We start from the raw sequence: 130,497 nt of genomic DNA, 5'->3' as shown, positions 1-130,497 counted from the left end.
AGCTTGCCAGCATGTCAAATAAGCACAAATAGCAAAACAACACCAAAAAGTACCAAAATTAGGAAAAAAACATATTTTTCCGGAAAAATTGCTAAAATAAAAAGCCGAAAAAAACAGTTTTTTTCCGTTTTTTTCATGTTTTTTTTTTCGGCTCTTAGAACCCTACCTGTCTCTCCCGCACTCATGGGGCGTCCCATATAGCTGCGAGAGAGACAGAGCGACCAAAACGACTCTCGGAAACAGTCTGCTGATTGCATTCGAGAGGGCGCGGTTTGTGGTTTCGGCGCTTCATTGAGAACTTAAAGTGAGTACAAACATAGGAGGTTTAAGTGTGTACTGACGTGAGTACACACGTAGGTTTTCAGTGTTGCGCCGTTCTAGGGGAAATAACTCCAGCCTAATTTGTACACCAAAATTCATCAAACATGTAAAATTCACTGAAATTCATTGAATTTCGTCGAAATTTGACTGAAGTTCATCGAAACTCGACTGAAATTCACCGAAGTTTGACTGAAATTCATCGAAATTCGACTTAAATTTGACTGAAATTCATTGGATTTGTACACCGAAATTCACTGTGATTTCCCCTTGGCGCCGTTTCCCGGGACGGACGTCGAGGAGTAATCCGTTGTGCTCTAGCGGCAGAAATTCCCACGATGCACCGGTGTCGGAAGGGTTGCCAACCTCAGCCTGCTCACTGGGCAACGCCTTGGCCTCGCTGTCAAAGAGTTGCCCAGTGAGCAGGCTGAGGTTGGCAACCCTTTCGACACTGGTGCATCGAGGGAATTTCTGCCTAATTTTGTGGCAACACTGTTCCCTGCCCCTTGGTGGTCCCCGCCGCCAATCCATCCATCCATCCATCCATCCATCCATCCATCCATCCATCCATCCATCCATCCATCCGAGCGTCCTGGGCTGGGAGTGCCCAGCCTATCTTCCTAATATGATTTCCCCGACCCTTTTTTCCTCCCCAACAAACGCCCGATGGGTGGCCAATTCACAGTCCTCTCGATCTGTAGGTACTGTGCAGCCCCAACAATGAACACAGTACGCTCTCTCGTTTGTACTCATGAGTACACTCTCGTAGGAGTGAACTTGCGAGTACACACTGAACTGTACCTAGTACACTGTTGAGATTGCATAGTACGTGAAGCAAAAAGTGTGTCAAAACACCCTCTTCAGCCTTCAGGCCACTTTCTGCGTCAGCGGAGGTCTGGAGGTGCGAGGGTCGTACTAAGCGTGCCCTGAGGGTGCTAAGGGTGGTGCTAAGGGTTCCCTGATGGTGTTAAGGGTTGTGCAAGGGGTGCCCTGGGGGTGCTAAGGGTGTACAAATGGTGTTCCTAGGGTGCTAAGCGTTGTGCTAAGGGTGCCGTGAGGGTGCTAAGGGCGGTACTAACGCTGCTTGTCGCACACGTGCGCGCGGGGGATGGCGCTGGTCCGACAGTTCAAGGTCACACGGCAAAACGATTAAATTGAGCCAAAAAAAAAAGAACCAAAACGTCATCGCTTTGCTCGCGCGCGGATCCAGAGGAAGGGTAAAAGGACAATAGGTTCCCCCCACTCTCAGACAGCCTCCTGAAAGGTAGGCAAAAAGCAACACTCTACTCCAGTTAGTAGGCAAAAAGTGCTGCCCCCGCCCCGTTTAGCGGCTGACTCTGGATCCGCCACCGTCTCTTCGTCAGCGCGATTTACGCAGCTTTTTCGACGATGAGGTGTCGAAGGACGCCGATCTGACGTTACTTTGTGTGACGTGTTTCGCCCGTGGTCGAGGCTAGTCACTCGTTATTGGCGTTGTTCCCTCGTTATCAACCTTCAAACAGCGGCAAGCCGAGGCAAGCCGGCAGGCCGCTGCGACAGGGGTGCTCTCGATAGGGGCGCCATGAGTGCGCCATATGGCACAAACAATCACGAAACACCAAAACACCATTGAATGCAAGGGAAAATAACTCCAGCCAAATTTGCACTCCAGAATTCATCAAACATGTAAAATTCACTGGAATGAATTGAAATTCATCTTAATTCGACAAAAGTTTATAGAAATTCGACTGGAATTCATCAAAATGTGACTGGAATTCATCAAAATTTGACTGAAGTTCATCGAAATGCGACTGAAAATCATTGGATTTTTACACCGAAATTCACCGAATTCACAGTGATTTCCTCTTGATTGAATGTCTTTTTATTTGGGGGGGGGGGAGGTTCTTATTCATCAACCACCTCGTTCTCGCTCGTTCCACTGCGCGGTGCAGCGCTGCCACATAATCAGGCAAAACTTCCTACGACGCAGCAGTGTTGAAAGGGTTGCCTACTTGGCAACATACTGGCGTCGATAAGCTGCCTAGTAGGCAGGTCGAGGTTGGCCACCCTTTCGATGCATCGTGGGATTTTTTGCCCACGTGGCAGCTCAGCATCCCTTTGAGGAAAGGTAATCAACTTGAGCAAGAAGAAAATTACTCAGTTCCTAGTAGACAAAATGCGCGTTTGTCGAGTGTTGCATGACGAAGGAACTTTCTTCTCTGCCGGCCTTTATCAATTAGTCGTTATGTAAACCGGTAGTGTCCTGATAAATCCTGTGAGTCACGTTGCAAAGGGCTCACGCGGGCGCGAACCGGGCTGCTAGATACACCAAGGAAAATCCAAGTTACGTAAAACCGTTATGTAAAAGGTACAGGAAGGTTGCAACAGTAGGGGCAACAGAAACACCCCGCCGCAGCAACGGCTCAAGGGGCGAAAAGTTATACCCTACACTGTAAATGTCTTACGGTGAAAGGCTGCAAATCCCCAGTGGGGATCTTCTGCATAAATATAAACGAAATTCGTCAAAATATCTATTAGGTACAGTGAATTCTCAATGGTATATTATGAAGGCAGCTGCTCCACCATTATATAGAAAATTTTTACCATAATAAAAAGAATCTTTATTCCACAAAATCTAGAATGTATACAGTCAGGATCATACTTTTGGGTGAGATAGGCTTTATCATTCAAATTTGAGTAAAGATGATTTATTTGTTAGTTGGGTCGGCAGGGTTTTCGCACCCAAGTTAGGGCGATGAACAGTCCATGCTAAACGTCTAAAGGCGTCCCGCTGACTCGAAAGAAGTGACTCGTTGCACTGACGCTCAGTGTTACCCTCGAACGAATCAGCGCGCAGGGCGGGGCAGGGCAGGGCGTCGACAAGGCTATTTCTCTTGTGACTGATAGTACTCGTGGACTTGTGCCCTCGGGACGTCAGAACGTAAAATAATAATCGCTCTGAAATAATCCTCAAGGATCACCCTGCAACGTCTTTTTCCCCCTCGTGAGTGCTTTCGTGATCCTCGTGATCACGCCACGCCCTCATTCGGTGTTCCCGTTTTCCTCGATCAGTGAGAAACATGAGTAGGTGAAATTTCCCAAGCAGCAGTGTGGAAAGAGTGTAACCTACAAAGGAGGCAAAAATTTCCGCGAAGCAGCAGAGTTGCCAGCCTCAGCCTGCACGCTGGGCCAGAAGACCGGTGGAGGCGGTCAAAACGGAGTCAAAATCCCGGGCACGTTTTGAGCCTTGTAGTGGCTACATGGGACTCGAACGGAGGTTCAAACATCACGCCTATTTTTGTCAAAAGCATTCAGTGCGCAGTGGGCCAGAAAGCCGGTGGAGGCGGCCAATATTCTAGACGTGTTGAGAGCTCCAGATTCGCTAAATAGGACTCGAACCGAACGTGTGACCCCACCAATTGGTGGGGATTCCTCTCCGAACGAAGAATCCATTGGTGGGGGACTTTCGTCTACTTTTTCGACCACTCCGTCCGATGAGCAACGAGCACCGATTGTTGTCCTTATCGTCACCCGCCGCCCCGTTATCGCTATCACTGCAGTTCGGTAAAAGTGATAAAAACTGCTAAAATGCGTGCAGAGGTTTGCAACAGCCTCGACGATCACGGCCCGACACTGTGGCAAAAAGGTACGGAAAATCCTGTTAATTTTTTTGCCAGGATTCTCCGTAGCCCTCTTATCAATATTCTCCGTAGGCTCTTACAGTATTCTCCGTAGGGCCGCACAGTATTCTCTGTAAATCCGCACAGTCTTCTCCGTAGGACCTCGAAGACTGTATAGTCCTACGGAGATCACTGTGCGGTCCTACGGAGAATACTGTGCGGTCCTACAGAAAATACTGTAAGAGCCTACGGAGAATATTGATAAGGGGCCTACGGAGAATTACCACAAGCTGTTTACAGAATTTTCCGTAGCTTTTTGCCACAGTGGATAGAGAGAGAAGTGACGGCGTTATTTTGGCCCCACTCGAAAGTCAATTAACTGGGACCGGCAATGGCAATTACTCTCCTTGGGTGCGTTTGCACGGATGGCCTCAGGGCTGCCACCCAAATAGGCGAAAATCGACGAAGCACCTGTGTCGGAAGGGCGGTGGCGTGTGCAGGGGGTGGTCAGGGGGACATGACCACACACAGTGGGCCAGAAGACCGGTGGAGGCGACCAAAACTCTAGACGCGTTTTGAGCTCCAGAGTCACTTAATGGGACTCGAACCGAGCGTGTGACCCCACCAATGGATTCCTCGTTCGGAGAGCAATCCATTGGTGGGGTCACACGATCGGTTCGAGTCCCATGAAGCGACGCTGGAGCTCAAAACGCGTCTAGAGTTTTGGCCGCCTCCACCGGTCTTCTGGCCCACTGTGTCCCCCTTTTTTTGGCAACTAGACAGCCGCCTGGAGGGTAGGCAAATTGAGTCACTTTCCCCGTAAGTGAGCAAAAGGCATGGCCTGACCCCTCCCTTTCAAAATTTCTGCGCACGCCACTGCGGAAGGGTTGCCAACCTCAGCCTGCCCACCAGACAGAATCTTGGCTTCACCTTTCCGCCGGATCCAGCAGGGCATACTGCCCGAAATGTGTATTCAAAAACCATACTTTGCCCCTGTATGTAAGCAAAAATCCGTACTTTGCCCCTGTAAGTAGGCAAAAATCCGTACTTTGCCCCTGTCAGTAGACAAAAATCCCTACCTAGCCCCTACAAGGAGGCAAAAAGTGCTACTTTGCCCGTCACCTCTGGATCCGCCTCGGCCTTGTAGGCCTCCAGTGACACACTCTAAAAATAATGGCATTTCTACTTCACCGTCGTATGGTAAAAGTACCAACTTCGGTATGGGAAAGACAATCCTATATGTGATTTGGAAAATTCCTATGCTTTTCGTTCTTTTGACAATGCGGTGTCGTAAAAATCCGAACCGAGTATAGGAATTCGATTTCCTATACTCGTGTTCGGTTTTTTCCCACACTTTTGGGTCGAAATCCTATTACTTCAGGCCATTGTATACTGCTTTTCCTACAACCCATTAGTAAGAATCCCAAACATTTCTGAAATATTTTTTCAGGAGAGAGGGGACCAAAACAGACGTTCAATATTGATAACAGGCTAACGGCACAATGACTAAGGCAGCAAAGCTGCTCAGAGAAAAGTAAACAAAGGCTCATGTGACGTCAAACCGTTGAATAGAAAAATTTGGCACTAGACGATTCGTTAAAACCGGTTAAAACTTATTTTGCATCTTGATCTGCCCCATTATCACACATGGTTTTAGCTAATTTGACTTCTTCAGTAAAACTTGAAATGGGTTAGTCTCTGGAAATCGCGGCAACTCAGAACTACTTATGTAGATGAGCAATGGTTTTAAATCCTTGCGAAATTTAAAGTGATATTATGAAGCTGAAAATAAACGTAGCGCTCCAAAGCATTTTGACATCGTCTATTGTTAAGTTACCGTGTAAAAGGTGAGCTGTGGGTAAGGGTATGGTCCACTGTCAGCCGCCTGCCGTCAGGTTGCACAAACCTGCCGCTAGGTGGCGCTTGGAGCGCCGTGCCCGTTCACCAATAAGTTTTTCCGATTAATGTTACGAAAGTAAATATTTTTTGATAAATATATCATCTGTTGCCTAAGTAAGTGTCAGCCCTAGCCGCTGGCTTCCAGTTTTCAACAAAATATTACACTACAGTCGAGAAAAACGCTTGTCCATGTTACCACTCGCTGGCGACTGAGGTCGGCCATTAGGTTGGGTGCACGCAAGATCCGCCTTGTAAACTAGGATCGGAGAGAGGACTCAGCTGTCTCGGGTACAAAGATATCTCTACCTAAGATGGCATGTCATCTCAATTTTTATGAAAGTCACTTGCGCCATGTTCTCTCGGGAAGTGAACTCTACTTCTCAAATCAAGTATTCCTGTGAGTGTAAAGGAGTTTCACCACATCACGTGACGAAAATATCCCACATTTGGTATGGGATTTTTACCATACGCGGTGTAGTAGTTTTCCCACACCCTTATATAGCAGAAACCTAACAACACGTATAGGATTTTTGCCATATCGGCATATGGTAAAACTACCATGTCCTGTGTGGCAAAATTCCCATACCGAATAGGTTAAATGCGTCCGATACTTTTATAGGAATTCTACCACAATTTTTTTTAGAGTGCAGCACCTTTGAGGAAAGAGGATGACCTTGGGGCTGCCCCGTAAATAGGCAAAAATTACTTCAATTAACCTGCATTGAAAGGGTTTGCCAACCTCAGTCTGCCCACTAGACAATATCTTGGCTTGGCCGATTCTGTGGGTGTTCCCGGTATGCCGAGATAAACTTTACTCGACGACCAGTCACGTTTTGGTGTGTCACTGGCGTGGCCGGCTCGGGCCTGAAAGGCATACGATCATTTGTGGTCCAGCGGTCCAGTAATAGCTATAGCGTTCCGCCTTGAAGGCCTGTAGCGCCTGTGAGGTAGGCCACGGGCCCGTACCGCAGCACGCCGGTCTGGAGAGGGTGGCCCACCCCGCCCCCGTCGTCCTCAGGGGCAACGTAGGCCGCCGTCTCCACACCGGCGTGCTGCGGTCCGGGCCCGTGGCCTACCTCACAGGCGCTACAGGCCCCGGAGGCACGCAGGTCACAACTCTGTAGTCGCTCCGAAGTGTTGTGGCGTGAATGTAAGATCCCGGCACGCTTATTTATTGTAATTTATTGAATGCATTCGGGAAATCTTTTTCAGCGTGCAAATAGCAATGGCTCCGCGGACGCGGCGTGTAAGAGTCGTGTTGTCGTGGGAACGCTGCGTGTCGATTCGTTTTACATTTCGTTGTGTTTAGGGCTCTACAGTGGCGTGCGCAGAAATTTAGAAAGGGGGGGTCAGGCCATGCTTTTTGCCTACTTACAGGGGGAAAGTGACGCAATTTGCCTACCTTCCAGGCGGCTGTCTAGTGGCCAAAAGGACACACACACCCCCCGGTCATGACCCCCCCCCCTCTTTGCGCACGCCACTGGGGCTGAGTTGGATATTCGAATGTGTCATGATAATGGCCCGAGGGGCCTTCCAACGCAGAGGGGAATGCCCCGAATCTCTCGCACAAGTACGTGAGAGACAATTTCTCATAGCCCCCGGCATAGCCTCGCAACGCGAGTCTCCCCTCTGCGGTCGCCGCTCATTTGTCTTGGAATCAAATTTCGCGCCGTCGAGCGCGGTCGAGTGGGCCGGGTCCTAACGTGTTGGTGGCTGTCAGATTTAACCGTTTGTGTAGTGTCATGGGTTTCACCTTCGATTTGTTCAATCAGGTATGTATTTTCGACGCATCCATGACGAGAAGTGTCCTCGTGTTTGTTCCCATTCCACGAAATGTGAAGAAAGTCTCAAAAGACGCGTTCTTGAAACAGGTCAAACGTCAACGATAGCCGATTGCACTAGGCGTTGAGCAGTGTCGTGGAAGGAGGCGACATTCTTACAATGGGCGAGTTCGAAGATTGTTCCCAACAGGCGACCCAGCCCTCTAATCTAGACGCCAGCCTGTTGGAGGACGCGGATGAGACGATTGTCTTCAGTGAACAATACTGGGGACGTCTATACCCCGCCCTCCCAAACGTCCAAGCCCATGGTAAGTTTTTTGTTATCGTTGTTTGGTGCTTTGTTACCAAGTCTGAGCTATGTGCTTCCATGTTTCAATCCTGAAACGTCTACTCGGAGCCTCGTTGACGGTTATTCAGTGTGTGGGATATGTGTCTTTTGTGCGCTGTTGACAACGATTGCCAGTTTGTAACTCATACTTCTATGTTCTCGGTTTTTCATGTTACAGACCTAACGAAAGACGAGACCCTTGTGGGAAAGCAAAAATCATGTGATATCACCCTCAAACCCAATGAGGTTCCTAGTCATGTTTGGGTTGTTGCCAGTAGACGGCAATTCTCTATTTTGAAAGTTCAAGTAGAGAAGTTTGGGAAGTGCAGCACTGAAGTAAGATTGAAGGACATGAGCATGAACGGGACATTCATTAATGGTAGCCTTGTGGGCAAAGGAAAGACCAAAGTTTTGAGTGATAATAATATTATTGCTTTGGGCAAACCTCACAACAATGGTGAGCTTTGTTGCATGTGTTGCAAGTCTATGATGTTGTTTAAATTAATTTATCTTTCTGATTAGCAGTTCTTAATTTGCCTATATACTTTTTACTTGTTTGCAGTGTATTATTTTAAGGATGCTTCTGTGATCAATTCTAAACACCCTCCCTCAATACGGAGGCATTACGATGCTGCTATTCAACTGGGCACAGGAGCTTACGGTGAAGTAACACTTATGTTTTGCAAGGTACACCTCATCCCTTTGCACCTTTACAACTTTCTTCTCTGCCCTATCTTCCATGAACACTTATTTACTCATCTGATTTTGTTCCAGAAATCTCGCAAGGGGTATGCAATGAAATCAATTTTGAAAGGAAACCACACCAGCAAAAAAAAGGTAGACTCTGAAATGGAACGGCTGGAAAATGAAGTTAAAATTCTTCAAAGAATTAAACATGTGAGTGAGTTGTTGACCATGAGTAAAGAGAAGAGAAAGATCTGAAATGAAGTTGTGTGTTCTCTACTTGTTGTTTGTTCTCTTGCAGCCCAATGTCATTCAGCTTGTTCATCATGTAACTCACCTATCCGAAAAGTATTTATTTCTAGAGCTGATGTATGGAAAGGACTTATTTTCTCGAATCACAAATAGTAAACGACTGACTGAGAGCCAAGCCAAGCTTTACTTTTACCAAATTGCATCTGGAGTACAGTATCTACATCAAAATGAAATAATTCACAGAGATCTAAAGGTATGTATATTTTACAGAGCTTTGATCATGGAGCATGCAGCTGCCATTTGAAAACTGAAAAAGAAAGGGACTGTACCTGTACACTTTTTCTTTTACCAGCCTGAGAATGTCTTGATGGCAACTGATGACGTTGAAACAGTAGTAAAAATTACAGACTTTGGACTGTCTAAGGTATTACACTCCAACACAAATTTGCGGAGTCTGTGTGGTACCAAGCTTTACGTAGCGCCCGAGGTCCTTGAGGGTGGTGGGACCAGAGTCTACACCGGAAAAGTAGATGTGTGGTCAATGGGTGTCATCCTTTACGTTTGGTAAGTTTGCTCTTTATGTCTTTATCATATTAAAAAGTCTTTTCTGTCACTCTGTAGGCAATACTTCCTTACTTTGAACTCTTTTCTGTTTCAGCCTGTCTGGACAGACACCGTTCAGTGCTGAGAAAAATGGGCCACCTATGGATGACCTGATAAAAAGAGGCCACTACTCTATGCCACACAAGTATTGGGAATGTGTGTCTACCCCTGCCATGGAAATTGTCAAAAGAATGATGACTCTGGATGTTAGTGATCGAATCACTCTTTCTGACATTTTTGCCCACCCGTGGTTGCAGGTAAAGCTCTTGCATACACATGAATTTACTTTTGACAATGAGGTTGATGACAGCTAACAGTAAACTTACTTGTAACAGGATCCTGAACTGCATAAAACTATTGAGAGACTCCTTCCAAGATCTGACCCACCCTCAGGTAAACGTGGTGCAGCCAAAATGTCATCTCAAGATAAAGAAAATCTGCCCACTGTGGTCGATGTGGATGAGATAACCAGTAGCCCTGTTTCTGCTGCTGTACTGATGTCACCTCCACCACTTTCTCCCCGTAGAAAGAGGAGAAAGTGCACTACCTAAAACATTTTGACCAGCAGGTTTGAACTTGTTGAGACAAGCAAGATTCCAGTGCCTTGTGCTAGTGCTGCCAAATGCCGGCCGACTCTCGTTCTGCTTCGCGTTTCGCGCCCGTCGACTGATGCATACAAATGCACGCAAAAGACAACAGAAGCTTAAAGTTGTTTTCTTTCTTTCAAAGCGTGTCAAAGTATTTCTGAGGAGCATTTCCGCCAAACTGTAATTTGCCTCGTTTTAGCCCGGCGGCCATGGTCGGACGTGGATTGTTTCCACCCCTTTGCTTTGCATCTTAACCCATGATTAAAGGGTTTGTTTGGTTTTGAAAATTACTGAGTTTGTTTGAAAACTATTGAGTTTGTGTAATGTTGATTTGACCAAGGTGTTTTCTAAAATTTTCTTAAATGCTTTTCTAATTTGTTCTTTTCTTGAAAATGAAGAATTTTCATTGATAAAGGGCCAGCAAGGACTACAAAGCAATTTTTTGTTTTTCATTTAAAAAGTTGTTTGTGAGATTTTTTCAGTTATTTTCTCCACATGGTGTTGTCTATTTTCACACTCATTATTTTTGTATTTTGCTCTAGAAATGATTGGTCTTTTTTTCAATTGGTTTTGAATTCTGAAAGCAGGTATCCATCATGTGTGTTTTCATGTGTCTTGACTAATCACTCACAAGCATGCTAGCGAGTATGGGTTGATTTGTGTTATAATTGTTTGTGAATGTACTAGCATCCATCTGACATGTGATTAGAAAATGTGCTTTGACTAATGATTCACGCATGGGTTGTTGATAAAACTCACTATTTATCTTCAAATTTGCTTGGGTTTTTTATTTCAATATTCAGTTCTTACTAAATTTCCATGATGGTAAAATTACACATGCAGCATTCATACACAGTAATTCAGAGATCTGTGAACAGTGACTTTGTTTCTAACTACAAATGGCAATTTCAGATACATAATTGAGTCTGCTTAAAACTTGTTAACACAATTTTAAAATCCAATAGGAAAGTAGAAAAAAATATGCAGACAGGGTATTTCTTAAAACTAATTAAAATATGGACGGAATGTCTTCCAGACAGACAGCAATCTTACTAATAAATACTAAAAAATTCAGATCAATAACAGGAAAATACCAAAACAGTTCATAAAATGATTCACAATATATGGAATGCAACTCTACTGCAGTGTTCAATCACACAAATAGATACAGGATCTGATCATAAATAGGGTTTCAGTAAAACAATAATACATCCAGTTAAAAAATAGCATCAAAAATAATTCCTTATGTTTAGGTACATGACAGTACAACTGTGTCAAGATTAGATAAAATCACAGAAACACCAATCATCTACACAACATTGATCCGTAACCACAATACTAAGAAGGATACAAAGGCAACTTGTTTCTGTTCAAATAAAAATACTTTTGATCACTGCGTTTGCTGCACAATAATTAAGTCAAGTTATTTGTGCTCAAGTATAAATCGTACTTAATGGTAAATCTACAAGGCACCTAAAGGGTACTGTAGTTTGACTACATAATTGCCATATAAAGTTGGCAAAAGTCAGTACATTCATACTTTCTTGTAAAATCATCTAAAAAAAGGGACTTATTACAAATACGTGGACGGCACATAGTTCATTTAAAAGGAAATCAAAATAAAGATGTAAAACATAATCATGACATAATTTCAACCTTGATTATTGTCTTTAAAGATTTTTGAGTTCATAGAGAACAAAGCCAAGTCATGAACAATGGAATGGTCACTGCCAAAAGTGAGGGCATGATTGAGGATGCACTGTTACAGCGATTATCAAAGTAGCAGAAACACCAATTTGTGCTGTCATAATGATCGCTGAAAAATAAAGAATATGCATAGTGAGACAAAGAAAACTAAGTAAGATACTTGCAGAGGTAAACACATAATGTTGAAAAAAATTCAGCACTTACTGATGAATGTCCAACTCTTTGATTGAGTTATTGACATAATGTCCAAGTCTGATATCTTTAGCAGCTGGGCGGCAGCCTTCATAGTGGTCAGCTGGTATGTCGGTACGTATGCTTCGCAAAACACTCAAGCAATCACGTGTGATGATTTCTTCAGCTAAGATTCGAAATAAGAATGAATTCAGGCATGAACATTTTTCTGTAGGAGTCTTAGGAGGACCTCGTCAATTCTTACCTCCTTTTCGCTCAACAATTTTGACACATTTGTCATCATATTCGGGACACTGCTCTCCCCAATACCACAGCCAATTAAACGGAGTGCTGCATCCTGGATGAGTGGAGACACATCGATAGCAGTACAAACCAAGAATTCCAAGGCCCATACCTGCAACACATCAAACATATCAAGATCCTTCACAATGAGTAACCAGAAGTTACGGACTGTTGACCCAAACCCATGTACGGATCTGTTTATGTATTTTGACCATGGAACAAACTTATGATTTCAGCAACATGAAGAATTTTGTGAGATTTGGAACACTGAGGCCAAAATTAAAGATACTGCCTACAGAAGTGCTCAGGCTCGTGAGAAAAATACGTAACACAGCTTGGAAAGATCCGAGTTTGTACCAATGAATCATTGCAAGAGGGTGTGGAACACACAGGATCCTAACCTAGATATATAACAAACAAGTGTCCGTTTCCATAATTCCAATGCAAACAATCGTCAAAATAATAAAAGGTCTTTATCAAATGTATCAATCAACTCAAAGAAACGTTAATGTTGATTCAACAAATTGATTGGAATCACAAACAAAGTTCTTTGCCACACCCATCAGCAACACGTACAATAATACAAATCGCTTCAAGATATGTTGGTACAGAATTAGTTAATACGTACATTGAGATGCTAGAAAAATGGTGGACGCAAAGTAAAGAATGATCCTCATCTTTACTACTAAGCAAGCGTTTAGGCTTCAAACAGTACGAAATGTCAACAAACAAGCAAGTCCACTCGCAAAGCCGTGGGAGAGTCCCCCTTCTCCCTCCCTACTCCTTCCTCTCCCCTCTCCCCCCTCTCCTTCCTCCCCTCCCCTCCGCACTCTTTCTCTCCTACAAGGCGCTGGTGTGGACGCGCCAAAATCAAACGGCAGGCCTCTTGAACCGCGAGCAATGTTTATGCCGAGGTGGCTGAGTGAACAGAGGTGTCTACCGCGCTTAGAAGGACTTGGGTTGGAATTCCAACGAAAGAAACATTTTCCTCATCCACAGACTGTCGACATCTCAAACCCGGTACCATCACTCTAAAATTGATCAGATTGTTATACAGTGGCTGGGAGTCAGGGATGGTTGGTTGGGGTGTCAGCCGGTGGGAGGACGTCCTGGATTCGACTCCCAGGTAGGAGAATTTTTTCCTTAGTTTACTTCTTAAACCTAGTACCGTCACTCTAAGAATGATCGAAATTCCTCGCAGTGGCTGGGTGGCAGGGATGGTTGAGGTGTTGGCCGGTGCGAGAAAGTCCTGGGTTCAACTCTCAGGTCAGCGAATCTTTTCGTCAGTTTACTTCTCAAACCCAGTACCATCAGTCTCAGATTGATCGAATTTTCTCGCAGTGGCACGGTGGCCGAGATGGTAGAGGAGTTGGCCGGCGGGAGGAAGTCCTGGGTTCGACTCCCAGGTGAGCGAAACTTTTCCTCTGTTTACTTCTCAAACCCGGTACAATCACTCTAAGATTAATCGAGACCACCTGCAGTGGCTCGGTGGCCGAGATGGTAGAGGAGTTGACCGGTGGGAGGAAGTCCTGGGTTCGACTCCCAGGTGAGCGAATCTTTTCCTCTGTTTACTTCTCGAACCCGGTACCATCACTCTAAGATAGGACGAGAGAGACAGCTGTGTTGTCGTAGCTCAGGTGGCAGAGCGATGGGCCGTGGAGGCTGGATGGAGGCCATGCGGCAGCACATGTTTCCCGTTGGACCTGGTTCGCTACCAGCCAGGTCAGGTTGCTAACCCTTTATGATTGCCCTACTCCACTCTCCTTCGGGGAGGGGGGGGGAGGGGGGGAGGGGCCGACGGCGGGAACTCTTTTGCATCCGTGTGTCAGCTAGGACAGAGAGATGCGCCCCCGAGGTAGGCCACCCATTAGACACGCGTGGGTTGGGGCACGGACAGGAGGGAGGGAAGACGCGTCTTCTACTCGGCGCTTATTTAGTATAGCCAGGGTTACCTCAGCAGCACCGTCAAGGTAGACCGCCCATTTGACACGCTGCAAAAGCAGCGCTGCGGCGGAAAATAAGAGGCCTACCCCGCCGGGCTTTGAACCCAGCTCCTATCTCGCCACGGCCGACACCTCAGCCCACTGAGCCACCGAAACTCCTGATGTTAGCGGTGGGTCTAATCTTAGAGTGATGGTACCGCATTCAAGCAGTCAACTGAGAAAAATGTTCCCGCACCCGGGTTCCGAACCCAAGTGCTGACTCGGAGCGGCCACTTCCTCTGCGCTCTCTGCCACCGAGACGTTGACGATGTGTCCGCCAATATTGATACTGGTGGTACGGGAGTCAAGGTTCAACTGAGGAAAACATTTCCGCATCTGGGATTTGAACCAGGTATTTCTCACGGGACGGCCGCTCACTTTGCGCTCTGAGCCACCGAATCACACTATCTATATCCTCGCTCAAACTCAGACTGATGGTTAACCGACTCTTCGGGTTAGAGAAGCGAACCGAGAGTTTGGAAACCAAACTCAGAAAAATAGTCACATCACCGGGACTCGAACCCAAGCCCTTCCCGTGGCAGACAACTCCTTGGTCCACTCAGCCACTATCTTCCTTGGGAGGCGCTGCCCAAAATTTGCACTGATGATACCAGATTCAAGTGGTGAACTGATGAAAAGATTCGCGTGTCTGGGATTCGAACCCAGATCCTACTCGCAGCGGGCGACAGCCTAGCCCTCCGAGCCACCGCTACACTTTCATGTAGACTTCAGCCTGATACCGAAGCAGCGATTCGTCGCTCTGTCTCTCTCGCACTCCCACGGGACGCCCCATGAGTGCGAGAGAGACAGAGCGACGAATTGACTGAGGCGACAGGTGGCAGGTCTTGCAGCGTCTCCGAGGCTGCGCTGCTCTGCGGGCGTTAGCATGCAGGCCTGGTGATGCTGAGAGTCGCTTTCGTCGCTCTGTCTCTCTCGCACCCAAGTGGGGAGCCCCATGAGTGCGAGAGAGACAGAGCGACGAAAACGTCTTGCAGTCTGCAGCGTGCTACAGTGTCGCAGTGGTTCCGCCTCCAGTGACCCGGCCCGGCTCTTTCTCGTCATGCACGTCACGCCCGTGCCGACACGCCCCCGTGCAGTGCTGCAGACTGAGAGTCGTTTTCGTCGCTCTGTCTCTCTCGCACTCACGGGGCGTCCCGCTTAGGTGCGAGAGAGACAGAGCGACGAAAACGACTCTCGGAATCAGTCTACAGCTCCGCTCGGCTCCTAACTCGTCGGCCCATCGGGACTCGCAAGCGACCGATTGAACTTGAAACGCGGCGATGATCCCGATGCGCGTCGCGCCCCCTTTTGAACCTCTCACCTGTCGGCCAGAAGACCGGTGGAGGCGGTCAAAATACCGGACGCGTTTTGAGCTCCAGCGTCGCTAAATGGGACTCGAACCAAACGTGTGACGTGACCCCACCAATGGATTGCTCTCCGAACGAGGAATCCATTGGTGGGGTCACACGTTCGATTCGAGTCCTGTTTAGCGACTCTGGAGCTCAAAACGCGTCTAGAATTTTGGCCGCCGCCACCGGTCTTCTGGCCCACTGTGCGATGCAGGGCGAGGCGGCCTCGCCCTCTGTGTCCTTGGCGCCCCATTCCCCATTCTCTTTCGTCGTGGATGTGCTGATACACCCGAATAAATGAAGCGCATCCCACTGCAGACCGATTCCAAACGGAGCTCTGTCTCTCTCGCACCCCTACGGTGCTCCCCATGAGTGCGAGAGGGACAGAGCGACACAGTTCAGAAACACTCTGCTCTGGAGTCTGGCGCCGCCGCGGAATAGAGGGGCTTCGCGAACGCCGCGCACTTTGATGCTTATCTCGGGATTCGCCTCATCGCTTGAAGATCAGCCCAAAACCGCTCTCCGTGAAGCCGGCGTGAAACGGAAAGTACAGACACTTCTTTTTAGCTTAGACAGTAAAGGTCCATTGAAATGGACTATTCGATTCAGTCTTTTGACCGGTTTCCTCGACTGCACAGTAAAAAAAGAGTCGCTGTTTTGGTGGTCGTTCTATATCCAATCTCACCGAAACGGGCACCCCCACAAACCCGGCGACGGTCCGTCACCAAAACGGTGACCTGCGTCACCAGGTGGTGTTCCGCCAGAGAGGTTAGGATGAACACAACAACTGTTTTTGAGCTGTCTGTGCATATTTGTGCGTACCCGCCGGCGATGTTACGCTTTGATGAGTCACGCGAATGATTACTGACAGCCCCTGACTTGTTTAGTGTCCTATTTCACATTAATACGACGATTAAAAGTCGCTGGCGGGAGGGTGACTGCAGTGCTGTTCTGGTGAGGTGGCTGCTCCGGAACGGACCGAGCGCCACCGAAACTAGACCGAGCGTCGCCGAAACGAACAGAGGGCCGCCAGAACAGTTTGAGGGTGTCGCTGTTCTTGTAATATTCTCGTTTTGGCGCCCAGACGTCACCGAATCGGCGAATCTTTTTTTACTGTGTGGGTCTGAGAAGTTAACTGAGAAAAGTGCTGTCATGGTTGGGACTCAACCACAAGACCTTTGACGCGGCCAGCACCTTTGCACTCACCGGTAAGACAAAGGCATTAAAACTCTGCTCTCAAAGGGCGTAAACGATTTACGCACCCAGAACGCCGTGAATTGTTCTTCTTGGGGAGTTGAACCCAGATCCCTCCCCAGCACAGTGGGCCAGGAGACCGGTGGAGGCGGCCAAAACTCAAGACGCGTTGTGAGTCCCAGAGTCACTAAACAGGACTCGAACCGAACGTGTGACCCCACCGATGGATTGCTCCTCCGAACGAAGAATCCATTGGTGGGGTCACACGTTCGGTTTGAGTCCCATTTAGCGACTCTGGAGCTCAAAACGCGTCTAGAGTTTTGGCCGCCTCCACCGCTCTTCCGGCCCACTGTGCCCAGTAGCGGCAACCGAGCCACCGTGGCAGACAAGATTGGCTCGCCCGAACTTGGTACCGGATTCTTCTTTGAGAAGTCAGCCGAGGAAAATGTTGAGGTGAATGGGAGCCGAACCCGAGCCTTACCTCAGAACAGCTGGTATCTCTGTGTCCTGAGCCACGAAGACACGCAATTCTAAGCTGCGCAAGCATTGATCAATCCTTTAGTACTTACTGTGGCATTGCCCGCATAGCGCCTGCGGAACGGAAGGTAGGCACGCCCGCCAGACGCCAGTGTGTGGTGGATGCCTACCGCCTCATCTCGCAGGGGCTTCTGCAGGACTCTACGGCCGGCCGCGGTGGAATCTCTTATGTCCTGGACCTCGCGGCAGCCATACCCACACATATACGAACCCCCCCCCCCCCCAAAAAAAAAAAAAAAAAAAAGGAAGAGAGGGGGGAGAGAGAGAGAGAGAGAGAGAAGAGAGAGTGAGAGAGTGAGAGGAGAGAGTGAGAGAGAGAGAGAGTGAGAGAGAGAGAGAGAGAGAGAGAGAGAGAGAGAGAGAGAGAGAGAGAGAGAGAGAGAGAGGCACGCGCCTGCACAGTAAATGTCTTACAGTGAAAGGCTGCACCAACATATTATGGTGGAGATTTTCTCCATAATACCAACGAAATTCGTCAAAATATCTATAAGCTACAGTGAATTCTGAATGGTATGTTACGAAGTCAGCTGCACCACCATCACTGAGAATGAATTGGTCACCACCATCACCCTTTAAATGGGTGATGCAACTTCGTTGCCCAAATTTTGGTGACGAAAAATTCATCATCCGAAATTTGGTAACAGGCGTTTGGTCACCCAAATTTGGGTAACGCCGTCGGCGACGCCGTGAGGTTCCCGATGGCGTCCTCCCGGGGCCACCACGATGACCGGAGGCCTCAACGCCACATTGGGTCATTGGAAGAGCGTCATCGGGGACTACGGCGTCGCCGACGGCGTTACCCAAATTTGGGTGACCAAACGCCTGTTACCAAATTTCGGGTGATGAATTTTTCGTCACCACAATTTGGGCAACGAAGTTGCATCACCCATTTAAAGGGTGATGGTGGTGACCAATTCATACTCAGTGATAATATGGAACATTTTCACCATAATATGGAGGATCTTCTCTGTACAACATTTAGAGTGTGTCCCGCCCACGCTCTCATCACCACGGCGGTGTCGCTCGTCCCCGCCACTCGCAGCGACCAGTACGCTGCCGCCAAACGGCGCTCTCGTCGCTCCGTCTCTCTCGCACTCGTGGGGCGTCCCGTAGGGGTGCGAGAGAGACAGAGCGACGGGGCCTCCAGGGCCAGGCGGCCGGGCCCCAGGCCCTGACCAGGCATGTTGACCGCACCAGACCGCACGCGAAACGGCGCACGGTGTGTGTTCCTTTCGTCACCAGCGCGCCGTGCCATGCCGTGCCGTTCCGCGCCGTGCCTTGCCGCGCCGTGCCGTGCCGTGCCTTGCCGTGCCGTGCCTTGCCGCCTTTCGATACCAGAGGCACCGAGTCGCCAGGAGATTGTGACCAGGCCGACCAGACCGACCGGGACGACACGGGGTCACCGCCACTTTTAATGACCGCGTGCTCGGGCACTGGCGAGAGGCTCTTCGAACGAGCAGCCGCAGCCAAATACCGTGTTTAGCTGAGAGCAAAAAAAAAACTAACAAAGAACGCACGCGCGCGCGCACGACGTAAAACCACGCATGCTTTGGACCAATTACAGATGAACTCAAAACTCATCACTCGTTAGGCATCAGAGAGACGCAACTCACGAAGTGCTTTCAGGAGAGGGCCTAAGGGCAGGCAACCGAGCAGGCTACTGAGCAGGCAAGCAAGCAGGCAACCGAGCAAGCAACAGACCAGGCAGCCTGAGCAGGCAACCTGAGGAGGCAACCTGAGCAGGCAACCTGAGGAGGCAACCTGAGCAGGCAACCCAGCAGGAAACCTGAGCAGACAACCAAGCAGGCAACCAAGCAGGAAACCTGAGCAGACAACCAAGCAGGCAACCGAGTAGGCAGCCGAGCCCGAGCAGGCAACTGAGCACCCAACAGAGCACGCATCCGAGCATGCAACACAGCAGGCAACCGAGCAGGCAACCGAGCAGGCAACGAAGCAGGCAACCGAGCATGCAACCGAGCAGGCAACCGAGCAGGCAACCTGAGCAGCAGGCAACCGAGCAGGCAACCGAGCAGGCAACCGAGCAGGCAACCTGAGCAGGCAACTGAGCAGGCAACCGAGCATGCAACCGAGCAGGCAACCGAGCAGGCAACCTGAGCAGCAGGCAACCGAGCACGCGACCCAGCAGGCAACCGAGCAGGCAACCGAGTAGGCAACCTGAGCAGGCAACTGAGCAGGCAACCGAGCATGCAATCGAGCAAGCAACGGACGGAGCAGGCAACCCAGCAGGCAAGCGAGAAGGCAACCGTGCAGGCAACCGACTAGGGAACCCGCCGAGGTAAAGCTGGTTGCCTATCTTGACATCGCAGGCGCCCTGCGGCGCTGATCCCCCGCACCGCTCTGTCCCTCTCGCACTCACGGGGCCGCTCCGTGGGGGCGCGAGGGAGACAGAGCGACGAAACGCCGACTCGAACATAAGAGGCATTTTTTTTAAGAAGTCCGATCGTGGAACACGACCGATGCCGATTTCCTCCATTTTTTGGTCAAAGGTAGTCCTTGTGGGTCTAAGAAAGGCCACAAATTTTTTGGGCCGAAATATGCACCGTTCAGATTCTATGGGCAATTTTCGTTTTCTCTGACAACTTTTCACATAATATGGCCAAAATTGAAAAATCACCTTTCTGAGGCCTCTAAGCACTCGATTGAGCTCAAAATGTGGTATCTTATGTAAAATCACGCGAGGAACACGAATCCAGTGCCCGTTTGTTGATAGGACAACCCAAACAGATGTTATGACTGTTTTTCAGGTTTTGTAGTGATTTTTACTTTTCTTGGGGTTTTGGTGTTCGGCATCGATTTTCGCCAATCCGATGAGTGGATTTTATAGATAAATGACCAATCTATCATACAACGAGATAAAAAGTTTGTGTACGCCGCGTGAAAAGCAGTGGCGCTGCAAAAATTGAAAAACCGTCATTTCTGGGTAGTTTTAGATCAGATAAGCCACCTTTCGCGTGACCGTCTCCGCCCCATATTCAGTCTAAATATTGTCCCAAGCGATGTCAAAGTTGGTGTGAAATTTCACCGCTGTAGCTCAAGTAGTTTGGAAATGGCAGCTTTCTAAAGTTTTGCAATCACGTAAGGCATTTACTTTAAGTAGAATTGCGGTAAATGTGAAGACTTGTCACAGATCGGGTAATAAATGAGATAGATGAGTGCATCAAAGTTCTCTAAGCGTAATTTTGAACAAGGAATCCGATTTTGCCGGTTCGAAGACCCTAGGTGTACTTTAAAACTACGTTTTCGTGCAAACCACATAAAAATGGCCATTTTTCCGACTTAAGTGTTCGCCTAGGGTCCTCGTACCAGCAAAATCGGATTCCTTGTCCAAAATTACGCTTAGAGAACTATGACACACTCATCTATCTCATTTATTACCCGATCTGTGACAAGTCTTCACATTTACCGCAATTCTATCACTGTGGAAAAAAAGGGACATTTTCTCCGTTAATTTATGGCCAGAACTTTCCGTGATTTGAGACCCAGGATTTTCCGTGATTTCAGACACAGGATTTTCCGTGATTTCAGATCCAGGTTTTTTCCGTTGTTTGACACCCAGAGATTTCCGTAGTTTGCACAGTGCGTTGAAAGGCCATGGCAGTAAAGGGCAGACTGTGTGAGGGAAGTTTCTAAACTTGGCCAAAGAAACACTAACTTACAGAAATAGATGCATTCGTCTTGTCAAAGTTACCAAAAAAAATGTCATCCCACATCCTAAACACACGTTCGAAATGATGGGTTTGAGCTTCAAACATACCAAAGTTCCGTATCGATATGAGATACAATGATTTTTGGCACTATTGACATAAAAAGGTGAAAAATTAAATATGTGGAAATGGAAAACTGACGACGGGAATGGATTCGTCTCAACGAAATGAAAAGAAACATACCCATATGTCATAGGTTTAGACTCGAAATGGCCGATCTACAGAATCCAATAGGTCGATTTTGACACCCCTTTTTTAAAGGCGTTGCAAATATGTGCTAAAATCGACCTATTGGATTCTGTAGATCGGCCATTTCGAGTCTAAACCTATGACATATGGGTATGTTTCTTTTCATTTCGTTGAGACGAATCCATTCCCGTCGTCAGTTTTCCATTTCCACATATTTAATTTTTCACCTTTTTATGTCAATAGTGCCAAAAATCATTGTATCTCATATCGATACGGAACTTTGGTATGTTTGAAGCTCAAACCCATCATTTCGAACGTGTGTTTAGGATGTGGGATGACATTTTTTTTTGGTAACTTTGACAAGACGAATGCATCTATTTCTGTAAGTTAGTGTTTCTTTGGCCAAGTTTAGAAACTTCCCTCACAAAGTCTGCCCTTTACTGCCATGGCCTTTCAACGCACTGTGCAAACTACGGAAATCTCTGGGTGTCAAACAACGGAAAAACCTGGATCTGAAATCACGGAAAATCCTGTGTCTGAAATCACGGAAAATCCTGGGTCTCAAATCACGGAAAGTTCTGGCCATAAATTAACGGAGAAAATGTCCCTTTTTTTCCACAGTGTACTTAAAGTAAATGCCTTACGTGATTGCAAAACTTTAGAAAGCTGCCATTTCCAAACTACTTGAGCTACAGCGGTGAAATTTCACACCAACTCTGACATCACTTGGGACAATATTTAGACTGAATATGGGGCGGAGACGGTCACGCGAAAGGTGGCTTATCTGATCTAAAACTACCCAGAAATGACGGTTTTTGGCCCGTCCCGTTTATTTTTTGTAAAAAAATGACGGAGGGACGGGCATATAGTATGATGCATGCTGTGCGTCCGTTCGTTCGTCCGTTCGTTCGTCCGTTCGTTCGTTCGTCCGAGGACTTCCCGTGGTCCGATCTTGACCAAATTTGGTATGCAGCCTCCTTGGGTGACCCTAAGAACCGCCCGGTGGCAGCAAATCCGATCCGAGCCCCGGGGGCGCTGCTGCAGGTGCATCATGGTCTACATGGGGTCGAGGAGGATTTCGGCAACGGATACAGCTAGCAGGGCATGTAGGGGTATTTTTGGAATCGGGGCGACGAGACAAAACCAATGGTGCCAGTTTCAAGCGAATCGAAGAAGTTTGGACCCGGGTTCAAATCCCAGTGGGGTATATTTTGAACATTCTTTTTATTCGAGTTTTTGCATTGTTTCTTATGTTTTTGAGGGCGCTGATGACGGAAATAACATCCATTTTGACCCCAGACTCAGGTTCAAACCCGTCAGGGCTAAACAAAGGCGAAATTCACACATTTGTTAATGTACGGGACGGGCCAAAGTTGCCGATGTATATCGCTACTTTTCCTGTTATTCAATTTTTGCAGCGCCACTGCTTTTCACGCGGCGTACACAAACTTTTTTTCTCGTAGTATGATAGATTGGTCCTTTATCTATAAAATCCACTCATCGGATTGGCGAAAATCGATGCCGAACACCAAAACCCCAAGAAAAGTAAAAATCACTACAAAACCTGAAAAACAGTCATAACATCTGTTTGGGTTGTCCTATCAACAAACGGGCACCGGATTCGTGTCCCTCGCGTGATTTTACATAAGATACCACATTTTGAGCTCAATCGAGTGCTTAGAGGCCTCAGAAACGTGATTTTTCAATTTTGGCCATATTATGTGAAAAGTTGTCAGAGAAAACGAAAATTGCCCATAGAATCTGAACGGTGCATATTTCGGCCCAAAAAATTTGTGGCCTTTCTTAGACCCACAAGGACTACCTTTGACCAAAAAATGGAGGAAATCGGCATCGGTCGTGTTCCACGATCGGACTTCTTAAAAAAAATGCCTCTAAGCGAGTGAAATAAGAGCATGCTGCATCCCTGTCAGGGGCTGGGGGAGAGGAGAGGGGGGCACCTTGGCGTCGAGTTGCGTCAGTTGTATTAGTAGAATGATGCCCCTTCGCAGCGCGTTTGAATCGTCTGAATGGGCTGACAGGTGTCTGCTACGAGCGCTACACTACAAGGTGCCAGTCCCGCCAGTCCCGCCAGGCCGGACGACGAGACGTCGCGAATTCACGGACGCCGCGGCACACAGTGGGCCAGAAGAACGGTGGAGGCGGCCAAAACTCTAGACGCGTTTTGAGCTCCAGAGTCGCTAAACAGGACTCGAACCGAACGTGTGACCCCACCAATGGATTCCTCGTTCGGAGAGCAATCCATTGGTGGGGTCACGCGTTCGGTCCGAGTCCCATTCAGCGACTCTGGAGCTCAAAACGCGTCCAGGATTTTGACGGCCTCCACCCGTCTTCTGGCCCACTGTGCGGCACGGCTCGGCACTGCACGGCGCGGCACGGGAGCGCATGGCGGTCACCGACAAGCAGTGCCACTTATTCGACGATCAATCGGCAGCACCACCTGCAGCACGCACTACAGGATCATCCGAGCCACGAGCTGAAAAATCTTCATTTTCAGCAGGATCTTTATGAAGCAGACGAGGAGGAAGGAGAGAAAGCGTTTAAAGATGTGACAAAATGAGAAATGTGTGACGCACAGTGGGCCAGAAGACCGGCGGAGGCGGTCAAAATCCCGGACGCGTTTTGAGCTCTAGAGTCACTAAATGGGACTCGAACAGAACGTGTGACCCCACCAATGGATTGCTCTCCGAACGAGGAATCCATTGGTAGGGTCATACGTTCGGTTCGAGTCCTGTTAAGCGACTCTGGAGCTCAAAACGCGTCTAGAGTTGTGGCCGCCTGCGCCGGTCTTCTGGCCCACTGTGAGATGGCTCGAGTCCCGCCAAGGCCGCGGACGAAAGCACACTGGGGCGCGCCGCGCACATCGAAATTACTACTGCGCGCAGTCTAAAACTGCACAACCGAAAGGCCCCCTCGCCCCCTCCCCCTTTCCCTCTCACTGGCTCGTCTTTGAATGGGAACCGGCAGCCTTTCTACGTTTCATACCGCGCTCTGCAGACTGATTCCGAGAGCTGTCTGTCTCTCTCGCACCTATGGGGGACGTCCCGTGAGTGCGAGAGAGACAGAGCGATGGCTCTCGGAATCGGTCTGCGGCGGGCGGCGCGGGCGGTGCTGTAGACATTGACCTCCATGTCTCATCGCCTTCTTCGCCTTGCCTCGTGCTTCTTGCTTCGGCTGCATCGAGCGCGATGCACACACTGGCAGAAAAAAGGACAAGACAAGTTCAGATGCCTGGTCCGTCCGTCCTTACCTTGCAAACTGCAGTGGTTCCGTGGGGCCAAGTTCAAATTTTCGGGTTTTCCGTACCACCCGCCTACTTGAGATCCTACAGGAAATACCGAGTATCTGTACTTTTTCCGTACACCATTTTCCGTATTTTCCTCATCTGCACACTAAATGTTTTTGTACAAATTTTGTACGAGACATCCCAGTGTTTTGTGCACACGAACAGGGTAAAAATGGTTCCTGGTTTTCCCAGGAACTCCATAGAAATTGCCTTGTCTCTACCATAGGGCTCCTGGAAAAACCAGGAACCCTTTTCACCGTGAACTTTTCGTACAAATGGTACAAATTGTCGAAAAAAGTGCAGTTTTTCGTACGAAAATTGTATGAAAATTTCGTGTGCACAAAAAACTGTGATGTCTCGTACAAAATTGTGCATGACATTTAGTGTGTGAAACAGTTAGTCGTCTTGTCAATAAGCCACAGCTCACAGCTCGTGTTTCGTCTCAGTAATCCCTTTGCCCCAGCCGTGCCATAGTAACCAGCCGACCGATTCAGAGGAGCGGTTTGTCGCTCCGTCTCTCTCGCACCCTTACGGAGAGCCCCATGAGTGCCAGAGAGACAGAGCAGAGAAACGGCTCACAGTGGGCCAGAAGACCGTTGGAGGCGGTCAAAATCCTGGCGCGTTTTGAGCTCCAGAGTCGCGAAATGGGACTCGAACCGAACGCGCGACCCCACCAATGGATTGCTCTCCGAACGAAGAATCCATTGGTGGGATCACTCGTTCAGTTCACTGCAAGAAAAAGTGTAGATAGTACAACAAAAGTACAACAGAAACTGTACAATAAAAGTACAACAGGGATTGTAGAATGTACAACGAGAATTGTACAAACCACAACGAGCCCTGGACTGCTCTCTGGACAGCACTCCTCGCATGCCGGTTCCATTGTACTTTGTACAACAATTGTTGTACTTGAAAAGTATACTAAATTCCTGATTAAAAATTGGCCAGAAATTTGTGTACTTTTGTTGTGGTTATTTCCTGCAGTGTTCGAGTCCAGTTAGCGACTCTGGAGCTCAAGACGCGTCTAGAGTTTTGGCCGCCTCCACCGGTCCTCTGGCCCACTGTGCGGCTCTTCTGAATCGCTCAGCCAGCAAATGAAACAATTCGTCACTCACACTCCTTGCGTCATTAATTTAACACGGAGGAGCAGACGAGGCCGCGTGTCGTCAGCAAAGATTCGCTTACCGCGGCCGAGTCTCGAAATGAGTCTCGAAATCTCAAAACCTCGGCCAGTGTCGCATGCGGTGGATGGCCAGTGCAGGCGTCGCCAGGGCAGCGGCGCCAGCAGACGGATTCCGAGAGTCGTTGTCTCGTCGCTCTGTCTCTCTCGCACTCATGGGGCGCCCCGTGAAGGTGCGAGAGAGACAGAGCGACGAAGACGACTCTCGCAGTGCCTTGACGGCCGGCGCCGACGTCACCGAACCACAATTACAGTGCCGGCTCCTGGACACCGCGGCAAAGAGGGGAACTTGAGGAGGGGGGGGGGTGAAGGGATGGCTGGTCCAAACCCCAGCACTCGTTAGCAAGCCACGATTATTGAGGCATACGCCCCAAAGAGTGGCGCTACAGTACACTGGAAAAAGAAACGACCGAGTCATAGCCGCAAAGTGGGCCAGAAGACCGGTGGAGGCCGTCAAAACCCCGGACGCGTTTTGAGCTCCAGAGTCGCTAAATGGGACTTGAACCGAACGTGTGACCCCACCAATGGGTTGCTCGTTCGGAGAGCAATCCGTTGGTGGGGTCACCCGTTCGGTTCGAGTCCCATTCAGCGACTCTGGAGCTCAAAACGCGTCTAGAGTTTTGGCCGCCTGCGCCGGTCTTCTGGCCCACTGTGAGACGGACACGACGGGGACACTTACCTCCACGGGGGACACCGCGAGCGAGCGCGTGCGTAGACCGTAGACCCCACCTTGGCGACAGGCGTGGACGCCAGCGGATAAACGTGTGGACCGCCGTCAGCGCAGCCATCTAGCGGCGGGGGTTGGAAGCTGGAACAACCTGCAGATGAAATGCCGAATGATGTCACCTTCGTTTAAATGTTGATCCACGTTCAAACGCACGTCACATCCTAATTAAACGGACTTGTCGCGTTCCAACGAGTCGCATGAAAACGATCGTGACAAAATAAACATTTTTAACGTAGTATGACGTCACATTCGTCGAATTGAATAACGGGGAGATGCCACGGGGCGCTCGAACTCGTCCGAAGCCGAGTGAAAGGACTTCCTTTAGACGTTCGGTTTCTATGCTTCTGGTTTCCATAAAAAATTCAAATCGGAACAGTGGGGTAGGGCGGTCGACCACAGCGGGGCGGGGCGGGGCGGGGCGTTCCGATAAAGGCCGCACCTACGGACCGTTACCAAGGGTACGAAGGCGAAGGCGCCACCGCGCCGCAAGGTACAAGGTGCTGTGACGCTGAGCGTGACGCGATGCTACCTACAGTGTCACGGTCCGTGACGGGGCGGCGGTCTTACGGTGTAGGGCAAGCTGCCGGCTACACACTGACACGCTGACATTGACGCGGTGGCAACGCGGTGGCGACCTCTTGCTCTTGACCAAAAGACGACATCTGCGGTGCGGCGCGAGCAGCGCGAGCCACGCGTCAGTGAAGACCGACGACCGCGCGGCTGCGGACCGTGGCGGGGCGGCGCGGCAGCGCACAGTGGGCCAGAAGACCGGCGCAGGCGGCCCAAATTCTGAACGCATTTTGAGCTCAGAGTCGCTAAAAAGACACGAACCGACCGTGTGACCCCACCAATGGATTCCTCGTTCGGAGAGCAATCCATTGGTGGGGTCACACGTTCTGTTCGAGTCCCATTGAGCGACTCTGGAGCTCAAAACGCGTCTGGAGTTTTGACCGCCTCCACCGGTCTTCTGGCCCACTGTGCTGGAAGGGATAGCGCGTCAAAGTGATATCCCGCCATGTCCACTAGGAGACCTCCATGATGGCGTCGCGCCGAACTTGGACCACAACCACCTAAAACAGAGAGCACCCCACATTTTACAAAAAGTTATTCGGGTCGGAGTAAGCAGACTCGAGAAAGACTGGTTTTCCACCAACACGCGTCGAATAAGACATCCCGCGGAGAGACTTTTGTCACGTCACTTCGTCTCTCTCGCACACCTACGGGTCCTTTGTGTCACCCTGTCTCTCTCGCGCGCACTCCGGGACGACCCATGAGTGCGAGAGAGACAGAGAGCGACTCTCGGTCCGCTGACAGTGGCGCGACGCGGCCGTGGTGAAGCAGTACTTGGCCGTGATCCCGCCACTCCAGCCACACTCCAGGCACACTCTAGCTGCTTTTCAGCAACCGGACGGGGCCTCCAGCCAAGCCTCCAGTCCGCTCCAGCCCCAGCAGACAGACTCCGAGAGTCGTTTTCGTCGCTCTGTCTCTCTCGCACTCACTGGGCGACCCGTGTGGGTGCGAGAGAGACAGAGCGGCGGAGACGACTCTCGGAGTCAGTGTGCTGGAGGCCTAGGGCAGCCTTCCCACCCTCCGCCTCCGCGACGTCTAGCCGACGCGCCGACTTGAAGGACGCGGAGGGCGTCACACAGTGGGCCAGAAGACCGGTGGAGGCGGACAAAACCCTAGACGCCTTTTGAGCTCCAGAGTCGCTACATGGGACTCGAACCGAACGTGTGACCCCACCAATGGATTCCTCGTTCGAAGAGCTATTCATTGGTGGGGTCACACGTTCGGTTCGAGCCCCATTTAGCGACTCTGGAGCTCAAAAGGCGTCTAGGGTTTTGTCCGCCTCCACCGGACTTCTGGCCCACTGTGCGTCCGGCACAACGCAAGGGCACGCCGCCGCACGCTGCTAACGTTACAGGGCGTGCTGAGCGGTGCTGAGGCACAGAGCTGCACAGTGCACGCAGTCTCTCTCGCACCCGTTCGGGACCGCCCATGAGTGCGAGAGAGACAGAACGCTGTCCGGCATCGCTGCTGGTGTTGCGCACGCGTAGGCGTGGTCGATGCGACTGACGCCTGCGAAAAAAAAGTGGCCGCCGACGGGGATCGAACCACCAACTCGCGCGCTTGAACACCGAGCGGAATATTTATTCCTGGGTTACTGCTGCTCTTCCGCACGGTTATTCGGCTCGGCCCACATGACACGGTGCTGCGCACCGGAACCAGTTCCGCCGGACACAGCGCTGCGAAGCAGAGGCCCGTAACTCGGACGTAAGTGGCCAGTACCTCGGAAATGGCCTCACGCAGTTACAACCTTTTTGCACGAGCAACTTCGATAGGAAATTCGATTTGGATCGATTTGGTCCCGGAGACCGAGGTCGAGAGTGAGGTTCACAGCGCAGAAGTCCGCGGGGTGCGTCTTACAGTGAGCCAGAAGACCGGCGCGGGCGGCCAAAACTCTAAACGCGTTTTGAGCTCCAGATTCGCTTAACAGTACTCAATCCGAGCGTGTGACCCCACCAATGGATTCGTCATTCGGTGAGCAAGCCATTGGTGGGGTCACAAGTTTGGTTCGAGTCCCATTTAGCGACACTGGAGCTCAAAACGCGCCCGGGGCTTGGACCGCCTCCACCGGTCTTCTGGCCCACTGTGCGTCTGCGCGTCACGGGTCCCTGCAGACCAAGACGAGCGCAGGCCAGCACGCGACCGCCAGCGCCTCTGTGTGCACAAATTACGTCACGCCGATAAACTGCGCGTATCATCTGGCATAACGTTGCGCCCGCGTTACGCGTATCACGCCTAGCGCGGCCTAGCGCCTCACGGGCACGGGGTAGGCCGCCCGCCGCGCTGCGCTGCGCGCATGGCCGCCGGCTGCCTAACTCACAGGCGCTACACAGGCAAGACCGGTGGAGGTGGCCAAAACTCTAGACGCGTTTTGAGCTCCAGAGTCGCTAAACGGGACTCGAACCGAACGTGTGATCCCACCAATGGATTCCTCGTTCGGAGAGCAATCCATTGGTGGGGTCACTCGTTCGGTTCGAGTCCCATTTAGCGACTCTGGAGCTCAAAACGCGTCCGGAATTTTGTCCGCCCTCACCGGTCTCCTGGCCCACTGTGCCCCGCACGTACTTTTAACGAGATGTCGACCCCGCCGGTCAATGCGGCGCGCTTTTGAAAGGACGTTCCCGAGCGCCCGTTCTGCATTAAACAGACTGCCGGCGGGCCGAGTCGCACTGTCTCTCTCGCACTCACGGGGCGTCCCGGGGGCGTGCGAGAGAGACAGTGCGAATCCTTCTGCAGCCAGCCCATCTCCACCTGCAGCTGCGTACCGCGGTCCATCGCGGGGGGGGGGGGGGGGGGGTGCGCGCGCGGTGGGCCCCCCAGGGGGTGGGGAGCGGCGAGAAGGTGCTGTGGTATAAAGGCCCCGGAGAGGGCTGCGGACAGCACATCCCGAGCAAGCCTCACTCCAGCTCCACCAGAGCAGCAACAGTGCAGTGACAGTGGTGTGTGAGTGAGTGTGTGTGTGCGTGTGTGAGTGTGTGCGTGCGCGGTCTGTGATAGTGCCAAGGAGGGAAGCCCCTGCAGCCATGGCCATGAAGGTGAGTAGCATGTCAAAAATTAGGAACAAAACAAGAAAACCAAAAAGAAAATCTCATTTTGAAAATCAAAACGAGAAAAAAAATCTTTTGAGTTCAAAATTTGATCATGGATACAGCCGCAATTTTTTTGAAACATCAGCAAAGTATAAGTGATAAATGTTGCAGCTGTGTTCCAAATTTCTCAGATGTAATGTTTGATTTAAAAATTAGTCAAACTCGGTCAAATTGGAGCTGTGTTCCAAATATAGCAAATGTCATGTTTGATTTAAAATTTCGTCAAATTGGACTAAGTCGCAATTTTAAAATGTCTGCAAGGTGCATAGGTGACCAAAGTTTTAACCGTATTCCAAAAATCACAGATATGATTAAATTGATAAAATAGTCAGGATAGTGCGCGGATAAAAAAGTGATGGCGCCAGTCATCAAAAAGTTTCGGCTTACCTGAAGGGTCCAAGATTCGCGATGCTCGAGCTCGAAGACAACTTTGGCGGTGCTGCCAGCCCGCAGTCACAGTGGGCCAGAAGACCGCGGCTAGCGGCCAACACTCTGGACGCGTGTTGAGCTCCAGAGCATCTAGGCAGGACTCGAGCCGAACGTGTGACCCCACCAATGGATTGCTCTCCGAACGAGGAATCAATTGGTGGGGTCACACGATCGATTGGACTCCTGTTTTGCTTAGCGACTCTGGAGCTCAAAACACGTCTAGACTTTCGGCTGCCGGCGCCGGTCTTCTAGCCCACTGAGCAGCCTTCCCGGGGACGTCACTGCTCTTGATCGCCATCGTCGCGTCGTGGCCGCCGTTTGCCAGTGTCTCGGAACGCACTGTTTCGTCCATCCGTCTCTCTCGCACTCATGAGGCGCCGTGCAGGTGCGAGAGAGAGAGAGAGAGAGAGAGAGAGAGAGAGAGAGAGAGAGAGAGAGAGAGAGAGAGAGAGAGAGGCGCCACGACGAAAGCGGTGAAGTTGGAGGTGAAGTGCAGCGGGACCACAATGGACCGCGTCCCGCACAACAACTGCCCTGGATGCCCCCGTCGCTCTGTCTCCGTTGCACTCGCGTGGCTGGCGGACCAAGGGTGCGAGAGAGACAGAGCGACGAAGGCTGGCCTCGCCCCGGCCTCGTCTCGTCCAGGGAAGGACACAGGACACGGGACACAGGGCACAGCACAGGGTGTCGAGTGGCGCGTCTTCCCGCGCCATTCAGGACTCCCCGTCTCTGGACAGCGCCCAGCGCACAATGGGCCAGAAGACCGGTGGAGGCGGACAAAACTCTAGACGCGTTTTGAGCTCCAGAGTCGCTAAATGGGACTCGAACCGAACGTGTGACCCCACCAATGGATTGCTCTCCGAACGAGGAATCCATTGGTGCGGTCACACGTTCGATTCGAGGCCTGTTTAGCGACTCTGGAGCTCAAAACGCGTCTGGAGTTCTGTCCGCCTCCACCAGTCTTCTGGCCCACTGTGCAGCGGCCCAGCGGCGCCCAGCCAATCAGGGGCCTTGCCGCGTGCGAGCGGCCTTGCCAGGTCCTTCTTCACCTCCTCCGCGAGCGACAATCGGCAATGGCTGCATTCGCCAGCACTGAAAGCCGTGAATGTGTCCTGGGAGAAATTTTGGGGGCTCCGCGGCGACGCACAGTGGGCCAGAAGACCGGCGGAGGTGGCCTCAACTCCGGACGCGTTTTGAGCTCCAGAGTGACTAAAGAGGACTCGAGGACTCCACCGGTCTTCTGGTCCACCACTGTGCAGCGGTCTGCAAGGATGTGCTCAAATTCCATTATTTACATTTTTGGTGCCTTTAATTCTCAAACAGTTACTTTAAAAAGTTAGGCACACAATCACTTCAATTTGAAATTCAATTTTGAAATTGATTTACATTATGCATAGCTGTTTTCAATTTTTTCCAAAATCTCCAAATGTGCATGTTAAGTTAGCGCACCCTTCCTCTTAAACTTGTTACTTTTTGGTGCGTCCAAACGAGGCCTGCAATTGCAGGATCGTTAATCTTCAAAATTTCTAAACGCCACTTTCTTTTGTAAATTTTTTTTTCTCATAGCCGCAACCCACCTGGCCTCCGATTCAATTCGAATGCCTTTTTCTGCCGCGTCCGAGGCCACGGGGTTTTCGGAACGGGAAAAAAGGTGGCTGCTAGGCCGCGGCGTTCGCCTGGTTCACACCTTGCTTGCAGTGGCGGAGGCGCACAGTGGGCCAGAAGACCGGCGGAAGCGGCCAAAACTCTAGACGCGTTTTGAGCTCCAGAGTCGCTAAACAGGCCTTGAACCGAACGTGTGACCCCACTAATGGACTGCTCTCCGATCGAGGAATCCATTGATGGGGTCACACGTTCGATTCGAGTCCCATTCAGCGACTCTGGAGCTCAAAACGCGTCTAGAGTTTTGGCCGGCTCCACCAGTCTTCTGGCCCACTGTGAGGCGCCACGAGGCAGCAGACTGATTCCGAGAGTCGTTTTCGTCGCTCTGTCTCTCCCGCACCTGCAGGGGACGCAGCGTGAGTGCGAGAGAGACAGAGCGACGAAAACGACTCTCGAAATCCGTCTGCAGCTTACAAAGACGAGAGACGCGTGGCGCTGCAACGCGCCTCTCTAACCAAAGTCGCCCATTTCGAGACGTGCCTGTGGACTGATTCCGAGCGTCGTTCTCGTCGCTCTGTCTCTCTCGCACTCATGAGGCGTCCCGTATCGGTGCGAGAGAGACAGAGCGACGAAAACGACCCTCGGAATCGCCCCCGCTGGTGCACTGTGCGGTGCGGGGCGGGGCGGCGGCATGCATGCCATGACAAGCAGCGTCGCCGATTCGGAGCGACGGTTCATCTCTCTCGCACACCCATGCGGGCGCCCTGTGAGTGCGAGAGAGAAAGAGAGAGCGAGTCGGTCTGATGCCTGGCAATGCGATGTTTGGCAATAGGGGAAAGGATCCCCGCCGCCGGCCGAACAGCGCGCGGTACGCGGTGACGGTGGATGACAGCAGCGCGGCCGCCCCGGCCCCCGCAGCACAGTGGGCCAGAAGACCGGTGGACGCGTCCAAAACTCTAGACGCGTTTTGAGCTCCAGAGTCTCCAAATGGGACTCGAACTGAACGTGTGACCCCACCAATGGATTGCTCTCCGAACGAGGAATCCATTGGTGGGGTCACCCGATCGGTTCGAGTCCCACTTAGCGACCCTGGAGCTCTAAACGCGTCTAGAGTTTTGACCGCCTCCACCGGTCTTCTGGCCCACTGTGCGGAGGTGGAGGTCAGCGCTGACCCGAGCCACTTGGCCGTTACTGTCTCATCAAACTCACGTCCTTTCCTTTCGCCGCTGTGCAGGTGACGGTGCTGCTGGCCGTGGCCTTGGCGGCCGTCTTCGCCGAGGTCTTCGCCGAGCCCCCCGTGGGCCCCGGCCGCGACTACCTGCCCCCGGACAACGGCCTCACCGGCGCCGTGCCCTCCGGGTTCAAGGCGTCGCAGCCGTCCTCCAGCTACGGGCCGCCGTCCGGGCCCTCCGCGCCGTCCGCGCCGTCGGCTAGGTACGGCGCGCCGTCGGCGTCCTCGCGCAGGCCCAGCTCGCGCTACGGACCCCCAGGACGATCCGGGCCGCGCCAGAACGGCCCCGCGGGCTTCGGAGCGCCCTCGTCCAGCTACGGCGCCCCTGGTGGCTCCTCCGGTTTCGGCGCTCCTTCGTCTAACTACGGTCCCCCTGGTGGCTCCTCCGGTTTCGGCGCTCCTTCGTCTAACTACGGTCCCCCTGGTGGCTCCTCCGGTTTCGGCGCTCCTTCGTCTAACTACGGTCCCCCCGGTGGCTCCTCCGGTTTCGGCGCTCCTTCGTCTAACTACGGTGCCCCCGGTGGCTCCTCCGGTTTCGGCGCTCCTTCGTCCACCTACGGTGCCCCCGGTGGCTCGGCCCGCGGCTTCGGCTCCTCGTCGTCCTCTCGCGCGCCCTCGTCTTCGTACGGACCTCCCAGCTCGTCCGGTCGCGGTTTCGGAGCGCCCTCGTCCAACTACGGCGCGCCCGACAACATCCCTCGCGGGTTCTCGGCCCCCTCCTCCTCCTACGGCGCCCCTAGCGGCCGTGGTTCGGCGCGCGGTTTCGGCTCACCCTCTTCAACCTACGGCGCCCCTGGTGGCTCTTCCGGTTCCGGTTTCGGCTCCCCCTCGTCCTCTTACGGCGCTCCGAGCGACGCTGGTTTCGACGCACCCTCCTCGAGCTACGGCGCTCCTGAGGGCTCCTCCGGTTTCGGCGCCCCCGGCAGCTCCGGCTTCAAGGCTCCCTCATCGTCCTACGGCGCGCCTGGCAGCTCTTCCGGTTCCGGTTTTAAGACTCCCTCATCGTCCTACGGCGCGCCTGGCAGCTCTTCCAGTTCCGGTTTCAAGACTCCCTCATCGTCCTACGGCGCGCCAGGCGGCTCTTCCAGTTCCGGTTTCGGATCCCCCTCTTCGACCTACGGCGCGCCAGGTGGCTCTTCCGGTTCCGGTTTCAAGGCCCCCTCGTCTAGTTACGGTGCCCCTGGCAGCTCTTCCGGCTCCGGTTTCGGTGCTCCCTCGGACACCTACGGCGCGCCTGGCTTCGGCAAGTCCAACGGCGGCGGCGACGACGAGGACGACCAGTCGGTAAGTGTACCATCTTCACTCTCCCACAACGTGCAAACTGACTCCTTTTCAAACGCACAGTGCGCCAGAAGACCGGTGGCGGCGGCCAAAGTCCCGGACGCGTTTTGAGCTCCCGTGTCGCTAAATGGGACTCGAACCGATCGTGTGACCCCACCATTGAATTGCTCTCCGAACGAGAAATCCATTGGTGGGGTCACAAGTTCGGTTCGAGACTCTGGAGCTCAAAACGCTTCTAGAGTTTTGACCGCCCCCACCGGTCTTCTGGCCCACTGTGAACCGAACCCCGTAATTGCCGCAGGAGCCCGCCAAGTACGAGTTCTCCTACGAGGTGGACGCGCCGGAGACGGGCGCGCAGTTCGGCCACGAGGAGTCCCGCGACGGTGACTTCACCAAGGGCAAGTACCACGTGCTGCTGCCCGACGGGCGCGTGCAGACCGTCGAGTACACCGCGGACCAGGACGGCTACAAGCCCACCATCAGCTACGAGCAGACCGACAACGTCATCGGCGACGGCCGCAAGGGCGACGACGGCTACCCCAGCGGACCCAACAACGGCCAGGGCGGCTACCCGAGCGGCAGGCCCGGCGGCAAGAACGGACAGGGCTCCGGCAGTTACTCGTCCGGAGGCCAGGGTGGTTACTCATCTGGCAGCCAAGGTGGTTACTCGTCCGGCGGCCAGGGTGGTTACTCTTCCGGCGGCCAGGGTGGTTACTCTTCCGGAGGCCAGGGTGGTTACTCGTCCGGCGGCCAGGGTGGTTACTCGTCCGGCGGCCAGGGTGGTTACTCGTCCGGAGGTGGTTACTCGTCCGGAGGCCAGGGTGGTTACTCATCTGGAAGCCAGGGCGGCTACAGCCAGGACGCCGACGACGACGCGGTGTCCGTGGACGGGGCCCAGGGCCCCTACTAGACGAACCACAACCGTCCCCGGTCCCGGCAGGCGCCGCTGTGCACAGTGGAGCGGTGTCTCGCCGGGGTTGATCTCGACTGGACTGTCGCCTGTCTCCGCCGGCCTGTGTCTACTTTCTAATTTATTGCGGGGGAACGGAACTCTCAACGGGTGGCTGTCCCGCCGCCTCGCTTGCCATATTACTTCTTTTTGGGAGTCGGTGCTTAACCCGTTGTCAGGGTTCGAGTGTAGGAGTCGTTTGCTGGCCCCGCGGTAACCAGTGAGGGAAACAAAAAAAGAGCTACAAATTTGCTGTATTTTTATACCACTGTTTGAAGGAAATCCTAAGGACCCGTCTCATTTTATGACAATCCAGTGAGGCCATTTGTATGAAATTTTCTGTGGTGCCAATGGGACGAACCGTCTCTGCGTTGTTTGACAACTTCCCGGGCGTGCCATACAAACTAGGTCCAACTTGAGGCAGTCAGACTTTTATGTCCCAGCCTTTTCTCTCGGTTTTCGTCCCCTTCATAATGGCATTTTTGTGATAATATCGGAGTGTATAGTGAATGTTTGTGTGTGTGTAAATTCTGTCTTCATTGTAAGTGAGCTTGTATTGTATATATAGAGAATAAAATGATTCAACTCCTTTTTAATCAATTTTGTTTATTTTGTTGTTGTTTTTGAGCACAACAAAAATATTACGAACAGTCATCACAAATTTAATGACCTTATTCACAAGAATTAAGCGTACACACTCCTACATTAAAGTTTAAACATAACAAAAGATAAACAACTTGTGTTCCATTCACACACTGTACAAAAAAAAAAAGTCAGTCATCTATGTATCACAGCTTTTTTTTTCATTTCTTTTTTTAACAAAAGCAATAAAGAACAATAAGGAGCCATGACTACTAACTCCGTAGTTTCACAGAAACAAAACAATAGTTTTACAAAACCTTCAGGCAAGTTGAGCGTAAATTTGTTTCACGTTCTTGGTCAGTCTGGTTGAAAAGTACTTAAGTCTAATTGAGTCCCTTGCCGTGTCACAGCGTGCGGTAGGACACCTTCCCGCTGAGGACGTCCTTGTTGCCGGCCACCTTCTCCAGCGTGGAGTGCGCGTCGATCCAGGCGCGCCGCTCGTCCGTGGTGGCCGCCTCCCGGATGAACTGGCAGCACTCGTCGAACTCGCACACCTCGCGCCGCGCCTTCAGGGCCTTGACGAACTTCTTGCACGTCATGTTGGGCTTCCTCTGGGCCAGCTCCACGTACGAGTGGTAGGTGAGCGCGATGTCCTGCGCCAGGCGCGCGCACGGCGCCGTCGGCAGCACCCGCGCGTTGGCCGGGTCCCTGCAGGCGAAGAAAAACGACAGGGTGAGATCAGAAGGACACGGCAGTTGAAATGGGAAGCAATAAAGGTTTCGCTTGGACTTACTTGAGCAGCCAGGCGGCCCGCACGCGGTGGTTCACGTAGTCCTCGAACTTCTTCTCCGGCGGCGGGAACTGGGAGTACACCAACCTGCCTCCCTTGTTGCGCTTGCGAGCCAGCTGCCACATGGCCTTGTGGAAGGACTCCAAGGCCAGGGTCTCCGTGTCCTCGGGCAGCCCGACGTACCTGGAGCAACCAAAGAGCCGTCAGAAAAGTTACGTCTTTCAGTGGGTCAGCGCGGCTGTGCGCAAACTGCGGACTGCGGCGAGACTCACCACATGTCCATGGTGGCCTTGTTGAGCAGGGTGGGCCTGCAGGTCCGCGCGCACAGCGTGTCGTGCTGCTGGCCCTCCAGGGGCCGGCACTTGTCGACCTCCACGCCGTGCACGCACAGCAGAGGCTCGGCCTCGGCCACGCCCGTCAGGTCCTTGCGCACGGCCTTCTCCTCGTGGGCCAGCCTGTCGGGGTGGCAGCCGGCGGCGGCCAGCTGGTCCAGGCGCTTGGTGTACATGCGCACGGAGTAGGAGCGGCCCTTCTTGGCGCGCAGGCGCGCGTCGCGGCCCGACTTGGAGTACTGCACGCCCGACATGAGCGCGCTCAGCGTGCGGAAGTGCGCCCTGGGGAACGGCTGGTCCTGGAAGGCGGGCCCCGCGTACACCCGCAGCGCGTCCCAGACCTTGGCGGCGTCCTCCTCGCTCTGCGTCCACCAGAACTGCGTGAGCACGTCCAGCGGCAGGCGCGGGTCGAGCGCGGCCTGCAGCACGGCGCACGCCAGGCGCGCCGCCGTGGCGAAGGTGCCCTTGATGATGACGGGCAGCCCCACGGTGAAGGTGAGCGGCGTGGCCATGCCGCCGACGTACCGCCGCCACACGGCGCGCAGCTTCTCGGCCGCGGCGCGGTCCTCCGGCCGGGCCATCTCGTGCGCCTTCCAGGCGGCGAAGGCCTTCTCCAGCACCAGGGCCAGCGACAGCGCCACGGACGGCATGGAGCGGCCGCCGCGCACGAACCGCGACAGCATGTGCGCGTTCCACGCGTCGACCTGGGCCAGGCGGTCCGCGGGCAGCGACTCCGCCGAGGCCGGCACCAGCAGCACGCAGTCCATGTGCTGCCGCGTGAACGGGTTCACGCCGAAGCTATACGCGCCCGAGCTGAGCGCCTCGGGTCCTGCGTCCGCCGCGGCCACCTGGTCGTCGTTGCGGAGGTGCGTGCCGGCCTGCAGGCCCTGCACGAACTCGTCCTCGTTGAAGTCGTTCTGCTCGTCCTGCGCCTGCCACGGGTTGGCCACGTCCGAGACGCCGTCCGTGTGCTGCTGGTCGCGCAGCGCGAACAGCGTGTCCAGCCCGAACGTGTTGTCGAAGTTGGCCTTGACGTTGACCGCCAGCGCGCACTTGATCGGCGTGTTGAACAGGCGCCTCCTGGCGGCCAGACGCGCCATGCGCGCCGCGCGAGACTTGCCGCGAACCTTGTCCGTGACCGGTGGGTCCGGCATGTCCAGCTGGGCGGGCATCACGATCACGGCGTTCTTGCCCATCCCCAGGAACATGATGTGGTCCAGCAGCACCTCCTCCTGCTCGTCGAACTGCTCGCCGGCCCCGCCCGAACTCTTCAGCACCATCGGTGCGTAGGCGGAGACGCGGATCAGAGACCCATTCCTGCAGCAGACCAAGTGCACCATTAGCAAGAGAAAACCACGAATCCTGATCGGCCGAAGGGCTAGAGGGCTCGAAGACTAAACGGAACACTGCACGCATTTGAAAATCAACTCACTTGGTCTCGTTGAGGAAGCGCTGGCAGTAGCCCTGCACCATCTTGACGTCGTCGCTGACGGCGTGCCCGACGAACGGCTTCTTGGCGGCCGCCCAGTCGCCGTTGGCCACCGCGTCGAGGAGGGCCTTCTCCTCCTCGGCCGCCATCCGCCGCACGCGGTGCTCCTCGTTGACGGCGTCCACGCGCTCCCTCACCAGCCGCCGGATGTCGCGGCGGGCCTCGGGGGACGCGTTGGCGAAGCGCTGCGCCAGGTAGTGCACGCCCGTCGTCATGTCCGCCTCCGACTTGCCCAGCCCGATGTACTGGTCCAGGATGTCGACGGCGGTCACCGTGTCGGAGATGGGAGCGGCGCTGAACTCGATCAACTGGAATGGAAACGAGGAAACAGTTAGGTTTGGTTTGGTTGGCTTAGGTTAGGTGAGGTTATGTTGGATTTGGTTGGATTAGATTAAGTTAGGTTGGATTAGCTTAAGTTGGGTTGGATTAGTTTAGGTGAGGTTAGGTAAGGTTGGATTAGGTTAGAACTGCGAAGGCTAACCTTCCCCAACCTAATCCAACCTTACCTAACCTAAACTAATCAAACCTAACTCAAGCTAATCCAACCTAGAATAATCTTAGTTAGGGAAGGTTGGATTAGGTTAGGGAAGATTGGCCTTCCAGGTTCTGAAGTAACCTAATCCAACCTTACCTAACCTAACCTAATCCAACCTAACCTAGCCTACCAAACGAGAAGAAGGCTCACCTTCTTGTCGCCGCCCTGCGCGACGCGCGTGCGGTGCATCTCCAGCACGTGCCCGTCGAAGATGGCGGACAGCCCCACGTTCATCTGCTCGAGGTTGCTGTTGACGTAGCTGATGACCACCTCGCGGATCTTGAGGTCCTTGTGGTGCTGTGCGAGGCGCTGGCGGGCCTCCGTCACGCTGTGCTCGCCGATCTCGCCGTCCGTGTACACGTGCAGGTCGATGACCCCCGACGACGGCAGCAGCTCCACGAAGTAGATCGGGTCGGTGCCGCCGAGCGTCTCCGACTGGTCGCCGAGGTACTCCACCACGTCGTTGAGCGAGTCCTTGAACACGGCGGCGCTGCCCCAGAGGATCCACTTGGTCGGGCCGGAGGGCAGCTGGAGGTTCAGCAGGTCGTTCGTCACCCAGGAGGGGTAGATGACGTCCCCGCGGATGGAGCCGCTCACGTCCAGCGCCACGTACAGCGTGCCGCTGGCCGCGCCGGTGGCCGTGTCCGTGTCCATGGCCTCGGCCTCGACGGCCTGCACCTCGGCCACCTGCTTCGTGCCCTTGTTGGTCATGGCTGCCTCCAACCTGAAACAGAGGGCGAGAGTCAGAACACTGCAGCAGAGGCCGGGTCGGCGGGTGGGGACTAGAGGCCCTCGAACGAGCCGAAGGGATATGATGACTTCTAGCGGAGACCAACAAAAATTGTCCGCGATGCGCACCAGTGTCGAAAGGGTTGCCAACTTCAGCCTGCCCATCAAACAAAAAGTGGGGCGTTGCTTTCGAAAAGTCGCCGAGGAGGCAGGCTGAGTTTGGCAACCCATTCCACACTGGTGTATCGTGGACCATTTTTGCCCCCTTTGGAGGCAACACTCTAGAAACTGAAGAGTGTGCATGGCATGCTCCCCCATGGAGTATGCCACAAAGCACGCTCCATCCTGGAGTGTGCTTGCAAGCACACTCTACGGAGGAGCATGCTTGGCAAGCACGCTCTACGGAGGAGCATGCTTCCAAGCACACTCCAGGATAAAGCGTGCTGCGTCGCTATTGCAAGGCTCTTATGAACGAAGAGGCACGCCTTCATCCTAGAGTGTGCTTTGAAGCATGCTCCTCCGTAGAGTGTGCTTGCCAAGCATGCTCTTCCGTAGAGTGTGCTTGCAAGCACACTCTACGGAGGAGCATGCTTTGTGGCATACTCCCTGGAGGAGCATGCCATGCACACTCTTCAGTTTCTAGAGCAGTGGTGCCAAGGGGTTACCCACTCTTGTAATCGTGTGTACACTTCGTCCGGTAATCATTGGTAATCACGTACCATAACTGGCAAGTTTCGCCGTTTTTATAGGATTTTGGGGTTTTTTCTTATAAAATTAGGCCAAAATGCTCTTAGCTGGCCAAAATTATGGAGTTTTTTGAGAATGTTTGTAGGCAATCACTGGTAATCAGTAATCCTGTGTACACTCCTGAGGTGAGTGGTCAATACCCCTTGACTGGTGCGCACACAGAAACGCTGCAGGTTGCCTACCGGCAGGCAATGGGACTATCGATGCTACACTGCGCTCTTATCGCTGTCACCATCCCAGCCGTCATTGCGTGCCGCGCCGAGTTGCTACAGTTGGCGGTCGAGGTCGCGGGCCGTGGGCGGCAAGGGAGGGAAGGGGGGGGGGGAGTGAAATGACTCACCGCGAGGACCGCGAGGCGATCCCGTCGCCGAGTGGGTTGCCTACTCACGCGGCGTTGTACAGACCGTAAACACAGTGGGCCAGAGCCAGAGGACCGGCGCAGGCGGCCAAAACTCTAGACGCGTTTTGAGCTCCAGTATCGCTAAACAGGACTCGAACCGAGCGTGTGACCCCACCCACGGATTCCTCGTTCGGAGAGTAATCCATTGGTGCATCGTGGAATTTCCGTCTTTTTTCCTGGCAAAGCAACGCTGACGCATCGGTCGACAAGGGCTGTCCGGGACGCTGATAAAGGGAACGGCTAATCGGACTGCGTTTGCGCGTTTGGCGCGTCTACGTCACGAAAAGCTACGAGCCCGATCCGCCCACTCGAGTTGCAGTGTCGCCGACGGGAAGTGCGTCATAGCGCCCTTCGTGCAAAACCTGGCCTAGCAGACTGATTCAGAGAGTCGCTTCCGTCGCTCTGTCTCTCTCGCACTCATGGGGCGTCCCGCACTGTCTAGTACAGTACTGTCAAAACACAGGACCAACTTCCCATCTCATCGCCACACCTGCAACGAGTATACAGCCCAAATACTAGATTCCACTTCCAATCTCATCGCCACACCTGCAAAGGTATCTATAGCGTTGAGTGAGATCACTCACACCGAGTCAAAGTCCGGCCGACTACCGAAAGACGGAAAAAGTACACGCAGTCGAGCTCGCGTCCTGCATTCTTTCCAGAGGACTGTTTTTTCTGTCGTCCGCACAGTGGGCCGGAAGACCGGTGGAGGCGGACAAAACTCTAGACGCGTTTTGAGCTCCAGAGTCGCTAAACAGGACTCGAACCGAACGTGTGACCCCACCAAAGGATTCCTCGTTCGGTGAGCAATCCATTGGTGGGGTCACACGTTCGGTTCGTGTCCCATTTAGCGACTCCGGAGCTCAAAGCGCGTCTAGAGTTTCAGCCGCCTCCACCGGTCTTCTGGCCCACTGTGGTTCGCTTCCGCAGCGAGACGGCAGATTTGCCCAACGTTGCGCAACATCGACACACCCACACGCGAGCGCGTCCGGAACCGGAACCCTTGCTTTACTTTCGGGCTGGGGGCGGACACGGCCGCTGCACGCATAAAGAGGGAAGTACCCGCCGGGCCGCTGTTTACTTACGAGTGCAGCAGACTCGAGACTTGTTGTGTTTGGGTGCCGGCGCGGCTAGCACGGGCGCCGTGTGGATCTGTGGCTCACGGCGGCGGCGCGGCGCTGCAAGCTTGAGCCCGCCGAACGGAACCAGCGGCCGGATAGTCAGCCGGCTTCCGCTACACTGGCCGTGGCCGTGGCAGTGCCGCCGGCCGGGCCGCCGACGCGCGTCGCCGGCACGTCGGGCGCCGCGGCGGGGCGGGGGCGGGCGGGCGAGGCGGGGCGGGGCGCGGCCAGCCTGTCGAGCGATCGGCGGCGCGCACTCTCGCTGTCTCTCTCGCACCCCTACGGCAAGCTCCATGAGTGCGAGAGAGACAGAGCGAGGAGTGCGCGCGCCATTTTCTCATACCAACAACGCCTCGCAGGGGAATCCCGCCCGATGACGTCACCGCTGAGTCAACACTGAGGGTCCAAACGCTATTTGGTGCAATACATTTGAACCCGTTCCACAGGAGGCGGTCAAAACTCTAGACGCGTTTTGAGCTCCAGAGTCGCTGAACAGGACTCGAACCGAGCGTGTGACCCCACCAATGGATTCCTCGTTCGGAGAGCAATCCATTGGTGGGGTCACACGTTCGGTTCGAGCCCCATTTAGCGACTCTGGAGCTCAAAAGGCATCTAGAGTTTTGGCCGCCTCCGCCGGTCTTCTGGCCCACTGTGCAATGCCTCCCCAGGACTTTTCGGGACGCATCACACGTAGGGTGCGGTGTGAATGTGGCATTGCAAGATGTCTCAACGCATTGCACCATTACGTGATACAGTATGTTCATGTCGTTTGGAATCACAGTGAATACACGGAGTTTTGTCCGCCTCCACCGGTCGGTCTTCTGGCCCACAGTGCAGTACCTTGTGGCATTCAGCGCCAAGGACGACCTTGTCTTGTTTTGCAGTGCAGGCGAGCATGTGTCGGGCCCGAAATGGCATACGATCATGTGGTCTAGCCCTTAATGGTAATGGTAATGTGAGGTAGGCCACCACCCCGCGCGCAAGACACCGGTGTGGAGACGGTGGCCTACCTTGCCCCTTCCTCTCCACAGGGGCGAGGTAGGCCACCGTCTCCACACCGGAGCCTCGCAGACCGGGTCCGTGGCCCACCTCACAGGCGCTGAAGAGCAGTTTGCTGAACTGTTGTTCACGTGAACGCGTGGTGAAACCGCAAGTTATACAGATTCGTTTGAAGGACCACTCTGAGAACCAAGTGCTGGACACGGAAAAATATAGTGCAGGATTGCTAAGATGTAAGTAGTGTCACGTTCTTTGTGGCCACAAACATGCACGCCTCCGCCCCTGCAGCCCAGCCCGCGCAAGCCGCAAGCATGTTGACCTTGAACTTGGCCGACTGGTCGTTTGATCAGAAGAGCCGTGTCGCCTCTCTCTCTTTGTCGCACTCATGGGGCTCTCCATGAGGGTGCGAGAGAGACAAACCGATCATCCGAATCGCTCCGCTGGGCTGCGAGTGCCCCAGTGCTCCTGCGAACTGTGGCGGCGCACAGTGGGCCAGACTGGTAGAGGTGGCCAAAACTCTAAACGCGTTTTGAGCTCCAGAGTCGCTAAACAGGACTCGAACCGAACGTGAGACCCCACCAATGGATTGCTCTCCGAACGGGGAATCCATTGGTGGGGTCATACGTTCGGTTCGAGTCCTGTTCAGCGACTCTGGAGCTCAAAACGCGTCTAGAGTTTTGTTCGCCTCCGGTCTTCTGGCCCACTGTGCGGTGGTTCTGCCTCGCTGGCCGACTCCGAGCACAGCTCTCGTGGCCCTGTCTCTCTCACACCTATACGGGGCGCCCCATTAGTGCGAGAGATACAGAGCGACGAGAATCAGCGAGTTGGGTGCCAGCGGTCCAGCGGCCACGGTGACTAGACCGCCAAAAATGGAACCGGTTCCAGACGGCACGACTGCGTGGTGGCGTCGCGCGACGCGCCGAGGTGGCGATACTCCGCGCCCCGGGGCCTCTAGGGAAGCGACGCCGACGCCCCGCGCTACCCCGCGCCTGCGTCCCGGCCGTCCCGTCCGACCGGCCGCCGATCTATCCTTGGTTGGCGCCCGTGTGTCCGCCCGCTTGCCCGCTCGTTAGGCCACCAACCGCACTCCCCGCCCCGCCCCGCCCCGCCCGCCCCGCCCCGGGCCGACCCTACCCGGGCCGCCTCGCCCCGCCCCGGGCCCCCGGGGCCCCCCGAGCCCGCAGCGCCCTGGGCCCATGCCGCGGGGCCGTCCCTAAAGGCCGTCACGACGGCGAGGATGTCAGGACGTCAGGGATCACTCCACTCGGCGGCGCCACCGCAAGGCGCTCCCAGCAGACTGATTCCGAGAGTCGTTTTCGTCGCTCTGTCTCTCTCGCACCTGCACGGGGCGCCCCATGAGTGCGAGAGAGGCCGCGCGACGAAAACGACTCTCGGAATGAGTCTGCCGAGTGCGCCTTGCAGTGGCGCTGCACGTGTTGCGTGGCGTCCGCGCCGACTCCAGGTGCGGACTGACTGGTGCACTGCGGAGCGCGGAGCGGATGGGGTAGCGCAGCGCGCAGCTAAGCGCCGCGCCAGCGCCTCGCGCTTCCCCACCACGCGACTCGGCGGCCCCGCGAGTGGCCGCGCCGCACTGCCGCACTGCCAGTGGAGCAGCGGAGTACGTACGTAGTACGACCGGAAAGGAAGGGAAGCCCATTCATCCCGCTCTCATTCAAGCCCGTGCTGGCCGCGTCGTCAGGTTCGGCAGTCGACTGGTTCCGAGGGCCGCCTTCGTCGCTCTGTCTCTCTCGCGCCTGTACGGGACGCCCCACGAGTGCGAGAGAGACAGAGCGACGAAGGCGGCCCTCGGAATTAGTCGGCAGGCCGGGCCCGCGGGCCTGCAGGGAACGCCGCCGCGCTCCACCGCGCGGCCACGTGCTTCTGGGATGACCCCCGCGGGCCGACCCACCCGCCGCGGCCCCGTCTCGGCCCCGGCCCCTCGGCCCCACTAGGCCCCTCCGCCCCGGGCCGGGCCGACCCGACCCGGGCCCACCGCCGCCCCGCCCCGTGCCCCGCCCCGTGCCCCGCCCTCCTCGGCCCCGACGCAGTGCTGCCAGCCGCAGGGGAACTTCCCCGGCCCGCGACTTCGGCGGCGCGGTGGCGGCGCGGCCAGGTGCTGCAGGACTCCGGGACTCCCTCCGGCGGCGACCGTGGCTGCGGCGGCGAGGCCCGGTCGTCGACGTGGTCCTCCAAGTCGTCCTCTGCCCCGCGGCCGCCACCGGGGAAAGGGAAATTCGGCTGCGGCCACCGGCAGGGCTTCCGCCCGTCGCCGCGCCGTCCCGGTCCAAAAGCCTCTCGCCCCGCCCCGCCCCGCGCCGCCCCGCGGTGCTGGCTGCCTGCCCTGGGCGGCCCCGCCCTGCCAGACCCCTCCCCCTGCCCTCCCCGCCCGCCTCCCCTCCTCTAGTTGTACCTCCGGGGCCGCGCCTGCGTACGCCAATCGATAGTGTGGGGATGGGATGAAAGATTAGGTCATCAAAAACCTTGACTTTACCGATATTAACCGGGAAAAGTGCGCGCCGGGTTCGCGATCCGGGTTCGGGGTTTCGGAAACCGCGGATAAACCCCGCGTCCCCCCAGCTGTTGGCTTGGAAGAGGTGATCCTGCGCCTCCTGCGGGCTTGTTTACCATCCGGGCGAGCCGTGCGCCGCGCAGCCGACCGCATTTGACTTTCTGCCGGTCATTACAGTGTCTTGTAACGCCGTTGTCGGTTCCATCTGCCCCCACAGGTCGGAAAGTCGCCGGAGACGCGCGTTGGCGACGATGGACAGATGTAAACATAACCTCACTTCCGAAGAAGCATACAGGTGCCGAGTTTTACGGGCTTTTAATTGAAATTTTCGGTAAGTTCCTGAAATAAAGTTTTAAGGAACCTTTCTGCAAAGTGTCCTTACGGGTAAAGTCGCAGGCCATCGTTAGTTGCCTTGTCAAAGTGTACTTCTGTAGGGACGCTGGCTGAGTGCTGCCGATGCAAGTGCAGTTATCTTTCTCGCTATCGACCCATTTTCTTCAAAATAACTTTATTCCGACACTGCATACTGACTTGTTAATCCCCGTACTTTAACGATTTTAAAGAGATAGCATCAAGAAGCGGAATCTGGAGTTTCCCAGAGCGTTGTTTTGGTTGCAACCCTGTGTAAACATTCGTCTTGTCAACCCACAACCTCTTTTTAAACGCCCCTCATTTCGCTGGATTGCACATCTCTGTTCAAATAGGCATTCTTATCTCGAGCGATGTAATTTTGCTTTCATGTTTGATGTTGAGGGTTATTTTTCCTGTTGTGGCGCGTTTGATGTGTCTGCTAGTCAGAGGACGCAGTCCGCCTCCGTTGTGGTTCTTCAAACCGTTTGTTGTAGCTTCAAACCTTTCAAAGTTAGTGTTTCTGTACTATCCATTTATTCGCTAATTTTGGGAGTGTACCTTTCTTGTTGAAATTTGTAAGGCGGAAGGTGTGAGTTAGGTTATGAGAGGTTATAAAAACGCGCTTGTCGGGAGTAACGCCAGCTCCTTGGTGGCGATACTCCGCGCCAGCAGTGGCTTTACTTGACCGTGAGGCGATACGTAGTGCGTTTCGTTCGATTAAGGTTAGTTGTTGTCACAAAACAAGCTTCTTCAAGACTGTCACAACTTTTGATGTGTAGGAAGGAATGATTTTCCATTCTGTCTGTAAGGATCCGATCAAATTTTCCTTGATAAAATCAACATTGTCGTATTGTTGAGCCGCAATAACTGTGTCAGCTGTCCATTTTGCAACATGTTTCATTTTATTAGAAACATCTTCTTTGAGTGTTCCATCATGACAAAAATAAATAATTCTTGTATCAAATTGATAAACAATATATAGAATGCTGTAGAAACTTACCTGACAACATTCTAAAAAATTATATGCTACGTCGCTCCTCTGTTGTTTCTCATTGACGACAATGATTTTCCTAACTTGTTGTGCATTTGATGGCAAGTCCCATTAAATATTATTTTTTTATATTCCAGGTGCACAAAGGAAACCGATCAGCGAGTTTTTTAATGACATCTTTGAATGGGCAAATGACATCCCCCTGCCAGCCGAAGACTACTTCAATAGTTCCAACGTAACAGATAAAAAATTAGGTGAGACATTTTCACCCTGATGAGTGCGTCCTCTTCAAATTAAAAATTTTGCTGAAAATTTAATTCAATGACGAACTTGTTTGTATCAAACGAACAACTAATTTTGGTCTTGACCACTTGACTATTCTTGTCGTCAATTAGCACTTTTGTGCATCCCCCTTTGTTTGTAATTCTTCTGATACGTCTATTTAAAAAAATTTTTAAATCAGATAGCAATCTGTTCTGTATTAAGTTTTCTATATTCATTCATCGCAGAAATAATCTTCAATTTAATATTTTACAATATCTGAGTTAGTTTTTCTCTTTGTTAGCTTTTTTTTATTTTGGTCTTTTTTTTTTTGTGGGAGTGGGAACATTTAGCCGTGAGCTCGCTTTGGTCTTACTTGTTTGACTGACGCTGTGCCCGTGTCTCTCCCTGCCGCCAGGTCGCTCCGTTCGGTGTCCGTGACGGCGTCCTCGGCCGGCGCAAGTCGCCCCCCTCCTCTTCCGGGACCAGCAGGGCCAGCAGGGCCTGCACGGCCAGCACCACGATGACGGCCGCGCCGCACTCGTGCGCGCCGCCCATCCCGCCGGCACACTCGCACTCGCACGCGCCGGTGCCGGTGGAGGGCGCGGCCGCCTTCATGCAGCACTCGTGCTGGATGTGCGGCAAGAGCTCGGCCACGCACCGCGACAACGTGACGCACATGATGACCCACCTCAACGACCACCAGCCCTACCTGTGCATGATGTGCGGCCAGCGCTTCCCGCACGGCCACCTCATGACGCAGCACGTCGCGGCGCACGAGCTGTACGCGGCCAACGCGGCGGCGGCGGCGGCTGGCGGCACGGCGCCGCCAGGACCCGGGGGCTCGGGGCCGCCAGGGCCGCCGTCGGGCTCCGCGGCCTCGTCCGGCACCACGGCGGACTCCCAGCGCGCCCAGGGCGGCGGCCAGGGCGCCCCCGCCGAGGACCGCGTCTCCAACTCCCAGGGCAGCCAGTTCCACGCCGCCTCCTGCCAGACGCAGCCCGGACAGAGCCAGAGCGGCCCCGGCCAGAGCAACCCGCAGTCCCGGCCGTCGCAGGGCAACCAGGCGGGGGCCTCGTCGGGGGAGTGCGAGACCTGCGGACGGAGGTAGGGGCGAGGGCGAGGGCGAGGCACAGTGGGCCAGACGACCGGTGGAGGCGGACAAAACACTAGACGCGTTTTGAGCTCCAGAGTCGCTGAACAGGTCTCGAACCGAACGTGTGACCCCACCTATGGATTCCTCGTTCGGAGAGCAATCCATTGGTGGGGACACACGTTCGGTTCGAGGCCTGTTAAGCGACTCAGGAGCTCAAAACGCGTCTAGAGTTTTGTCCGCCTCCACCGGTCTTCTGGCACACTGCGAGGCCAAGGGCCAGGGCGCGCCAACTTGACATTTATTGACATTTTGGGCGCCTTTTTCTTGTCAACGGCGAGAGATATAAAAAAGTTATGCCCATAATACTTTTATTTTTTTAACTAAAGTCATTCTATGTGTAACTTTTTTTGAATCTCTAACCGTTTTGGAAATAAAACTAAAAAAATTTCAAAATAATGTTAAGTTAGCGCACCCTGGCTGGAGCCTTTAGAAGGGTTGAGGAGAAAAATACATCCCTATGGAACTGATATCTTGACTTCGAGCCATTCGACAAGCAGTTTAAATACAAAATTTTTAGTGTGAATTCCTAGTCAAATGGATGTTGAAATCTCTGTTGTAGGTGACTGGGGGTTGTACTCTTTGTACCCTGTACTTTTCTTCCCCAATTTAACCTGAGGGGCGGAATGGCTCCAGCACCACGCTTAAATCACTACATTCTAGATAATGTGCTAGAAACTGTTGTCGTTCAAACAAGTGTAAAACTTGTGTTTTAATGTGGAATGTTTTGCTTGCAGGGATTTGGGGAATCCTCACCGTTTAGCACATGGCGATGACAAACCTTTCAATTGCTCGTCCTGCAGTAAGGGTTTCGTATGGAAGTCAGACTTTACAAAGCACCAAATGATGCATTCAGGTCAGGAACCTTTTAAATACCAATGGTGATACTAAATTTTTCCTTGGAACCGAGACTCTAACTATCTTGCTATATTCCACACAGGAGAGAAGCCGTTTAAATGCGACCTCTGCACCAAGGGATTCATCTCCAAGTCTGACCTCTCCAAGCATCAGATGATCCATGTCGGCGAGAAGCCGTTCAAATGTCATCTGTGCGGCAAAGGATTTGTTTGGAAGTCGGACCTCACGAAGCACCTTATGGTGCACACGGGTGAGAAACCCTTCAAATGTGATCTCTGTCCCAAAAAGTTTGCCCGCAAGGACAAGCTCAAGTACCACGTCTTAACTCACAGTGAACACAAACCTTTCGCATGTGAGGTCTGCAGTAAGGGTTTTGTATCTAAGTCGGACTTTCAAAGACATCTCATTGTTCACTCTGGTGAAAAACCCTTCAGATGTGACCTCTGCAGCAAAGGGTTTATTACAAAATCTGACCTCACTAAGCACCTCATGATTCACATTGCTGAGAAGCCATACAAGTGTCAACTATGTGGTAAAGGCTTTGTTTGGAAGTCAGATCTAACCAAACATCTGATGATACATACAGGAGAGAAACCTTTCAAGTGTGAAATGTGTAGTAAAGCATTTGCCCGAAAGGATAAGCTTAAATGTCATCTCTTAATACATAGTGAGCAGAAACCTTTTGTTTGTGAGGTCTGTGGAAAGGCCTTTGTATCAAAGGACAGCTATAGACGTCACGTCATGATTCACTATGGAGATCAACCAGTCGAATGGAGAGTATGTAGTGCAAGAATTGCCTAGCAAAAGTCGAGGGACAATGATGCTCCATTAATGTGTCGTGACCCTCACAATTCCATTTCTCCCCTTGGAGGAGAGCATTTCCTTGCACACTTGTAAGAAACTGTTCGGTGTTCACATGCTATTCAGATTGTGCTGAGGCACTGCTGGACTGTAAGTGAGTGTCTAGAGGGTGCCCAAATTTCAAAACCAATTATTGCCTGTTTCCAATCTGAACTAGATTTTCTCTTGGAATTTTAAAGACGCAGTCTCTTCTAGAGATTGCAGTTTCTTTTGATTTTTTTGTCCAAGAACTAAATCAGATTTATACTGGGTGAAAATAAAGTTTGAATTCCAGCAATCATGGGCATTTGTGATATGGAGTATCATTGCTTCCTTTTAACTAGGGAAAGAAGCTGAATTTACCAGAATCTGATGATTTCTCAAATAACAGTAATTAGATTCTTAAACGTTTCCGTTTCTATCTCCTACCTGATTAATGTAAGCCAATTTCGTCACTACATTGTAAATAAACTAAGTTAAGTATAGACATTGGTTCATACAGCTGTGATTCGATCCTAGCGAATTGCAATTGTTTGCACTTTGGTACTTTTTCATAAGTTGTAAAGTAAAAGCATTTGACCGAACATAATTGTATGCTTGTCTATGAGGGATCTATAAGCAATTTCTGTGTGATATTATACAACCCTCCAAGTGGTATGTTAAGGTTTTGTATATTTGATTTGTCATTCTACCAGTACTGCAATATACAAAGAAATGCAAGTCATGTTTGTAATCTAGTTGCATGAGCTCATGGTTAACTTTATGGTAAAATCATAGAGTATAGTTTATTTTAAAAGTTATCTTTTCCTTCCAATCACGCCACACAAGGTAGATCTTTTACCAACCTATAATTGTTATGTGGAGGGGAAATGAACCAACAAAGCAATTTTAAGGCTACACATAGTATAAGTGCTGAGGAATAAATTTTGTTTTGTTTTTTTTTTGTATAAGGATCAATTTTTTATGTGAGTACATTGTGGTGAACAAATATTCGTTTTGCTAAATTTTATTAGCATGTTGAGACCAAATTTATACCCTCCTTTGCTTGTTTGTTCACACCTCGAGAATTTCCCCCTCCTGGATTTTTGCCATAACACCAATTGTATGATTGTTAATTAATTAGAGTCTGTGTGAAATTGTGTAAGAGATATTACAATTTATAGGAAATTGTGTATTTTAAATGAGTATGTTATACTAATTACTCTGTTAAAAGTGTCATGTGATGTACTTAGCAATGTTATTTGTATTGAGTTATTGTTTGATATTCTATCAAAAAAATTGAAGGAGGCAACAAGCATTTATGGATTGTTTTTTTTTTTCCTGCAAAAAACGAAGTGTATTTAGTTCATGTGACACAGATGATATTGAATAAAAAAATTGAGACATTGGAATTTGAGTCATATGTTTAGAACCAGCACTGCCACTAGCATTTGAACATTTTCCTCGGTTTACTTCTCTAACAAAGATAAAAAAAGGGTGGCTGAGAGCGCAACCCAGCCACAAGTAGGTGTTCGAATCGACGTCGTTTCGAGCACGAAATTCTGGCAGGGAAGAGGGAAGGTCGCGGCCGGCCTGATAAAGAACCTGGGTTCAACTCCCAGGCGCGACAAATCTCCAATGTCTTGTTTTGCATGTCTTCCCTGCGACGTGCCAAAGGGGTGGTCTACCTTCCCGGCGCTGTGCAACAAGAGGGAATTGTTGAATAATATTTAGCACTAGACTGACCTGAAAATTCACATAGCATAAAAGAAATTTGAGAGGATCTCTGGTGTTTTCCCACAGCAATGCCTCCTTTACATTTTTGATTGATGGCTTGACAAAGAGTAAGAGTCAAGTCGTGAAGCTGGCAACAGTGATGTTTACATACACACTTGAAGAAGAGCAACAACAAACAATATGAAAATTGAACCACTTGTGTCTTTCTTCACAGATTTTTATTATTTCCAATTATTGTGATACCTAAAATATCCATGCATGCGTTTGTAATGAATCTGTCAAGGCCTATCTTTCCCAAACTGAAAAGTTAAAAATTTTGTTTTATAGAGGTTAGGGTTCTCATAAATCAATGTGAGCCTCCTGTTTTAGTCATTTCGTTTTTGTATAATTGGTTTTTAACCTCTAATCATGGATGATGATTATGAGAAACCGTTGCTGAGATGTCAGCCCTGTTCAGAGAAACTGCCCCTGGTTCTTTCCGATGAAGATGTCCAGCCTCGGATTCAAGTAAATCAAGTCTTCGTGTCTTTAATTAAGATTTTCTACTTACTGATAACACTGTATCTTAAATTTTCTTGTTCTCCTAGGTTCCACCATCTATTGCTCAATATTTGCGGGACTATCAATTAGACGGTGTTCGGTTCCTGTATCGGAAATTCAAGAAAGGGGAAGGGGGCATTCTGGGTGACGACATGGGACTTGGAAAAACCGTACAAGCTATTGCATTCATAGCTGCTATTCTTCAAATGAAAGGTGTTTTAAGTTGGCTCTTCTACCTTGCATCATCTAATATTTACATGCTAACATTCAGTTGGATATTATGTTTTCTGTTAGGTACCAAAGAGGATAAGCTAAGACACTGCATGACATACATACGGGAAGATATTGCCCCTGGCATTGAACTGCCATCAGTGAATCCAGTTCTAGTCATTTGTCCCGCCTCACTCATAGACAATTGGTTCGATGAACTTCAAACGTGGGGACACTTTTGGGTGCAGAAGCTAACAACGGCAAACAGGTAGATAAGTTGCCATTAATTAATCTCAAAAGTTAAAGAGCTCTTTGCAGCTTTTCTTGTCTTTTAAGTTGCCATTTATTATTTGGTACTTAAATCTTCTTCATTACTGAATTTTATTTTATGCTTAGGTTGGACTTGATCAATAGAGCTAGACGGAAGGAATGTGATGTTGTATTAATCACATTTGAACTCGCCCGATCTTGCATTGACTTACTCAACATGGTTGATTGGACATGCATTTTGGCAGATGAAGTTCATCGTATCAAGGAATACAATTCTCAGATTACTAAAGCTTTGTGTCGCTTACGCTGCCAAATCCGTTTTGGTTTCACAGGAACCCCTTATCAGGTGAGAATTTTTTTCTTATTTGAGGTTTACAGTAAAGCAATCAAGTATTTCAATAACTTTAGTTTTTCTTTCCTTTTTTCCTCAATTTAGAACAACCTTAAAGAAGTTTTATGCCTTCTTAATTGGTCCAATCCAAACTCCATGAGCGATTTTAATGCATGTGCCAATGATATTTCAAGGTAAAATGTGTCCTGAATAAATGCTTTATTGTTTGCAAAACACATGCTGAGATTTAAATCTCAACCTTTGTTCTATTCTTCTTTTCTGTAGGGCTGTTGAGCTTGGGAGCCGTTTTAGTGCAACATTACGAGAGATATCAGAGAATAGAATAGCCTGTTTACGGTTCAAGCAACTGAAAAGAGAATATATATTTCGCAGAACAAAAGATATTCTTGCCAAACATTTGCCCCCTAAAACAGATTTGGTATTCTTAATTTTATTAGAGAGATCACCTCTTTTCAAACAATAAACAAATCTGTATTCTCTTTTTAAATTATACCTTTTGACTAATAGGACACTCTTTTGATTCAACCAGGTGGTATTTTGTGAACTGACACAAACTCAAAAAGACATTTATAGAATGATCACTCAACTACCAGATCTTCAAAAACTGCTTAGCTGCTCAAAGGATAAGGATGCTCAAAAGGTATTGCACTATGTTAAAAACTAGTACATACAACTGTTTCTGTGTCCCATTCTCATTCTTAGCCTGGCCTAATATAATGGACTTAATTTTCTCTCCAAGACTGTTGCTTCAAAGAGAAGAACAGGCCTCCTGTTTACTTACTTGCATTTGTTGCAAAAAACAGCCAATCATGTTGGCCTTCTTCTCTCGGGAATATCTAGTCAAATGAATGATATGACACAAAAGGTGTGCCGCCAAGCTTTAGAAGATTGTGCAGGACTCAAAGGAATCCCAGAAAAAAAGTGGATGGATGCCTTATCTGATATAAGTATGTCTGGAAAGATGCTGGTGAGTTTCTTTAGATCTTTAGAATATCAAATGTTACTAAAAAAAGTTTTAAAAAAATTGTTGATTTTTTAAAATGAACTTTTTGTTGAATTTTAGGCATTGTCACAACTGCTTCCAGTATTCTTGGCTAGAAAAGACAAAATCTTGATTTTCTCCTACTCCACTAAAGTTCTTGATTTTGTTCAAAATCATCTCAAAAAGATGAGGTTTGGAGTTTGCATGCTAAACATTAGAGACTTAGTAGTTTGACTGAAAACTAATTTTTATGTCGTTTTCTAGTTACAAGTTTTGTCGTCTTGATGGCACTACACCAACCAAGTTGCGTCTTCCAATGGTGAAGACATTTAACTCCTCACCAGATATGTCAATATTTTTGCTTTCCACAAAGGCTGGTGGGGTTGGACTAAATATTACAAGTGCAAATGTTGTCATTATTTATGATCCTAATTGGAATCCTGCTCATGATATGCAAGCTCAAGATCGGTAAGTTGCTGGTGAAAAGTTGTGACTTGCTGTTTTTATAAGGTGATTTCTCCATCACTCAATTTTCTGAATCAATTCTACAGAGCACACAGGTTAGGACAGCAACGGAGTGTGAAAGTGTATCGATTACTGAGTACTTCAACGATTGAAGAATTTGTTTATTTACGTCAAGTGTACAAGCAGCAATTGGGGTCTAGTTCCATGACAAGTAAAAGTGGACGACGCTACTTTGATGGTGTTTCTGGTGACACAAGATATTATGGGGAACTTTTTGGCATTCGGAATCTGTTCTCATTCCGAGAAAGTGAAGGGTAAGTTGACACCACCTGTACCGAGACACATAAAAAATTGAGCTGGATTCCTTAAATTAGGTTTATTTATACCCTGTTGAAATTTACAGAAGTCTTACAGAAGAATTATTATTAAAGCAACAACAGTTAGAAGAAAAGTTTCGATTGAAATTGGAGACACCTGTCAGAGAGAAAGGAACAAGGACATGTGTAGCTCAATGTGCTGTCCTTGGAGTTAATACTAGTAAGCGCTGCATTTTCAATGTATATGTATATTCATTACATGTCTGGAAAATTTATTTGATCAAATCTACCTTATCATTTGAATTTTTAGAAGATGATATAAATACTTCCAAAAGTGGGTTGGCGCAGCTGTGTCAGGACGTCTTTGAGACTCCTGTTGATGATGAGAATGAGGATTGGCAAGATGAGCAGAACGCCAACCGTACCACCATTCATTCAGAAAATGAATATGAAGATGATGAGGAAGAAGATAGTGAGGATGAAGACTCCAAGTGCAATAGCATTGATACTCTTCTGGAAAGTAAGTTGCTTATTCCCTAAATGCTTGTCCTCTCTATGTACGTTTGTTTCACTTCATAGCTCTTCCTTTTCCTTTTTTTAAATGCAGAAAGTGGTGCGGTAAGGCATGTTCTTCAGCACCAAGAAGTAGTTGCTCCAAGCAAAGTTGAGGAGTTTGTCGCTGCATGTGCCATAAGAGACGTGTTTCAAAAGGGAATAAATTCTCAATTACCGGCATTTGATTGCTCAATTGAAACTCAGGTAAGAGGCCACATACATATGAAGTTTCTCTTTTTCTTCAGACAAATAAGAACCTGTCACAATTTTTATCTCTTGTAGAACACAACTGTGGAAAACAAACATGAAGAGGGTAGTAAAATCACGGCTCGCTCCAGGTTGGTAGACATTAGTGGATTACATTTGCTGCCACATGACACTTGAGTGCTAAACAAAAGCAAATAATCATAAATAAATTATTTTTCAGATTAAAATTTACCCAAATTGCTAGACAAGAGTTTCTTACTCCCTTGGAACTTGCTACTAAAGTCATATCGATGTCAAGACAAGAAAAAGTGAATCTTTTGAACAAATACCAGAAAAGACAGCAATTGGGTTTGGTCAGTGCCAGCATGCATAAGAGAGTGAGACCCCTGTCAGAATCTGTAGTCGAAATCATTTCACCAAAGAAGAAAGTTGTCCAGGTTCCTTGCAGTAGCAACATGGAACTCCCACCGTCAGAGGCTGCTCCTCAAGCTGGAGGCGATTTTAGTGTGGAGGAATCAAGAATATCAATCACAGAGGATCAAGATGTTGATAATTCTGTCGGCTCTGAGACTCCGTCATCATTTGAAAAAGAGGCACAATCGGTCTGCCCCAGTCTCAGCAGAGAGGCCATCCGTTTGGTGGAACAGGTGGTTTATAAAAAGAATAGAAAAGGAGCTCAAGACAATACAGAAAAAAAGGCCTTGTCAAGTGGTACTAATTTGAAGGAGTGTGCTGATGGTGGTGATGCAGTGTTAAAATCTAATGAAGACAAATGTTATGCTTCATGTTTTGACAAGAAGCATCAAGCTATTGACCATGGAACTGGCTGTTCGGTAGAGGCTGTAGAACTGATTGGTTCTATGCTCTTTTCTCATGGAATTCGCAAACCAAGCCCACAGAAGAATGCACGCAAATCGTTAGAAGTAAATTTTGGAGCATCAACCTCAAGATTTGTTGAAAGTCCTGTTTCTTACAGTGAACCCGAACAGCCCATATTTAAAGCAGAAGATGATGTATTTTTAAAATTAATAAAATCTGGCAAGCTAAAGCAACTTTAAACCTCTGATAATTATAAGTTGGATTGCTATTCACGGCACTCTAGCATAATTGCCAGTAAATGTCCTTGCTTGTGTACCTTATCTTAAGGTAAATCTGTTTTTACTAAAACTGACTATACACCAAATTATTTTTATTGTCTTTTATCGTTTCTTTGTTTAGACTTGATTTTATGTTTATAAAGTTTATATCTAAGTGAAGTGTCTGAACCACTTTGTTATATAATTCTTTGCAACAGAAAGCACATGGTTCTACAATGTGCTTTATTTTTTATTATTATTAAGAATATTGTTTTATTATTATGTTAGATTGAATTTCTGTTTCCCTTTTCCTTACATTGAATGCCTCTGCAGCCAATTGAATGTATCAAAGACCGTTGGGCACCGGGCGTCTGTCTTGTAGACCCCTAGCAAAGATTAATACCAATCTCAGACAAATTGGAGGTGGTCAACCATTTTTGTCGAAAAAAAAAATGTTACAGATGAACTTATGACGTTTTTCCTCTTCACAGGAGGAAAGCTTTAGAGTCCTATAGGTGCATTAAGGACTGTAGAAAGCTTTCGTAGGATGTCTCTAATTTCTCATCACCGCGCTGCCGCGTGTTGAACGGGTGGCCAGGGATCCTTAACTTAACTTTGCTTTCATAACGTAACATAAGACAGTGTTCGCTAAAGGTTAAGGGTACGCACGGACTTATGAAAGTACTTGCAAAAGTATATCCACACAAATTCGAGACATAAAAAAATAACCTACCCTTTTGAAAAGATGTTAGAAGTTAAGGGTAATAACTTTAACTCTTATCATAACGTTATGATGCCCTTATGAGGTAAGTTACGGATCCCTGCGGGTGGCCTACCTTCACGGCTACGGCCATGGCGCCATGAAGGTAGGCCACCCTTTCGACATGGCACCGTGCTGTGATTAGAAAGTGTAGGCTCTGAGAAAGAAAACTCACGAATTTTCCCCTGAGAAGAGACAAAAGAGTTCAGATCGACCGATAGCCGTGCTGATCAGTCTCACAGTGGTGCGGTGTCCGGTAGTTGGTAGAGGCGTTGGCCGGTGGGAAGAAATCCTGGGTTCGACTCTTAAGTGAGTGAATCTTTTCCTCTGTTTACTTCTCAAACCCGGTACCATTGCTCTAAGACTGATCAAGTCCTCCCGCAGTGACTCGGTGGCCGAGATGGTAGAGGAGTCGGCCGGCGGGAGGAAGACCTGGGTTCAAAACCCAGCTGAGTGAATCTTTTCCTCTGTTTACTTCTCAAACCCGGTACCATCACTCTAAGATTGATCGAGTTACCTCACAGCAGCTCGGTGGCCGAGATGGTAGAGGAGTCGGCCGGCGGGGGGAAGTCCTGGGTTCGAATCCCAGTTGAGCGAATCTTTTCCTCTGTTAACTTCTCAAACCCGGTACCATCACTCTAAGATAGGACGTGTCCAGCAGGTGTGTTGTCGTAGCTCAGGTGGCAGAGCGATGGGCCGCGGAGGCCATGCGGCAGCGTTCCCGTTGGACCTGGTTCGCCACCCGCCAGGTCAGGTTGCTAACCCTTTATGATTGCCCTACTCCACTCTCCTTCGGGGAGGGGGGGGTAGGGGGGGAGGGGCCGACGGCGGGAACTCTTTTGCACCCACGTGTGAGCAAGAGGGGCGCGCCACCGAGGTAGGACCCATTGGACACGCGTGGGGGTTGGGGCGCGCCACACAATGGGTAGGCCACCACCTACCTGCTGACGCGTGGGTTTGGGGATAGGGACCCAGGTGGGGGAGAGGGGGTCGCGTCTCTTACTTGGACGCGTCCCTTATCCTGCTTAGGGAGAGGAGGGGCGCGTCCAATTACATGGTTACGTCTCCTGAGAGAGTCGCGTCTCTTATTTGGGTGCGTCCCTTACTTTACCGTCTAGGGGGAGAGAGGGGGAGACAGTCGCGCCTCTTATTTGGATGCGTCTTTTGGAGGAGTCGCGTCTCTTCACGCTGCTGCGAAAGCAGCGCTGCGGAAAAAGGGAGCCACACCCCGCCGGGATTTGAACCCAGCTGGCCGACACCTCAGCCCACGAGGCTCCTGTTGAACAGCCTGCCTCAACTTAGTGTGGTGGTACCGTAAACCCAGGAAAATGTTTATATATGCATTGGAAGTTGCTCCCATGGCCCTTCCTAAGAGGGCCGCTACCTATGAAATCGGAGCCTCCGAGACACCTGTTTTTGTACTACCAGTATTAGAGGGATTTTGCCGAATTTGTGTGGAAACAAAGAGAATTGTTATGTCTGAAAGTCTAATGCAGTTTGCGCTCTGAGCCTCTAGCCATCTAAGAGTGCCTCGTCCAAACTGTTGGTACCAGCCTTATGACTAGCCCAAAGTTTTTTTGCCTGAACCGTTTGAAATACTACGATGGTTTTGGTGAAAAAAAAAAAGGTTGACCACAACACATGTGTCTGGAATCAACATGGAATGTGGCAACTTCTCAACAGCTTCATTTAAAACAAATCATTTATTTACAACAGGCGTCAATTCATAAGGACAACTTGATTATTGTTTACAAATAATTTCATTTCACAAACACAGAATAAATACTAGTTTATAAATAAATACATGCTACTACACGAATACTAAAACCTGTAGTCACTCAATTGAAAAGATGGTGGTGGCAAGATACTCGACACCTGTGTTGTAAATTGAAGTCACTCAATTGTAAACGCGATGGTGGCAAGCGACTCGACACCAATACTAAATAAACATTAAAAATTTTAGTCACTGGATAGAAAGAATGGTGACGGCAAGCTGAGCTACTCGACGCGGTCCGCGCCGTACCGACGGCACACCTCGCACTCGACGGCGATGTCGGCGCGGGCGTCGCGCAGTGTGCGCGCGAAGCGGCGGCAGTGCCACGAGTCGTGCGAGCGCGGCGACAGCCACATCAGGGAGACGGACTTGAGGGCCACGTCGTCGGCGGCGTGGCCGACGCACTCCTGCAGCAGCTCGTCCCAGCAGCCGCCCCGGACGTCCTTGACGCAGTCCTCGCCCCACGGCACCACGGCGAACCCGTCCTCCTCGGGCCACTCGCACTCGCTGCCCGCCACCTCCTCGACGGCGTCCGGGACGACGTCCTCGCAGCTCGGGGACGGCGTCGGCGCGGCCCACTCCTCCGCCACCACCAGGCGCAGCTTGCGCAGGGAGCCGCGGTGCGCGCGGAGCAGCGACAGCGCCGTCTGCGTGGGGAGGAACACCTGCAGGCGGGGAAGGACCATGAGCATGGCGTCGGCGCAGCGCACAGTGGGCCAGAAGACCGGTGGAGGCGGCCAAAACTCTAGACGCGTTGTGAGCTCCAGAGTCGCTAAATGGGACTCGAACCGAACGTGTGCTCTGCGAACGAGGAATCCATTGGTGGGGTCACACGGTCGGTTCGAGTCCTGTTTAGCGACTCCGCAGCTCAAAACGCGTCTAGAATTTTGGCCGCCTGCACCGGTCTTCTGGCCCACTGTGGATCGGGAAGCCGAATTTTAACTAAGGCAATGATGAACGTGCCACCCACCTCCAGCCAGTCCAGGGTGTTCCGCTTGTCGGCGGGGCCCTGGTCGAAGTGGAAGGGCTCCCGCTGGAGGTCGAGGCCGCACCAGCCGCGGATCTCCAGCCGCCTCAAGTGGGGCATGCAGTCCCGCACCACCTCCAGGTGCTCGCGGCCGGGGTACTGCAGCTGCAGCTGCTCCAGGTGCGGCGCGCAGCGCTTCAGAAGGCGCAGCGTCCACTCCGGGTCGCACCAGCAGTCCACGCCAGTCAGCTTCCACACCTGTGAGGCGAAAAAGACACAAATTTAGACACCACGGGCCTTTTCAACTTGGGGTCAGTTACCGTAATACTCTTGGGTAAATCAATAAAGATGGGGTAAAAATGGGGCAACTGTTTTCTGGACACGATTTGACATTTTAGACCACATACCTTATCAAATGTTACTTTCACAATAAAAACATCACATTTAGCTCGGCGTGAATTCTCAAGTGTGAAGACAAGTTCAGGAAACAGCTGTCCTATATTTACTCCGTGTCGTAAAATTCCTCTAACAAACCCAGGCCAATGTAAGTCTCACCTTTTTGTCCGACCGTAAAGCTGCTTCCTTCTTGACTCGCATTTCACCTGGACAGCAGAGTGACATGTCGTACACATCCAGTTCAATCTTGCAATCCTGTAAGAAGTTGGACATCAAATTTTAGTTTACAGGGAACCTATTATTATTAAAATTGTAACTTGGCGAGTAATGAAATTTGCTTACCTTGAGACTAAAAATATCACAGGACTCTTCTTTCCTCCTCAATAATGCAGCCTTATTCATTACTAAATCAGGCAAAGCACAATTTCCAGTTACGACCTAAACCAGAAAACAGAATTGTCAGATTAAAGAAACTAAAACCAAACGTGATAATGCACTTGCAAGAAATCAACCGTAGATAAATTACCTGGTTGAATACAGCAGGCTCGCTTCGAGGCGAATCCTAGACACACAAAGGAAAGATTGAGTACACGCACAAGATCCGTAATTGTCGTAAAAAAAAACATTTATGTAATGAAAAAGTGACAAAAAGGAGATTATCAAAAATGAGGAAAAGTCATACCTTGCGTTCAACCAGCTGACGAACGGAGGCCAGGAGAGCACTCATGTCAGCGTCGTTAAAATGGTGGCCGGCAGCGCTCGAGTCCGTGTCCAGGCCCTTCAGCGCCTTGGCCGAGGCGTCGCCGCCGTACACGGAGGCAATCTGCTTCTCCAGCACGGCCAGCTTCTCGAGGAGCTGGTCTTCGCAGCGGATGGCCCTGGAAGCAATGCTTTGCTGAGCACGCAGAACAAGAACTCCGCACAGTGGGCCAGAAGACCGGTGGAAGCGGTCAAAATCCTGGACGCGTTTTGAGCTCCAGAGTCGCTAGGGACTCGAACCGAACGTGTGACCCCACCAATGGATTGCTCTCCGAACGAGGAATCCATTGGTGGGGTCACACGTTCGGTTCGAGTCCTCTGTAGCGACTCTGGAGCTCAAAACACGTCCAAACTTTTGGCCGCGAGCGCCGGTCTTGTGCCCCGTCTACAGCACAAAGGTGTACCCGGGTCTTACCTCTTGACCTTGGCCTGGCTCCGAGACGCGGCCGAGTCGTCGAGGCAGCCGAGCAGGTGGAGGTTGTCCCTGGCGCGGACGCCCTTGAGGCACCAGGCGATGGGGCAGTCCACCAGGAGCTCCCGCGCGCGGACGGGGCGGACGGCCACGCCCTCGTCGCTCGACAGGGAGCACACCGACGAGCACGTGTCGCCGGCCTCGTCGTCGTCCTGGGAGTACTCCCAGGTCTCGTCAATCGAGTCGGCGCGGGCGAGGGGCGCGGCCAGGAGGCGCGGGCCGCGCACGCCGCTCGCCTGCAAGCACACCCTGCACACGGAGTGGCCGCAGTCCAGCGCGGCCGGCCGGCGCAGCAGCCCGTCGAAGGGCTCGGCGCAGCACACGCACTCCACCAGGCCCTGGGCCGTCGCCTCTGCAACGCACAGAAACACAGCGTCGACGTGGTGCTCCAAGTCCAGCCACTGCAGCAAGCTGGTTTAGAGCACTGCTTTAGTCGCTCTGTCTCTCTCGCACTCACGGGGCGTACCGTATGGGTGCGAGAGAGACAGAGCGACGAAAGCAGTGCTCGGAATAAGCCTCCAGTGCAGCGAATGGGACGAGTTCACACAGAGTCACACCCCCCTTGCACATTACAGATTCAGAGAGTCGATTCGTCGCTCTGTCTCTCTCGCACTCACGGGGCGTACCGTATGGGTGCAACAAAGACAACGACTCTCAGAATCAGTCTGCAGACGACCAGACACTCAGCACCTACCTAGCCAGCAGATGAGTTGCAGATCGTCCTGGAGGTGAAGAGCGTCGACGTGAACGACCTGCAACAAACCCCGCACAGTTAACCCTCTTTTCACGAAGACTTAACGAAACCGGGCGAATTCAAATGGGGGGCTTGACTCACCAGTTGGTCCGTGGGGCAGATGACCCTGTTGTCCCGCAGGCTGGCGAGCACGCACGCCTGGCAGTGTGTGTGTCCGCACGGCAGCACTTTGGGGCGGCGGCGCTCCAGGTCGAAGCTCTCCGCGCAGTTGGCGCACTGCAGCAGCACCTCCATGCTGGACGACCGGGACATCTGCAGGACACAAAGCACCACCGTCAGACTCTATGGACAGAAAGACCGACAACAATGCCAACAGACTGACAGACAGACAACACTGACAGACACTGATAATTTTTTGACAGAAAGACTGACAACAATGCCAATAGACTGACTGACAGACCAGACAACACTGACAGACACTGATAATTTTTTGACAGAAAGACTGACAACAATGCCAACAGACTGACAGACCAGACTGACAACACTGACAGACACTGATAAATTTTTGTCGTTACTTAACGACACATTCTGTTTTTGTATGGATAGATTTATGGACAACTGTCATATAAGAGGGTAGTTCCGCAACGAAAACTTTCAAATACATAATCTGCCGCGCACCTTAAAAACAAGACGTTGACCAACAACAAATGTTGTTAATCAACGACAAGTATTGTTGATCAGTAAAAGTATTTGGATGGTCTGCAACAAATGTTGATTGAGTACTATTGCCGCTAACTTAATTTTTGATGGTCCTACTTGTAATAATAGTAATAATCTGATAAAGTAAAATAGATGATAATACCATTATTACTTTTCATTAATTTAAATTGAGCAGATAAAGTCAAAATATGTTGGTAATAACAAGAATCTTGTTCTCTTTTGACAAAATGTTGCTTTCTAGGTTCTACGTCAAAATGTCGCTTTCTGGGTTCTACGACAAAATGTCGCTTTCTGGGTTCTACGACAAAATGTCGCCTTTCGGTTTTTACGACAAAATGTCGCCTTTCGGTTTCTACGACAAAATGTCGCCTTCTGGGTTCTACAACAGAATGTCGCTTTCTAGGTTCTACGGCACATGTTTCGCTTTGGCTTATAATTACATTTTAACTGAATTTTCACTCATTGCCTTGTTTCTTTTTCAAACTTCCTTTTACAGACCAACTGACAGACAGACAACAAAGACAGACTGACAGACAGAGGGGACGTCCATTAGTTATGTTAAACACTTTGGGGGAAGGGGCTATCTGGTCTGCGTAACGCTGAGGTAACATGAGGAGACTGGGGTCCGACCTAGCGTAACGTTAGGCATGAGAGCACATCTCAGAAGTACAAACAATGAATAAGGCTAAAAATAGTCTTTACATGAGAAACTTTACGAAACAGCGGAAGTGAGAGGGGGTGGGGGATCTAGGCCTGCGTAACGCCACGTTACAGGGGCGGTTGTTAAATAAACAATAGCCAAAACTGCATAACGTAATCAAAACCAACTGCATCAAAGACTCACTTGACTCAGGCTGGACTCCAGTGTCGACGGCAACGGCGCGAGGTCCTCGTTGTGGTCCGGCCGGGTGGACGACGTCTGCCTTCGGTGGCGCACGGGGCCGACGCTCAGCTTCCTGCAGACCGTCTTGACGACGCTCAGCACGCCGACGGGCAGAGTCCTCCGCAAGGAACGCGCGGGTCTTGAGCGCGGCGAGGACCGCGGGGAGCAGGGTAGGCGGCGAGGCTGTTGCCGCGTGGACGGAGACTGTGGCGCGACTGCGCTGACCCTCACCATTCTGACTGCGTTTGCGTTGTGTTGCTGCGTTGCGTTGCTCCGTGCACTGGCCGCCCGGACCTTCCCGGCCGCGCAGCCGGGCCTGGGCTTTCCTGCGCCGAAGCCAGCCGAAGGGCTCCGAAGACGGCCGAAGTTCCCCGAAGTTCGCCGAAGTTGCTGGCTGCGCCAGCAGACTGATTCCGAGAGTCGTTTTCGTCGCTCTGTCTCTCTCGCACTCATGGGGCGGGGCGTCCCGTATAGGTGCGAGAGAGACAGAGCGACGAAAACGACTCTCGGAATCGGTCTGCAGCCGAAGCAGCAGACCTATTCCGAGGGTCGTCTTCGTCGCTCTGTCCATGGGGCGTCCCCTATGGGGGTGTGAGAGAGACAGGGCGACCAAAACGACTCTCAGAATCGTCTTCGTGGGGGGGGAGGGGTTTGAGGTGGGCGAGGCCGAGAGAGAAGTGGTCGTTCGCGTTTGTGAGTGGTTGAGGGCGGCAAGCGTACTAACGCCACGCCCTCCGAAAATGCAGTCAAAAGTATTTGCGAGTGCACTGGTAACTACGTACGTACCCTTGGCGCGATGCCGCCGGATGCCCAATAGGTTCTCTGGAACACCGCCAGTCTCCGCAGAAAACTGTTTGCAGTGCAGTGTTTAAAAATTACTCTTAAAAGAAATGCGCAAAAACGGGGAGAAAAGGGCAGGGGAAAAGGGCAGGAGAAAAGGGAGTTGCGTGGCTTCGTTTTCGCGACTCGTGACGCACCTGGATTCACCTGGATTCTTCCCGACTGGGGGAATTCCTGGAACGGTGGGCCTGCCACCCCGGGCAGCCCAAGTCCGCCCTGGGCCTGGGCCGGCCTGGGTCCTGGGCTGCGTGACGCACGAGGGCTAGACATCTTGAGGTCGTCCTGCCACTGTGAAAATTTGAGTCGTCACTTGATGACAATTTCAAGGATAATTTTCCTTACAAGGATGCCATCAAATCAATTGACGACATTGTTGTAATGCCCATGCAATAAGTATAGGAGCTTTGTGATGAAAACGTCATCAATTTGTGATGAGATCGTCATCATTTGAAAGTGATGAAAATATCATCCACGTTTTTGTCATAAAGTGACGACAAATTTTCACAGTGTGGTGGTCAAGCCGCGGATCCAGTAGGCCGCCCCGGGGGAAGAAAAGGGGGATGACAACTATCACCATGGCGGACAGCCCTATGGTCATGGAAATTCACCATGACGACCATGGTTTTTTGAGCTGGGGGCGGGGGTGGGGGGCGGCAAAAGGATTTGGCCCCTAGATTTTCATGAAAGCCTGACTTTTACCTTTCCCTTGTAAGGAGAAAAACAGTGCTACTTTGCCCCTCCCCCAGTCCTCCCTCAGGCCGTCTCTGGATCCGCAACTGGACCAATGAATCTTGAAACGGAAGAAGAACAAAAGTAAGCCCTAAACGGCTTCTGCGCATGCGCATACATTCCCCTACTACCCGGTGCACATGCGCAGAAGCGGTTTTTAGGGCTTGCTTTTGTTCTTTCGTTTCAAGATTCATTGGAGTACCCTATTCCTGAACTGTCTATGCAAAGTGCAAAGGAGAGTCGCTTACTAGTTCGGGGCTACGGAATCCGCCACAAGTCACCTCTTGCATCCACCTGGATCCTTCCCAAAGGAAATCACAAATCCCAGAACCCATCCAACCCGCAGTCCCGGCCCAGGCCTTCCCCGCTACCGACGTCCCGGCCCAGAGGCGCCCAGAGGCCCGGCGGAATTTCCTAAAATCTCTCCCCCCGCGGATCAGGCGCGCTGGGCCTCGCGCTGTGCAGTACGGACGACTGACTCCGAGAGTGGTTTTCGTCGCTCTGTCTCTCTCGCACCCAGACGGGAAGCCCTTGAGTGCGAGAGAGACAGAGCGACGAAAACGACTCTCGGAATCAGTCTGCAGTTGGGTCCAAAAGGAAATAAAAGTTCGCCAAGGAAACGAGATTGATGTCGTTGTGGCCGTTTATTGTAAATGTTGTACATATGGTTTTTGGTGATTAGAGCATCATCCCCTCCGAGGATCACATGTTGGTCGTGCAGGTCGAGCTCCTCCTGGACGTGTCCTCGTGCACGTCCTCGGAGTCGTCGGGGGCCTCGGGGGCCTGCTGCGCCACCTCGTCCGCAGGGCCCCTCTCCTTGGTCAGGGCGGCGGAGTCCGAGTTCTGGAACCCTGCGGAGCCCGGCGAGCAGGGTTGAAAGTCAGTTGGTCCCGGGTTCAAATGCCAGCTCCGCACAGTGGGCCAGAAGACCAGCGGAGGCAGCCAAAACTCTAGACGCGTTTTAGCTGCAGAGTCGCTTAATGGGACTCGAACCAAACGTGTGACCCGAGGGGGTATGCACTCGCGTAATAGTCGGTTCACTCTATCTGTAATAGCACGCGTAATAATACGCGTAATAGTCGCGTATTAGTCGCGTAATAGCCGAAATTGTCAAAATTTTATCAATTTTGGTGTGTTTTAGGCCGTTTTTAGCTAAATTCCGATTAATTTGTGGCGTAATAGAGCGTAATAGCGTAATAGTCGGTACACAGGTTCAGAGAGCGCATACCCCCTCGGTGTGACCCCACCAATGGATTCCTCGTCCGGAGAGCAATCCATTGGTGGGGTCACAAGTTCGGCTTGAGTCCTAGTTAGCGACTCTGGAGCTCAAAACGCGTCTAGAGTTTTGGTCGCCTCCACCGGTCCTCTGGCCCACTGTGCTCCGCCTCCCCTATTGTGCGCAGGCAGGAGGCCAGAGGAGTCATGGCCCCCCTCTTTTCGTACCCGACACACTGAGAATCCAACCGCTATGAGTACGTATAAAGCGCCAATTAGTGCAATGCATTTGAAGACGTTTTCATTGCACCAGATTGGTGCAATGCTATTGCATTGCACGTGAAGTGCAATGCCTTCCCATGCATTAGCATAGGGCATTTTCGGGACGCATAGCACGTAAGGTGCAAGGCCATGGTGCACGTTTGGTGCAATATCTCAATGCACTGCACCATACGAGCTATACTCACAGCGTTTGGAAGCGTGCAGAGCTCGAGACAAGCAAATTGCAACGCATTTCGCTAGAAACCCAACAGTGGCCAGAAGACCGGCACCGGCGGCCGAAACTCTAGACGCGTTTTGAGGTCCAGAGTCGCTAAACAAGACTCGAACGGACCGTGTGACTCCACCAATGGATTCCTCGTTCGGAGAGCAATCCATTGGCGAGGTCACACGTTCGGTTCGAGTCCCATTTAGCGACTCTGGCTGGGGCTCAAAATGCGCCTCCACCGGTCTTCTGGTCCACCTCCTTCATACGTTTCTGGGCACGCCACTGCAAGAAAAAGCGGAAATGGGACTCACAGTAGCCGACGACGATGGCCAGCACGTTCGCCATGGGGGCCTCGACGCAGAAGTGCAGCACCGTGCCCATGATGTAGGAGACGACGACGGTGCCGACGGACTGGCCCACCTGCAGCGGAACAAGGTTGGTCGAGGGAGGTCAAAACAGCAAACAGAGGCCCAAAGTTGGCCAGAAGGCCGGTAGAGGCGGCCAAAAACCTAGACGCGTTTTGAGCTCCAGAAGTGCTAAAAGTGGGACTCGAACCGAATGAGTGACCCCACCAATGGATTCCGCGTTCGGAGAGCAATCCATTGGTGGGGTCACACGTCCGGTTCGAGTCCTATTTAGCGACTCTGGAGCTCAAAACGCGTCTCGAGTTTTGGCCGCCTCCACCGGTCTTCTGGCCGAACCGCGGCCCGGCCGCCCCGATCGCTGCGGTGCTGAGACACTGACCAGGCTGTAGTCGCTGACGTACATCGGGTGGCGCGCGATGCCCGACGACACCAGGATGACGGCGACGTGCGCCAAGTACACCGAGTACGTGATGCGGCCCAGCGTCACCACGGGCTTCCACGTCAGGATGCTGTCGAACAGGCCTGCAACGACACGGGGACCAAATCGCGATGCGCTTGGGCCGAAAGGGTTGCCAACCTCAGTACGCCAGGATGAAAGGAAGTTGCACTTAGCCCCTGCGCAACTTTTGCGAGACCCCCCCCCCCCCAACTGAACCCGCCCTTGCAGCACGCTGGACGCTGGGCCGGAACAACGGCGCCAGCGGCCAAATTTATGCATGCGCAAATCCAGGAGAAGAAGAGATGGAGGCGTCACCCTACAGTGGGCCAGAAGACCGGTGCAGACGGCCAAAACTCTAAACGCGTTTTGATCCCCAGAGTCGCTAAACAGGCCTCGAACCGAACGTGTGACCCCACCAATGGATTCCTCGTTCGGAGAGCAATCCATTGGTGGGGTCACACGATCGGTTCGAATCCCATTTAGCGACTCTGGAGCTCAAAACGCGTAAGGGATTTCGCCAGCCTCCACCGGTCCTCTGGCCCACTGTGCTCAGCCTGCCGACTAGGCAACTTCTCGAACTCACCGCCGTGGCCCAAGCCGCAGGTGAAGATGATCCAGGCGGCGGGCAGCGAGAACCCCAGCAGCCGCGCGGGGCCGTAGGCCGTGTCCAGCAGCGGCCGGGCCTCGAACGAGGGCAGGTAGAAGACGACCATCGAGAAGAAGGAGGCGAGCAGGATGACGAGGGTCAGGGGGATCCCCAGCCACATCAAGGTCCCCATCGTCTGCGAAGTTGGCAGTGTGGTGAGTTTCGCTGTTCCCTTCTCAGGCAAGGATCCGAGGACGAGCAGCTGCCCCCCCCCCCCCCCCCGGCGGTGAAGCCGCCTGAAAGGCAGGCAAGAAGCCGCACTTTTGCCGCCCCCTCGCTCCACAGTGGGCCAGAAGACCGGTGGAGGCGGACAAAATCCCGGACACGTTTCGAGCTCCAGAGTCGCTAAATAGGACTCGAATCGAACGTGTGACCCCATCAATGGATTGCTCTCCGAACAAGGAATCCATCGGTGGGGTCACACGCTCGGTGCGACTCCCATTTAGCGACTCTGGAGCACAAAACGCGTCTATAATTTTGGCCACCTCCACCGGTCTTCTGGCCTACTGTGCCTCCTGGATCCACCCCTGGGCTTAAGACGAGTACCTTGGAGGGGCGCCACTCACGCCGGTTGGCCAGGTAGAACAGTGTGCCCACGATGAGGCCCACCACGTAGGGCACGGCGTTGTTGTGCGTCTGGACGTACTGGTGGACGAAGGTGGGGTCGTCGGCCAGGTTGAGCCGCCGCAGCAGCCTGGAGGCAGCGAGCGTGGCGGTCAAGAACGTAATCGGCTCTCACAGCGTGCTTGCAGTGTGTCAGTGTTGCCACGTCAGTAGGCTGAAATCCCCACAATGCACTAGTGTTGGAAGGGTTGCCAACCTCGAGCTGCCTATAGGGTAAACTGTCGAGAGCGCAAAGCTCAGGTATTGCCTTGTACGCAGGCTGAGGTTGCCAGCCCTTTTGACACGTTGCATCGTGGGAGTTGTTGCTTATTAACGTGGCAGCACTGGGGCCAGGCGTCACGTAGTGGGTCCGATGACCGGTGCAGGCGGCCAAAACTCTCGACGCGTTTGGAGCTCCAGAGTCGCTAAATGGGGCTCGAATCGAACGTGTGACCCCACCAATGGATTCCTCGTTCGGAGAGCAATCCATTGGTGGGGTCACACCTTCGGTTCGAGTCCCGTTCAGCGACTCTGGAGCTTGAAACGTGTCCGGGATTTTGTCCGCCTCCACCGATCTCACCAACCCATTCCTTGCTCGGAGAGCAATCCATTAGTGGGGTCACACGTGGTACTCACTGGGGGTAGATGTGCAGGGAGGGCAGCAGGCCCTGCTGCAGCGCGGTGGCGTAGTACGTGGCGGCGGCGGCCGCCAGCAGCAAGCCCAGCAGGCAGCAGCCCGGCCACAGCGCGCGCAGCGTCCACCGACTCACCAGCCACATGAGCAGCGGCGTGGCCAGGTACATCTGCAGGATGGCGGCCACGAACCACGTCTGGATCATGCACTGCGGCAACAGAAAGACGAACCACCTCGAGTTAGCAGGGCAAAGTAGCAGGCTGCCCGGGGCCATGAGAAAAGGGCGACCTTCTCTCATGACGAGGCGATCCTGAACCTGCAGCGACCAGCAGCAGACTGATTCCGAGGGGGAACGTCCCTCTCTCTCTCTCTCTCTCTCTCTCTCTCTCTCTCTCTCTCTCACCCTCTCTCTCTCTCTCTCTCTCTCTCTCTGTCGTACTTTTTGCCTGGGTGCTTACAGGGCGTCAAAGAGAGGATATTTGCGTAATGTTTGGGCGACTGTCTAGTGTCTAGGGGGCCCGGGGGGGGGAGAGAGATTTGATTTGATTTGATTTGATTTATTGCTTTTAAGGTACAGTACAACGGGACTGGAGAGTCCCACGAGCGTATGTACCGCTCTCAGAATAAACTAAAGATACAAAATTGTAACAGAGGAAAAAAAAATAAAAATTATATCAACAATCGAAGAAAATAACTAGTTACATCAATAGCAGCGACAGTATATGATACACAATATCAATATTTAGACAGTAATTGTGCTTTAATGGATCTTTTGAAGGAAGTGACTGACGTATGACTTAGATAACTGAAGCCTGAGAACATATTAAATACTCTAGATGAAGATATGCAGAATGAATTTGCGTACTTTGCCGTTCTATGCTGTGGAATCAAAATTCTATCAGGGTGACGTGACGAGAAGTTAAACAGTTCAAACAGATAGTGCGGCGTTTCAGTCCTTAGAACTTTCCATATCAATGTTGCTAAATTTACTGTTCGTCTGTCTTGGAGTTTTAACAAATCTAGGCCAGCATAATGAGGTGTAATGTGCTCGAACAAATCAGCTCCAGTAACAAAACGAATACATACATTTTCAGCTCTTTGAAGTTTAACAGTGGTGTACTTATTCATATCAGTAAAAAGAGCCGAACCATAGTCGAGATGAGGCAATATTAGGCTTTGAACAATACGCAGTCTTATAGTTCGAGGTAGACAATCAAAGTTACGGCGAACCTGTGCAAAAGTGGCAAACACCTTACTCACAACTTTATTCGCGTGCTGTCTCCAGCTGAGTGTCGAGTCAAAGGTGACTCCAAGATTTACAACTTCATCTTTATATGGCACAGTAGTATCATTGATACTGATTAAAGGAACATCCATTAGGTTCAGCCTGTTAATATAAGGACCAGATCCTATGATAATCGGTTGAGTTTTGCTAATATTAAGGGTAAGATTATGACCAGAGATATACTTAAGTAGGTTTGCAAGATCATCATTCATCAATGTGACAGCCCTGTCGATATCATTAATATCAAAATGAACGTATAGTTGTGTGTCATCTGCATAAAGATGATGTTTAACATTTCTAAGGATACTAGGAAAATCATAAAGGTACAAAACGAACAATAGTGGACCAAGTACACTGCCCTGAGGCACTCCAGTTTTTACCAGAGACCAGTCAGAGATGAAGTCACCTGATAGAACTCTCTGCCACCTATTTGACAAATAATCAAGAAACCATTTTATGACAGATTCAGAGAAACCAATATTTCTAAGTTTTATTAGGAGCAACTTGTGGTTAACTCTGTCAAACGCCTTACTAAAATCCAACAACACTAATAAGGTCAGTTTCCTCTGATCAATGGCTAACCTTACATCATCCGCAATCTTTAACAAAGCTGTAGTGGTACTATGCCCCTTTCTAAACCCTGATTGAAGTGGGTTCATAATTCCATTACATATAACATAATCATACATCTGATCATGGACTATTTTTTCAAGAACCTTAGCAAAAAGACATAGGATGCTCACTGGCCTAAAGTCAGCACACTGAGATGGATTAGAGACCTTAGGAAGAGGTAAAACATTTGCACGCTTCCACTGTGACGGAAACACACTAGACTGAAGGCAGAAGTTAAATACATGTTCTAAAACAAAAGCAATTTCATCCAGAAAGAGTTTAATGAACTTAAGAGAGACATCATCCACACCTACCGCATTAGACTTAAAACCTCTTATAATATTACATATTTCATAGGCTGGTACAAATTTAAAAAAGAATTGATTATCGAAAGGGACACTGCGGTGTTTCTCACTGTAAGACCTTTCGGTAGCTGTGGCTAATTCCACACGGTAACATCGCGACATGCGATTCTCTGTGGGCAAGTGTAGACTTGACAATTTTCTCCAGCGACATCTTGCGAATCCGCCGAGCCATTGCGTTTTGTCAAGCGAGACTTGCCAACTAGCAGCTTCCAACACAGCATTGCGGAAACGCAAGATCGAAAGTCAAGAGAGCGCTGGGATTCTGGGGTCATGCGAAAAGTCAAGTCTCGCCGGATGGCGTTCGCCCAGGTGCGGCTCGGCTGGGCTGGGCCCGGCGGGCTGCTACGTCACTGCTCACTACCCCCTCCCCTCCGCCTCCCGTTCCCCGTAGGCTGTCGTCTCCCCCCCTCCCCCCTCCCCTCCTGCTCCCTTGCGGTGGCCTAGCCTAGCCTGTGGCATCTCTTGTCGGACGATCGGACCAGCACGGCATTCAATACCAATTTAAGATCGTTGTTTTGGAGGAATGAGAAGGTAAGTAATGTGCATTTGATTTATATTTTGTTTTAATATTTGTTTAAAATACATTTTTAAAATTGGAAACATTGACAAACGTTATCCGCGTTGGCTGTCTCGTCGCCTACTCTCGCCGGGTCCTTTCTTTAGTTTCATGAACAATTATTTATATGTTACCGTGAAGTGTTCGTTATTTTAATTTGTAGCAAACAGACTGTGTAATTTAAAGCTTTCGGTTTAGTTTCTGATTGGCTTGAAGTGAAAGAATGGTTGTTATTTGCTCCAAAGGAAACATAACCTCTCCAGCCATAAGTCCAAAAGCAATTTATTTCAGTACTTTTTAATCCTCATCGACTGTTGTTGCTATGTTTGTTCTATTTCTACAAATTCTAATTTCTTTCAAACAAATAAAATTGCCCTCGAAGTATTTCTCTTATCAAAGTCATTGGGTTTTCTTGAAAAATTAACACACTCTAGCTGGTCTTTTGCCCCCTATTTTCTAAACCTTATATTTTTAGTATGATAATACCTCTTCTCTTCGATACTAATTTATTTCTTTTGTTCTAGCACCCCAGAAAGTCTTGGCTAACAACTGCTCTGTTTGATATCTGTCTTAAGTTTGGTTAAAGCCGGCCCATCCAGAGCTTCTCATAATTTATGTCGTTACTCTTTAATTACAATGTAAGTAATCCGCTTTTCCACTTATTTTTGAAGAACTCTTCATACTGTTGTCTTGATTTGTTTTTAATTTATTTTACTAAATTCTAGGGTAACATTGAAGAGGCGGCATGAAAATGATAATTCGATTATAATTGAGAACCCCACTTGTTGTTTGAAGTGGGCGGCAACAGCTCAAGAACATAAAAATATGTCTGTTCTGGACTTCCAGTTATTGACGGAGTCACTAACTTCATTACATCTCCTTTTGTTTACAATTTTAGATAAATGTAAGTAGACTCATCTCTTGTTTCACCCTATCTTATTTAAATTATGACTTATCTGATTGTTTTTCTTTTAATCTCCTCATTTCAGACAAGTAATTTGGAGATGGAGCAATATGTGGCCCTCGTTTATGATTCTGGACACCACATTTTGGTTTTGAGTTGCCCGAAGCAGTCACTGAACACTATTTTTGTTTTGTTCTGATCTCGACATTGTCGATAGAGTCCAACTCATCACTGCATCTTCTTTTATGGACTATTTTTATAAAATGTGAGTACTCTCCTCTTCTATTTTATCATAACATATTTAATTGATTAATTTATTGATTGTTTTTCTTTTATTGTCCTCATTCCAGACAACTTATCAAGAAATGGAGTAATATGTAGTTATGGATCACCACATTTATAACTTCATGTTTCCCGCAGCAGCCACTGAAAACAACTTTTGTTTTGTTTTGATCAGGACATGTCCACAGTCCACAGTCCAACTCATCACAACAACTATTTTATGGAATATTTAAACAAAATGTAGGTAGATTCTCCCCTCATGTTATCATTACTTACATAACATGCATTTATTTTATTTTATCTTTGATTTTCCTCATTTCAGACAAGTGGTGTAGAGATGTCAATATCAACCAACATTCTGCATGAACTATTTCAGCGAAATGTGAAAAATCTTTGTGTTTAGTTAAGCTCCAGTACACTTTTAAATTAGAACTTTCTGCCAAGTTTTCTTTTTAACTGATGAAATTAATTACTGTGTTAACTACATCAATAAATGTACATTTCAATCTCGACCCATTTCTTTGCTAAAAACCCCGCCACGGCCGCTAGAACGGCAAAAGTACGAATGCAGAAACGAGAGCGACCAACCGCCAAATGGCGAGAAAGCAGTTGCAGATAAGTCAGAGAGAGTATGAGAATAGGCAACAGTGCGTATGCAAAATCCACATCGACCGATCGCCGAACAGCGAGAACGGGCAAGAAGAAAGGCGACCGAGCTGCTGACGATGGCCGAGCGGAGACTTGACTTTTCCCCAGGCCGCACTGGCAGAAGTGGTGGGGGGAGCATGCTAATCCTCCGGCGCGCGCCTCACGGAGCGGGCCGGGCGTGGCCCGGCAGACGTCGGAGACTTGCGTTTTGTCGAGCGCTCAGCGGAAAACAACCCAGACTGCGGCTTGCCGATTGGCAAGACCTCGGTTGCCCATCTCATTTCTCCAGACCTCTCTTGAGAAAAAAAAGTCAAGCAATGCCTCCGATTCTTGTCACCTGGAAGGTCTGGAGAAATCGCATGTCTCGGTGTTACCGTGCAGGTCGTCAACTTTAGAAACATTTAGATAGTGGTCATTAAGCTCATTAGCTGTCACAGGAAAATCAGAGGTTACTTGATGTTTGGACTTGCCTATACCCAGCTTTCGAATGGCTGCCCAAATTTGCTTTGGAGATTCATTTGTGTCAAAGATTGTGTGGTAATGCCGTATTTTAGCATTGCGTAATTGCTGCTTAGTTTTGTTTTTTAAGTCCTTATGCATTTCATAATCAAGCGGGTTATTAGTTTTAATAGCTTTGGCCCTGGCTCTGTCTCTTTCATCGATCATAACCCTTAAATCATCAGTCATCCATGGTGCATCATCTTTTTTAGCATTTACAGTCCTTAAGGGTGCATGTTTATTTAGAAGCTGTAACAAGAAATCATTTAACATTTCAACTTTTTCATCACAGGTTGCACATTCATTGTTCACAAGGCATTGTTTTAGCATCATCAACTAAAGCAGCATTATCTATTTTCTTAAAGTTCCTATATGTTATTTTTTTATTTTTGACTGCTTGAACTTTAAAGTCCAACACACAGTATATAAGGTCATGAGCCGAGAAGCCTGGCGCCACGCATTGGCCGTACTCAACCACATGATCATTACAGTTGCTTGCAATCACATCTAGTATGGATTTACAATTATGCTGTTTAAAGGTGGCTTCAAAAGGGACAGAGACGTAACCACAGAGATCAAGCAGTTCACACACAAGTTTAGTTTCATAGAGAGAGAGAGAGAGAGAGAGAGAGAGAGAGAGAGAGAGAGAGAGAGAGAGAGAGAGAGAGAGAGAGAGATTGACCTTCCCCACTGCTTTAGCGCCTGCAGGCTGCGGGCTAGGCCGTGCCGCCGCACACGTGTCCTCGGCGGGTTGCCTACCCGCCATCCCGCAGGCTGACTCGCGGACCTCCGTGAAGATGGCCTCACCCATTTGAGCACAGTTTAAAAAACTACGCTCAAGAAACTGTGCTCGAACTGTGCTCTCAGAATATGCCACAGATTTCATTTGTGCTTGAACGAGTCGGTGGAAATCGAGTGCAACGTTTTGGGTGAGGCTCACGTAACGCTGCCCTCACCCAAGTAAGCACAACTGATAAGACTATGCTCAAAAAACTGTGCTATAATTGTGCTCTCAACTGCGCGTAGAGACAAGGGCTGTGCTCAGATAGAAAAATATAGAAAATCAGAAAACACGGGTGAGGCTCACTTCACACTCGCCTCACCCATAAACACAACACCCTCCAAAACAACGTTATCAAATCAGAAATTAATTGTGCTCTCCAAATTAACCCTCCAAAATAACTGTGCACAAATAGGGACGCCGCTGCATAAGACTGCAGGCCAGGGGATTTGCGTTTTGTGTCCATGTTGTTGGCCGAACTTACCAAGCCGAGCACAAAAACTGGGACCACTACCAAAAAACTGTGCTCGAATTGTGCTCTCGAATGCACGTATCGAGAGCGTTTTTCCCCCTGGGGAAAGCTTGGAAACGCCACAAATGCGAAAGTGGAGCTTCGACACCTCAAAAGGCGTGCACAGTTGGGGGGAAAATCTCCTCTCGTACCGGGAACATACATCGACCGCCACGAAAAGAGCGGAAGTATGGCAGATTTTAAGCAGACTGAAGCGCCCGGCAAGGTAGGCAGCCAACCTCACAGTGCAGTGGACGTGCACCATTACCACTACCATCAAGGGCTAGACCACACATGATCGTATGCCATTTCGGGCCCGACACATGCCCGCCTGCACTGCAAAACGAGACATGGCCGTCCTTACTAAGGTGACACTTTATCCCGGCGGGGAAGAGCCTCAAGCGACTACAAGCCTCCACTCCCGGTTTCGGTCTTCCCTGCGATGCCAGCGCCACTCTAAGTCACTCTGGCCATCGCTTTGACTCAGCTGACTCACCGTGGACCCCTGGGCGACGTAGTTGTTGACGAAGAGGAGGTGCGTCCACCAGTACTGCTGGCAGTCCCGCACCACCCTGCCCACCACTTGCCCCCAGAACGGCCCCGAGCCCATGTACTGCATCCACTGCGTCTCGACGGCCAGCACCACGGCCAGCGCAGGCAACAGCCTGAGGAAGGAACGCTTGTTGGTACCGAGAAGTGTTGCCACAGTCAAAAACTCCCATGACGCATGAGTGTCGAAAGGGTTGCCAACCTCAGCCTGCGGGCTTGGCAACTCCTCGACAACGAAGCCCGGCGAAGCCGAGGTATTACCCAGTGAGCAGCCTGAGATTGGCAACCCTTTCGACACTGGTGCTCAGTGGGGATGTTTGCCGCTGGTGGCGGTCAAAACTCTAGACGCGTTTTGAGCTCCTGGTCGCTAAACAGGACGCGAACCGAACGTGTGACCCCACCAATGGATTCCTCGTTCGAAGAGCAATCCATTGGTGGGGTCACACGTTCGGTTCGAGTCCCATCACTGAGAATGAAAAAGTCATGATCAATACCCAATTTTGGGCGAGGTTTACTTTCTCACCTAAATTTGGGCGAGGAATGTTTCCTCGCCCAATTTGGGTGAGGAAAGTTTCCTCGCCCAATTTTGGGTGAGGAAAGCTTCCTCGCCCAATTTTGGGTGAGGAAGGGTGTATCAGCTCCCTATTTAGCTCCATAGTATTATGACCCAAATTTGGGTGAGGAAACTTTCCTCACCCAAATTTGGGTAATAAAGAATTCCTCACCCAAAATTTTAGTCATGATCATGACTCTTTCATTCTCAGTGATTTAGCGACTCTGGAGCTCAAAACGCGTCCGGGGTTTTGGCCGCCTGCACCGGTCTTCTGGCCCACTGTGCGATGTGCTCACCTGAAGTAGCGGATGGCGTAGTGCGCGAGCACCACCATGAGGTTGAAGCGGCGCAGCTTGCCGATGTGCATCATGGAGAGGCGCGCCTCCAGGAAGCCGCTGATGACGAAGAAGGTGGCCACCACGCCGGTGCCGTTCACCGCCAGCATCCTCATCAGGCGCGTGTACGCCTGCAACGCGGCCAACGCAGGGTTGCCACACAAGAAGGCCAAAATCCCACCATGCTTCAGTGTCTATAGGGTTGCCAACCTACCCTACAAACTGAAGTGTGTACTCAGTATGCATCTACAGATGTATACTTGCAAGTGCACATCTACAGATGCATACTTGGCTGAGTACACACCTACAGATGCATACCTGACCTCTCCAAGTATGCATCTGCAGATGTGTACTCAGCTGAGTATGCATCTGTAGATGTGTACTTGCAAAGTATACATCTGTAGATGCAAACTGAGTACACACTTCAGTTTGAAGCGTAAGTCTGCCTACTAAGTAACTTCCTTAGTAGGCAGGCTGAGGTGAGGTTGGTAACACTGCACTGCAAGAAAAAGTGTAAATAGTAGAGCAAAAGTACAACAAAAACTGTACAGTAAAAGTACAACAGGGATTGTATAAAGAACAACGAGAATTGCACAAACCACAACGAGGCGTGGACTGCCCAGCACTCGTCATGCCGGTTCCATTGTACTTTGTACAACAATTGTTGTACTTTGAAACTACCGATAAATTCCTGATAAAAAATTTGCCAGGAATTGGTGTACTTCTGTAGAGGCGTTTTCTTGCAGTGTGGTGCAGTGTATCGCATGAATTTTCGTCCTTTGACGTGGCAGCACTGAGCCAAAGAATCTCGTTGCCGAGAGAGATTACAGCTGGATCCAAGTCGCCTGGAGGTAGGCAACCCTACCAGCAGCCGCCTGAGGGTAGGTAACCCTACAGCCGGAGCGATGCGGCAGATACGTAGCGCCACAAACGGCACGACTATCTTTCTCCGAAAACGACCGCAGTCGCTGCAGGTCTGTCCCCACCACACAGTGGGCCAGAAGACCAGTGGAGGCGGCCAAAACTTTAGACGCGTTTTGAGCTCCAGAGTCGCTGAATAGGGCTCGAACCGAACGTGTGACCTCACCAATAGAATCCTCGTTCGGAGAGCAATCCATTGGTGGGGTCACACGTTCGGTTCGAGTCCCGTTCAGCGACTCTGGAGCTCAAAACGCGTCTGGAGTTTTGGCCGCCTCCACCGGCCTTCTGGCCCACTGTGCACCGCCGTAAAAACAACGAAATAAATGAAAAACGAAACTAAAGCAGCAACTTACGGTTTCCAAGAAGTCTGGGTTGAGCACCGGGCCGCCGAACAGATACATGCAGTGGTGGCCGAAGACGATGAGGATCATGGTGGCGGTGCGGAGGCCCTGGATGGAGTGGATCTGGGAGCTCTGGAACCGGCAGAGCTTCCTGCCGGTGTTCTGCACCGCGAAGCAGTCCATCAACTGCCCCAGCATGCCTGCCGGGGTCAGAAGTACAAGATTACCCTTGCCCTTACATACAATATGACCCCAGGCGAGCCATGCGAGCCAAAAATGTCGTCACAGAAATAGACCAAAATTCCCACGATGCACCAGTGTCGAAAGGGTTGCCAACCTCAGCCAACGTACAAGGCAATACCTCGGCTTTTGTTCTCAAGAAAAGAAAAGGCCTGGCAGTCAGCCAGTCAGTTGGCAACCCTTTCGACACTGGTGCACCGTAGATAGGGCAACGCGTGCGAGCTGGGTGGACCCGAGGACCGCTTGAGGCGGCCAAAACCTTAGACGCGTTTTGAGCTCCAGAATCGCTTAACGGGACTCGAACTTAACGAGTGACCCCACCTATGGATCCCTCGGTCGCAGAGCGATCCATTGGTGGGGTCACACGTTTGGGTCGCGTCCCCTTTAGCGACTGTGGAGCTCAAAACGCGTCTAAGATTTTGGCCGCCTGTCTTCACTCTAAATGTCTTACAATGAAATTTGACCCATGTTATTCGTATGTTGCAGTGAATTTGGCGCAAACATAATACGAAGCAATATTCCTTCGTAATACGAATCTTTTTAGCTTTTTCACTGTAAGATACAAAGAAAAACCTTCGTAATACGAAGAAAAACCACCTTCGTATTATGCTTGCGCCATTTCCTTCGTAATATGGGAAATTTCTTCGTAAGACATTTAGAGTGTTCTGGCCCACTCTGGTGCACACAAAATGTTTATGTAGAATTTTGTACGTGCCACTTGCACGATTTTGTGCATGCGGGGAATTTGCATAACATTATGCGTGAAAATGGATAAATTTATGCAAATTCGCGCACAATTTTATGCACGACGGCACACAAGTTTAAAATTATGCATCACCACGTACAAAATTGTACATAAACATTTAGTGTGTGGGACTTACTCTGTTTCTCTGGCAGAGGGCGGCAGTCGGCGGCGTCGGGGTCCGCGCCGAACTCGCGGAACGCGGTGCGCGCCGAGGCCACCAGGACGAGGACGGGGAAGGCCAGGATGAACAATCTGCCCCGAAACAAAACAATGACGTCATTTTTGTGCGCAGCTTGTTATCACAGTGCTGCCGCAAGGCTACTCACGTGCCGAGCTGTAAGGAAGGGTTCTTGTGCAGCGCTTTCCAAAAGGTGTCCGCGCGCCGGCCGTGCTGGGCGTCGAAGTCGGTGCAGTCGCTGTGCTGGAGGCGCAGCCGCAGCTCCACTGCCAGGGCGCGGCCCAGCGGCGCCACCGCCGCGGCCACGGCCTTCCCCAGCGCCGCGCTGGACTGCCTGGCCGCCTGCTCGGCCTGGCCGCCGCTCGGGCCGCACGCCGCCGGCACGCACACCGCCCACTGCTGCAGGTCGCGCCGGAACCGCCGCCGGTTGCCCGAAGTCTGCCACACGCCGCAGCGTTAGCGACAAGCACAGTGGGCCAGAAGACCGGTGGAGGCGGCCAAAATTCTAGACGCGTTTTGAGCTCCAGAGTCACTGGATGGAACTCGAACCGAACGTGTGACCCCACCAATGGATTGCTCTCCGAACGAGGAATCCATTGGTGGGGTCACTCGTTAAGTTCGAGTCCCGTTAAGCGATTCTGGAGCTGAAAACGCGTCTAAGGTTTTGGCCGCCTCCAGCGGTCCTCGGGTCCACCCAGCTCGCAAGCGTTGCCCTATCTACGGTGCACCAGTGTCGAAAGGGTTACCAACTGACTGACTGCCCACTTAGCGACTCTGGAGCTCAAAACGCGTCTAGACTTTCGGCCCCCTCTAGTGGAGTGTACCTGCAGCAGGTCCCAGAGGGTGGCGTTGTGGCCGTGCGGCGGCTCGAAGGGGCTCACTTCGTCGCCAGGGTGCGTCGGCAGAGGGGGCGCCCCGGACTGCCTGGCCGGGCGGACCTCCACGTCCAGCAGGCAGTACACTGCCTCGGGCACCGACAGGCAGCCGTCGAAGTCGCCCAGCGAGTACATGTTGGCGGCCAGCAGCGCGTCCGGGAGCGCCACGGACGACGAGAGCACTGACGAAATACCGTCGAGTCCGCGGTAAAATAATACAAGCCTTTTGTAGAGGACAAAGGGAAGGCGCTTAAACGCCTCTTATGAATTCAATGACTCACTTTTGAGGGCCCACAGTCGCAGCTGGGTTCTGGCCTGGATCACTTTGTCCAGAGCTTTCCGGCACGTTTCCGAGGGCGCGTGTTCGCGCAGTCCGTCAAGGAGGTCGACTCGCGGGATGGCGCCCTTGGGAAGAAGACCAACGCCTGGGTGTCAAAGGACGGATGTCGTCAGAGATGTTTCCGCATTTCGGCTCGAGTAATTAAGTCGATTTGAGTGACCATCTGACAGAACAACGTATCTTCATAGGGAATGCGATGGTAAGTACGCTGTTATGTACGAATGGCACACATTTGAGGAGGGGGTTCTAGAAAGAACACTCGAATGTCGCACAGTGGGCCAGAAGACCGGTGGAGGCGGCCAAAACTCTAGACGCGTTTTGAGCTCCAGAGCCGCTAAGCAGGACTCGAACCGAACGTGTGACCCCACCAATGGATTGCTGTCTGAACGAGGAATCCATTGGTAGGGTCACAAGTTCGGTTCGAGTCCCATCTAGCGACTCTGGAGCTCAAAACACGTCCAGAGTTTTGGCCGCCTCCACCGGTCTTCTGGCCCACTGTGTGTCGGTGCAACTGACCTGCAGCGGCCCCGTGCCCCCAGACGGAGCCGGTCGCGGTGAAGGCCTCCTCGGTGAAGGTAGCGCCAGCCGAGCCCAGCCCGGGGGCAGCCGCCGAAGACACCCGGGACTTCGCGGAGACCTTCGTCAAGGACGTCGTCGTGGAGGCCGCCGTCGTGGAGGCCGCCGTCGTGGAGGCTGCCGTCGTGGAGGACTCCGTCGTGGAGGCCGCCGTCGTGGAGGCCGCCGTCATGGAGGCCGCCGTCGTCGAGGACGCCTCCGTTGAGGAGGCCGTGGAGGACTCCGTCGTGGAGGACGCCGAGGAGGACTGCGTCCTGGAGGACGCCGTTGACGAGGAGGACGTTGTCAAGGATTCCGTCGTCGGGAAGGCCGTGATCGAGGAGGCCGTCGACGAGGAGGCCGTCTCAGACGAGGCCGACGTCGAGGACGCCGGCCGCGGCGCCGGCGCCATGGTCTCGGTGCGCGGCGGCAGAGCGCTGCAGCCGGCGAGCACCAGCACGACGACGACGATGCTCCGAGTCCACCCCATGGTCCCCGCCATCCACAACCTCGCGCGAACACGGACGCGGAGTGCTTTGCGGGGCTCCGATCCCTACGGCCTACGTGCCATTCGCGACCGACAACTTCCCCAGCACGTGATATCGAGTCAGTCAGACAGAGTCTGGGGACCGGAGCGCGGTGGCTGGAGCAGGCCGCGCCGCCCCGCAGCCCCGCGCGGTCTGGTGGGGCGCGGCGGGGCGGCCCGCTGCGGTCAGGGCACGCCGTCAGGCCCGCCTTACACCGTGTCGCCGAGTATTTATAATTCTTTTGTGGAATGCCGCATGCACGCGCGCACTGGTATTCGAACCCGTGACCCCGCGTCTGACTCGCAATGGACGCAATGCGCTGAGCATCACTCCAGCTTACGGGAACGGGGGTTGAACCTGAACCCACCAAAGAGTGGCAGCGAGTTCTGCTTCCCCTGCAGTCCTGCAGTGCACTCACGGTGTGACAGTTCAGCGCCATCTGGCTGTACTCTAAAAGTTTTATAGCGACGATTCCCCAAATGTTATGATGGAAATGCTCTTTATCAACATGGTGCAGCTGACTTTGTAAGCCACTTTTTAAAAATTCTTTGTACCTGACCGAGATATTTTCCCGAATTTCTTTAGTCTTGTGCAGAAAAATACGTTGGTGCAGCCTTTCACCGTAAGGCGTTCAGAGTGTGGAGTTTCGGCCACCGACAGCCAGACATCTGGATCGCCAGAAATCAGTCAGGAGATCTCCTCTCGCCTTTGGCTTCGGCGTGAGACGTGCAGACGGCAGACGGCCGCGCCCGGGTTGTACACTGGTAAAACTAAAGCGTAACTCTATGCTTGAGTCAAGCATAAAGTTACGCTTGAAGACGTTACGCTTGAAATCAAGCATAGGCTAGAAATTCCCGCGTGCATTTAGATAGGGGAAATCTTGGCGGATGAGCCTGTTACGCTTGATTTCAAGCGTAAACTGATTACGCTTGAAAACGGTGGGTAACACTACGCTTTAGTTTTACCAGTGTACTAGGTAGACTACTAGGTGGGCCAAAAGCGGACGAAAGAACCCGACCCCTCCGGCCGGGGTTTTCCGGTCACTGCGTCCGAAACACTCAGTTTAGAGGGTTACACTACAATCCTAACTGTCTACTAAGTGCACACTTACAAATGCATGCTTGCAAGTACACACTTACAATTGCATGCTTGCCCAAGTACACACTTACAAATGCATGCTTGCAAGTATACAGTATACACACTTACAAACGCATGCTTGACGCATGGAGTTATACGGCGTCAAGCATGCCTTTGTAAGTGTGTACTTGCAAGCATGCATTTGTAAGTGTGTACTTGGCCAAGCACGCGTTTGTAAGTGTGCACTTGCAAGCAAGCATTTGTAAGTGTGTACTTAGTAGACAGTTAGGTTTGCAGTGTATAGTAAGTGAGCTGATTTTTCCTTGCACAGAGGCCCCCAAAAAACCCCGGCGGGGGAAAAAAATTGTTGCTACTGCGCTTATTTTTGCTCCGAATTTCAATGATATCATTGACCGGGCCCTAGAAACTCATTTCATTCATCTGTCATTTTGACTAAGTCGAAGCTTTCGTAAGAGGCCACTAAAATGGCGGGGTAACGTCGCAGGGTGGCAGAACAAACGCTCAACACACGGTGTAGGGATGCAGAACTAATGTTTATTTTGGCTCGCTTTGTAGCAGTGTTGCCACCTGAGTAAGCAAAACATCCCATAATGCATCAATGTCGAATGTTTTGCCAACCTCAGCCGCTTAGTAGGCAGGATGAGGTTGGCAACCCTTTCGACACTGGTGCATCGTGGGAGGTAGGAACTTGGTTTGCAGCACGCTGCAGGTTGGTCACACGTTGGTGGTGCTCGTCGAGGTCCTGACCGCATTGTCGTGCACTTCATCGGCGTCCTGGGCTTCTCCGGGGGCCTTCCCGCTCACGGCCCCCGACACCCTCTCGGCGGAGCCCGTTGAACTGCTTACTGTGGAGCAAAGAGGGGGGTCACATGACGTCATCCTAGAGTCCTTAAGGGGGGACCCTGGTGAAAAAATCGCCAAAATTCCAAAAAAATAGTATTTTTGAAGTTCATAGATAAAAATGTGCATAGAAGGTTTCAGATTCAACAGGTTGAACACCCTTAAGCTAAGTGGGTAGTTTCTTTATCATTTGGAAGGAAATAACATTGAGATCAGTTGTGGTTGGCTTCTACGCTCAACTTCACAGCTTTGCTCAGTCGACAAAAAATTTTGTCGTAGAAAGACTTCCTGCGTTCCTGGTTGACACCTACATGAGTCGTCTTGCATGGACTCTATTCATTGATGACTTATCGACAAATTTTAGTGACGGAATCTTGATATCAGCCCTACTTTTTTTAAAACACACCTAAAAGTTTGAAAAAAGGGGAAAAAATTCACTTTTTTTAATGTTAAAATTTGAAAACTCATATCTCAGGACAGAAGTTAAATTTGAAAATTCCGTCACTAAAATCTCCTCTATACATCTTTAGGATAACCCAAAAAAATTTTCCAGACTTTCCGTCGCAATGAAAGACGCAGGAAGATTTTCCCCCAGCGCTCTAAAAAACACTAAAAAGCCACTTTTCTCAGAGACCGTTCAACATTTTGGATTGAATTTTGTTTTGGGAACTCACCATAATGAACCTAATAATTAAGCAAAGTTTCAACTTTCTGGGATCATTCTGAAGCCTACTTGACAGTTTCACCAGGGTCCCCCCTTAAGGACTCTACGTCATCCTGGGCCAGGTGCGGAACCAGGAAGAGTGTATTTACCTCTCCTTGGGTTCCAGGTGGTTGGCCGCCGCCGCACAGTGGGCCAGAAGACCGGTGGAGGCGGACAAAACTCTAAACGCGTTTTGAGCTCCAGAGTCGCTAAATGGGACTCGAACCGAACGTGTGACCCCACCAATGGATTCCCCGTTCGGAGAGCATTCCATTGGTGGGGTCACACGTTCGGTTCGAGTCCCGTTTACCGACACTGGAGCTCAAAACGCGTCTAGAGTTCTGACCGCCTCCACCGGTCCTCTGGCCCACTGTGCACCGCGACTCGGCAAGAAAAAGCGCAACTTACACCGGGAAAAGGCGATGGACAGGAGGCTCATCATGGGGGCCTCGACGCAGAAGTGCAGCACCAGACCTGCCGCGTAGGAGATGACGATGTCGGCCACGCCTTGACTAACCTGCACGGAGCAACGCAGATTGATTTAAATAAAGAATCGTTTCGACGCCCCGTCTCTGTCGCACTCATGGGGCGCCCGGTACAGGTGCGAGAGAGACAAAGCGATGAAACGATTCTGCTTTGCGTAGTCGCTCACAGGGGGTGGGTGTTTTTACACAGGAGGCGCCCTGAGGGGTTTCGAACCCGCAGCCCGCGCTGCTGGCATTTCAAGTTTAACGGGCGGACATTTGTGAGACACTCACCACGCTGTAGTCGCTGAGGTAGGCCGGCTGGCGCGTGGTGCTCGTTGTTACGATGATGATGGTGAAGTGGATCAAGTACACCGAGAAGGACAGGCGGCCCATCGGCAACATGGGCGACCACGAGAAAATGCGGTCGAACACGCCTGCGCACAGTGGGCCAGAAGACCGATGGAGGCAGCCACAATTCTAGACGCGTTCTGAGGACCAGAGTCCACTGAACAGGACTCGAACCAAACGTGTGACCCCATAAATCGGTTTCTTGTTTGAAGAGCTATCGATTGGTCGGGTCACACGTGCAGTTCGAGAACCTAGTGACTCTGGCTCACTGCGCTGAGGCAGCCACACCGGGCTGGAGGTTGCAGTGGGGATGCAGAAACGAAGTAAACCGTATCGCCAAGCAGGAAAAAATTCCCTCGATATGCACAAATGTCGCGGAAAGGATACCAAGCTCCCCCTGCCCACTCGACAATATTTAGGCTTTGATTTCGAGTAACTGCTGAGAGCTAGAGTCCTTAAGTGTCTTAAGGACTTAACACGTTCGCTGCGACGGTGTTTTGAGCGGAAAAGCCCAGACTGCGAAGGCCTCCCCAGAGAAAACTATTGACCGCAGAAAGCTCGGACACATACCATTCGACTTCTCATAGGGTCAAAACACCAACGAGCAAATAAAAAAAATACGACCACGGGTGTTCTCGTATCGCAGTATGGGCCATTCCGCCAGTGCGCGGCGCCCAGACTGCGATACGAGAACGCGTGTGGTCGTATGAGCAAATTTCTGTTCTGGCCAAAACGGGGAAACAGAAACAGGTAGGAAAGAGCGACCAAATTTGTTTTGACCTGCTAGGTCTCCCGAAAATTTTGGTTTTTGTTTCGACGCCCTGCGACTATTTTCGTACGAGAACGCGTGTTCTCGTACCGCAGTTTGGCCAAACGGCAGTTACGAGAACGGTGTTCTCGTATCGCAGGAAGCGCCATGGCCAAAAATTAATTCCTCGCCCACGCACCAAAGACAGACAACATTGGGAGACGCCGGAGAAAATTTTGCCAAGGCGCATCCTGCGATACGAGAACACCGTTCTCGTAACTGCCGTTTGGCCAAAATGCGATACGAGAACACCGTTCTCGTACGAAAATGGTCGCAGGACGTGGAAACAACAGCCCAAATTTTCATGAGACCTTGTAGGTCAAATTTTTTTTGGTCTCACTTCCCTACCTATGCCCGTTTCCTCGTTCTGGCCAGAACAAAAATTTGGCAAAATACGAGGCGGCATGTTCTCGTACCGCAGTTTTGGCCCGCCCGATACGAGAACGCGTGTTCTCGTATCGCAGCGAACGTGTTAAGGACTCTACTGAGAGCAGGCTTTAGATTGGCACTCGAGGCACTCTCTTCTCGATTTACTGGTGGTAACACTGACTCACCTCCGTAGCCCATGGCGCAGACGAAGAGGATCCACGCCGGAGGCAGTGAGAACCCCAGCCAGCGGGCAGGGCCGTAGGCCGCGTCCAGCAGCGGCCGGGCCTCGAACGAGGGCCGGAAAAAGAGGAACACGGAAATAAGGGTGACACTGAGGAGCAGCAGGCCCAGGGGAATGCCCAGCCACAGCCAAGTCGCCGTCCGCTGCAAGAAAAGTTTTCTTTTTAGCTTCTTTTTTTAGGCACGAAGTAGCCTTATTTTGTTTTAGATATTTGACAAGTATTTATATTTAGGGGACTTTTATTACAATTAAGGCTACGCGGGATGAGTAATGGAGCCACGTAAGTACACTCAATATGTAGGGTGCCCAGAAACTGGGCGACATTTGGCACCCAAAAAAGTGGGGCAGGCGATAAAGGCGCCTAGTTTCTGGGCACCCTACATTTAGAGTGTAGGTGAAAATTCCCACGATGCTCCAGTATCGAACGGGTTGCCAACCTCAGCCCGCCTCTTAGGTAACATCTTGGCTTCGCTGTCGTGAAGGAGGCTGGCTGAGGTTGGCAACCCTATTGGCGCATCGTGAGCAGCACCGCCCCCGCTTGAACTTGAACTTGAGAGGCTAGACCACAAATGATCCTTTGCCGTTCGGGCCCGGTAACTGCCATGCTCCGCGCAAGACCCACCTTAGAAGGCTGCCACTTGTCTCGGTTGGCCAGGTAAAACAGAGTGCCCGTCACGAGGCCCACCACGTACGGCACGGCGTTGGTTTGCGCGGGCAAGTACTGGTAGATGAACGTAGGATCCATGGCGAAACCTTGTCGCACCAGGTCCCTGGCGGCACCCGGACGAGAAAGGTCTTCACAAACATATAATATGCATACTACACAGTCCGAGGAACACTGAGAGAAAAAATATAGAAAAACTACGGAACTTGTCTGGTCAATAATTTGCGTGGACCGTCCACACCTGTCCTACTTCGGAACATGAGTTCTTATGGGACAAAAACGGACGTTCCGTACTTTTTTCCGTACTTCCGTACTGTATTTGTCTGTACATTTTCCATACAAAAGAATGGAATTTTTTAACATTGAACGCGTAACATCAGTCACCTTCACACTGTTAAAAAAATGGTCGTACAGAAACAATCAGATGAAGGGAAATTTAGTCGTTACAAAACATAGAATTTCATCATGAACCAAAGCGAAACAAATGTCATTGAATTTAGTGAGCGACAATTTGTCATTGAAGAATAATATTCTTGTTATCACACTTAATGATACAATTTGTGTGGCAACAACATCTATTGCCATTATCTGCTCAATTAAAGTATATTGTGAATAATCATCTATTTTGTGCTTCAAAGTCATAGGGGAATTATTATTGTTAAAAGTAGAACCATGCAAATTAAATTTAGCGACAAAAGTACCCAATGAATACTTGTCGCAGACATCACAAAATCTTTATCGACTTACAATACTTGTCGTTGACTAACAACATTTGTTGTTGGTCAACAACTTGTTTTTGAAGGTGGACTGTTGATGTGTTATTACAAGTTAGTCATTGTGAAATTATGCTTTAGTTACAGTACGACCATGGTTCAACCAGCTATTCGTTCCACAACAAATCTTGTCGCTAAAAAAATAAGCGATAAATGTGTCGCCAAGTTATGACAAATATTTATCAGTGCAGGGCTTCCACACAAATAGGCAAAAGTCCCACATGCATCAACGTCGAAAGGGTTGCCAACCACTGCTCACCGCGGGAACATGAGCGTGATCGGTGTCAGCCCCAGGAGCACGGTGGTGGCGTAGAGCACGACGGCGCTGGCGGCCAGCAGCAGCCCCAGCAGCAGGCAGCCCGGCCACAGCGCGCGCTGCGTCCACCGGCTCACCAGCCACATGAGCGGCGGCGTCAACAGGAACATCTGCAGGAGCGTGGCGGCGAACCAGGTCTGGATCATGCACTGCTGCAGAACAAGTTGGCATACGATCATGTGTGGTCTAGCCCTTAATGGTAATGGTAGGGCATGAGCGCGCCGCCAAGCACGCGGGTAGAATGGGTTGCCTATCCACCGGGCGTTCAAAGCCCGGGCGGCACAACATTGAGAGTGTTCCTGTTGCCACATTAGCAGAGAAAAACTCCCACCCTGCATTTGCTTGCGACGGTGTGCCAACTTCGGTCAGCCTGCACTTGGCAATATCTTCGCTACGCCGTCAGGAAGTTGCCTAGTTGGCAGGCTGAGGTTGGCAACCCGTTCGACAGTGGTGATTGGTGGGATTTTTGGCCTTTCTGTGTGGCAGCACTGTCTCAGGGACTCACCGTGGACCCCTGGGCGACGTAGTTGTTGACGAAGAGGAGGTGCGTCCACCAGTACTGCTGGCAGTCCCGCACCACTCTGCCCGCCACTTGCCCCCAGACGGGCCCCGAGCCCATGTACTGCATCCACTGCGTCTCGATGGCCAGCACCACGGCGGTGACGGGAAGCAGTCTGCAAAAACAGCCAACGTTAGCACTACGGGCTTGTCAGCCAATACTGGGCGGTGTTGCCACAAGTAGGTGAAAATGCTTTCGAAAGGGTTGCCAACCTCAGCCCATCTTAGCTTCACTGTAGAGAAAATGCGTGGTAGACAGGCTGAGGCAAGGGCTGAGGTTGGCAACCCTTTCAACACCGGTGCTTGTGGGAATTTTTGCCTTTTATGTGGCCGTGCCAGAAGACCGGTGGAGCGGGTCGAAATCCCGGACGCGTTCTAAGCTCCAGAGTCAATGGGACTCGAACCGAACAAGTGACCCCACCAATGGACTCCTCGTTCGAAGAGCAATCCATTGGTGGGGTCACACCTTCGGTTCAAGTCCCCTAACTCTGAAGCTCAAAACGCGACTAGAATTTTGACCACCTCCACCGGTCTTCTGGCCCACTGTGTATCGTCGCGGTGCTCACCTGAGGTACCGGCTGACGTACTGCTGCACCAGGAACGCGACGCTGAAGCGGCGGTGCTTGGCGTAGTGCCTCAAGAGCAGCCACGCCTCCAGGAAGCCGCTGATGACGAAGAAGGTGGTGATCAAGCCGCCGCCGTTCAACATCACCATCCTGTCCAAGCGCGAGTAGACCTGCGTAAGGAGTTGATTGCTCCCTCAGAATCAGTGTCGCGACATGAGCAGGAAAAAATTCCCACAATGCGCACTAGTGTCAAAAGGGCTGCCAATCTCAGCCTGCCTAGGACAAAATCTTGGCCTTGGTCTCGAGAAGTTGCCTGGCAGGCAGGCTGAGGTTGGCAAACCTTTCACTGCTCCGATTCAAAGTCTACGCCACAAGGCAGGCAACCCAACGGACAGTCTCCCTCCAGCAGTCTCGACACCATTGGTAGCAGATTGCTTCAAAAATGAATGGAATGACAACACGATGACGAGCTAGAACACTGAAAAACCAACTGGTGTGGTCAAATGGGTGCCATTTTGACCACATCAGTTGGTGTGGCCTAGACCACGTTTGGTGCGTTTGGTGTGGTCATTGAATGGAAAGACCTCGCCAAACGTGGTCTAGACCACAGCAAACGTAGCTAAACGTGGTCTAGACCACAGCAAACGTAGCTAAACGTGGTATTGACCACACCAGTGGTGTGGTCTAGACCACGTTTGGTTTTTCAGTGAAATCCCAGAAATTGCACGCTTTTTCGATTTTCGCTTCGCGATAACTTTCCAAACTGGAGTTCTGAAAAAACTGGAGTTTGGAAATGACCATGACTTTTCGATTGGGCTAAATCTTGATCAACCTACCGACCGTTTTGTGCAAAAATGACATTTAAAAAAAAAAAAGGAGCATCGTTGTCTTATTGTTTACAAGAAACGGGGCGTCAATGTTCGAGAGTTTTACTCTTTTCAGAAATGGGGGTTGTGATCACCGTTTATATACACCGTAAGATAAAGCTTAATTTGAAAATCGGAGTTCCATTTACATTTGTATAAAAATCATGCATTGTTCTTTGGGACTCGGTAATTTGTGTCCTTTTAATGTTGAAAGATTCCTCGAAGATTAAGGGGAATTAAGAGCCAGAAAAACTCATACAATGTTTTCACCCATTTTATTAAACAAAGGTCTCTAGCCGGAAAACAGTGGCCACATTCGAAATTTAAATGCAGAACACTCTGGCAAAAAGGTACGGAAAATTCTGTTAATTTTTTTGCCAGGATTCTCCGTAGCCCTCTTTTCAATATTCTCCGTAGGGCCGCACAGTATTCTCCGCAGGACCGCAGAGTCTTCTCCGTAGGACCTGGAAGACTGTATAGTCCTACGGAGATCACTGTAAGGTCCTACGGAGAAGACTGTGCGGTCCTACGGAAAATACTGTAAGAGCCTACGGAGAATCCGGACAAGGGGGCTACGGAGAATTACCAGAAGATGGTTACAGAATTTTCCGTAGCTTTTTGCCACAGTGAAGTGATCCTTGCCGCGAAAACTGGTTCATAATTGACTGCGCAATGAAGCTCGCTGACGGACAGCTAGACCGACGCGCGTTGCACAGTGGGCCAGAAGACCGGTGGAGGCGGTCAACATCCCGGACGCGTTTTGAGCTCCAGAGCGCGCTCCAGAGTCGCTAATTGGGATTCGAACCGACCGTGTGACCCCACCAATGGGTTGCTCTCCGAACGAGGAATCCATTGGTGGAGGGTGGAGTGACACGTTCGGTTCCGGTCCTGTCCAGCGACTCTGGAGCTCAAAAAGCGTCTAGAGTTTTGGCATCAGGCGCCGGACTTCTGGCCCACTGTGCTTCGGCTCACCGCCTCCACGAAGTCCGCGTTGCGCAGTGGGCTGCCGTACAGGTAAATGATCCGGTGGCCGATGATGAAGAAGATCATGTTGATGGTGCGCCCGCCCTGGATGCAGTGGATCTGGGACTTCTGGTGGCGGCAGAGCGCGCGCCACGTGTTTTGCGCGGCGAAGCAGTCCAGCACCTTGCCCGGCAGGCCTGGGGCAGTCGAGACAGGCAGAGATGAGAAAAGTGACACACTATGAAAACACACCACTCCTGTAAATTTAGTCAGTAAGTCAGAACATGTCTGAAAGCCTGATCAAAATTCGCGCCCCTCTGAAAGCTGAGATTCTGAAATAAGAAAAGGTCGTCAAAATCCCGGACGTGTTTTGAGCTCCACAGTCACTCCTAGGGATATGAACTGAACGTGTGACCCCACCAATGGATTGCTCTCTGAACGAGGAATCCATTGGCAGGGTCACGCGTTCGGTTCGAGTCCTGTTTATTGACTCGGGAGCTCAAAACTCGCCTCGTGTTTTGGCCGCCTGCGCCGGTCTTCTGGCCCGGCCACACAGACACTCACCCTGCTTCTCAGACGAGGGGCCGAAGTCGTCCGAGTCGCGGAACGCGAAACGCACCGAGGCCACCAGCAAGAGGACGGGGAACGCCAGTAGGAACACGCTGCGAAATCCAAACAACACTGTCCTTCAACGAATGCGACGTTTCGTTAAAACGTAACACCTGTCTCGTTCGTTTGAATGTCGATCCACGTTCAAACATATTATTCGCAACGTAAACAGCGGTCGTTGGTTTAAATCCAAGTGATCGATTGGGTCACGTGCGTGTCAATAAGACGTCACATTCGTTGAAAAACAGTGTAGTAGGCAGGCGCATTTTAGGAAGCTACCGACAGAGGGGATTGTGTGAATTAGGGATTTAAAAATACCGGCAATAAAAAACCCTTACCGTAAGATACGATAAGATTGGTATTATACCGTATTATTACGGTATTTTTGGTAATATTGAAAAAAGGTGAGTTTTGAGAGGTAGCTTTGGTATTAACCATCTTATAGTACTCAATTTTCTAGATATTCTAGGCTGGTACTTTGACTTGAAAGAAGTTTGCAAAGATCTATGATGGAGAAAATGTACGAAAACCAGAAAAAGTGTTGTCACAGAGCTGGTCATTTCGTGCCCTTGCCTCTTGAAGTCATTTTGACAGAAAGTAGTCCGAACCTTTAGCCACCTCAAATCGTTCAAAAAACCTTTGCAGGGTATTAGGAGGTCTAAGTTGAGCGTCATTATTGAAAAACCTCGACGGTTTTGATCGAAATCACTAGTTTTAAGTGCATTTTGCTTTGTTTTTTGGCCCGCCCTTCTATTCAAAAAATAGGGGGAGGGCCTATGCATTTGCCTTTGTGTCTGTGTGTTGTTGTTGTTGTTGGTGTCTGTGTACAAGGAAGGAGTTGAGCTAGAGTAACCAGATTTGGAGGGTACTTCAGGAGTACCGTCCAAACAAATAATCCGGTGGTGCAAATCCCGTCCGCGTCGCACAAGGGCTGCTGCAGGTGCATCATGGTTTACATGAGCGGGAGGGGGATTTCCGCCATTATTGGTGCTAGCAGGGCACATAGGGGTATTTTTGGAATCGGGGCGACGAGACAAGATGAATGGACCTGGTCCCGACCCCATCGGCCGCTTTTACAAGTTGGCCAGATCAGGATCTTCAAAAAAAGGGGTCGACCGACTAAAAAAAATTATTGCAGATTTCGATTGGTCTGAGCAAGACCTTTTCAACGAGGAGTCGGAAAGGGGGTCCAGGAGCCCGACTTCGTCTATTAGTCACATCAGGATCTTGAAAAAAGGGCGTCGACCGACTGAAAATTTTTACTTAAGTTTTGGATAGGTCTTGGCAAGACCTCTTCAACGAGGGGTCGGAAGGGGGGTCCAGGAGCCCGCCTTCGTGAGTTATGGGAAAAAGTGCGACGGACTCGTTTTGCGCTCCTGCTGTGCCTCTATTGCAAGGAGTTGCAGTAGCATGGCAAATATGGGTATTTTCGGAATGAGGGCGAAGAGACAAATGAAATGGGCATATTCTAAGGACAGTTGGAGTAAAAAGTGTAAGGACTATTGCATATTGTGAATAGAAGGGCGGGCCTAAGTCACGATGGTACATCGATAACTTTGCTTTACCCGCTCACGGTGTGTGTGATGCGAGCGGGCCGAAGGCCCGGGCCTTCGACTGGCCAAGTTGGGTCTGATGCGAGGGCCGAAGGCCCGAGGAAAGGCCGCCGGCAGGCCAAGCTGGGCCGGCCCCCTGTCGAACCGAGTTGCCGGCGCAGCGCAGCGGAGCTGGCAACTCGGTTCGACGGAAGGGCGGGCCCTAGCTTGTTATTACCCAAAATTACCGAAATTTTTGCCTCTAGGTAACTTACGGTAAGTTACAATATTACTTACCAATGTTACGGGTAATATTGCGAGGCTTTCAGTCCCTAGTGTGAATTTTGCCAACCTGAGAAAAAGGTCGGTAGGGGCTAGGCTGCCACTGAGCACCGGTATTTGGGGAACTCACTTGCCTTCCTTTCTGTCAACAAAAGAGCGCAAAAGGGTATATCCAGGTCTTTGTCAACTCCGCACTCACGTGACGAGCAGAAGGGAAGGCCGCTGCCGCAGCGCCGCCTGGAAGCTGTGGGCGTGCTGGGCGTCGAAGTCGGTGCAGTCGCTGTGCTGGAGGCGCAGCCGCAGCTCCACTGCCAGGGCGCGGCCCAGCGGCGCCACCGCCGCGGCCACGGCCTTCCCCAGCGCCGCGCTGGACTGCCTGGCCGCCTGCTCGGCCTGGCCGCCGCTCGGGCCGCACGCCGCCGGCACGCACACCGCCCACTGCTGCAGGTCGCGCCGGAACCGCCGCCGGTTGCCCGAAGTCTGCGACACGCCGCAGCGTTAGCGACAAGCACAGTGGGCCAGAAGACCGGTGGAGGCGGCCAAAATTCTAGACGCGTTTTGAGCTCCAGAGTCACTGGATGGAACTCGAACCGAACGTGTGACCCCACCAATGGATTGCTCTCCGAACGAGGAATCCATTGGTGGGGTCACTCGTTAAGTTCGAGTCCCGTTAAGCGATTCTGGAGCTGAAAACGCGTCTAAGGTTTTGGTCGCCTCCAGCGGTCCTCGGGTCCACCCAGCTCGCACGCATTGCCCTATCTACGGTGCACCAGTGTCGAAAGGGTTGCCAACTGACTGACTGCCCACTTAGCGACTCTGGAGCTCAAAACGCGTCTAGACTTTCGGCCCCCTCTAGTGGAGTGTACCTGCAGCAGGTCCCAGAGGGTGGCGTTGTGGCCGTGCGGCGGCTCGAAGGGGCTCACTTCGTCGCCAGGGTGCGTCGGCAGAGGGGGCGCCCCGGACTGCCTGGCCGGGCGGACCTCCACGTCCAGCAGGCAGTACACTGCCTCGGGCACCGACAGGCAGCCGTCGAAGTCGCCCAGCGAGTACATGTTGGCGGCCAGCAGCGCGTCCGGGAGCGACACGGACGACGAGAGCACTGGCCAAAGGGAAATGACCGAGTGAAGTTGGAGCGGCTGCCTCTCAGGTGGCAAAGTATGCCACCCGCCTTAATGGTGTAATTCACTCACTTTTGAGGGCCCGCAGCCGGAGCTGCGTGCTGGCCTCCAGGACGTCGTCGAGGGCTCGCCGGCACGCCTCGGAGGGCGGGTGTTGACGCACGCCGTCAAGGAGGTTGAACCGCGAAACGGCTTCCTCGGGCAGAACGGCTACCCCTGGATGGGGCGGGTGTCAAACGAAGGCCGCGGCGGAGAACAGTGGGCCAGAAGATCGGTGGCGGTGGCTAAAACTCTAGACGCGTTTTGAGCTCTTGAGTCGCTAAACGGGACGCGAACCGAACGTGTGACCCCACCAATGGATTCTTCGATCGGAGAGCAATCCACTGGTGGGGTCACACGTTCGGTTCGAGTCCCATTCAGCGATTCTGGAGCTGAAAACACGTCTAGAATCTTGACCGCCTCCACCGGTTTTCTGGCCCACTGTGCGGAAGTCCAAGTCACCTCACGAGGATGAATCCAGCGGCCTTACCCCCGGCAACTTCGTGGCCCCAGGCGGACTCCAAGCCGACGACGTCCTCCGCGAAGACCGCGCCGGCCGAGGAGAGTACGGGAGGAGCTTCCCCGGATTCCAAGAAGGCCGCCGTCGAGGTGGCCGTCGTCGCTGAGGCCGTCGTTGGGGTGGCCGACGGTGGTTGGCCGACTGTGAGGTGGCCGACGTCAAGGTGGCCGACGTAAAGATGTCCGCTGTGCTGGCCGCACCCGGCCTCGAGGACTCCGACACTTGGGCGCTGCAGCAGGCCAGGACCATCCCGACGACGGCCAGGGCGACGGTGATGCGAGTCCACGCCATCGCGATGACGTCACGCACATGCAGTTCCGGCGACTTCCAGTCGACTGGTCGCCCGGCCCCGCCGTGTTGTTATGCCTGGAAGTCCAACGAATTGGTACGATTGCTTCCTTGGGAAGTGGGAGGGGGACAATATAGTCGAAGTAGAGTTATTAGCGTGCAAGAGTTCGCGAGTAATCAATGGACAGTGGGCACTTCAAACATCTTAAAAGCCGCGCGCGGTGTTCAAAGTTCATTGTCCCACAGTTCACGGTCTATGACTTCAACGAGGAGAAATCTCACAGTTCTACTAGCTCTAAAAAAAAATCGCCATGTTTTCATTAGAGAAGAGTTGGGACACGGTATCCGTTGTTAACGCGACGGGTCCTGGAAAATTTTGTGTACAACGTTTGTGGGAATGTGCCTTAGACTAGCAAAGTCTATCCCCCACCACGACTCCCTACTACTTCCTCGTCCGTCGGGACGCCACCAATCGAGCCAGGGTTGCTAAGCAACCCTGCATCCAAACAAATTTTGATCGCTTGAAACATAACCTTCAAGACTATACACTGTTAAAAAAAAGGTTGTTCCTCAACGACTTAGAAGTCGTTGAGTTTCATTACGACTGAGGTTATTTTTAAACAATCATATTGTACGGTTGTTGTTGTTCTTGTATGAAATTTTTGTCAGACAACAAATTATTTGTGTCTGTTGCTTCAAATATTGTCACATTCTCACTTGTTTCAACTATATTGTTCAGTAACAACAAAATAACTTTGCTACGAGAAACATTGTTCACCAGCAACTCATTATCGTGCATAAACAATCTCATCATCAGTGCTCACTGGTCATCATATCCCTCTAATCTAGCACAACCATGTCGTTTAACAACAACAGAATTCGCTCAGAAACGAAAAGCGTTGTTCAATAACAACCTATATCGTTACATATTATGTACTCTAATCATGATCCGAGTCAACTCCACTTTCTTGTTCAGTAACGAAAGCTTCGTTCAGATACAACCCATCCGCCTACAATTTTTAATATTTTCATTACAAAATGTCATTTTGAAACGAAAAATTTTGTTGCCAAACGAGAAATGTCGTTCCGTAACGAGAAATGTCGTTTCAAAACGAGAAATATTGTTTCAAAACAAGAAATTTCGTCCCGAAACGAGATATGTCGTCTCGAAACGAGATATGTCGTTCCGAAACGAGAAATGTCGTTTCAAAACGAGAAATGTTGTTTCAAAACGAAAAATGTCGTTCCGAAACGAAAAATGTCGTTTCAAAACGAGAAATGTTGTTTCAAAACGAAAAGTGTCGTTCCGAAACGAAAAATGTCGTTTCAAAACGAAAAATGTCGTTTCAAAACGAAAAATGTCGTTCCAAAACGAGAAATGTCGTTTCAAAACAAAAACTGTCATTTCAAAACGAGAAGTGTCATTTCAAATCAAAATTGTCGAAGTCGTTCAGGAATCACTGTTTTGTTACCTTTTTGACGACAGTTTTGCTTTGAAACTGGAGTGTTGTTTCAAAACTATGTAACTCGTAGGTTTGGATCAGGGCTTTGTGCCACAATATTATTCGTTGGAAAACAGAGATATCGTTTCAGTACAATATACTTTCATTTTTGGTTTGAAAGAAAAATAATTGTGCTTGAGCAAGAATGTCGTTTCTAAACAAGATTGTTGTCATTCGAAAAATATTTCGTTCCAAATCAATACGACAAAGTTCTTCATTGACAATCATGTAGTTCGAACAATTGTCGTAACTGAACAACTATTTTTAACAGTGTAGCGTGCGACATTTCTGGGGGTCACGTATAGGCCACGCGTGTTGCCTATACATAGGCGTTTATGCCACCTTCACTTGGACAGTGTTTGAATTTCGTACAATGAATGTGGGTAGTTGTTCACAGTAGGCCGGCTAGAAGACCGGCAAAAGCGGTCAAAGGCCCGGACGCGTCTTGAGCTCCAGAGTCTCTAAATGGGATCTAACCGAACGTGTGACCCCACCAATGGATTGCACTCTGAACGAGGAATCCATTGGTGGGATCACACGTTCGGATCGAGACCTGTTTAGCGACTCTGGAGCTCAAAACGAGTCGAGAATTTTGACCGCCCGCGCCGGTCTTCTGGCCCACTGTGCGAGGGGCTCACCTGACGAAGCGGATGGCGTAGTGCGAGAGCAGGAACGAGGCGGTGAAGCGGGGCAGCTTGGCGTGGGTCGTTATCATGACCACCTGCGCGCCTCCAGGAAGCCGCTGATGAAAAAGATGCCCACTATGCCGGTGCTCTTCACCATCACCATCTCACCGTGCATCGTCGCTCCGAATGCCAATAACTCATTGAGCAGGCCCTGGTAGCTCTTTCTCATCTGCGTCCTTCCGACGAAGAGCCGAGTTCGAAACTCTAGTGACATAACTAAACACGATGGGGTACGTCGTGGGGTGGCTGAATAACACACACTGTAGAGTTGCATGTCGGATCTTTATTTTGGCTCATTTTTTAGCAGTCCTGCCACCTTAGCAGGGGAAAAAAATCCCGCGATGCAATAGTGTCGGAAGGGTTTCCAACCTCAGCGTGCCGACTATGCAACTTGCCGGTGATGTGCCCAAGATGTGGCCCAGTACTGGGCAATCGAGGGGGTATGCGCTCTCTGAACCTGTGTACCGACTATTACGCTATTACGCTCTATTACGCCACAAATTAATCGGAATTTAGCTAAAAACGGCCTAAAACACACCAAAATTGATAAAATTTTGACAATTTTGGCTATTACGCGACTATTACGCGTATTATTACGCGTACTATTACAGATAGAGTGAACCGACTATTACGCGAGTGCATACCCCCTCGCTAGCAATCCTCTCGACACTGGTGCGTCGTGGGAATTTTCGCCTACTCATGTGGCAACACTGTTATATGGAAACACGGAGTTTACAAGCTGGGAGGGACTCCGCGGTAGGAACTTGGTTAGCAGCACGCTGCAGGTTTGGTCACACATTGGTGGTGCTCGTCGAGGCGTTCTCGTGCATTTCATCGGCGTCCTGGGCTTCTCCGGCGGCCTTCCCGCTCACGGCCCCCGAGACCCTCGCGGCGGAGCCCGGCGAACTGATAACTGTGGAGGAAACGGGGGTCACGACGTCATCCTGGGCCAGGCGCGGAACTAGGAAGGGGGTTGTTAATGAGGGACATTGGGGTATCTACCCCGCCTTTGGCACTAGGTGGTAGGCCAGGCCAGCCCCCACAGTGGGTCAGAGGTGGGTGGAGGCGGTCAAGAATCTAAGACGTTTTTAGCTCGAGTCGGTAAATAGGACTTGAACCGAACCTTTGACCCCGGCAATGGTTTGCTCTCACTCGTGTAAATTTTGGCAGAACGTCAGAAACCTGTCTCAAGTCCTGATCAAAATTCGTGTACCTCTGAAAGCTGAAAACTTATTCGACATTCTCACTCAACTTACACCGGGCAAAGGCGATGGCCAGGACATTCATCATGGGGGCCTCGACGCAGAGGTGCAGCACCAGGCCTGCCGCGTAGGAGATGACGACGTCGGCAACGGCTTGACTAGCCTGCACGGAGCAACGCAGATGATTTTGAAGAGTTTCGATCAAAACCATTCGACACCCTGTCTCTGTCGCACTCCGTCGCGTAGGGGTGTGAGAGGGGCAGAGCGATGGAAAAATTCTCTAGAATTGCACACCAGGGGGATTTTGGACGGAAAAAAAGAATTCGTAGGCCCAACGAAAAAGCGCGGAAAAGTACGTAGATTCCGTGCACTCTCAGCACGTTACTGACTTTTTCCTCATTAATTAGGTATTCGTGAAAACACTTGTGACAACAGCAATAGAACTTCATGTTATCATGACAAATTTCCTTTGTAAAATTATATACAAAATCAATTCGTCAGTACATTACTTAATATTTCCTGAGTAGTTCTTAAAAAAAGGAAAAGTACGTATTATGGTTGCACTAATTACTTGCATAAGTACTGACAAAATGAGCAAAAAGTCAGTAACGTGCTGAGAGTGTGATCACTGTGGCAAAAAGCTACGGAAAATCCTGTAAACAGCTTGTGGTAATTCTCCGTAGGCCCCTTATCAATATTCTCCGTAGGCTCTTACAGTATTTTCTGTAGGACCGCACAGTATTCTCCGTAGGACCGCACAGTGATCTCCGTAGGACTATACAGTCTTCGAGGTCCTACGGAGAAGACTGTGCGGATTTACAGAGAATACTGTGCGGCCCTACGGAGAATACTGTAAGAGCCTACGGAGAATATTGATAAGAGGGCTACGGAGAATCCTGGCAAAAAAATTAACAGGATTTTCCGTACCTTTTTGCCACAGTGATAACCGAAAAAAATTGTTTGAGCAACGAAAAATTTGTTTGAGTAACGAAATTTTTGTTGGTAAAACTAAAAATCTGTTAGCGCAACCAAAAGACCCGTGAAAGGAACAAATTCATGATTTTGTCTCTCCAACTAACTTTCTTGCTCCGCCAACGGATTGTCCGTCTACCAACGAATTATTCGTTACGCGAACAAACTTTTCGCTACTCCAACAATTTTTTTCGGTTATCTCGAAACCAACGTTCTTTTTCGTTGAGTCAACGAATTCCTTTTCTTTTCGTGTACAAAAAAAGAGCGCAGAGGGTTTATTCAGCCCTCAGTCCGCTGCCGGTATTTCAAGTTTAACGGGCGGGCATTTGTGATGAACTCACCACGCCGTAGTCGCTGACGTAGGTCGGCTGGCGCGTGGTGCTTGTGGTCACGACGATGATGGTGATGTGGATCAAGTACACCGAGAAGGACAAGCGGCCCAGCGGCAACAAGGGCGCCCACGAGAAAATGCGGTCGAACACGCCTGCGGCAGCCACATGGGGTTGGAGGTTGCAGTGGCGATGCAGAAATCAAGTCAACCGTTGCCACATAAGTAGTCAAAATCCCTCGATGCAGCAACTTCTCAGAAAGGATGCCAAGCCCAGCCTGCTGACTGGTGGTAACACTGTTTTTAGGGGTTCCCATGAACCCCCACACTAAATTACTATGTAGGTTTTTCTGCGCGCCAATGCACGAAATTAAACATGCACTTCGTAACGCAAGAATTTGTGCGCGACAATGCACAATTTCGTGCGCAAGTATGCAGAAAATCGTACATTGTCGCGCACAAATTCGTGCGTTACGAAGTGCATATTTAATTTCGTGCATTGGCGCGCAGAAAAACCTACATAGTAATTTAGTGTGCCTTTTGTTTTTGGTCTGGCGCTCCTCCCCCTCCTCTTCGATTCCAAAATAAAAAGCAACTAACTATTAAAACAGTGAAAAGTCCTTTCCACATCCAACTTAACATAATACAAGAACATTTTTTTGAAAATTCACTGTGGTAATTGCCCGTTAACTACAAAGACATAAATTTGCAACAAACGAAAACGTGATCCGTTGATCCTATCAAAAAATAGTTCAAATAAAAAATGTGCCCTTCCTCAAAACTGAAACCTCCTGTTTTATCTAAGTAACAACAAATCACCAGTGTTATCAGCAAATGTTCACCCGTCAAAATTTAAACTCGCCAATTAAAAAAAAAACGGAGTTCACGGAGTTCTGAGATTGGAAACATCTTTTAAGTCCATCATTTTTAAAATGTTGCGAAGTGGAGTACAGCGATTGAACCAAGTTTGACAGGAAGTCTTTTCTATTGATTACTGTACTTTCACAGTAAATTACTATGTAGGTTTTTCTGCGCGCTAATGCACGAAATTAAACATGCACTTCGTAAGGGAGGGTGGGGCACCTAGTGACAGGGGCACCTAGTGACACAGGGGTGCCCTGGCCCCCCTATGGCACTTTCAGACATCTTGAGGTGGCCAATCTAAAGGTCTTGTGCTGTGGAATTATGTTCAAGTGAGAGTGAGACTTTGAACAAAATATTTTAGCACCTAGAATAAAAGTCAGAAAATAATTACCCTAAATCACAGATTTTATGACTTTTTTACAAAATGCTTTCTCGCCATTCTTCCAGTAAACGGCACTGCCGGTCATTCTGGCACTTTTAATCAATAATAGGGACCTTAAGTAAGTTGTTTTTGCTGAACCAGTTCAAACATATGATTTCATTTCCTTGATATCAAATTTTGAACGAAAAAGAGCCCCCGGGGCAGGTAGTGACAGACACACTATATTTACCGTATTTCAACGATTTAAACGTTTCAAAACATCGATTTGGCAACAGCAAAGTGAATTGTCACCGATTGACACACAACGAAACATAAATGAGACTAATTTGTACGACAATTTCATAGAACATTGAATTTGATTAGCAATGTAGTAAAATGCAGTTTCTTGCGAAAAAATGGCGCCGCTCAGAATGGTTTGATATTAAAAAAGCTGAAAGGGCCTAAAACGGATAATTTTCAATTAGCTGGAGCGTCGCCCTATGCTGGTAATGTGAGTTATAGGACCTGTCACTAGGTGCCCCGGGCTGGGGCACCGAGTGACAAGTGCAGAGGTCTGCGGGAAGCTGTGTAAATAATAGAAATACGTGTTGTCAAAACGCCACAACATGCTTTTGCGATCAAGGAAGGATCAAAGCAACCTTTTGAAGTGTAAGCAGATTTATTCCTTGCACATCAGAGTGAGTGCCGAAATCCAAAAAGTGTCACTAGGTGCCCCACCATCCCTTAACGCACGAATTTGTGCACGACAATGCACGATTTTCTGCATACTTGCGCACGAAATCATGCATTGTCGCGCACAAATTCGTGCGTTACGAGGTGCATTTTTAATTTCGTGCATTAGCGCGCAGAAAAACCTACATAGTAATTTAGTGTGTTGAATGTAACGCATGCGCAGTTTGAAATTTTTGAATTTTCTCAGAATTATTAAACAGTTGGCACAGTCCAATACGTGGCTTTTAGAATTATTTAAGTTAAAATCCTGTGAATTCCATTTTAAACTATCAAAATAGGAACAACGTGCAATGCAATAAGCATTGGAATTATTTGTTTTTGAAACAACTTACCTCCATAGCCCAAGCCGCAGGTGAAGATGATCCACGCGGTGGGCAGCGAGAACCCCAGCAGCCGCGCAGGGCCGTACAGAGCGTCCAGCAGCGGCCGCGCCTCGAACGAGGGCCGGAAAAAAACGATCGCGGAGACCAAGGTGACGCTCATGAGCAGCAGGCAGAGGGGGATCCCCAGCCACAGCACAGTCGCCGTCCGCTGCAGAATTTTTTTGAATTTTAGTTTTTTGTTTAAGTATTAATTATTTGGAAGATTTTAATTACAACTAAAAAATTTTCACACACACACACAGAGAGAGAGAGAGAGAGAGAGAGAGAGAGAGAGAGAGAGAGAGAGAGAGAGAGAGAGAGAGAGAGAGAGAGAGAGAGAGATTGTCCTTCCCAACTGCTTTAGCGCCTGCAGGCTGCTCTGACTGGTCATGCTGCGAGTGGGAGCATGTAGCCAATTGAGGTTCTTCTCCGCCGACATAACGTGTCACCCTAAGTAAGGACGACCTTGTCTCGTTTTGCAGTGCAGGCGAGCATGAGTCGGGCCTGAAATGGCATACGATCATATGTGGTCTAGCCCTTAATGGTAATGGTAATGCGGGCTAGGCCGTGCCGCCGCACACGTGGCCGCGGCGGGTTGCCTACCCGCCATCCCGCAGGCTGACACGCGGGGATGCAAGTGCAAGTGTCGCCACATAAACTCGGGGAAATAGTCTTCCTAAAATACCAAACCTGAAACGCGGAAATTTGTCTTCGTTGTGTTTGTACTTACATTTCTACAATAGCGTAGGGAAATAGGTCATTTTTTGGGGGCATGTGAAGGTTGGATACCCCCTTCACCAAATGATTGATCGCGTTCTTCATAAAATAAACGTTAATGCTGACACTAAAGTGAAAGCAACGAAGGTGAAAACAAACTAGATGATGATGCCCATATTATTCATCATCAATTTTAATCGAGCACATTATGGCAAAAGATGTTGTTTGCACACAAATTATATCGTTAATGGTCATAACAAAAATTTTGTTCTTCTACGACAAATTGTCGCTTTCTAGATTCAGCAACATTTGTTTTGCTTTGATACATGATAACATTCTATGTTCTGGAACGACTAAATTTTCATTCGTTTCTAGTCTATCTTGAAAAGTTTCCCAGGAGGCTGGCTGAGGTTGGCAGCCCTTTGGACACTGGTGCATCGTGGGAACGTTTGCCCACTGTGCACCCCCGCGCAAGACCCACCTTCGAAGGCTGCCACTTGTCTCGGTTGGCCAGGTAGAACAGGGTGCCCGTCACCAGGCCCAACACGTAGGGCACGACGTTGGTGTGCGTGGGCAAGTACTGGTAGATGAACGCAGGATCAATGCCGAAGGCCTGTCGCACCAGGGTCCTAAAGGCACCGGGAAGAGGGGCTTTACAAAAATATCCATATCAAGTCCGAGGAAGGGTGGCGTTCAGATTGCACGCGAAATGGCATCACTCACCGCCAGGCCAGGGCTTCCACACAAATACGCAGAAGTCCCCACATGCACCAGCGTCGAAAGGGTGGCCAACCTCAGCCTGCCTACAGGCTGAGAAGTTGTCTTTTGGGCAGCCTGAGGTTGGCACCAAAGCCAAGATATAGACCTCTTTGCCGCTCCCACGGTCCCCCTCCCTGGACCACCGTCGCCTAGCAACGCTAGCCAAACAAATCTCCGGTATGCTGCCTCCTACGTGACGCACGACGGATGCGTTTTCTGGTCATATCTCGTAAACCGTTAAAGCTAGATGGGTATAGTAAGCGAGCCGATTGTAGTTTAAGCAGAGATCTACAATCGGCTTGCTTACTGTACACGTCTATCTTGAACGGTTTAGGAAATATGGCCGAAAAACCCACCCACCGCGCGCCGTCCGGTGTGCAGCATACCTGCGATTTGTTAGGCTCGCGTTGCTAGGCAACGGCGGTCCAGGGAGGGGGACCGTGGGAGCGGCAAAGAGGTCTATTGCCTGCAGGCTGCCATCGGTGCATACTGGAGATTTTTGACCACTATTTTTGCTCACCGTGGGAGTACGAGCAAGGTGGGCGGCAGTCCCACGTGCACGGTGCTGGTGTAGAGCACGACGGCGCTGGCGGCCAGCAGCAGCCCCAGCAGCAGGCAGCCCGGCCACAGCGCGCGCTGCGTCCACCGGCTCACCAGCCACATGAGCGGCGGCGTCAACAGGAACATATGGAGGAGCGCGGCGGCGAACCAGGTCTGGATCATGCACTGCAGCAGAACAAGGAGGGCATGAGCAACCCGCCAAGCACGCGGGTAGAATGGGTTGCCTATCCACCGGGCGTAAAAAGCCCGAAGCAGCACTCGGAGTGTTGCCAAAGTAGCGGGCAAAACTTCCCACCGTGCATCAGTTTCTAAATGTTTGTCAACTCCAGCCTCTAAACATCTTCACTCAGAAAGTCTTACGAAGAAAACGAACACCAGTTTTGAGCAATACTGAGCAAACAGAAGCCATTTTTCTTTCGTAATGTGAAGCTTTTTCTATGTACCTTACAGAGAAAAGCCAAAACAGATTCGTAATATTAACAAATTTAGTTCGTTAAATGTTTGCACAAATGTCTTCGTCCACTTCCGCCAAATTCTCCTTAAGAAAATTTTGAGTGTTGTTTGCTGTCAAAGAGTTGTCCAGTGGGCAGCCTGAGGTTGCAACACTGGTGCTTCGGGGTTTTTACGGTCATTCTGTGTGGCAGCTCTGACTCTGAGACTCACAAACGACCCCTGGGCGACGTAGTTGTTGACGAAGAGGAGGTGCGTCCACCAGTACTGCTGGCAGTCCCGCACCACTCTGCCCGCCACTTGCCCCCAGACGGGCCCCGAGCCCATGTACTGCATCCACTGCGTCTGGATGGCTAGCGACACGGCTATGACAGGAAGCAGTCTGCAAACACATACAACGTTAGCACTAGGGCCAAACCGCATTAGAACACAACAATTGGTTTTTCAGTGCTGTCAGTCAACCCTCAGCAGTGGAATACGAGCTCGTTGGTACCGTTAGATTCGTCTCAAAATTACCTTTCGAATGGTAAAAGCGGCATGCGTGCAGCTCCAAACGCTGAACTTGTAAGCTCAAAAAAGTGTATTTTGCGTAGCAAAATATACTAGGATTCAGGATGGAAGGCGGCTGGCGGTGGTGCGGTGGTAGATGACGGCCGACTACCTGACTCTGGCCCGAAGTCCGGGTGAGGGTGGTGTGGGTCGAGAGTCCCCGCCTTTTGTCTCTTTGCATTTATAATGACCGTTTTAAAACTTTTAAAAATTTTAAAAGTTTCTACAAACTGAACGTTTATTTGGACTCACGAGAATAAACCAACTTGATTAGAAAAAAAGTTGAAGGCTGTGTCATTATTTTTAGTCAATTTAAGTTTTGGATAGTCTTTCCCTAAAATCCGTCAAAATTGTCGTAGCGACATGCCGGTTGCACAACCCTCCATAAAATGTTATTAACATTTTACAACAATTCTCTGCCTTTTGTTCCGGCTGCGAGGGTCGCGCTCCACCCGCACAAAGGGGCGGGGTCCGGGGGCCCGTGTCGAGTCGAAGGGTCCAGGACGGGCAAGGTCAGAAATGTTGTTGCGGTAGCTGGGGAGGCGTAAAGCCTCACACAGTTGTAGGGCTTTAGGGAGGCGTATCCAGGCGACAGAGATTCCCGAGCCGCCTTCCATCCTGAATCCTAGTATAGTAGATTGCAGAGTTGGTCACAGCTCCCAAGGGAAGGCCACACCCACCATTTTCGAATACAGATTTGGAAAGCCCACGAACTAATTGAACGTGTTCGAAAGTGAAGATTTAGATTTTCCAACACGATAGACAGGCTCGTGCAATATACCTTTATTTTCATGTATTTCGCAATTCACTTCACTGGTAATCAAGCTAGACCAAATCCGAGGGCAGATTCGGATTCATCGTCACAATAATTGGCGTAAGGAGAACTGCTGCATGAAAATCGGACAAAAAAAAATGGCCATTTTGAGCCATTTTGAAGAAGTTGCAAATTTTTAAGGAGTAAAAAATTAGAATGACGATTAAGACGAAACTACTTTAGATATCGATCTAAAAATGTATAAGGATGTTCCTTACCACTAGGACTACCTTCAAGCCAACTTTGGTCGAAACCGTCAAAGGTCACCCGGATCCGTGTAAATCTTGTATGGAAAGACCTCTAGAATTTTGGCAGCCTCCGACGGCCTTTTGGCCCACTGTGCATCTTCGCGGTGCTTACCTGAGGTACCGACTGACGTACTGCAGCACCACGAAAGCGACGCTGAAGCGGCGGTGCTTGGCGTAGTGCTTCAAGAGCAGCCGTGCCTCCAGGAAGCCGCTGATGACGAAGAACTTGGCGACCAAGCCGCCGCCGTTCAACAAGAGCATACTGTCAGCGCGCGAGTAGGCCTGCACAACGCAGAGATGCAACAGATATGCAAATCTTCCGGACGCTTTCAAAGGGTCGGAAAAAGAGCCCGAAAAGTTTAAAAGAACAACGCAGAATAGTAAAAGAAATCGGAAAAATAGGAAAAATGACTTTTATAGATGGTGGTGTGAGAACATGAAACCTACTACTTTTGTGTTTCGTTACGCCTTTGCTGTCACTGGCAACCCTAGAGTCACTACCGCCACATCAGTAAAAAGCGCACGAAAAGGCAACATAACAGGGTATAGTTTCAGTGCCCTGAGAATCGTCTTCACAAAGCTATAAAGATATGCTTTTTGCCTACTTTCAGGGGAAAAGTCGTCCTTTTTGCCTACTTTGCAGGCTGAATCTTTCCAAATTTTCCAAAGCCACACACTAAACTTCTTACGGATTCATCTATCTGTATTACGGACATTTTTGTGCAATTGCAATTACGGATAGATTTTGCTTGTAATACGGATGAAGTTTTTCGTCCGTACCTTACGGATATTTTCGTCTGTATGTTACGGACACGAAAACCTTTGTATTACGGATGAAATCATCCGTATTACAAACAAAATCCATCCGTAATTACGCTTGCACAAAACCGTCCGTATTGCGGATACATGGTGTCCGTAAGGAGTCTTCAGTGCAGGAAAACAGCCCAAAAAACACTGTTTTTTTTTTCAATGTTTTTGGAAACTTTCCGGGTATTTTCATCTCTACTCGAGGTTTCCCTCAGAATCAAAGTCGCCAATTGAGCAGGAAAAACTTCCCGCAATGCGTATTAGCTCCGAAAGGAAAAGGCGCCAACCTCAGCATGCTAGCAGTGACGTGCGCAGAAATTTTGGAAAAGGGGGGGGGGGTCAGGCCATGCTTTTTGCCTACTTACAGGGGGACAAGTGACGCAATTTGCCTACCTCCCAGGCAGCTCTCTAGTGGCCAAAAGGGGGGGGGTCATTAACCCCCCTCCTTGCGCACGCCACTGCATGCTAGTAGGCAAAATCGTCGCCCAGCTCTCGAGAAGTTGCCGGGCAGGCTGGCTGCCAATCCTGTCACTCATCCGATTCAAAAAGTCTACATTATTGCCGCCGTCCGCAAGGTCCAACGTGCGGTCTCGCTCGGACAGTCTCGACATCATTCGTTGCAGATTGCTTTGAAAATGAATGGAAAAACTACACGACGACGGTTTTTAAACAGTGCAAGAAAATATAACTTTTGAGAGTTATCGCCAAGTGGAAATCTAAGACGTTCATGTCGACGGCTCCCAGACAGAAATCAGTTAGCCACATGCGTTTTTAAAATGCAGAATGCACGTAATGTCCCCCAAACCGGTTCATGACTGACTGCGAAATCAAGGTCGCTGACGGACAACTAGCTGGACGCGCGTCGCACCATGGTCGCACTGTGGGCCAGAAGACCGGTGGAAGCGAGGTCAATGTCCCGGACGCGTTTTGAGCTCCAGAGTCGCTAAATGGGACTCAAACCGAACGTGTGACCCTACCAATGGATTTCTCGTTTGGAGAGCAATCCATTGGTGGGGTCACACGTTCGGTTCGAGTCCCATTTAGCGACTCTGGACCTCAACGCGCCTAGAATTCGGTCAGCCTCGGCCGGTCCTCTGGCCCACTGTGCGTCTGCTTACCGCCTCCACGAAGTCCGCGTTGAGTAGTGGACTGCCGTACAGGTAGATGAGCCGGTGGCCTACGATCAAGAAGATCATGTTGATGGTGCGCGAGCCCTGGATGCAGTGGATCTGGGACTTCTGGTGGCGGCAGAGCGCGCGCCACGTGTTCTGCGCGGCGAAGCAGTCCAGCACCTTGCCCGGCAGGCCTGGGGCAGTCGAGATAGGCAGAGATGAGAAAAGTCACTCACTCTGCACCACTCGTGTAAAATTTGTCAGAAAGTCAGAAAACTTACTCTGATACTGATGGCCTCAGTTCTACAGATTGCAAAAAAAAGTTTTATCAGCTTTCGGAGGTGCGCGAAAGTTTGATTAGGATTTCCGACGGTTTCTGACGTTCTAACAAAATTTACACCAGTGACAGGTGCACTCGGGTGCACTATGCGCATAACGTCCGCAAATTCCTTACAGTTAATTTGGCGGTTAGTGCACGGAGAAGTTTGTGCAATCATTGTCAGCTCCAGAGCTGCACTGCAAACCTAACTTTCTACTTAGTACACACTTACAAATGCATGCTTGCCGTATAACTCCATGCGTCAAGCATGTGTGTACTTGCAAGCATGCATTTGTAAGTGTGTACTTGGCCAAGCATGCGTTTGTAAGTGTGTACTTGCAAGCACGCATTTGTAAGTGTGTACTTAGAAGACAGTTAGGTTTGTAGTGTGCTAGATGGAATCTCAACCGAACGTAAAAGCTTACCAATGGATTGCTGACCGAACGAGGGATAGACTGTCCCAAGAAAAATTCGATGTTTGAAAATGCAACCTCTCACCCCGGACTTAAGTTCCTTATGTAAAAAAAGGACCCCATGATTTTTTTCAGAATTTTTGAACAGAATTTAGAGGTCGCGCATCGGCAAAAACACGTTTTTTGCCATTTTTCTCGATTTTTTAAATATGCCCTACCACCACACCACACCCAGCCCCACCCCCTCTCCTTAGTTGGACTTCTAGTGACCCCGTGACGTCGTTCTGTAGGACACCCGTCCCTCCTGGGCCCATCTAGACCCTCAAATCGGCACCCAAAACGATAAAATTAAGTCAAAAATTTCATAAAAAGCTGCAAAAGTTGTGCAAATGTTGTGTTTTTTGATAATCTGACATCACAGATCGATAGAGCGTGAAAAATTACGTAGAGGTGAAGACAAGTGAGCACGCCACACGGTCAGTTTCGGTTACATAAGCGCGAGCGAAATAGAACGCCCCCGATTTATTGTGTGGAATGATGCCGTCCCGACGGAAGAAGAGGTTGCACTGGCTTGTAGCTTCATGATGAGCTACGTCAAACAGAGAGTCTAGCTGGTCTATGAATGACTGTCTCCTTAGCTCAAAGGTAGGTGAGCCTGCACCCTCTTCTCGATCGGGACGCCATCATTCACGGAAAAAAAGGATTAGTTGTGACAACTAACATGTTAGTTGAAAAGCGTCCAAAGAAGATTTTAGTTTTCACAACTAAAAGTTTGCTGCTCGAACGAATTTATAAGTTGAAACGACTAAAAAACTACAGTTGGCTCAAGGATAAAGTTGATTATTCCTACACTATGTTAGTTGTGAGGATTAACACGAGCGTCACGGAAGAAAATAAACCACGCACAGAAAAAAGTCTGCGGCGGGAATCGAACTCAAGACCTGTCGTTTGTCAATCAGAGACGCTGCCCACTGCGCTGCGGACATTCTTAGGAGACCCGACTTTCGGGCGATGATTTAATCGTCGCTTGTCCTAGCATCGGTCAGTTTGCTGTATCAGCGTCATTGGGCATTCTCCCGCTATCAGCTCACCACAGCGGAGTGGATAGCCTCAGCAGCTCTCAGATCACAGATTCCGCGATCGATACCCGCTGAAGGTTTTTCTTATACGAAGCTTATTTTCTCTCGTGACGCTCATGTTAGTCATCACAACTAACATATTGTAGGCACAATCAACTTTATCCTTGTACCAACTTTAATTTGTTAGTTGGTCAAACTAATATTATTGCTCCTGCAGCAAACTTTTAGCCGCAGCAACTAAAATCTTCCTTGGACGCATTCCAACCAACATGTTAGTTGTTACAACTAATCCTTTTTTTCCGTGTTCCACACAATAAATCCCAAAACACAAACGACGATTCAAAACAACGCTCGCTGCGCTGGGCGGTTCGTTTCGTGTGCGCGGCAAAGCGCGCGAAAAGGCGGCGATGTAGTTCCCGTGACTACTGACAGGAGGCGCCACCAGCGACCCGCACCATATATTTGTACTTTTATTACATGCAGAGCTTTTATTTCGACAAATTTCATATAAAACAATCATCAGATGATTCTTGACATCCCACAAAAAGATTAAAAGCCCACACTTCAAGTTTTGAGCAGGAAATGTATAAATTCGTGGGGGCGTTCTATTTCGCTCACGTTTATGTAACCGAAACTGACCGTGTGGCGTGCTCACTTGTCTTCACCCCTACGTAATTTTTCACGCTCTATCGTTCTGTGATGTCAGATTATCAAAAAACACAACATTTGCACAACTTTTGCAGCTTTTTATGAAATTTTTGACTTAATTTTATCGTTTTGGGTGCCGATTTGAGGGTCTAGATGGGCCCAGGAGGGACGGGTGTCCTACAGAACGACGTCACGGGGTCACTAGAAGTCCAACTAAGGAGAGGGGGTGGGGCTGGGTGTGGTGTGGTGGTAGGGCATACTTAAAAAATCGAGAAAAATGGCAAAAAACGTGTTTTTGCCGATGCGCGACCCCTAAATTCTGTTCAAAAATTCTGAAAAAAATCATGGAGTCCTTTTTTTACATAAGGAACTTAAGTCCGGGGTGAGAGGTTGCATTTTCAAACATCGAATTTTTCGTGGGACAATCTAACGAGGGATCCATTGGTAGAGTCACACGTTTGAGTCCTATTATGGACTCTGGAGCTCAAAACTCGCCTTGTGTTTTGGCCGCCTGCGCCTGTCTTCTGGCCCACTGTGCCCCGATTCTAGGTGGCCCCACAGACACTCACCCTGCTTCTCAGACGAGGGGCCGAGGTGGTTGGAGTCGCGGAGCGCGAAACGCACCGAGGCCACCAGCAAGAGGACGGGGAACGCCAGCAGGAACGCGCTGCGAACACCACACACACTAAATGTTTATGTAGAATTTCGTACGTACCACTTGCACGATTTTGCGCATGCGAGGAATTTGCATAATATTATGCGTAAAAGTGCATAAATTTATGCAAATTCACGCACAATTTTAAGCACGACGGCACACAAGTTTAAAATTATGCATCACCACGTACAAAACTGTACATAAAAATTTAGTGTGCACCCTTAGACTCGTACTGAGTTTTTTGTTTTAGAAGATATTGACGATTGTGCGCAAAGCGTACTAAAAATTTTTATTTTGAATTAGAAATTACACTATTGTCTATTTCATCTTGAACACTTTAATCTATTTCGTCTTAACAAAATCTGTTGAGCTCCTCCCCAGACCAACTTTTCGTAGGCAACATCGGGCAGGCATTGGTCAAGTACCGGGCAACTATGCGCAACTACGGGCAACTGCCGGGCAACTACGGGCAACTGCCGAGCAACTCGGGGCAACTGCCGCGCAACCACCGGGCAACTCCGAGCAACTCCGAGCAACTCCGAGCAACTGCCGGGCAACTATGGGCAACCACCGGGCAACTGCCGGGCAACTGCCGGGCAACTGCCGGGCAACTGTGCGCCCGAGCACAGCTCGCGGGCAACTGAAGGAAGATGTCGGAAAACATCAGTTCAATAGGTCGGTTTTGACACCCCTTTTTAAAGGCGTAGCAAAAACATGCTAAAATCGACCTATTTTATTCTGCAGATCAGCCATTTCGAGTCTAAATCTATGACATATGGGTATCTTGCTTTTCATCTCGTTGAGACGAATCCATTTGCGACATCAGTTTTTCATTTCCACATATTTGATTTTTCACCTCTTTTCTGTCAATAGTACTAAAAATCTCCATTCAAGAAACGTTCATGGAAGCAGATGATACTCGTCTGGTACTGTCGTGTGTGCTATAGTTTTGACAGTATGCTCGCATGTTTGTGATTATATATATAATTGTAAATAAGGGTTAGAACATATATGATTGGGGAGTGAGTGTCGATGTTGGTCCTTGCCGCGCGGGGCCGAGCTGAGGAGACGGTGCCATTGTTTACGCCCGGTGCCGCTGGCGCTGTACCCGGGGGAGGAGTTATCGATGTTTCGCGCACATTGTTGACCGTGCATCAAGCACTCACTGTCCCGCTCTCGAGTAAAAGCTAGCTGACACCTTTAAGTGTCTTGTATTGTTCTAAGTATGTTTGAAGTAGTAAAGGTATCATCTGCTAAAAATACCGGACTACGAAGTTTGAGGGGATCTGAAAAGAGTATCATAAACCGTGCAGGAACCCGACCGCTACCTGCCTCGGACTCCTCAGGCCTCCGCGAATTCCCCCCCCCCCCACACACACACACACACTTCCCCTCTCCGATTCGTTGGACCAGCCCGAAGGCATTCTTCGGGTCTTGGGGCCCCGTCATAGTCAGAAAAAGGCTGAGAGTGTGTCCCGTACGTATACGAAACTTTGGCATGTTCGAAGCTCAAATCCTTGATAATTTCGAATCTAAGTTTATGTGTTATCTAAGTTTATAAAATCAAATATGTGGAAATGAAAAACTGATGTCGGAAATGGATTCATCTCAACGAGATGAAAAGCAAGATACCCATATGTCATAGGTTTAGACTGGAAATGGCTGATCTGCAGAATAAAATAGGTCGATTTTAGCATGTTTTTGCTACGCCTTTAAAAAGGGGTGTCAAAACCGACCTATTGAACTGATGTTTTCCGACATCTTCCTTCGGTTGCCCGCGAGCTGTGCTCGGGCGCACAGTTGCCCGGCAGTTGCCCGGCAGTTGCCCGGCAGTTGCCCGGTGGTTGCCCATAGTTGCCCGGCAGTTGCTCGGAGTTGCTCGGAGTTGCTCGGAGTTGCCCGGTGGTTGCCCGGCAGTTGCCCCGAGTTGCTCGGCAGTTGCCCGTAGTTGCCCGGCAGTTGCCCGTAGTTGCCCGGCAGTTGCCCGTAGTTGCGCATAGTTGCCCGGTACTTGACCAATGCCTGCCCGATGTTGCCTGCGAAAAGTTGGTCTGGGGCTGTTCACAGCACTTGGTTTAAAATGCGATTTTCGGGGGAATAAGTCCTAGCATGCGTCACGTGCGACCAAATGCTACCAGAATTGAACTGAATCATCTGTAGGCAACAGGCAAAGACCAGTTCAAAGGAAAAGGTGGTCCGATAAAAATTGGAATTAAAATCCTAAAATAATGAGAAAAATAGCTGAATTAGTAGAAAAATGACAGAATTGACAAAAAGTGCAAAACTAAAAAATGCTCAAAATACTTCGTTTCAACTTCTGAGCCGCATTAAACCATTTTGTTACTAAGAAAAACAACATATTTGAAAGGAAAAACAATCGCACTAATGTTTTTTTCATTTTGAACGGTGCACACCAGAAGCGATTAACCCCAAAACCAATCAATTTGGCACGTTTTTGTGGTGTTGGTCCCCTTGCGTTTCGTGTTGCGGACGAATGCGGAAAAGTTATAGCCAGGGCATGTTAATATACATGTAAGGGAAGCTCCTCGCACCAATAACTCAGCTACATACGCTCACATAGATGACCAAAACTCAAAAAGTAAGTTTTTAAAGGTTTTGAACGCATTTATAGCAAAAAACCGCAACCGTGGGCCCAAGCGTTAACGGAATGTTGTGCTATATGCTGCTTTCCTTTGTCTAGTGATGAAACTAAGAGAAAAAGACGCTAGCTTACCAATAGCATCGCCCTACACGAAAAAATGGCGGTCGGAAAAATTGAAGAAAATTAGGTGAAATTGCCTAAAATACAAAATACTAGAATCAAACCTTTCCCCGTGGCTCGCGGCTCAATTTAAAAATCTATGAACGTTATTTTACGTTATATTGGAGTATTATAGTCCGTTTCCACCCCCCAGCATGCCTCCAAAACGGTTTTGAAAAATCGACTTATTCCCCCTAAAACAGCATTTTAAACCACTGTGCTGTTGAGCGAAAATCTATAAATGCGCAGAAACGTCAATTAATATTGATAAAATTTCGATTAAATGATGGACGTGTAGGTTCGAATCCCAATGTGACCCGATTGGGTCACATTCGTTGAATAAACGTTGCAGTAGGCAGGTGAGGTTTAACATACCAACAGGTGTGTGTGTGTGTGTAAATTTTGCCAACGTGTGCACACAGCGTAGGGGGCTAGGCCGCTAGGTGGGGGCTCCCGCTGAACACAGGTGTTTGGGTAACTCTATTGCTGAGGGGTAAGTTGGGAAAAAAGTACAGGGCAAGAAAAGTACACCCTTGTGAAGCCGGATGACTGGACTTTGAGCCATCCCTCGGCCGACCTGTTACAAGGGGTGTACTTTTCTTTCCCAGTACTTTTCATCTCTAACGTACGCGTAGGTACCCGGAAAGATCCTTCTGTCAAGAATAGAGTTTGCCCAGGTCTAAGTCAACTCGGCACTCACGTGACGAGCAGAAGGGAGGGCCGCTGCCGCAGCGCCACCCAGAAGGAGCGCTGGCTGTGCTTGCCGTGCTGGGCGTCGAAGTCGGTGCAGTCGCTGTGCTGGAGGCGCAGCCGCAGCTCCACTGCCAGGGCGCGGCCCAGCGGCGCCACCGCCGCGGCCACGGCCTTCCCCAGCGCCGCGCTGGACTGCCTGGCCGCCTGCTCGGCCTGGCCGCCGCTCGGGCCGCACGCCGCCGGCACGCACACCGCCCACTGCTGCAGGTCGCGCCGGAACCGCCGCCGGTTGCCCGAAGTCTGCCACACGCCGCAGCGTTAGCGACAAGCACAGTGGGCCAGGAGACCGGTGGAGGCGGCCAAAGTTCTAAACGCGGTTTGGGCTCCAGAGTCCCTGAATGGGACTCGAACCGAACGTGTGACCCCACCGATAGATTGCTCTCCGAACGAGGAATCCGTTGGTGGGGTCACACGTTCGGTTCAAGTCCCACTTAGCGACTCTGGAGCTCAAAACGCGTCTAGACTCTCGCCCCCTCTAGTGGAGTGTACCTGCAGCAGGTCCCAGAGGGTGGCGTTGTGGCCGTGCGGCGGCTCGAAGGGGCTCTCTTCGTCGCCAGGGTGCGTCGGCAGAGGGGGCGCCCCGGACTGCCTGGCCGGGCGGACCTCCACGTCCAGCAGGCAGTACACTGCCTCGGGCACCGACAGGCAGCCGTCGAAGTCGCCCAGCGAGTACATGTTGGCGGCCAGCAGCGCGTCCGGGAGCATCACGGACGACGAGAGCACTGGCAAAAGTGAAATGACCGGGGAGTAGTACGCCACCGCGCATGTGGCAAAGTCTACCACCAGTCGTGGTGTAATTCACTCACTTTTGAGGGCCCACAGCCGGAGCTGCGTGCTGGCCTCCAGGACGTCGTCGAGGGCTCGCCGGCACGCCTCGGAGGGCGGGTGTTGACGCACGCCGTCAAGGAGGTTGAACCGCGAAACGGCTTCCTCGGGAAGGACGGCCACCCCTGGAAGTGGAGGAGCAGGTCTCAACGAAGACCAGAAGACCAGTGAACCGAACGTGTGACCCCACCAATGGATTCCTCGTTCGGAGAGCAATCCATTGGTGCGGTCACACGTGAGGTTCCAGTCCCACTTAGCGACTCTGGAGCTCAAAACGCGTCCGGGGTTTTGACCACCTCGAATATTTTCTGAATCAGCCGGTCTTACCTCCGGCAACACCGTGGCCCCAGACGGACTCCAGGCCGACGAGATCCTCCACGAAGACAGCGCCGGCCGAGGAGAGTGCGGGGGGAGTTACCCCGGACTCCAAGAAGGCCGTCGTTGGGGTGGCCGACGTCGCGGAGTCCGTCGTCGGGGTGTCCACCGTGCTGGCCCCATCCGGCGTCAAGGACTCCGGCAGCTGGGCGCTGCAGCAGGCCAGGACCATCCCGACGGCGGCCACGGCGACGGTGATGCGAGTCCACGCCATCGCAAAGGCGTCAAGCGAATGCACTTCTGGTGACTTCTGTTCCGACTCGACTGGTCGCCCGGCCGCGCCGTGTTGTCATGCCTGGAAGTCCGACTAATTGGCACGACTGCTTCCTCGGGAAGTGGGAGGGGGAACATAGGCTTTAAAACAAGTCGAAGTAGTGGGAGGTTTTTGGACCGATATACCCTGGCTGTCTACATTTTGTGTGGTCATTCTCAACCTCTTACCCGTCACTCGCAGGTGAGAGCTGGAAGGAGGGGGGGGGGGGACGAAGTTTCTTCCATGGGGGTATCAAGGGGTACATGCCGGTGCCATTCACCACCACCATCGCTCCGAATGTCACTGATCTATCATTGACCAAGCCGTGAAGCTCATTTCATTCATTTGCGTCATTATGACGAAGGGCCGAAGTCGAACCTCTCTTAAGAGAGCACTAACACGATGGGGTACGTTGTGGGGTGGTAGAAAAACGCAAGTTGTAAGGTTGCATGTCGTATCTTTATTTTGGCGCATTTTGTAGCAGTGCTGACACCTGAGCAGGCAAAAAAGAAAACTCCACGATGCATTAGTGTTGAAAGGGCCAACCACAGCCTTGGTAACTTTGCCGATTATGTGCCCGTGGCCCAGTGGGCAGGCTGAGGTTGGCAACCCCTTTGACACTGGCGCATCGTAGGAATTTTTGCCTGCTCATGTGATAACAGCTGTTTTTTTTAGGAACGAGGAGTTTACACGTGATAGGAACTTGGTTTGCAGCGACGCTTCAGGTGCTCGTCGAGGTCCTGGTGGCCGCGTCCTCGTGCACTTCGTCGGCGTCCTGGGCTTCTCCGGGGGCCTTCCCCCTCGCCGGCTCGTCCCGCGAGGCCTTCTCGGTGGTGGAGGCCGTCGCACTGTTTACTGAGGAGCAAAAAAAAGGGAAGGGTCACGTGACATCGCTCTGGGCTAAGCAGGGGTGGATCCAGGATGGGAAAAAGGGAGACTTTACTGGGTTTATGGGGGTACCCTCCATGGGTACTCAGTTGGCCAGGTAGACCAAAGTCTACCTGCCTCTCCAAGTAGGCAAACAGGCCTGCCTGCCCTCTCCATGAAAAATCCTGGATCCGCACCTGTTCTGAGTCGAGTCCCTGGGTCGAGTCCCAGCACCGCGACTCCACTTGGCAAACTAAAAGCGCAACTTACGCCGGGCGAAGACGATGGCCTGCAGGTTCATCATGGGGGCCTCGACGCAGAAGTACAGCGCCAGGCCTGCCACGTAGGAGAGGACGACATCGGCCACGCCTTGACTGACCTGCGTAGAGCAAAGCAGACTGATTTAGAAACAAACTTTTCGACGCCCCGTCTCTGTCACACTGGGGCGTCCCGTAGAAGTGTGAGAAAGACAGAGCAATGAAATGATTTTTCGGAAACGCTCATCACCTGAGGCAAGACTTTACGTTCAGCCAAATTTGATTGATAAATTAACTTAATAGGATTTGAGATGGTCACCCAGTGCCCAGGTGAATTATGATAGTTTTCTTCGCGCCCCGTCGAGTTGGAATGGTTTTCTTAGGAGTTGAAATAAACCTCACCCAAGTTTGGGTGATAAAGTATACCTAGCCCAAAATAACGTATTGGTCAAGAGTCATTTATTTTAAGGGCATGGAGCGCAATGGCGGTTTGAACGCGAAGCCCGCTGGGATTTCAAGTTCAACTTACCACGGTGTAGTCGCTGAGGTAGACCGGCTGGCGCGTGGAGCCCACAGACACGATGATGATGGTGAGGTGCGCCAAGTACGCCGAGAAGGACAGGCGGCCCAGCGCCACCAATGGCGACCACGACAAGACGCTGTCGAACACGCCTGCAGCAGCCACACCGGGTCGGAGGTTGCAGTGAACAGTGTTGCCACAAAAAAGAGGCAGATATTCCTTCGGCGCAGCAGTGTCGCGGAAGGGTTCACTCTCACTGAGGTTCTACTGACTTTTTGCTCATTTTGTCAGTACTTATGCAAGTCGTGCAACCATAATACGTACTTTTCCTTTTTTAAAGAACTACTAAGGAAATATTAGATAATGTACTGGCAGTTTTGTTTGGTACATAATTTTACAAAGGAAGTAAGTCATACTTACTCAGAAAATACTAAGTATTATTGCTTTATAAACGAATACGTAATTAATGAGGAAAATGTCAGTAACGTGCTGAGACTGTTGCTGATTGGTTAACTTCGGCATGCCCAACTAGGCAATCTAGACTTCGATTTCGGAGCGTTGCTCCCAGTGTTTTCTACAACTCTTCGCCCTTAGGCGTTTGCCTCAGAAACCAAGACGCCTTGAGGCTTAGGTGGGCAACCCTTTCAATTCTGCCGCGTCGAGGGAAGTTTTGCTACTTACACTCTCAGACTATTGACTATTTATCTTTTACTAAAGAGTATTTTACACAGTGACAAAAAGTACTATTTCCTCAATATCTATGTAAGATTTCGTTCGTTGTATTGACTTAAAGTCAGATTGCTATTGACAAACAGTCAGTACGCAATTGACTTAAAAATAGTCAATAATTGATGACAATTTAGTCTTGTTGTACATGGTTACAAAGCAAATACTACATATTATTGCTGCTTTAAAAACTACGTCAGCAAAGGATAAAAAGTCAAAAATGGAGAGAAAAAAGTCAATACTAGTCTGAGAGTGTACGTGGTAACACTGACTCGCCTCCATAGCCCATGGCGCTGGTGAAGATGATCCAGGCGGCGGGCAGCGAGAACCCCAGCAGCCGCGCGGGGCCGTAGGCCGCGTCCAGCAGCGGCCGGGCCTCGAACGAGGGCCGCACGAAGGCGAATGCAGAGACGATGGTGCCACCCAGGAGCAGCAGGCCGAGGGGGATCCCCAGCCACAGCCGGGTCGCCACCCGCTGGAGGGAGGGAGGGAGAGGGAGAGAGAGAGAATGTAGCATTTGGTCACTCACGTACCTTCCTTCCAAAATTCCCGCGCAATGCTGCCAGAAGTAGGCAAAATTGCCACAGTGTACCAGTGTCGAAAGGGTTACCAAGCCCAGTCTGCGCGCTTGAAAATGCTTCGCTGTCGTGGAGTTGCCAAGTAGGCCGGCTGAGGTTGGCAACACTTTCGACATTGGTGCATCGTGGCAGCTTTTGCCTATCTCTGAGGCAGGGGGCAGCATTCCGCCTAAAGACTCACCTCGGAAGGCCGCCATGCCCGAAGGTCGGCCAGATACAACAGGGTGCCCGCCAATAGGCCCACCACGTAGGGCAGGGCGTTGGTGTGTGCGAGCACGTACTGGTACACGAACGTGGGGTTGGTGGCGAAGCCCTGTCGCAGCAGCATCCTTGAGGCAACAGAACGGACAATTTTCTTAAAAATGTAAAGAGTAGTTGAGCTAACGCCGGACAAGAAGGAGAAAGGAAGAAGTGCTTCAAGAACATGGCCGCCGGAGGCTCCTGATTGGGCCTAGCAGCCGACAAAGCCCCTGGCGGCCATGTTCTTAAAGCATTGTTCTGCCTTTCTTCTTCTTGTCCGGCAGCTCAACTACTCTATTGAGTGCAAGGGAGAGGACGATCATGATGGAAAGTTCATTCAAAGGAAGGGGAACGTTCAGATTGCAAGCAAAGGACCACTACTCTCCGCTAGGGCTTCCACACAGGCAAAAATCCCCACGACGTACCAGTGTCGAAAGGGTTGCCAACCTCAGCCTGCCCTACTAGGCTATCTTGGCTTCCCCGCCGAGGGCAGGCGGAGGTTGGCAACCCTTGTCTCTGGTCAAGGTACTTTGGTCTGGTCTGATACTCTGGTCTGGTCTGGTACTATGCATAGTGAGGATTTTTTGCTACTTCTGTGGCTGGACTGCTCACCGGGGATACGACAAATAGGTGGGCGCCAGCCCCAGGTGCACGGTGGTGGCGTAGAGCACGACGGCGCTGGCGGCCAGCAGCAGCCCCAGCAGCAGGCAGCCCGGCCACAGCGCGCGCTGCGTCCACCGGCTCACCAGCCACATGAGCGGCGGCGTCAACAGGAACATCTGCAGGAGCGCGGCGGCGAACCAGGTCTGGATCATGCACTGCAGCAGGACAAGGAGGGCATGAGCAAGCTCGAGGGTAGAATGGGTTGCCTATGTACCGGGCGTTCGAAGCCTGGGGCAACGTTTGAAGCACGAGCCAGAACTTCTCACTATGCATCAGTGTCGAAAGGGTTGCCAACCTCAGCCTGGCTACTGGCTTACTTCTCGATAGCGATGTCGAGAGCACGTTGAGGTCACTGCAGGAAATAACCACAACAGAAGTACACAAATTTCTGGCAAATTTTATATCAGGAATTTAGTGTACTTTTCAAGTACAACAATTGTTGTCCAAAGTATAATGCAAGGTATAATGGAACCGACATGACGAGTGCTGTGCAGTCCAGGGCTCGTTGTGGTTTGTACAATTCTCGCTGTACTTTCTACAATCCCTGTTGTACTTTTATTGTACAGTTTTTGTTGTACTTTTGTTCTACTATCCACACTTTTTCTTGCAGTGGTTGGCAACCCTTTCAACACTGGTGCTTCGTGGGAATCTTGGCAGCGATTCGGCGACTCACAGTGGACCCCTGGCCGACGTAGTTGTTGACGAAGAGGAGGTGCGTCCACCAGTACTGCTGGCAGTCCCGCACCACCCTGCCCGCCACTTGGCCCCAGACGGGCCCCGAGCCCATGTACTGCATCCACTGCGTCTGGATGGCCAGCACAACGGCGAGTGCGGGTAGCAGCCTGCAAACACACACAACGTTAGCAGTTCTGCCACAAGCTTCAAACTAATTTACTTTGTTATACGAAGAAATAGTTCGTCAATTACGAAGTATTTTCTGTGTAAGCTTATGTATGCTCAAAATACTTCGTTTTAACAAGCTGCTTTGAAAAAGGCCTAAAATAGTTTGTAAGGTTTCCTCGGTGCACATAAGCAGGCTAAAATTCCCACCATGCAACAGTCTCGAAAGGATTGCCAACCTTAGCTTACACGCTTAAAACCTTACGAAGTATTTTGAGCATGCATAGTACAAACTAATTTACTTTGTTGTATGAAGTTCGTAAATTACGAAATATTTTCTTTGTAAGCTTATGTATGCTCCAACTTCTTTGTTATACCAAGCTGCTTTTCTTTGTTAGACCTAAAATAATTTGTAACTTACTAAATGTTTATGTATATTTTGTACGTGGTGGTGCATGATTTTAAACCTGTGTACCGTCGTGCATAAAATTGTGCGTGAATTTGCAATAATTTATGCATCCTTACACATGATATTATGCAAATTACACGTATGCACAAAATCGTGCAAGTTGCACGTACAAAGTTCTACCTAAACATTAAGTGTGTAAGGTTTTGTCAGTGCAGGAAAAAGAATCTTTGGCTTCGCTGTTAAGAAGTTGCCCAGTGGGTAGGCAACGCTTTCGACAGTGGTGCACCGTGGGAGCTCCTGTGGCCATTACCATTACCATTAAGGGCCAGACCACACATGATCGTATGCCATTTCGGGCCCGACACATGCCCGCCTGCACTGCAAAACGAGACATGGCCGTCCAGGCGTCACTGTCGCTCTCACCTAAAGTACCGGCTGACGTACTGCTGCAGCAGGAACGCGACGCTGAAGCGGCGGTGCTCGGCGTAGTGCCTCAAGAGCAGCCGCGCCTCCAGGAAGCCGCTGATGACGAAGAAGGTGGACACCAAGCCGGTGCCGTTCAACAGCAGCATCCTGTCCACGCGCGAGTAGGCCTGCAACGCGGAAGAGGTTCCCTCCAAATCAGTGTACACTCTTGAAAGCCTACGAAGCACACTCTAAATGTTCCACAGTGAAGATTCTCCATATTATGGTGAAAATGTTCCATATTGTGGTGGTGCAGCTCACTTCGTAACATACCATTGAGAATTCACTGTACCTTATAGATATTTTGACGAATTTTGTTGGTATTATGGAGAAAATCCCCACCATAATATGTTGGTGCAGCCTTTCACCGTAATACATTTACAGTGCATTTGCTTCATAACTACGAAGAAAATGAAGGCATTGTAGAATTGCTTCGTATTATGAAGAAATGCTTTGTATTACGAAGGATTCTGCGTCATAATACGAAGCATTTCTTCGTAGATTTTGCAATGCCTTCATTCACTCTCAGCCTTTTACTGACTTTTTCTCATTGGCTTACGCATTTCTGTAAGCAACCATAATACTTAGTATTTTTTGTCAGTATTACTTAGCAATTGCTAATTACTGTACTGATATTTCCGTTTTCTTAGTAAATTACAAAGAAATTTTTAAGTAGTTAAGAACTAAATACTAAGTATTATGGTTGCTTACAGAAATACGTCTGCTAATGAGAAATAGTCAGTAAACGGCTGAGAGTGTTTTCTTCGCACGGTAAAAACGGTTTTCCCAGGAAGCCTATGGTAGATACATAGGCGATTTCCAGGGAGTTCCTAGGAAAACCAGGAACCGTTTTTACCGAGTGTATTACGAAGCGATTCTTCGTAGAGTGTTTACTGTGTTGCCACGTTAAAAATCTCGCAATGCCTGCTAGTGCCGCTAACCTCGGTCTGGCTACTAGGCAAATCCTTGACCCGCCACTGAAGCAGGCAGTCAATCCTTCCACTACTTCGTATCAAAGTCTACTTTACTACCGCCGTGAGGTAGGCAACCCAACGGGCAGCCTCGCGCCACGCTCACCGCAGTCGTTTGTGGATCGCGGCCTGGGCTTCATCAATGAATGGACACCCGTAAAGGCGACGATAATCAGGAAGCATTTGCCACATTCGGTTTTTTAATGTAGTACGCCCAGCATGTCCCAGAAACCGGTATTGGAGCAACTGCAAAATCAAGGTCTCTGACGGACAGCTACGACACACGTCGCACTGTGACGGTCAAAATCCCTGACGCGTTTTGAGCTCCGGAGTCGCTAAATGGGACTCGAACCGTCCGTGTGACCCCACCAATGAATTGCTCTCCGAACGAGGAATCCATTGGTAGAGTAACACGCTCGGTTCGAGTCCTGTTTAGCGGACTCTGGAGCTCAAAACGCGTCCGGGATTTTGGCCGCCTCCACCGGTCTTCTGGCCCACTGTGCTCACCGCCTCCACGAAGTTCGCGTTGAGCAGCGGGCCGCCGAACAAGTAGGTGATCCTGTGGCCGATGATGACGCAGAGCATGATGATGGTGCGCAGGCCCTGGATGCAGTGGATCTGGGACTTCTGGTGGCGGCGGAGCGCGCGCCACGTGTTCTGCGCGGCGAAGCAGTCCAGCGCCTTGCCCAGCAGGCCTGGGGCAGTCGAGAGGGAAGACGGTTAGACAGCAGCGGGACGGTACTTGGCCAAGATGGACCTCCGCTTCTACTCTACAAACCGAACAGTGTCCTGCACCAAGCGTGCGCGTTTTGAGCTCCAGAGTCGCTAAATGGGACTTGAACCGAACGAGTGACCCCACCAATGGATTGCTCTCCGAACGAAGAATCCATTGGTGGGATCACATGTGCACACTAACATGGGAAGTTTTTGGCCCGCCCTTCTATTCAAAAAATAGGGGGAGGGCCTATGCATTTGCCTTTGTGTCTGTGTGTTGTTGTTGTTGTTGTTGTTGGCGTCTGTGTACAAGGAAGGAGTTGAGCTAGAGTAACCAGATTTGGAGGGTACTTCAGGAGTACCGTCCAAACAAATAATCCGGTGGTGCAAATCCCGTCCGGGTCGCACAAGGGCTGCTGCAGATGCATCATGGTTTACATGAGCGGGAGGGGGATTTCCGCCATTATTGGTGCTAGCAGGGCACATAGGGGTATTTTTGGAATCGGGGCGACGAGACAAGATGAATGGACCTGGTCCCGACCCCATCGGCCGCTTTTACAAGTTGGCCAGATCAGGATCTTCTAAAAAGGGGGTCGACCGACTAAAAAAATTTATTGCAGATTTCGATTGGTCTCAGCAAGACCTTTTCAACGAGGGGTCGGAAAGGGGGTCCAGGAGCCCGACTTCGTCTATTAGTCACATCAGGATCTTCAAAAAAGGGGGTCGACCGACTAAAAAAATTTATTGCAGATTTCGATTGGTCTCAGCAAGACCTCTTCAACGAGGGGTCGGAAGGGGGGTCCAGGAGCCCGCCTTCAAGAGTTATGGGAAAAAGTGCGACGGACTCGTTTTGCGCTCCTGCTGTGCCTCTATTGCAAGGAGTTGCAGTAGCATGGCAAATATGGGTATTTTCGAAATGAGGGTGAAGAGACAAATGAAATGGGCATATTCTAAGGACAGTTGGAGTAAAAAGTGTAAGGACTTTTGCATATTGTGAATAGAAGGGCGGGCCTGAGTCACGATGGTACATCGATAACTTTGCTTTACCCGCTCACGGTGTGTGTGATGCGAGCGGGCCGAAGGCCCGGGCCTTCGACTGGCCAAGTTGGGTCTGATGCGAGGGCCGAAGGCCCGAGAAAAGGCCGCCGGCAGGCCAAGCTGGGCCGGCCCCCTGTCGAACCGAGTTGCCGGCGCAGCGAAGCGGAGCTGGCTACTCGGTTCGACGGAAGGGCGGGCCCTAGCTTGTTTGTCCCGTGAATGATGCAATTAAGCACATCCGGTGGTGATGCAATTTTGTGTCCGCACTCTAAATGTCCTTCAATGAACTTTGACCCACTTTATTCGTAAGTTACAGTGAATTCGGCGCAAGCCTAATACGAAGCAATATTCCTTCGCAATACGAATCTTTTTAGCTTTTTCATTGTAAGATACAAAGAAAAACCTTCGTAATACGAAGAAAAACCACCTTCGTACTATGCTTGCGGCATTTCCTTCGTATTATGGGAAATTTCTTCGTAAGACATTTAGAGTGCGCCAGGCGGGACAAATTGTGTAGTGAAAGTACAATTTGCAGCAGGCGTCGGACAAAATGTGTCGCCAGGCGGGAACAAAATTTTATCAGCGTCGGATGTGCTTAAAATTGCATAAATCGTGGAACAAGAAAAGTCCCATGACATTAAGTGTGAGTGGTTCGAGTCCTGTTAAGCGACTCTGGAGCTGAAAACGCGTCTGGAGTTTTGGTCGCCGGCACCGGTTTTCTGGCCCACTGTGCGACGGACACCACCTTGCTTCTCAGACGAGGGGTCGAAGTCGTCCGTCTCCCGGAACGCGAGGCGCACCGAAGCCACCAGCAAGAGGACAGGGAACATCAACACGAACGCACTGCGAAAACCAAACAAACACACTGTCCATTTTAACGCCTTATCTTGCTGCTCGTTCACTAAACCACTATGAAAACTCAATGGTGAGAAAAGCCCCCCTTGGGATCAGAAAAATATTGTCACCTTAATTAGTGCGGTAAGAATCAGAATTCTCTCCATGGAGAGGTGAAAATGTTTCAAACGTCATAGTATGGGGTAAATATAGCCTACAGGGTGCATAGAGTGCATACTATTACTACACTCTAAATGTCTTGCAATGAAATTTGACCTATGTTATTCGTATGTTACAGTGAATTCGGAGCAAGCATACAAAGCAACATTCCTTCGTAATACGAATATTTTTTAGCTTTTTCATTGTAAGATACAAAGAAAAACCTTCGTAATACGAAGAAAAACCACCTTAGTATCATGCTTGCGCCATTTCCTTCGTATTATGGGAAATTTCTTCGTAAGACATTTAGAGTGTGCTGAAAATATTTCGTAAGGTTTTAAGGGTGTTGTCAAAAAATCGACCAAAGACACTGGTGTCGTTCCGGCAACTTGCCTACTTTCCTGACATTACTGTGTCCGGATGACTATCGGTGTGGCAGCGATCGGCTGCGATAGCGTTGTGATAAAGGCTGACCTAGCTCATGCGTCGCGACGTAAACTCGCAGTGTACAGTCTGGAGCGTCCCCCCCCCTTTTTCCCGCCGACGCCAAGCATCGCCGGTCTCTCTCGTCGAGTGAGTCACCCCGGTCGCGCCCACGAGCGGGCCCAAAACACTTCCCCGAGCGAAGGCCGCACTCCTGTGAGCCACGGTGGCGCAGTTGGCAGCGCGTTATACACTGCTTAAATAATGGTCGTAGGTTCGAATCCTACCCGGGGTACTTCTTTTTTTCGCCCTCCCACCCACCTGGCTTTGAAACCACGCCTCTAGTGGGCAGGTGCGATGGCTGCTGAACCTTGTTTGGGGGAATCTTGCCCGCCTTTCTGGCAGCAACAAGGTGCACTGAGAAAATCTGAAAAACTATTTTAGGTCTTACAAAGAAAAGCAGCTTGTTATACACTCTTAAAATCTTACGAAGTATTTTGAGCATACATATAACAAACTAAAATACTTTGTTATACAAAGAAATAGTTCGTAAATTACAAAGTATTTTCTTTGTAAGCTTATGTATGCTCAAAATACTTAGTTATACAAACTACTGTTCTTTGTAAGGCCCAAAATAGTTTGTAAGGTTTTCTCATGGTAACAAAATATTTTGGGCATACATAGGCTTACAAAGAAAATACTTCGTAATTTACGAACTAACGAAGTAAATTAGTTTACACCGTTTGCTCAAAAAACTTCGTAAGGTTTTAAGAGTGTAGTCAAAAAATCGACCAAAGACACTGGTGTGGTTCCGGCAATTTTTCGACTACTTTTCTAGCATTGCTGTTTCCGGATGGCAGCGATCGGCTGCGATAGCGCTGTGATAAAGGCTGACCTAGCTCATGCGTCGCCCAGTGGGCTAGAAGACCAGTGCAGGCGGTCAAAATTCTAGAAGCGTTTTGAGCTCCGGAGGCGCTAAATGGGCCTCGAACCAAGCGTGCGACCCCACTAATGCACGGTTAAAACGGGAAGCCTATAGCAGAGACCCAGGCGATTTCCAGGGAGTTCCTGGGAAAACCAGGAACCGTTTTTACCGTGAATGGATTCCTCGTTTGGAGAGCAATCCATTGGTGTGGTCACAAGTTCGATTCAAGTCCCACTAAGCGACTCTGGATCTCAAAACGCGATCAAAACGCATCCGTGATTTTGGCCACCTCTGCCATCGAGCCCACCGCGCAGTGTGCAGTCTGGCACAATCAGTAGTCACCCCCTACCCCCCCCCCCCCCTTTTTCCCGCCGACGCCAAGCATCGCCGGTCTCCTTCGTTGGGTGAGTCACCCCGGTCGCGCCCACAAGCAGGCCCAAAACACTTCCCCGAGCGATGGCCGCACTCCATGTGAGCCCCGGTGGCGCAGTTGGCAGCGCGTTATACACTGCTTAAATAATGGTCGTAGGTTCGAATCCTACCCGGGGTACTTCTTTTTTCGCCCTCCCACCCACCTAGCTTTGTAACCTCGCCTTAGGTGTGCAGGCCGTACGATGCAGCCTGCAGTGTGCGATGGAGGCTGAACCTTGTTTCGGGGAACCTTGCCTGAATTTCTCGCAGCACTAACACTCTTAAAACCTTACGAAGTATTTTGAGCATACATATAACAAACTAAAATACTTTGTTGTACGAAGAAATAGTTCATGAATTACAAAGTATTTTCTTTGTAAGCTTACGTATGCTCAAAATACTTTGTTATACAAACTACTTTTCTTTGTAAGGCCCAAAATAGTTTGTAAGGTTTTCCCAGTGAAGGTGTGTCAAAGTCCATCAACTCCACTCTCACTCACGTGACGAGCAGAAGGGAGGGCCGCTGCCGCAGCGCCGCCCAGAAGGAGCGCTGGCTGTGCTTGCCGTGCTGGGCGTCGAAGTCGGTGCAGTCGCTGTGCTGGAGGCGCAGCCGCAGCTCCACTGCCAGGGCGCGGCCCAGCGGCGCCACCGCCGCGGCCACGGCCTTCCCCAGCGCCGCGCTGGACTGCCTGGCCGCCTGCTCGGCCTGGCCGCCGCTCGGGCCGCACGCCGCCGGCACGCACACCGCCCACTGCTGCAGGTCGCGCCGGAACCGCCGCCGGTTGCCCGAAGTCTGCCACATGACACTTGAACTAAAAATAGTGCTTGTTTAAGTGCTTGTCGTAGTTAGTGTCTGAGCGAGACACTGCCTGGTTTTTAGGTTTGCACTGAGCAGTCGAACGCTTAGGTCTGCCTGTCTAGGTATGCGGCGACACTTTCACTTGCATCACCGCGCGTCGGCCTGCGGGATGAAGTGTCACCTTAGTAAGGACGACCATGTCTCGTTTTGCAGTGCAGGCGGGCCTGAAATGGCATACGATCATGGTCTAGCCTTAATGGCAATGGTAATGGGATGGCGAGTAGGCAACCCGCCGAGGCCACGTGTTCGACGAAGTCTTACGGCCGTCAGTTAAAAAGTGGACTTGTTTGAATGTAATTCATATTGCGTGCGAATGGTCTCACTACGATTTTGTTTAGAGAGTATCATTGACCAAGAGCTTACGATCACTGAGAATGAATTGGTCACCAACATCCCCCTTTAAAACCCTGTAACGGCCAATGTGACCATATGGTTACAACTCGTGTTTTCGTCGTCAATGGTGTCAGGGTGGGCTGATATGTGAATAAACACGTACTTGTACTTTTACAAAAATGGCCGGTCCCGGGACGGCCAAGGTGACCATATGGTCACAGTCGATTAAAACTGCTATTGC

General features: G+C 50.7%; 11 protein-coding genes and 2 long non-coding RNA genes across 14 annotated transcripts; 6 read left to right on the top strand and 7 right to left on the bottom strand.

The window, feature by feature from the left end:
* The first annotated feature begins 7,434 nt into the window (after positions 1 to 7,434).
* On the top strand, positions 7,435 to 10,824 carry LOC117644908 (ovarian-specific serine/threonine-protein kinase Lok-like). Of its 2 annotated transcripts, none has more exons than XM_034384619.1 (9): positions 7,435 to 7,588; positions 7,688 to 7,905; positions 8,104 to 8,382; positions 8,488 to 8,612; positions 8,700 to 8,822; positions 8,911 to 9,114; positions 9,214 to 9,425; positions 9,520 to 9,721; positions 9,800 to 10,824. In XM_034384619.1, the coding sequence occupies exons 2-9, from the start codon at positions 7,758 to 7,760 to the stop codon at positions 10,013 to 10,015; spliced, it is 1,509 nt and encodes a 502-aa protein (XP_034240510.1). In that variant the 5' UTR covers positions 7,435 to 7,588; positions 7,688 to 7,757; the 3' UTR covers positions 10,016 to 10,824. The 2 variants fall into 2 exon arrangements, with proteins under 2 accessions (XP_034240510.1, XP_034240511.1); XM_034384620.1 differs by having other exon boundaries at positions 7,492 to 7,588; positions 7,671 to 7,905.
* LOC117644909 lies at positions 10,819 to 13,010 on the bottom strand. Its single transcript, XM_034384622.1, has 4 exons — positions 12,861 to 13,010; positions 12,195 to 12,344; positions 11,963 to 12,116; positions 10,819 to 11,867 (listed from the first exon to the last, which is right to left on the bottom strand). Exons 1-4 carry the CDS (start codon positions 12,907 to 12,909, stop codon positions 11,738 to 11,740), a joined length of 483 nt encoding a protein of 160 aa, XP_034240513.1. The 5' UTR covers positions 12,910 to 13,010; the 3' UTR covers positions 10,819 to 11,737.
* A 20,417-nt stretch (positions 13,011 to 33,427) lies between these two features.
* LOC117644638 (pro-resilin-like) lies at positions 33,428 to 35,654 on the top strand (the record flags this gene model as incomplete). The annotated part of the gene is made up of 2 exons (XM_034384249.1): positions 33,428 to 34,621; positions 34,920 to 35,654. Coding segments are annotated over 2 exons (1,803 nt in total), but the record flags the coding sequence as incomplete, so codon positions are not given.
* Positions 35,655 to 36,155: 501 nt separating this feature from the next.
* Positions 36,156 to 42,426, bottom strand: LOC117644880. Its single transcript, XM_034384550.1, has 6 exons — positions 42,257 to 42,426; positions 39,446 to 40,019; positions 38,704 to 39,068; positions 37,212 to 38,588; positions 36,943 to 37,122; positions 36,156 to 36,857 (listed from the first exon to the last, which is right to left on the bottom strand). The coding sequence occupies exons 2-6, from the start codon at positions 40,004 to 40,006 to the stop codon at positions 36,554 to 36,556; spliced, it is 2,787 nt and encodes a 928-aa protein (XP_034240441.1). The 5' UTR covers positions 40,007 to 40,019; positions 42,257 to 42,426; the 3' UTR covers positions 36,156 to 36,553.
* Positions 42,427 to 45,669: 3,243 nt separating this feature from the next.
* Positions 45,670 to 48,187, top strand: LOC117644561. The gene is made up of 4 exons (XR_004587668.1): positions 45,670 to 45,885; positions 46,018 to 46,131; positions 47,280 to 47,396; positions 47,822 to 48,187. It is a non-coding gene; the product is annotated as an uncharacterized LOC117644561 (long non-coding RNA).
* Positions 48,188 to 48,302: 115 nt separating this feature from the next.
* On the top strand, positions 48,303 to 51,645 carry LOC117644817 (gastrula zinc finger protein xLCGF3.1-like). Its single transcript, XM_034384450.1, has 3 exons — positions 48,303 to 48,510; positions 49,294 to 49,412; positions 49,497 to 51,645. The coding sequence occupies exons 2-3, from the start codon at positions 49,400 to 49,402 to the stop codon at positions 50,213 to 50,215; spliced, it is 732 nt and encodes a 243-aa protein (XP_034240341.1). The 5' UTR covers positions 48,303 to 48,510; positions 49,294 to 49,399; the 3' UTR covers positions 50,216 to 51,645.
* Positions 51,646 to 51,937: 292 nt separating this feature from the next.
* Positions 51,938 to 57,226, top strand: LOC117644816 (DNA excision repair protein ERCC-6-like 2). The gene is made up of 16 exons (XM_034384449.1): positions 51,938 to 52,477; positions 52,558 to 52,723; positions 52,805 to 52,988; positions 53,117 to 53,336; positions 53,427 to 53,515; positions 53,607 to 53,760; positions 53,872 to 53,982; positions 54,082 to 54,309; positions 54,406 to 54,515; positions 54,589 to 54,792; positions 54,876 to 55,103; positions 55,193 to 55,326; positions 55,417 to 55,626; positions 55,714 to 55,865; positions 55,944 to 55,999; positions 56,089 to 57,226. Exons 1-16 carry the CDS (start codon positions 52,379 to 52,381, stop codon positions 56,924 to 56,926), a joined length of 3,183 nt encoding a protein of 1,060 aa, XP_034240340.1. The 5' UTR covers positions 51,938 to 52,378; the 3' UTR covers positions 56,927 to 57,226.
* Positions 57,227 to 59,388: 2,162 nt separating this feature from the next.
* Positions 59,389 to 64,698, bottom strand: LOC117645132. The gene is made up of 10 exons (XM_034385094.1): positions 64,331 to 64,698; positions 62,908 to 63,078; positions 62,767 to 62,824; positions 62,016 to 62,424; positions 61,524 to 61,719; positions 61,368 to 61,403; positions 61,184 to 61,279; positions 61,001 to 61,096; positions 60,449 to 60,703; positions 59,389 to 60,143 (listed from the first exon to the last, which is right to left on the bottom strand). Exons 1-10 carry the CDS (start codon positions 64,601 to 64,603, stop codon positions 59,703 to 59,705), a joined length of 2,031 nt encoding a protein of 676 aa, XP_034240985.1. The 5' UTR covers positions 64,604 to 64,698; the 3' UTR covers positions 59,389 to 59,702.
* Positions 64,699 to 66,580: 1,882 nt separating this feature from the next.
* Positions 66,581 to 82,454, bottom strand: LOC117644637 (nose resistant to fluoxetine protein 6-like). The gene is made up of 15 exons (XM_034384247.1): positions 82,363 to 82,454; positions 81,788 to 81,931; positions 81,456 to 81,688; positions 81,022 to 81,069; positions 80,780 to 80,874; positions 80,590 to 80,705; positions 79,481 to 79,668; positions 78,168 to 78,337; positions 77,266 to 77,434; positions 70,330 to 70,535; positions 69,637 to 69,784; positions 69,028 to 69,226; positions 68,385 to 68,527; positions 67,952 to 68,060; positions 66,581 to 66,789 (listed from the first exon to the last, which is right to left on the bottom strand). Coding segments are annotated over exons 2-15 (1,974 nt in total). The 5' UTR covers positions 81,789 to 81,931; positions 82,363 to 82,454; the 3' UTR covers positions 66,581 to 66,640.
* Positions 73,003 to 74,843, top strand: LOC117645050. The gene is made up of 6 exons (XR_004587700.1): positions 73,003 to 73,120; positions 73,670 to 73,783; positions 73,871 to 74,049; positions 74,135 to 74,314; positions 74,400 to 74,571; positions 74,654 to 74,843. It is a non-coding gene; the product is annotated as an uncharacterized LOC117645050 (long non-coding RNA).
* Positions 82,455 to 84,540: 2,086 nt separating the features above from the next.
* On the bottom strand, positions 84,541 to 95,243 carry LOC117644543 (nose resistant to fluoxetine protein 6-like). Its single transcript, XM_034384092.1, has 11 exons — positions 95,131 to 95,243; positions 93,073 to 93,170; positions 92,518 to 92,705; positions 90,680 to 90,849; positions 90,061 to 90,229; positions 89,499 to 89,707; positions 88,425 to 88,572; positions 87,747 to 87,945; positions 86,328 to 86,470; positions 85,978 to 86,086; positions 84,541 to 84,871 (listed from the first exon to the last, which is right to left on the bottom strand). Exons 3-11 carry the CDS (start codon positions 92,593 to 92,595, stop codon positions 84,741 to 84,743), a joined length of 1,356 nt encoding a protein of 451 aa, XP_034239983.1. The 5' UTR covers positions 92,596 to 92,705; positions 93,073 to 93,170; positions 95,131 to 95,243; the 3' UTR covers positions 84,541 to 84,740.
* Positions 95,244 to 99,347: 4,104 nt separating this feature from the next.
* LOC117644636 (O-acyltransferase like protein-like) lies at positions 99,348 to 117,985 on the bottom strand. Its single transcript, XM_034384246.1, has 14 exons — positions 117,724 to 117,985; positions 117,378 to 117,521; positions 117,061 to 117,293; positions 116,519 to 116,664; positions 112,972 to 113,069; positions 109,950 to 110,137; positions 108,137 to 108,306; positions 106,627 to 106,795; positions 105,923 to 106,128; positions 105,125 to 105,272; positions 103,897 to 104,095; positions 101,600 to 101,742; positions 100,341 to 100,449; positions 99,348 to 99,997 (listed from the first exon to the last, which is right to left on the bottom strand). Exons 1-14 carry the CDS (start codon positions 117,983 to 117,985, stop codon positions 99,876 to 99,878), a joined length of 2,337 nt encoding a protein of 778 aa, XP_034240137.1. The 3' UTR covers positions 99,348 to 99,875.
* Positions 117,986 to 118,481: 496 nt separating this feature from the next.
* On the bottom strand, positions 118,482 to 129,684 carry LOC117645111 (nose resistant to fluoxetine protein 6-like). Its single transcript, XM_034385028.1, has 11 exons — positions 129,565 to 129,684; positions 127,058 to 127,155; positions 125,068 to 125,255; positions 123,548 to 123,717; positions 122,549 to 122,717; positions 121,825 to 122,030; positions 121,154 to 121,301; positions 120,671 to 120,869; positions 119,678 to 119,820; positions 119,162 to 119,270; positions 118,482 to 118,879 (listed from the first exon to the last, which is right to left on the bottom strand). The coding sequence occupies exons 2-11, from the start codon at positions 127,140 to 127,142 to the stop codon at positions 118,746 to 118,748; spliced, it is 1,551 nt and encodes a 516-aa protein (XP_034240919.1). The 5' UTR covers positions 127,143 to 127,155; positions 129,565 to 129,684; the 3' UTR covers positions 118,482 to 118,745.
* Positions 129,685 to 130,497: the final 813 nt, after the last annotated feature.

This window comes from Thrips palmi, unplaced genomic scaffold (genome assembly GCF_012932325.1).
Source record: "Thrips palmi isolate BJ-2018 unplaced genomic scaffold, TpBJ-2018v1 HiC_scaffold_18, whole genome shotgun sequence".
NCBI classification, from domain to species: Eukaryota; Metazoa; Arthropoda; class Insecta; order Thysanoptera; family Thripidae; genus Thrips; species Thrips palmi.
This window is presented reverse-complemented; position numbering and strand designations above follow the sequence as displayed.

Bases quoted from the DNA above. Each gene is read 5' to 3' on its own strand.
- LOC117644908 (XM_034384619.1), top strand. From the start codon at position 7,758: ATGGGCGAGTTCGAAGATTGTTCCCAACAGGCGACCCAGCCCTCTAAT. The intron at 7,906-8,103 runs GTAAGTTTTTTG...TTCATGTTACAG, and splicing joins CCCAAACGTCCAAGCCCATG to ACCTAACGAAAGACGAGACC. The intron at 8,383-8,487 runs GTGAGCTTTGTT...ACTTGTTTGCAG, and splicing joins GGGCAAACCTCACAACAATG to TGTATTATTTTAAGGATGCT.
- LOC117644637 (XM_034384247.1), bottom strand. The intron at 81,070-81,455 runs GTACACTCCACT...GGCGTGTGGCAG, and splicing joins CCCTCTGGGACCTGCTGCAG to ACTTCGGGCAACCGGCGGCG. The intron at 80,706-80,779 runs GTGAGTAGCCTT...GTTTCGGGGCAG, and splicing joins CCTTCCTTACAGCTCGGCAC to ATTGTTCATCCTGGCCTTCC.
- LOC117645132 (XM_034385094.1), bottom strand. From the start codon at position 64,603: ATGGTGAGGGTCAGCGCAGTCGCGCCACAGTCTCCGTCCACGCGGCAA. The intron at 61,404-61,523 runs GTATGACTTTTC...TTGTGTGTCTAG, and splicing joins GTCAGCTGGTTGAACGCAAG to GATTCGCCTCGAAGCGAGCC. The intron at 61,097-61,183 runs GTAAGCAAATTT...AACTTCTTACAG, and splicing joins GTGATATTTTTAGTCTCAAG to GATTGCAAGATTGAACTGGA.
- LOC117644636 (XM_034384246.1), bottom strand. From the start codon at position 117,985: ATGGCGTGGACTCGCATCACCGTCGCCGTGGCCGCCGTCGGGATGGTC. The intron at 106,796-108,136 runs GTAAGCACCGCG...ATGTGTTTGCAG, and splicing joins TACGTCAGTCGGTACCTCAG to ACTGCTTCCTGTCATAGCCG. The intron at 104,096-105,124 runs GTGGGTCTTGCG...AAAATTCTGCAG, and splicing joins ACAAGTGGCAGCCTTCGAAG to CGGACGGCGACTGTGCTGTG.
- LOC117644909 (XM_034384622.1), bottom strand. From the start codon at position 12,909: ATGAGGATCATTCTTTACTTTGCGTCCACCATTTTTCTAGCATCTCAA. The intron at 12,117-12,194 runs GTAAGAATTGAC...TTCGAATCTTAG, and splicing joins AATTGTTGAGCGAAAAGGAG to CTGAAGAAATCATCACACGT. The intron at 11,868-11,962 runs GTAAGTGCTGAA...TTTATTTTTCAG, and splicing joins AAAGAGTTGGACATTCATCA to CGATCATTATGACAGCACAA.
- LOC117645111 (XM_034385028.1), bottom strand. From the start codon at position 127,142: ATGTTCCCTGTCCTCTTGCTGGTGGCTTCGGTGCGCCTCGCGTTCCGG. The intron at 125,256-127,057 runs GTGGTGTCCGTC...CGACTGCCCCAG, and splicing joins CCCCTCGTCTGAGAAGCAAG to GCCTGCTGGGCAAGGCGCTG. The intron at 120,870-121,153 runs GTGAGTCTTTAG...CCCTCCCTCCAG, and splicing joins GGGCATGGCGGCCTTCCGAG to CGGGTGGCGACCCGGCTGTG.
- LOC117644816 (XM_034384449.1), top strand. From the start codon at position 52,379: ATGGATGATGATTATGAGAAACCGTTGCTGAGATGTCAGCCCTGTTCA. The intron at 53,761-53,871 runs GTATTCTTAATT...TGATTCAACCAG, and splicing joins TGCCCCCTAAAACAGATTTG to GTGGTATTTTGTGAACTGAC. The intron at 53,983-54,081 runs GTATTGCACTAT...TTTCTCTCCAAG, and splicing joins AGGATAAGGATGCTCAAAAG to ACTGTTGCTTCAAAGAGAAG.
- LOC117644543 (XM_034384092.1), bottom strand. From the start codon at position 92,595: ATGATCTTCTTCATCATCGGCCACCGGATCATTTACCTGTACGGCAGC. The intron at 90,230-90,679 runs GTGAGCACCGCG...CTGTTTTTGCAG, and splicing joins TACGTCAGCCGGTACCTCAG to ACTGCTTCCCGTCACCGCCG. The intron at 84,872-85,977 runs GTAAGTTGCGCT...TTTGCTCCACAG, and splicing joins GTCCATCGCCTTTTCCCGGT to TAAGCAGTTCAACGGGCTCC.
- LOC117644880 (XM_034384550.1), bottom strand. From the start codon at position 40,006: ATGACCAACAAGGGCACGAAGCAGGTGGCCGAGGTGCAGGCCGTCGAG. The intron at 38,589-38,703 runs GTGAGTTGATTT...GGTCTGCTGCAG, and splicing joins CGCTTCCTCAACGAGACCAA to GAATGGGTCTCTGATCCGCG. The intron at 36,858-36,942 runs GTAAGTCCAAGC...CTTCGCCTGCAG, and splicing joins CGGGCCGCCTGGCTGCTCAA to GGACCCGGCCAACGCGCGGG.